The following is a 144179-nucleotide window of genomic DNA, read 5'->3' on the forward strand; positions in this document are numbered from 1 at the left end:
GTTTATTTTGTTTTCTTGGATATTTAAATTAGATTATGTTTCCTCTAAATTTCTCCTTCCATTTTGCTGTACCAAGAATTTACTTATATATATATATGTGCACACACACACTAGCAAACCGCCCGGCACTACCTGGTCGTAAAATACGCATAAATATGATATTTTGATTAAATCAGATTTCGTATTTGTTATATTATATTGGGCCCAATATAAAGTAATAATTATAAAAGTTAAAACAAATGACTAGTGCGCCACCACAGAGAATCGAAACCAAAACGTTTAGCTTACGATTTACTTTTCTTTTGACGTAAATGACTTTCCTATGAATACATGTCTGCTGCAAAGCTGGAAATGAAAACAAACCAATACCTACATATACAGTACGCATACATATTCGTAATTCCGTCGTTCGACCTTCACCTAGCATATTTCATTTTTTTAATTTTCACACTTTTGCACAGATTTTCCCCGGCTAAAACCCGCATATAAAATTTCGCATGGCCTTAAATACTCTATATATTAAGTTTCATGTCCATAGACCAAAAACTGACAGAGGAGCTTGGTAGGTAAAATCATGTAAACATTATATATATATATATATATATATATATATATATATATATATATATATATATATATATATATATGACTAGAAGATCCATGACCCGTTGAGTCAAATAAATATTTAATGTAGATGTTAATAATAGGGCCAATAAAACTTAAGACAATAATATACAGAGAGGGTATCGTTTTTAGAAAATAATCTTATTAGGTATGCTCAGGTGCATGCTATCATAAGAAAGCTAGACACTGCAAAAGCATGTGAACCTGATCTCATCCTGGCTGTGCTATTAAAAAAAGTGCGCCGCCGAAGTAGCTCCAGTTCTCTCCAAACTTTACAACAAATGTCTTAATGAATCTTGCTTTCCTGCCTGCTGGAAAACTGCTTCTGTAGTACCAGTTTTCAAGAATTCTGGCGAAAGAACTGACCCAGTAAATTATTGCCCCACTAGCCTCCTCCCACTTTTCGCCAAAATATTTGAGACAATAATTAACCAAGCTCTAGTCCATCACCTTACAGATGCTAAACTTCTGACTGACCAACAATATAGATTTAGGCAAGCCCGTTCCACAGCAGACATCCTAACTGTAATCTTAGAACGTATATACCAGTCACTAGACAAAGCGGGGGAGGGTAGAGCAGTAGCTGTAGATATATCTAAGGCTTTTCACAGGGTATGGCATGAGGGTCTTCAAGAAAATCAGATCATACGGCATCACTGGAAGAATACTTAACATAATTAGATCCTTCTTAGATGAGAGAAAAATCCAGGTTGTCCTCAACGGTCGTACTTCTAAACAATGTGATATAAATGCGGGAGTGCCTCGGGAGTCTATCCTTGGACCTCTGTTATTCCTAATATTCATAAATTACCTCCCTGACAAAATTGTCTGAGATGTGCATGTATGCTGACGACACCACGCTCTATAACAGACACGACAAGAAAATAAATGAACACATATCTAAAGAAATGGCAGAAACACTAGAGGAAGACCTCCGATCCGTAGTGGAATGGGGTTAAAAATGGATGGTCACCTTCAATGTTGACAAGACTAAACTTGTTTCCTTCAATAATTACAAGAAACCTTCCCTACCGCTAATAGCAATGGCCAATGACTATCTGAAAGTACACCTTTTAAACTCCTCGTCCTAACGTTCACAGGAAACATGAGTTGGAACAATTACATTGAAAAAATTGCCAGGACCGCTGTGAAGAAGGTAGGTTCTCTCTACCATGCTAGAAAGCTATTAACGCCTAAAAGTATCCTATACCTCTATAAGGCCACCATTCGCCCATGTATGGAGTATTGTTGTCATATTTGGGCTGGTGCATCTACCACTAGTCTCTCGCCCCTGACAAGGTTCAAAAGAGTCGCCAATTTGATAGGTCCTGAACTGTCAGCTTAACCTCAGCCTCTGTCACATCGACGAAATGTTGCATCCCTCTGCCTGTTCTACAAGTACTTTAACGGTGAATGCTCTGACGAACTGCAAACACTTGTGCTTCCTCGACGTTAATACCCCCGACAAACCCGACAAGAAACTAAATCCCACCCCTTCACAGTAGAGATCTCTAGATGCAACAGAGCTTTTAATTCCCTTCCGGGTCCCTGCTTCCCTGACTGTACTGACATGCAGAAGTTCAAGTGCAACGTGAACCGACATCTTGCTACCCAACTTCCTACACAGTACCTCTAATGCTTATTCCCCCTACAACAAAGTGGCAACGTGCCTTGTTTGGGGTGAAAATGCAAAGAAAAACTGTCGGCATAGATGGATGTTCATAAAATATGCACAGTGTCTAATAAAAAAATATATGGATACGTATATTTATACTGTAAAAGCATTTTCAAAATTATTTATTTGAATTTAGACTAAAGTGCACAAGCACCTTCAAAATTGTCAAGTCGGACCTATACTGCACAAGTACCTTCAAAATTGTCAAATCGGACCTATACTGCACAAGCACTTTCAAAATTGTCAAATCGGACCTATACTGCACAAGCACTTTCAAAATTGTCAAATCGGACCTATACTGCACAAGCACCTTCAAAATTGTCAAATCGGAGATATACTGCACAAGCACCTTCAAAATTGTCAAGTCGGACCTATACTGTGTTTATTTGTTTATTCTGTTATGGATTTATGTTTGTGTACGCATGCACAACTGGAAGTCGTAAACCGGGTAGTGGATTTACAACACTCATTACAAGGTCACCTGAGTTTTATAAGTATAGAGATAAACAAGTACCTTTTTCTAATTTATAAATGAAAGAACTCCATATTTGTATGAAATTTTCTGTTGTGCTAAATATTTTGTACATCAGGGGCTAAGAATTTGTTTTTTTTCTCTGCGTGCTATAGTGAGGAAACACATTTTTCAGATGTAAGTTATAGTACTCGAATATTTAACGAGACTTATAGTTTTAATAACTTATGTACGTAAAGTCACAGGTAAGATATTTGCATTTTCGTGTGAGTACTATACTGCACAAGTACCTTATTTCTTGAGTAGGATGCTGTGCAGGTATCTTATTTCTAATATGAAGATGAAACTACTCGATGATTTTCATAAGTTTTTCATATGAATACTATACTGTCAAATTCATTATTACTTGGATAGAATCCCTTGGACACATAAATACATTAACAGAGTAAGTGAACATTGTATTTGATTTTTGGAATATGACATCTATAGGCATATACAAACATATACATTACATATAATTCATAATGATCAGTTAATTAGTTTGGGAGTTGTTTCAAGACACAAAAAGATATCATATACACATAATTAAAATTCATAATGATCGGTTAATTAGTTTAGGATTGAAGCCAATGCATACATATATATAAACATACACATCCTCAAAATTCATAATGATCGGTTAATTAGTTTAGGAGTAAATCTAATACGTAGAAATATATAAACATACACACATAATTAAAATTCATAATGATTGGTTAATTAGTTTTGGAGTGAATCCAACAATAGAAATACATAATCATATACACATCCTTAAAATTAATAATGATCTGTTCGTTAGTTAAGGAGTGAATCCAATACATACAAATATACAGACGTATATACATAAATAAAATTAATAATGATCGGTTAATTAATTTAGGAGCGAATACACATAATTAAAATTCATAATGATCAGTTAAATAGTTTAGGAATGAATTCAATATAAAATTCCATTACTTGATCTATTTACGTGATTATTGGAATTAAACAAATAAATCGATATATAATATATCCTATATATTTGGAATATGACATTTCCGTTATGTACAGCAAAATAGTTTTTCGTATTTTGTTTATATAAAAGTGTTCTTGTATAATTATTACATAACATTTATAAGTCAAGAATATCGGAATGTAAATTTTAAAAAAAGTAACGGTGGAGCTCGAACCCGCAATATTGGCGTTAGAAATCGAAGACACTACTCGTTGCACCAAAGAGACAACTGATTTCATACACTTGTAAATTTACTAAATAAATGATTCTCCGTTACAGATCGTGCGCATGCGCAAACAACGCCATTTTTGCTATGCTCGTCAAGTTGTCATTTCTTTCAAGTTTTACCCCCCCTTTTTTACGCCTTAGCAATTGTTTTAGTCGATTATATACCTCTAATAAATTTTTGCACCAAAAATGAAATCTTTTGAGTAATTGCAAATCGTCTAACGATCATCCGTCTAGGAGGAGATACATTTTGAAAAACGGAGACAGACACATACACACATAGTGAGGTTTATATATTAGATTACATATATATATATGTATATATATATGTATATATATGTATATATATATAGATATATATATATAAATAAAGAGGTTTGTGTTTACTATAAACTTTTTACGCAAATATTACGCAAGTATAAATCATGTAGAATATCTGCTTGAATATAATTACATATAATAATTCACTACAAATAATCATCCCATAAAAAACCGAAAAAACTAATAGGGAATTAATTAAAATGAATGTTTACAAGAATATGCAAATGAACTAGATCTTTTGCAAATGAATGCAATTCCACGATCCATATATAAGTAAGTTGTATTTTTTTAAAAAATAAATAGGAGAAAAAGGGGGTTTAATATGAATATCAATACACAAATAACCCCAAATTTATATATATATATATATATACATATATATATATATATATATATATAAACTAGCAGAAGTACCCGTCGTTGACTGAGTTCAAAAACAGCCTACAGAAAATGGACTTTGATTTATGAAAGTATGATAGGTTATGAAAAGGAAGGGTTGTAAAGAGATAGCTTCAAATTTGGGGGTATCAAAACCAAAGCAAAATATAATGAAAGTAAAAATAAAATAGATAAACCCCATAATTTATTATACCATACCTGTTCACAATGAAACACTTATCACAATATTCTGTGGATCTATATTAAAAAAACCTTGTTAAACTTTGTGACATATTTCCATTCCATGGAGGTCAGGCGCGAACGAACACCTAATAATTTTATTATACCATATTTCTTCAAACTGAAACATAATTATCAAAGTATACTCACGCAGATACATATTAAAAGTCTTTAAAGTTTGTGCCTGTTTTCATTCTATGGAGGCCAAGCGCGAACGTAGACCCCACAATTTTATCATACCATCCCTATTTAAGTTGAAACATACTATCAAAGTATTCTTATGTACATCTATATCAAAAACACTTACGAACGTTTTTTTTTGTTTTAATTTTTAAATTTTTTATTTCCATACTTTGTGGACCAGGCGCGAACGCAGATCCCACAATTTTAATGAACCACTGTTCTGCAGGATCGAACATACCCATTCCTGTGTCTCGATACATATTCTATCATTATATGTAATCAGTTTTTTTTTAAATAGTCAACCATATAGGAGCCTATTCGTGACCAGACACACACAGCTTTGCTATATATATATATATATATATATATAGCAATCATGACCTCATGATTTTGTGTTCGTTAATTTTCTGCGCATCACGAGTCAAAATATCAGAAATAAGATTTGAATTATTACTCAAATGTCAGGCTTGTGTGCACGAATTTCGTATTATAATACTTCCATCATTTCTCTTAGAAAGTCCCCTATTAAACCTTCAACATGAAATATTACCTACAAAAAAAAAAAAAAATAAAAAAATAAAATAAATAAATAAATAGAAGTAAAAATAAAAAAAGCACATTCTTTTAAATACGTTTTGGAAATGTGGTATCAGTATATTCTTCACATATATTTAATGTCATGTTTCTATGTGCTCCTCTCACTCTTCAATCGTTTAGATCTTTCTTTCTCTCTCCCATTCTCTTTCTATTTTCCCTTCCTTTAATCTTTCTCTTATATCCCCTTTCCACCCTCCCAACCCAATTACCCTATGTGTATGAATGCAGGCGACCAAAAAGTAACTGACTACGGAATTGACTCTTCACTCACGTTCATTAAATTTATTGGTGCAGCGTAGATAGTGTCGCTAGACATAAAAGTGCAAGCACATCACGTGACCATCTCAGTCACGGAATGTTGATTACTTTACACCCATAGAATTTTACACATGTACGCAATCTCTCTCTCTCTCTCATATATATATATATATATATATATATATATATATAATTATTCAGAATAGTGAAATCCAATAAATCTACTGCTGTACAAATCCAGTGATTATCGGTCTTACAAAATATTATTGGATGTAATATTTTATATAAGACTATCCCAGCTAAATAAAATTGTTCAATATCCTAGATAGAGCAAATAAACCATAATTTAAGAATTTAAAATTTGTGATTTTAAAAAGTTAAATTTCAAATGTAGAAATGTTATTGTATGCAAGACAAAGAATACAGTATAGTAAAATATATTGCCTTAACCCATCAGTTTTCGATGTTTATACATCTCCTGGGAGGAAAAATATTAGCAAATATTATAAAAGCTTGGCACCTGATTTGCTAAATATAATAAATATAGAAAATTAAATTAAATGTTTTTAAAGTTTTTAAATCATTTAAGCTACATAGAATAAGGGAAACTGGATAAAGGGAAAAGGGACACTATGTAGCTAAAATGATTTTAAAATATTTATTTGTATTTCACTATTCTGAATAATTTATATAGATATATATATATATATATATATATATATAAAGAGTTAGAGCAATTTTCTATAGAGCAGAGTGTATTTTAATGTTATAGGAAAAATACTAATTTAATTAAAATACAGGAAAAGAATAATGCTCGTTGTAAAGCCGATGTATCAAAGCTCAATAGGCAAATATCCTAGAGCTACTTTTATATTTGGTAAGGTGATTGATAATTTATAATTCAAAATTAAAATTAAAAATCCGTTTCATAAGGAGCACAACAAAGCCAATAAATTGTACGATCGTTTCGGAAACTATGTTTTTTTCTTATTATGACAGACATTGAGTCAAGGACAATCATTTTAGCATATAGTTTTATTTTGAAGACAAAGTCTCCTTATCAGCAAAATATTGGATGTTTTTTTAAAAATAAAAGTCACCATAAATAAACCTAGCATTTAAGTAGTGCAGATGAATCTGGAAAATATTAAAATATAAGGAAAATAGTTAATTAATATTGAAGATAAGTAAAATAATATTGGTTAATAATAAAAGTTAGAATAAAATTACATAGCTGGGTTTAGATTATGTATAATGACACATTAAGATGCTATTAAGAGAATTTCAACAAATATAAGTATATATATATATATATATATATATATATATATATATATATATATATATATATATATATACCTTGGAGTGGTTCATCCTTAGAAAACCGTAATAATCCTCAGAGCAATTCCTTTAGATGTTGTCTGTAGATTATAATACTCTAACTGCTTAATTTCAAATTGAAACGCAAAAGGGAAATTTTTAACGGTTAGCTTATTTCATCATCGCTTAGTTTAGGTTTTATTCTAACTTTTATTATTAACCAATATTACTTTACTTCTCTACAGCATTAATTAACTATTTTTCCTTATATTTAATATTTTCCAGGTTCATCTGCACTACTTAAATGCTAGGTTTATTTATGGTGTCTTATTTAAAAAAAATAACGCCCAATATTTTGCTGATGAGGAGACTTTGTTAAAAAAAAACTATATGCGAAAATTATTGTCCTTGACTCAATGTCTGTTACAAAAACATCGTTTCCGAAACGATCGTACAATTTATTGGCTTTGTTGTGTTCCTTCTTATGAAACGGATTTTTAATTTTAATTTTGAATTATAAATTAGCAATCACCTTAACAAATATATATATATATATATATATATATATATATATATATATATATAGTAGAAATGGTAATTAATAAAAACTGAAGAAAGTGCTCAATACTGTTGTAGAGCAAATATGCGTTTTATTTTTATTATCGTATCTTTCTGTTAAGTTACATTATTGTTTCAGCTACCCGGCCGTTTTTTTTTGGCCGTCTGTAGCTTCTTCAGATTTTTACAGACATGTTCGTTAGGATGGGATGAAAGAGTGAATGATGTCAGGGGAGGGGTGGGAGAAGAGCGGAAAAAAGAGGAAGGGGACAAGGGGGAAAGGTGGGAGGGGGTGTTTGGTATGTCGGTAATGTTTTAGTTTTGAAGTTTAAGGACCTTGTGGGAGAGGGTCTGGGAAGTTCATTTCTGGTGTGGCTGAGGGCATAGGGATACATGGAGGGGGAAGGAGAATATGTGGGGGTAGGAGGAGGGGGTTACTTTAAAATTCGAGTCTTAATGTTAAAGTTTTTGGCGTCTTGTTGGTGAGATGATTTCTTGATAAGTATGTCTTGACCTGTTGAGTATTCGCTTAGGCTCGGAGGCGGGGGGCTATGATTCAGTTTATTTATTTGGTTTTTATTTGTTGTTAATTGTTTGGAGAGTGTTAGCTAGCGGCCGCGCGCGAAAACACACATGCGCACGTACACACATATATACTTAAAGAAACGTTCACATGTACACATACATCTCCGCCCTGGCGTGCAAATATATGCACATATGTGCGCATGCATGCATAGACACCCGCGCCGCTCCTGCTGACGTAAAATTTTCCTTAAGGTGCTAAAATGGATACGTGTGTGCAAGCATGGATGCGCTCATACACAGATACATACACACATCGACACTCATACTCCCAAGGAGGCGTATACTCGGGCCTATATGCGTATATTGATTCAGACATACCTGCACTTCCACGCATACATGCAAGCGCATGCGCACATACATATACTAATACTCGTGAACACATACATCGACATATATACACAGCTGCACGCTCTCACGCACGTATGTGGACAGCAGGCAGCGGGCACATATGCTCTCACATCCACACACGTATACATAGGTACGTACACATATACATCGATACCCCATGTACACACGGATACACACGTGCGTGTATACACACACATACACACCCAGATATACAGACAGTTATTGGTATAGACATATTCGTCTACATAGATTTAAATCTAAGTTCATTTGTGGGTATATAGGCGCAATACAAACCCTTCTACGAAAATGCACTTAAAGAAAGTGGTCACCCAAACACTACCTTCAATTACATTAAACCTAATCAACCCAATACATCAAACAAGAGAAATAGAACTAGGAAAATTATTTTGTTCTACCCCCTTCAATACAATGGTCAAAACAAAGCTTGGCACTAAATTTTTCCAACTAATAAACAACCACTTCCCGCCCAGCCACGTACTACACAAAATATTCAACAAAAATACAATTAATCTCAGCTACAGTTGCATAGACAACTTAGAACAAATAATAAAGAAACATAACAGAAAAATACTTAAAGATGAAAACACAAACAACACCAACAAGAACAAGTGCAACAACAAATCGGAATACCCACTTAATCAACAATGCCTACAAGAGAAGTAGTATATAAAGCCACAATCGCACCTAAAGAAAACTCAAATGACAAAAAAATATTATATTGGCCTGGCCGACACCTCATTTAAGGATAGATTCAGAGTACATAAATGCTCCTTCACAAACCCTAACCACCCTAACAAAACCTCACTAACTACCCACTATCTACATCTAACCCAAAATAACCTTACACCAACCATTAAATTAAACGTGATCGACGGATAGTAATCCATGATGTCAAATAGCACGAAGGCACATTTTTGTTTATTAGAACGATTTACTAGAGTCCAAGGTGCTAATCCACTGGTTAGAGTTCTATTTTCCTTTAAGTACGTGATTGATTTTTCAAGAATTTTCCTACTAATTTTCCAAATTTCCGGTCTAGTGGGATTGATTAATCTGGTTGCTGGTTTATTCAGGAAGTCATTGTTGACGATTTTTAAGTTGGTGTTGTTAGCCTTTTGGTAGTTTTTGTAAAGATTTTATCAGTAGGTCTTTGTATTTTTTCTGGTTAAGGTTATATAAGCTAGAACACATAGTGTATATATATATATATATATATATATATATATATATATATATATATATATATATATATATATATGGCATAATCACATTGACACACCGGTTCTCATCAGATCACCGAAGTTACGCAATGTTGAACCTGGTTAGTACCAGATGGGTGCCTATTTGGGAATTCTAGGTGCTGTATGTGCTCTCCGTTTATCTCAGCATTTGTTTCCAGTTGTCTTGTACACACTTAACTTGCCACTTGTATTTTACAATGTCGACGCAGGAGAGGTGTGGTTGAAGTTGCACACCTCCTGCCACAAACATTTCACGCGCAGGCACCCCTTCGTGGGTATCCATAGTCTGTCAAAGACTGAAGGAGCCCTGTTATATATATATATATATATATATATATATATATATATGTTTTTATTTTATTTTTTATTTTTGGATGTTTAATAAAATGTTAAAATAAATAAAATAAACAAAACTATTTAATAAAACCAACCCCGGAGGATTAGTTACTTGTACAAATTCAACTTTATCTTATTAGTATACAATAATTATAAAATTAGTATAGCAGGAAAAGACAAACTTGACATTGTTTGGTCCCTCTTCTGAAGACACGAGTTCGCATCATGTACAAATCTCATTTTTTAAAACGTTTTGTGGTCCAAATCAACCGTTTATTTAATGGTATTCCACGATGTGCACGCATCAAAATATTAGAAAAACAGCAACCTTATATCTCATAAACTCGGAGAGAAATTCTAATATATAGATATATGTTTTCTTTGGTTTGATATATTTTATATGGTAATATGTTCCAGATGTAAGGATTGCAGCTTATATCGAGATGGGCGCTTTTATGTGTCATTATTCCTGACAGTTTTATGGTTGATGTATAAACAAATATACTCAGTTTTCAACTCATTAATGTATTTTTGCTTTCCATATATTCGATCAAAGTAGAGCGAGAGAAAATAACTTCTTTATGTTCAGTCCTTGTGCAAATGCAAACTGCATGATATATGAGCTTACAACCCCTACTTCCTCCTAGATTGTTCCAAAATGTATTAAGTATGACGTAATGCTTACTTCGGCGTGACATTACTAGTTACGAGGATTCCAGATATGAACATATTGGATTTGCATTCACATTTATTCTAACACATGAATAGGGTTACTAATATATCTATTACACATTACAAAAATGGTGCGATGAAATCGTTAAGTAGTTTTTTTTTACTCTGATTAACTCCAAACAAAGCATATTGCCGCTTGGACAGAATAGCTATTATTTGCGACACTATGTACAAGGACACTATATAGAGAGTACAGTATCATGATGTCTGTTCACATTACATTTAAACTTCTGAATATCAGTACAGTCAGGGATACAAGGAGTCTGGAGGGAATTCCACAATCTAGCAGTCATAGAGAAGGAAGTATTAGAGAAGAAAACATTTCGAAATCTAGGCGCCTCTTCAGTAAATTTATGAGTATTTACTGATTGTCAGGTAAGCAAAGAGTATTTACATATAGAAGCCACATATGCTTCAAATTCGTCATTCTATTAAAAAACAAGCACAGGAGTGTCACATTGCGACGATGGGACAGCGGCCAGAGCTTATTTGTATTAAGTTGTAGACTCTTACGAGTTTGCATGACATCTGATTCTGATAATACCAGTAAAAAGTATGACTTTCAACTGATCTGAAGAAGGTGGTAGAGAAGAAATGCCGGAATAGAGAGTAATATCATCAGCATAGATATTAATTTTCTGAATAGTATTCACTTATATAGAAAGGAAATGCTGTTGGACATAGAATAGATCCCAGAGAAACATCGGCATTAATAGGAAAAGAAAATGAAAGCACACCATTCAGAGTTACTCACACGCTTCAGCTAGAAAGGAAACATTACCATCAATAGTATAAGTTTGAAGCTTACGTAAAAGACCAGGATGTCACATTATTGAACGCATTTAAAATATGACGCGCAATGGACCTCACCCTCTTCATAAATTATCCACATATCCATCCAGTTACAATAGTTAGTCGATCAACTGTTGAACGAAACCCAAGAAAGCCATACTGAACATTACTAAAGAGATCTAGACTTTTTACTTATTAAATAAGATCCACGGAAATTTCCTGGTACTTGAGATGATACATTATTTATAATACAAACTATCAATAAAATATACTGACAAGAACCAATACAAAATTGCATTAACGTTTCAAGCACTGGATAACAAATAATAAATATTAATTTTAAGATAAATTATTAGATATATATCCAATTCAGAAATAATTCTGAATTTTTCGTTAAAATAAAGCAAACTATGTATTGTCAAAAATAAAATAAAATATGCAATCAAATCTAAAGTTGATCTTAGTCTCGATCACGCTACAAAAGAAATAGTCAAGGGTGTTGCGGTCGTGTGAAGAGGGCGGCTGCGAGCAGAGACGAGCAACATTGTTGAACAGCCACATATGGGCCGTAAACAACTCACAGGGAAACCCGTAAAAAAAATACCGACTTCCAGAGATGCCACTACATAAATTAATAAAAATAAGGCAGTTGTTTACAAATTCTATTGGCAATCTATTCAAATAGATCGCAATTTACATAAATTAGTTTTTTTTTCAAGTGTAGGCTAAAAGCGTTCCTCTCTGTGGTACGCTTAATACCGAAACAATTTGTAAAGTCTTCATTTTAAAGTGATGGTTGGAAGTGCAGAGTAAGGTTTACGCTCTCTAAGTTATAAATTATATTTAAAACTGTACCTGTTAAAAGTTGGAAAAATAGAGGAAATTACTGTTTACACTTAGCACAAAATCATTACTTTTCTGTAAAGAATTGATTTCTGATGTTACCAGTAGTGTAATTATTTATGTAAACAAAGGAAGTTCATATAGCGCAAAATTTTCTTTTATCAGTTGCGAGTTTGTTGGCCCACTTGAAAATATATTTGACCGTTGCTCACATTCCAACTTAACCGGTCATTCACATTTCGAAACTAAACGTGTATACACTTTGTACGTCCAGCCACACTTAGGAGTCGTAAACATAGCGAAACAGCTCTCTGTAGGTGCGTATGATAATTATAATACGTGTTATCTGTCGAGACTTGTTCTTACCGAGACTCTAAGGAACACCACCCGTTGTTGCCTGTGAGAGATCTCGGATGAGATGCGTGGGAACTCCTAGTGAGTATCGATAATCTAGTAGAAGAGATTATGGGTTATACTTAACACAAAGCATTACTCTTTTTTTTTAATGAACCGTTCATGTGAATGTACAAGAAATACGTTAATGTCGAATAAAAGACTGTGATAACTTCATGCGATCTAACAATCGAGTTTCATATCTCAGCGTGAAAACAAATACTGCAACTTTTACGAATCATGATGCAGTTTAATTTCTGCCATATTTATTAGCAATTAAAATTTGGTTACTGTCTGAAGCCGAAACAATACTATTACTTGTAATGCAATATTGCATTCTTTTTTCAACATACTGCAACATTGTTTTTCTTGTAAGGAGGACATTTTTACATTCGAATATCTCCTCATTTGAGAGGCGTATAGTATAGAATATGTTCGTTTTTATGATGCAATCCTCCCAGGAATTACCTCCTTTTGTTTTAAAGAGTAATATCAATTCCGTGATTATAATACGATCATCTCAAGGATTATTTCCTAATTTGAAAAAAAAACATTTTGTCATAATCGGTTGTTCATCATCAAATGAAAACTTGACATTACGTATACTAACAACAAGTTGCGATTGGAAAAATATTTTTGCCAGTAATAATACTTATTTAGTATAGAAAGGCATGTGAAATAAATACAAGAAACGCTACGATACTGGAACAAAATAATAAATTATTTTAACAGATTAAATATTCATATTTTAGTTTAAAAAAAAAAAAGAAAAAAGAAATCTATCTATATTTAAGCAAAAAATATGTCCCTATTATTTGAGCGTTGCCAATATTTTTCTTTCAATATGGCGTCGGCTTCTTGTGTCGGTCATTATTGATTACGTCAACGTCACTTTGCGCAGTATTGACAGGCAGGAAGTGGCGGTTGGCCGGCTCGGGGGAAACGATGGACAAGGAGAGGTGTTCACACACTCACGTGTTCGAAGAGGAGGTAATGGGATCGACGAAGAACGTTGACGAGAAGAGGGAATGCGAGGACAGGTTTATCGGTCGGATATCTTTCTCTTTATAAATGAGGAAATAACTTTATGAATAAGAAAGTAAGTGAACGGGGAAAAAGAAACATATTTGGAACATATTCATTGTCTCTAGAGATACGAGAGTAGTCTTTCTCTACTTCCTTTTCCCATCCTCTCTTTCTATACATACACACTGTAAATTCTGTGCTGATTAGCCATCCGTATCGGCAGTTTTAACAGTTGTGTGCTTCTGTAAACTATTTTAATTTCACCGACGGAGAGTTAGTTTATAAAAGCCCACTGAAACTGTCGATACAGATAGCTCATGAGGATATAAGTTTATGATATTAACATAAATTTATTATCTATATAATACAATAGCGTGTGTATTTTATAAGTCACACTTATATCCGGGTCGTTAAATTGTTATTTCCATTTCTTGTGATAAATCATTTTACCACGATTTCTTCATAATTTTGGTTTCGGTTTCGATTATAGCTGATGGCACTTAAGTCATCTATTTTTTTTTTATAAATAATTTTACCAAGAATTTCTTCATAAGTTTTCGTTTCGATTATACCTAATGGCACTCCAATAATGTATATTTTTTAATAATTTGATCAAGAAGTATTCATAAGTCTTGGTTTCGGTTTTAGTTGATGGCACCTTAGTAATCTATTTTTTTTAATAAATAATTTTATCAAAAATTCTTCATAAGTTTGGTTTCGGTTATAATTGGAAATAAAGTTTATATATATAAAGTTTAGGATTTTGTTTCGATTCAAGCTGATGAACTCAAGTCATATAGATATATTTTTTGTTTTTTTAAATCACAACTTTATAATATATAAAAATCGATAGAGCATTAACTATAATATATATGAAATATGCAAGAATTAAAATATATTTAAGCGTATTTTACGACCTGGCTACCCCGGCCGTCCTAGCTTGGATAAATACTTTTGTAGTTTTAACAAAATAGCTACAATAATATCAGAGCGTCTACGTTTATGCTAAATATCTACAGAATGTCAACATTAATATATTACATATGAATTTCCACAGATCCCACTAATGCTATTATTAATATGATATATTAACGCTATAATTATAACTTCATGCACATTATCTCTATATAAAGTTAGATATATTTAAAGGTTAGTGTATTTGTATTACAGCACAATCATGTTGACATACCGGTTCTCGCCAGATCACAGAAGTTAAGCAACAATGAGCCTGGTCAATACCAATTGGGTGACCATTTCAGAAACATAGGCGCTGTATGTACCGCGCCGAATCGTTAAATCTCCAGGTTGGTATTAGGGTGCACGTTTAATTCATTGGGGTGATGCACGAGTAGGCGACAAGGTGGTACTCCACGTGTTTGTGTACCGGTAACCTGATGCAAGATACCTTTCTGAACCTGCATGTCAAGCATATGCCGCAGAAAATGAGGACATCTGAAGCGTGTGCAACACGAAGTTCCGCCTCCTGGATTACCTAAAACATTTCGTAGCTGAGGGTGGCTAAGTTCTAATGAACAAAATGTATACTTGTATTAGAATTCTACTAACAATGTGACGATATTTGTATTAATCAAATTAAAACATCATTATGAATTTTGGAAAATAATTGTTAGCCGTAATAGGTCTAAATATGTTCTATATTCAGTCTAGTTTTATACAGAGAGTGTAAAATTCGTAAAAATTTTAATACTACCGATTTTATAAGATATAAAACAAGGCATATTGACCATTCTAATTCTATTGAATGTGTTTTTTTAAGAGACATAATGCAAAAATTGAAATATCAGATATGCATAAGGTTTGATACATTGACATTACACAATCTATATATTTATAAAAGTGAAAGTGTTTGTCTGTCTACATTTCCCTACACAATGATTCTGTCATTTTCAGTCTACACGCTCGAAATTTGATATACAGGGTACTGAGATTTGGGAAAATCTTTGTAAGCAGTTTTTGGCCAGAAATTTGGCTTTTAAGGGATAAAAGTTCAAAGATCTGACCTTAGAAAACTCTACCAAACTCCTCCGCCAATTTTGGATCTAAACACTTGAAATTTTAGATATACGTTCCTTAGACATGGATCAAACTTAACTGGATTTGAGCCCAAAACAATAAATGTTAAGGGGTCATAATAGGGGTCAAAGTTAAAACTTGACCTCTGCGGTCTCTACCAAATTACTCAGACAATTTCTTGTCTAAACATTTGAAATTTTACATAAAAATGTTATCAGAAATAGGGCAAGATTTCTAATCGGTTTGGGTCGAAAATTTGAGCTACAAATGCATAAATGTATGTATGTATGTATGTATGTTTGCATGTCTGCCTAAAACTTTCGATAGAGGCGACGGATTTTCACAAGATCAGTATCCTTTTGAAGCTCGACCCTTCAGACGACAAATACCGAAAAATTGGCTAAAAACATTAATTTCTTCACCCTCAACTGGGCAGTTTCTACAGGGAGAGGTCGCTTTTTTCGAAAGTAATCCCCTCTTTTCGATTATCGAGCCTTAATCTAAACCTACGTCACTTCCGGTTTAGTGGTGGTCGTAACAGCAAAGACGTCACGTTTTTTCCCCGTTCTTTTCCTCCTTCGCGGTACGGGTTCGAGCCTGCCTTCCTACTACCACTGTTTTTTGTTCAATACACACCTTCCAAAACCCGGGTAACCTCGGGCACTCATGCTAGTAAAGTAATATTTTCAGCATTTAACTTTGTTAGTAAGGTCCCTTAAGCTTAAAACTCTGATTTCAGACATAAAAATTGTGTTATTGATTTTTATTAAAATTAAAATATTTTAGACATGAGGATTAGTAGCATTATATATTTAATTTATCTTCGTAAGAGAACATAAAAGCGATACAAAGCTGCTATGTTCGATTCCAGTTTTAAAGGCGGTAATTAGTACAGTTTTGATAACTATGTATCCTTAGGTCAGATGGTAGAGAATACTGATAAGGAGTTAAAAGTTTCGATTCTAACTGCTGGTACCCAAGTCATATTTTTTTCAATTTTTGAAATCACTACTACGTATTGATTACAATCTATTAATCACTATAGAAATGGCTGGATAATAATAAATACAAAGTCCGCATCAATTAAAATATATTAAAGCGTATTTTTACGACCAGCCAACATCGGGAAACACACTTTATTTCATACACATATAATATTATAACGTAGTATACAATTTTTTCTTTTACTTCAATAGTTAATATGCATGGAAAAATTAGTAATATGGATTTATATTTATTAAAATTAAGTTGCATGGGTGAATTCAGATTTCATCCCCGGAGGGAATAGTCTGGTAAACTGCACAGATTTCTGTTATTGAACGATACGTATTTTTATTGACACTATATAATATATTAGTCGATTTTCCTTCCATACTTCTTCCAGTTTTATATGAGTAAATGAAGTAGTTATATATATATATATATATATATATATATATATATGTGTGTGTGTGCGTGTGTGTGCGCGCTCTCCTTTGTCGTATAACATTGGTCAAAGAATTAATGATTTCCACTGAGCATTAAGGTAATGGGCTGCCGTAAAAATAATTCAATACGTTTGTCATAAAATATAAATACAAATGAATAAATGGCATGATATTATGTAATACAATCTCTTCCAATGCCATTTGCAAGTTCCTGTCTCGGTTATAGGGCGCCAGACTCAGTCACTGGGGTCCCGGTTCAAATCTTGCAAGGTCTACCTGCACTGATGAGTCGCAGAGACGAGGAAGCAAGTGCCTGTTTATAACTACATTCTTTTTATCTAATGTGTTTTTGTGTATAAATTTTGCTGTACTGCTACACATTTAATTTTTTTTTTACCATTTTGTCAGTATATGTTAAAATAATTCCAGGTAAATGTATAAAATTTCTTCACACGGAGTATATAGACTCCGAGTTCAATAAAAGAAACTGTCGTAAGAATTAAAGATAAAATTATTTCTATTTTCTGCGACGAAACCGGAAATACTACGGTATTATTATTTGCTTTACCGATTCCTGAGGAATTTGATTTTACCCGATTTTTCTTTTGCTTCATTCTTTCTGGTATCCGGCAACAATTTGGCGGAACAATTGATTAAGGCACTATAAAACTAGAAACCATTCCGGGTAAAAAATTACGGATTGGTATCTATATTACAAAACCACGACGTTTACTCTTACAGAGTGTTCTACAAACCTTTGTTTATCCAGCCCTTCAGAACACTATCAAAGTCTAATAATACCCAAATTATTAAAACAGATGTGACACAAACTTATATTCAATCACTATTTTTCACTAATTTTTCTCCTATTGATTTCTGTTCGGCGGTTAATGTTTTACTATTTTTCTATTAATAAATTTATGGTTGCATTTGCAAGCATCATTTATCTTAATGTTTTATATCTTATGTGTGCACCTGCATAGTCACTATTAGCATTATTAGACAGGTTTCATGTTCTGAAAAAGCAGGCGTCATTCCAAAAATCATGTATCCCATTTTTCACCAAAAAACGTGCAGAACTACGGAGACAGTGGTGGTGCCATTAAAACGTGCGACTTTTTGTGAATTTATTTTTCTACATAGTCACCATTAGTCACCATCATTCTCAACGAAAGTTTCTAGGAATTCAAAGATGTATCTCTGTTTCTGACGCACGTCCATGGCAAAAGGTTGCTTTCTTAAAGTCCCATATCGTCAGTATTTGCAACAGAAAAATGAAATATTTATGTCATCAGAACAATGCAGTTTATATTCCTTTCTAATCCTCTCTGACCCATTCAAGTGGAATAAAAAATAGCAGGCATTTATAGGTTATTCGAACAATCTATAAATGCACATTTCATAAAGAAATATTACTTGTTAATATCGGTGTTCTGCCTTATCTAATTCCTCTTCTTTAATGTAAAATCTACAAACATTTATAAGAATTGTAATGCCCATGTTTGAAATATCGTTAATTGAGTATTTAATCTTTAGAAAGCCAAACCGATATATATTTTTGAAGTAGATATTTAAAGATATAAAGCAGATTTTATGCTTGAACGAGCCGTTTTTGAGCGATACTTTTTGTTTATCTTTTTTGTGAAGAGATAAAAATCTCTTGGTATAAGTCCGACGAGATGTTAACTGGACAGTATTAAATCTTCAAGTGAAATCACGCGGCTCACGTGACAATTTAATAAGAAATAGAAATTGGAATCTTAGGATTTCAGTCCATTGTTAATTCTATTAAAATAGCTAAATATTATGTCGGAAAGAGTCGATTGTCCATTCTTTATAAATATGGATATTAAATATGTCAGTTAAATGAATGCACACTGCGAGTTAACATATATTGTTTAAAAATAGGTTAGATATTAAACAATTTAAATTGAGGATTCTTTGTTCGGCAAAAGTGTGTTTGTACAACCACATGAAAATTACTCACGTTGGGAAACCACACTTCTGACGTCATAAACAAATGAGCTTTCTGAATATATTGAGTTAGGGTTCGAATTTAGAAGACAGTTGAGAGACAGTGAGAGTCAGGGAGAGATCGGGAGGAAAACCCCTTAGAAGCGAATGTGGGGAAAGTAGACCATGTAGCCATACAAGCTGAATTCCTGACAAGATCATTCACCGGTTGAATAATAAAGACATCATCTAATGTTTTGTAACTGGTCTTCGTGTCGTGTTTCCACCAACGTGAAAAGTAAATGTGTTTTATCATCGTGTAACGAACTTTGTATCACCCTTCCAAGTATTATGTGCCTTCTCCATCAGCAATAATGAACCTCCCCTTCTCAATATGTGTTATAAGAACTATTGTATCATATCTCCCAGCCCGTATTAATATGAAGTCCCCGAGAATCATCCCAGTCCGATATAAAATGGCTCTCAAGAATTATCATCACAGTCGTTATGATGTAAACAGATATATGTCATTATTATCCCAGACTTATGTCTATCTCTCAGAATAGTCATCACCATCGTTATTCGTGTATCAGGAGTCCCCGTTATATATATGCCTCCAATATGAACTTCTGTCATCTTTAAATATATCCCTTATACAACACTTCCACGGGCTGCTTCCCAGTTAACTACAACATGCTCATTGTCAAATCTACTGTAAATAAGTTTCTGTTGAGCAAATGAACAAACATCATCTAATTTGCACCATTACCGATCATTACGGTGGCGTCTCACCGGCCATCTTATACTCAAACCATTATCCTCAAGTGGCCTCTAAGCATTGATAATCGGCGACCCCTACTAAAACACAAGCCAGCCTTACTATGGGTGATATATTAGGACAATATATCACCATCACTGTCTCCGCAGTTCTTCACTTCTGATAGGAGAGCAAGTAGAGAAGAAAAAACAGTAAAATACTAATCTTTCCTTGTCCTAGTGGAAAGTGACGGTAGTCTAGTTGTTAACAAAACGGACTAACGACCTGGGTGTCATAAGTTCGAATTCAGTTCGTTCCACAAAAAATCACTTTCACTAATGATGTCAACCTTTATGTAGTCCATCACGATATCCCTAATGTTTTTTAGAAAGAATTCTGACTAGAGAAAGTATCGGCAAAACCAATGTCAACTATAGAATCTTCGGATTCATACGACATGATGGTCATGACTTGGTCCAGTGTTGGTTCTAGTCATGTTCGATTTATCGCTGCGACTGGACTAATTGAATGTCGTGTTAAGGAGAGGCTGATGATTAAGCAAAACTTACTTCGCTACAAAATCATTGTGTATGCATGGTTTAAAAACGTAGCTATTTTTCTCAAGCAGAACGAGATCAATAATTGAATTGCATTATTTTTATGGAGGCAGCATTTTTTTTTCGTTTTCATTCCATAAAAAAAAAACGTGAAATAAAAATCAATAAAAATCCATATGTTGTGACATTTGACAGATACGAACGTTAATTTCTAACTGCAATTTTCATTTTGCTACCAATGCATTTTTTTTCGGAGACATCAAACGATCGAACAGAAAGGAACTTCTTTAAAAAAATCGTCTTAAGCATTTCTTTCTATCTCTTAAATTCACCATTGGAACATTTTTACCGATATTTTTTTCTCTTTACTTAGATTTGAAAGTTAGTCAAATTCGTGGTTGGAAAGATATAATTAACGTTTTCAATATTTCTAACTTTATTTGGAAATGATATGTAAGCGTCGAATTAGTAAACCAACTGATCACAAATAAAAAGTTTTAATATTAACTAATGCCATATTAATATTTTTTCAAGCATAACACTATCAAGCACAAATGCAGTTATTAACATTAGTCATGCTCTCTTACGAACAAACTTATACCATTTTCTAAATCGTTATCCCTTCAACATCATCCAATATGCAGGATGATTGAATGTAAATCCTTATATATCTATATATATATGCGCAGATAATAATGTTATAATCAGATCATTCTAGCCGTCTAGACTTTAAATGAAATGTTAATTTCAATTGTATTTCTCGCGGTTAATGTTGGGCGTGTAGCTTGTTCCTTGCTAATGGAGCCAGAAATGGTTTCGTGGCCGGGTTCGAATTTCCCGACCAGCTTTAATCGTAACCCCCTGCACTGATAATTCCTGAAAGGATGAAACAATAGTGTCTGTAGGTATTAAACTTATAATAATAATAATAATAATAATAATATATATATATATATATATATATATATATATATATATATATTATGTGTGTATGTGTGTGTGAAAATGGTAACGCAGGAAAAAAAAAGGTTATTGCAAGTTCTCCCTAATTTTCGGATATTTACTTATGCCCACAGGCAATCATTTTCTTTTAACAATTGATAAATGCTTTTTCTGATTAGGTAACGGCAAATGGATTCATTTATCGATATAACTAAATTAACAATTTTGCACTACAAAACAGGTGCTGTCAAGAATTGTGCATGTCAATATACTTAAAGGAATAAATGGTAAGATGAATAACATCTTTAAATTTGGAATATAGACGTTTGTCATTTATTTGTAATTCTGTAATTACATTGAGCTTCATAAATAAAACGATTTGTACAAATAAAATGGGAGATATAATTGAAGAAACATTTCCACACACACATGTATATTTATGTATATGTGTGAGTGTCACGTTTTTCCCCCGAAATAAAATTTTAACAAGAAACAGGAAGCAGTTTTATAACTCCTGCGTCCCTATTTTTCCTCACATTCTATAGCGATGTGACTGACAAGAAAGAAAAATACTGCTATTCTTTTGAGCGTACAGTATTTGCATATCATTAACATATTTTTCATAATGGGTTTTTGGCCTCGATGACTCACTAGTAAAAAAAAAAAAAAAATACATGTAAGATTAGTTAATGCCGGCATCTTCAGAAACGTGCATTGAATGTTAGACGCCATATTGTATTAAAAAACCTTATTCTTCACATGTTCCTATAATAACTTTAAAAAAAAATTCTATTTCAGTAATAAAAGAATTTTCAATAATCATCTTGTATATGTAAAAATGAAATCGACTTAAAAGGAAGTTAGTCCTGTACACATATAAATTTCTATCATACGAAGCAGTGTGAACTAATTTATAAATAGAAAAATTACTTTAGAAAGAAGTGGAACTTTAGTAATAGCTTTAAATTTTTCAAATTGCTATTATATATTTGGTACAATATAATAATCAATATAGAATAGGTTTTGTAAAAATACAAACAAATTCTACATAAAATATCACATTTAAGCGTATTTTAAGATCGGGCAACGTCGGGCAGCGTGCACGCTATGAATAGTTCTGCAAAACGCAAAAGCTGAACAATAAACTACTAAATATGCATGCGACGAAAATATGAATTCTTTCTGATTAACATTGCGATAAATATATTTTAATCAGAGAAGAGAAAAAAAATCAATTTTTTAAAATTTGAAATGTCATGTTCTTTTCGGGTTGCAACCGATTCCTGGGTTATTGGAACCTCCTTCCACAAAAGCAACACCGTACGATGCATTTAAACAAAGGCAGTTAACAACCACCAAATACAAAATAATACTATACCACGTTGTTTTTCACAAGCTTCTTAAATGGGCACAGAGCGGCAAAATATTTGTGTGGTGCGATTTATCAATTTTTTATCAGAAAGCCGAGGTGAGGGTAACCTCACAATAACGTATTCGTAATACAGTATGACAAAATGCAATATTCGTAATACAGTAGGATACAATACCATATTCGGAAAAAATATAATAAAATAGCATATTTGGAATAAAGTATAATAAAATATTCGCAGTAAAGAATGATAAAATGCAATATTCGCAGTAAAGCCTGATAAAATGAAATATTCGCAGTAAAGCCTGATAAAATGCAATATTCGCAGTAAAGCCTGATAAAATGAAATATTCGCAGTAAAGCCTGATAAAATGAAATATTCGCAGTAAAGCCTGATAAAATGAAATATTCGCAGTAAAGCCTGATAAAATGAAATATTCGCAGTAAAGCCTGATAAAATGAAATATTCGCAGTAAAGCCTGATAAAATGAAATATTCGCAGTAAAGCCTGATAAAATGAAATATTCGCAGTAAAGCCTGATAAAATGAAATATTCGCAGTAAAGCCTGATAAAATGAAATATTCGCAGTAAAGCCTGATAAAATGAAATATTCGCAGTAAAGCCTGATAAAATGAAATATTCGCAGTAAAGCCTGATAAAATGAAATATTCGCAGTAAAGAATGTATTATTTGGAGTAAAGAATGATAAAATGCAATATTCGGAGTAAAGAATGATAAAATGCAATATTCGGAGTAAAGAATGATAAAATGCAATATTCGGAGTAAAGAATGATAAAATGCAATATTCGGAGTAAAGAATGATAAAATGCAATATTCGGAGTAAAGAATGATAAAATGCAATATTCGGAGTAAAGAATGATAAAATGCAATATTCGGAGTAAAGAATGATAAAATGCAATATTCGGAGTAAAGAATGATAAAATGCAATATTCGGAGTAAAGAATGATAAAATGCAATATTCGGAGTAAAGAATGATAAAATGCAATATTCGGAGTAAAGAATGATAAAATGCAATATTCGGAGTAAAGAATGATAAAATGCAATATTCGGAGTAAAGAATGATCAAATGCAATATTCGGAGTAAAGAAGGATCAAATGCAATATTCGGAGTAAAGAAGGATCAAATGCAATATTCGGAGTAAAGAATGATAAAATGCAATATTCGGAGTAAAGAATGATAAAATGCAATATTCGGAGTAAAGAATGATCAAATGCAATATTCGGAGTAAAGAATGATCAAATGCAATATTCGGAGTAAAGAATGATCAAATGCAATATTCGGAGTAAAGAATGATAAAATGCAATATTCGGAGTAAAGAATGATAAAATGCAATATTCGAAGTAAAGAATGATAAAATGCAATATAGGAGTAAAGAATGCAATATTGGAGTAAAGAATGATAAAATGTATTATTTGGAGTAAAGAATGATAAAATGCAATATTCGGAGTAAAGTATGATAAAATTCCATATTCGCAGTAAAGAATGATGAAATGTAATATTCGGAGTACAGAATGATAAAATGTAATTTTCGGAGTAAAGAATGATAAAATGTATTATTTGGAGTAAAGAATGATAAAATGCAATATTCGGTGTAAAGTATGATCAAATGCAATATTCGGAGTAAAGAATGATAAAATGCAATATTCGCAGTAAAGAATGATCAAATGCAAAATTCGGAGTAAAGAATGATAAAATGCAATATTCGGAGTAAAGAATGATAAAATGCAATATTCGGAGTAAAGAATGATAAAATGCAATATTCGGAGTAAAGAATGATAAAATGCAATACTACGAGTAAAGAATGATCAAATGCAATATTCGGAGTAAAGAATTATAAAATGCAATATTCGGAGTAAAGATTGATAAAATGCAATATTCGGAGTAAAGAAGGATAAAATGCAATATTTGGAGTAAAGAATGATCAAATGCAATATTCGGAGTAAAGAATGATAAAATGCAATATTCGGAGTAAAGAATGATAAAATGCAATATTCGGAGTAAAGAATGATAAAATGCAATATTCGGAGTAAAGAATGATAAAATGCAATATTCGGAGTAAAGAATGATAAAATGCAATATTCGGAGTAAAGAATGATAAAATGCAATATTCGGAGTACAGAATAATAAAATGTAATTTTCGGAGTAAAGAATGATAAAATGTATTATTTGGAGTAAAGAATGATAAAATGCAATATTCGGAGTAAAGTATGATCAAATGCAATATTCGGAGTAAAGAATGATAAAATGCAATATTCGCAGTAAAGAATGATCAAATGCAATATTCGGAGTAAAGAATGATAAAATGCAATATTCGGAGTAAAGAATGATAAAATGCAATATTCGGAGTAAAGAATGATCAAATGCAATATTCGGAGTAAAGAATGATCAAATGCAATATTCGGAGTAAAGAATGATCAAATGCAATATTCGGAGTAAAGAATGATAAAATGCAATATTCGCAGTAAAGAATGATAAAATGCAATATTCGCAGTAAAGAATGATAAAATGCAATATTCGGAGTAAAGAATGATCAAATGCAATATTCGGAGTAAAGAATGATCAAATGCAATATTCAGAGTAAAGAATGATAAAATGCAATATTCGCAGTAAATAATGATAAAATGCAATATTCGCAGTAAAGAATGATAAAAATGCAATATTCGCAGTAAAGAATGATAAAAATGCAATATTCGCAGTATAGAATGATAAAAATGCAATATTCGCAGTAAAGAATGATAAAATGCAATATTCGGAGTAAAGAATGATAAAATGCAATATTCGCAGTAAAGAATGATAAAATGCAATATTCGCAGTAAAGAATGATAAAATGCAATATTCGGAGTAAAGAATGATAAAATGCAATATTCGCAGTAAAGAATGATAAAATGTATTATTCGGAGTAAAGAATGATAAAATGTATTATTTGGAGTAAAGAATGATAAAATGCAATATTCGGAGTAAAGAATGATAAAATGCAATATTTGGAGTAAAGAATGATAAAATGTAATTTTCATAGTAAAGAATGATAAAATGCAATATTTTTGGAGTAAAGAATGATAAAATGCAATATTCGGAGTAAAGAATGATAAAATGCAATATTCGGAGTAAAGAATGATCAAATGCAATATTCGGAGTAAAGAATGATCAAATGCAATATTCGGAGTAAAGAATGATAAAATGCAATATTCGAAGTAAAGAATGATAAAATGTATTATTTGGAGTAAAGAATGATAAAATGCAATATTCGGAGTAAAGAATGATAAAATGCAATATTCGGAGTAAAGAAGGATCAAATGCAATATTCGGAGTAAAGAAGGATCAAATGCAATATTCGGAGTAAAGAATGATCAAATGCAATATTCGGAGTAAAGAATGATAAAAATCAATATTCGGAGTAAAGAATGATAAAATGCAATATTCGAAGTAAAGAATGATAAAATGCAATATTCGGAGTAAAGAATGATAAAATGCAATATTCGGAGTAAAGAATGATAAAATGCAATATTCGGAGTAAAGAATGATAAAATGCAATATTCGGAGTAAAGAATGATAAAATGCAATATTTTTGGAGTAAAGAATGATAAAATGCAATATTCGGAGTAAAGAATGATAAAATGCAATATTCGGAGTAAAGAATGATCAAATGCAATATTCGGAGTAAAGAATGATCAAATGCAATATTCGGAGTAAAGAATGATAAAATGCAATATTCGAAGTAAAGAATGATAAAATGTATTATTTGGAGTAAAGAATGATAAAATGCAATATTCGGAGTAAAGAATGATAAAATGCAATATTCGGAGTAAAGAAGGATCAAATGCAATATTCGGAGTAAAGAAGGATCAAATGCAATATTCGGAGTAAAGAATGATCAAATGCAATATTCGGAGTAAAGAATGATAAAAATCAATATTCGGAGTAAAGAATGATAAAATGCAATATTCGCAGTAAAGAATGATAAAATGCAATATTCGGAGTAAAGAATGATAAAATGCAATATTCGCAGTAAAGATTGATAAAATGCAACATTCGCAGTAAGAAAGAATAAAATGCAATATTTGGAGTAAAGAATGATAAAATGAAATATAGGAGTAAAGAATGCAATATTGGAGTAAAGAATGATAAAATGTATTATTGGGAGTAAAGAATGATAAAATGCAATATTCGGAGTAAAGAATGATAAAATGCAATATTCGGAGTACAGAATGATAAAATGTAATTTTCGGAGTAAAGAATGATAAAATGTATTATTTGGAGTAAAGAATGATAAAATGCAATATTCGGAGTAAAGTATGATCAAATGCAATATTCGGAGTAAAGAATGATAAAATGCAATATTCGCAGTAAAGAATGATCAAATGCAAAATTCGGAGTAAAGAATGATAAAATGCAATATTCGGAGTAAAGAATGATAAAATGCAATATTCGGAGTAAAGAATGATAAAATGCAATATTCGGAGTAAAGAATGATAAAATGCAATACTCGGAGTAAAGAATGATCAAATGCAATATTCGGAGTAAAGAATGATAAAATGCAATATTCGGAGTAAAGAAGGATAAAATGCAATATTTGGAGTAAAGAATGATAAAATGAAATATAGGAGTAAAGTATGCAATATTGGAGTAAAGAATGATAAAATGTATTATTGGGAGTAAAGAATGATAAAATGCAATATTCGGAGTAAAGAATGATAAAATGCAATATTCGGAGTACAGAATAATAAAATGTAATTTTCGGAGTAAAGAATGATAAAATGTATTATTTGGAGTAAAGAATGATAAAATGCAATATTCGGAGTAAAGTATGATCAAATGCAATATTCGGAGTAAAGAATGATAAAATGCAATATTCGCAGTAAAGAATGATCAAATGCAATATTCGGAGTAAAGAATGATCAAATGCAATATTCGGAGTAAAGAATGATAACATGCAATATTCGGAGTAAAGAATGATCAAATGCAATATTCGGAGTAAAGAATGATCAAATGCAATATTCGGAGTAAAGAATGATCAAATGCAATATTCGGAGTAAAGAATGATAAAATGCAATATTCGCAGTAAAGAATGATAAAATGCAATATTCGCAGTAAAGAATGATAAAATGCAATATTCGCAGTAAAGAATGATAAAATGCAATATTCGCAGTAAAGAATGATAAAATGCAATATTCGGAGTAAAGAATGATCAAATGCAATATTCGGAGTAAAGAATAATCAAATGCAATATTCAGAGTAAAGAATGATAAAATGCAATATTCGCAGTAAAGAATGATAAAAATGCAATATTCGCAGTAAAGAATGATAAAAATGCAACATTCGCAGTAAAGAATGATAAAAATGCAATATTCGGAGTAAAGAATGATAAAAATGCAATATTCGGAGTAAAGACTGATAAAATGCAATATTCGCAGTAAAGAATGATAAAATGCAATATTCGCAGTAAAGAATGATAAAATGCAATATTCGCAGTAAAGAATGATAAAATGCAATATTCGGAGTAAAGAATGATAAAATGCAATATTCGCAGTAAAGAATGATAAAATGTATTATTCGGAGTAAAGAATGATAAAATGTATTATTTGGAGTAAAGAATGATAAAATGCAATATTCGGAGTAAAGAATGATAAAATGCAATATTTGGAGTAAAGAATGATAAAATGTAATTTTCATAGTAAAGAATGATAAAATGCAATATTTTTGGAGTAAAGAATGATAAAATGCAATATTCGGAGTAAAGAATGATCAAATGCAATATTCGGAGTAAAGAATGATCAAATGCAATATTCGGAGTAAAGAATGCAATATTGGAGTAAAGAATGATAAAATGTATTATTTGGAGTAAAGAATGATAAAATGCAATATTCGGAGTAAAGAATGATAAAATGCAATATTTGGAGTAAAGAATGATAAAATGTAATTTTCATAGTAAAGAATGATAAAATGCAATATTTTTGAAGTAAAGAATGATAAAATGCAATATTCGGAGTAAAGAATGATCAAATGCAATATTCGGAGTAAAGAATGATAAAATGCAATATTCGGAGTAAAGAATGATCAAATGCAATATTCGGAGTAAAGACTAATCAAATGCAATATTCGGAGTAAAGAATGATAAAATGCAATATTCGGAGTAAAGAATTATAAAATGTATTATTTGGAGTAAAGAATGATAAAATGCAATATTCGGAGTAAAGAATGATAAAATGCAATATAGGAGTAAAGAATGATAAAATGCAATATTCGGAGTAAAGAAGGATCAAATGCAATATTCGGAGTAAAGAATGATCAAATGCAATATTCGGAGTAAAGAATGATAAAATGCAATATTCGGAGTAAAGAATGATAAAATGCAATATTCGAAGTAAAGAATGATAAAATGCAATATTCGGAGTAAAGAATGATAAAATGCAATATTCGGAGTAAAGAATGATAAAATGCAATATTCGGAGTAAAGAATGATAAAATGCAATATTCGGAGTAAAGAACTATAAAATGCAATATTCGGAGTAAAGAATGATAAAATGCAATATTCGGAGTAAAGAATGATAAAATGCAATATTCGGAGTAAAGAATGATAAAATGCAATATTCGGAGTAAAGAATGATAAAATGCAATATTCGGAGTAAAGAATGATAAAATGCAATATTCGGAGTAAAGAATGATAAAATGCAATATTCGAAGTACAGAATGATCAAATGCAATATTCGGAGTAAAGAATGATCAAATGCAATATTCGGAGTAAAGAATGATCAAATGCAATATTCGGAGTAAAGAATGATCAAATGCAATATTCGGAGTAAAGAATGATAAAATGCAATATTCGGAGTAAAGAATGATAAAATGCAATATTCGGAGTAAAGAATGATAAAAATGCAATATTCGCAGTAAAGAATGATAAAAATGCAATATTCGGAGTAAAGAATGATAAAAATGCAATATTCGCAGTAAAGAATGATAAAAATGCAATATTCGCAGTAAAGAATGATAAAAATGCAATATTCGGAGTAAAGAATAATTAAATGCAATATTCGGAGTAAAGAATGATAAAATGCAATATTCGGAGTAAAGAATGATAAAATGCAATATTCGCAGTAAAGAATGATAAAATGCAATATTCGGAGTAAAGAATGATAAAATGCAATATTCGCAGTAAAGAATGATAAAATGCAATATTTGGAGTAAAGAATGATACAATGCAATATAGGAGTAAAGAATGCAATATTGGAGTAAAGAATGATAAAATGTATTATTTGGAGTAAAGAATGATAAAATGCAATATTCGGAGTAAAGAATGATAAAATGCAATATTCGAAGTAAAGAATGATAAAATGCAATATTCGAAGTAAAGAATGATAAAATGCAATATTTGGAGTAAAGAATGATAAAATGTAATTTTCGGAGTAAAGAATGATAAAATGTAATTTTTGGAGTAAAGAATGATAAAATGCAATATTCGGAGTAAAGAATGATCAAATGCAATATTCGGAGTAAAGAATGATAAAATGCAATATTCGGAGTAAAGAATGATCAAATGCAATATTCGGAGTAAAGAATGATCAAATGCAATATTCGGAGTAAAGAATAATCAAATGCAATATTCGGAGTAAAGAATGATAAAATGTATTATTTGGAGTAAAGAATGATAAAATGCAATATTCGGAGTAAAGAATGATAAAATGCAATATTCGGAGTAAAGAATGATAAAATGCAATATTCGGAGTAAAGAAGGATCAAATGCAATATTCGGAGTAAAGAAGGATCAAATGCAATATTCGGAGTAAAGAATGATCAAATGCAATATTCGGAGTAAAGAATGATAAAATGCAATATTCGGAGTAAAGAATGATAAAATGCAATATTCGGAGTAAAGAATGATAAAATGCAATATTCGGAGTAAAGAATGATAAAATGCAATATTCGGAGTAAAGAATGATAAAATGCAATATTCGGAGTAAAGAATGATAAAATGCAATATTCGGAGTAAAGAATGATAAAATGCAATATTCGGAGTAAAGAATGATAAAATGCAATATTCGGAGTAAAGAATGATAAAATGCAATATTCGGAGTAAAGAATGATAAAATGCAATATTCGGAGTAAAGAATGATAAAATGCAATATTCGGAGTAAAGAATGATAAAATGCAATATTCGGAGTAAAGAATGATAAAATGCAATATTCGGAGTAAAGAATGATAAAATGCAATATTCGGAGTAAAGAATGATAAAATGCAATATTCGGAGTAAAGAACGATAAAATGCAATATTCGGAGTAAAGAACGATAAAATGCAATATTCGGAGTAAAGAACGATAAAATGCAATATTCGGAGTAAAGAACGATAAAATGCAATATTCGGAGTAAAGAACGATAAAATGCAATATTCGGAGTAAAGAACGATAAAATGCAATATTCGGAGTAAAGAATTATAAAATGCAATATTCGGAGTAAAGAATGATAAAATGCAATATTCGAAGTAAAGAATGATAAAATGTATTATTCAGAGTAAAGAATGATAAAATTCAATATTCGAAGTAAAGAATGATAAAATGCAATATTCGAAGTAAAGAATGATAAAATGCAATATTCGAAGTAAAGAATGATAAAATGTATTATTCGGAGTAAAGAATGATAAAATGCTATATTCGATGTAAAGAATGATAAAATGTATTATTCGGAGTAAAGAATGATAAAATGCAATATTCGAAGTAAAGAATGATAAAATGCAATATTCGGAGTAAAGAATGTTAAATGCAATATTCGAAGTAAAGAATGATAAAATGTATTATTCGAATTAAAGAATAATAAAATGCAATATTCGAAGTAAAGAATGATAAAATGTATTATTCGGAGTAAAGAATGATAAAATGCAATATTCGAAGTAAAGAATGATAAAATGCAATATTCGGAGTAAAGAATGATAAAATGCAATATTCGGAGTAAAGAATGATCAAATGCAATATTCGAAGTAAAGAATGATCAAATGCAATATTCGAAGTAAAGTATGATAAAATATATTATTTGGAGTAAAGAATAATAAAATGCAATATTCGGAGTAAAGAATGATAAAATGCAATATTCGGAGTAAAGAATGATAAAATGCAATATTCGGAGTAAAGAATGATAAAATGCAATATTCGGAGTAAAGAATGATAAAATGCAATATTCGGAGTAAAGAATAATAAAATGCAATATTCGGAGTAAAGAATGATAAAATGCAATATTCGAAGTAAAGAATGATAAAATGCAATATTCGAAGTAAAGAATGATAAAATGCAATATTCGAAGTAAAGAATGATCAAATGCAATATTCGAAGTAAAGAATGATAAAATGTATTATTTGGAGTAAAGAATGATAAAATGCAATATTCGAAGTAAAGAATGATAAAATGCAATATTCGAAGTAAAGAATGATAAAATGCTATATTCGAAGTAAAGAATGATAAAATGCTATATTCGAAGTAAAGAATGATAAAATGTATTATTCGGAGTAAAGAATGATAAAATGCAATATTCGAAGTAAAGAATGATAAAATGCAATATTCGGAGTAAAGAATGATAAAATGCAATATTCGGAGTAAAGAATGATAAAATGCAATATAGGAGTAAAGAATGCAATATTCGGAGTAAAGAATGATAAAATGCAATATTCGGAGTAAAGAATGATAAAATACAATATAGGAGTAAAGAATGCAATATTCGGAGTAAAGAATGATAAAATGCAATATTCGGAGTAAAGAATGATAAAATGCAATATAGGAGTAAAGAATGCAATATTCGGAGTAAAGAATGATAAAATGCAATATAGGAGTAAAGAATGCAATATTCGGAGTAAAGAATGATAAAATGCAATATTCGGAGTAAATGATAAAATGCAATATTCGGAGTAAATGATAAAATGCAATATTCGGAGTAAAGAATGATAAAATGCAATATTCGGAGTAAAGAATGATAAAATGCAATATTCGGAGTAAAGAATGATAAAATGCAATATTCGGAGTAAAGAATGATAAAATGCAATATTCGGAGTAAAGAATGATAAAATGCAATATTCGGAGTAAAGAATGATAAAACGCAATATTCGGAGTAAAGAATGATAAAATGCAATATTCGGAGTAAAGAATGATAAAATGCAATATTCGGAGTAAAGAATGATAAAATGCAATATTCGGAGTAAAGAATGATAAAATGCAATATTCGGAGTAAAGAATGATAAAATGCAATATTCGGAGTAAAGAATGATAAAATGCAATATTCGGAGTAAAGAATGATAAAATGCAATATTCGGAGTAAAGAATGATAAAATGCAATATTCGGAGTAAAGAATGATAAAATGCAATATAGGAGTAAAGAATGCAATATTCGGAGTAAAGAATGATAAAATGCAATATTCGGAGTAAAGAATGATAAAATGCAATATAGGAGTAAAGAATACAATATTCGGAGTAAAGAATGATAAAATGCAATATAGGAGTAAAGAATGCAATATTCGGAGTAAAGAATGATAAAATGCAATATTCGGAGTAAATGATAAAATGCAATATTCGGAGTAAAGAATGATAAAATGCAATATTCGGAGTAAAGAATGATAAAATGCAATATTCGGAGTAAAGAATGATAAAATGCAATATTCGGAGTAAAGAATGATAAAATGCAATATTCGGAGTAAAGAATGATAAAATGCAATATTCGGAGTAAAGAATGATAAAATGCAATATTCGGAGTAAAGAATGATAAAATGCAATATTCGGAGTAAAGAATGATAAAATGCAATATTCGGAGTAAAGAATGATAAAATGCAATATTCGGAGTAAAGAATGATAAAATGCAATATTCGGAGTAAAGAATGATAAAATGCAATATTCGGAGTAAAGAATGATAAAATGCAATATTCGGAGTAAAGAATGATAAAATGCAATATTCGGAGTAAAGAATGATAAAATGCAATATTCGGAGTAAAGAATGATAAAATGCAATATTCGGAGTAAAGAATGATAAAATGCAATATTCGGAGTAAAGAATGATAAAATGCAATATTCGGAGTAAAGAATGATAAAATGCAATATTCGGAGTAAAGAATGATAAAATGCAATATTCGGAGTAAAGAATGATAAAATGCAATATTCGGAGTAAAGAATGATAAAATGCAATATCCGGAGTAAAGAATGATAAAATGCAATATTCGAAGTAAAGAATGAAAAATGTATTATTCGAATTAAAGAATAATAAAATGCAATATTCGAAGTAAAGAATGATAAAATGTATTATTCGGAGTAAAGAATGATAAAATGCAATATTCGAAGTAAAGAATGATAAAATGCAATATTCGGAGTAAAGAATGATCAAATGCAATATTCGGAGTAAAGAATGATCAAATGCAATATTCGGAGTAAAGAATGATCAAATGCAATATTCGGAGTAAAGAATGATAAAATGCAATATTCGGAGTAAAGCACGATAAAATGCAATATTCGGAGTAAAGAACGATAAAATGCAATATTCGGAGTAAAGAATGATAAAATGCAATATTCGGAGTAAAGAATGATAAAATGCAATATTCGGAGTAAAGAATGATAAAATGCAATATAGGAGTAAAGAATGCAATATTCGGAGTAAAGAATGATAAAATGCAATATTCGGAGTAAAGAATGATAAAATGCAATATAGGAGTAAAGAATGCAATATTCGGAGTAAAGAATGATAAAATATATTATTTGGAGTAAAGAATAATAAAATGCAATATTCGGAGTAAAGAATGATAAAATGCAATATTCGAAGTAAAGAATGATAAAATGCAATATTCGAAGTAAAGAATGATAAAATGCAATATTCGAAGTAAAGAATGATAAAATGTATTATTTGGAGTAAAGAATGATAAAATGCAATATTCGAAGTAAAGAATGATAAAATGCAATATTCGAAGTAAAGAATGATAAAATGCTATATTCGAAGTAAAGAATGATAAAATGTATTATTCGGAGTAAAGAATGATAAAATGCAATATTCGAAGTAAAGAATGATAAAATGCAATATTCGGAGTAAAGAATGATAAAATGCAATATTCGGAGTAAAGAATGATAAAATGCAATATAGGAGTAAAGAATGCAATATTCGGAGTAAAGAATGATCAAATGCAATATTCGGAGTAAAGAATGATAAAATGCAATATAGGAGTAAAGAATGCAATATTCGGAGTAAAGAATGATAAAATGCAATATTCGGAGTAAAGAATGATAAAATGCAATATAGGAGTAAAGAATGCAATATTCGGAGTAAAGAATGATAAAATGCAATATAGGAGTAAAGAATGCAATATTCGGAGTAAAGAATGATAAAATGCAATATTCGGAGTAAATGATAAAATGCAATATTCGGAGTAAAGAATGATAAAATGCAATATTCGGAGTAAAGAATGATAAAATGCAATATTCGGAGTAAAGAATGATAAAATGCAATATAGGAGTAAAGAATGATAAAATGCAATATTCGGAGTAAAGAATGATAAAATGCAATATTCGGAGTAAAGAATGATAAAATGCAATATTCGGAGTAAAGAATGATAAAATGCAATATTCGGAGTAAAGAATGATAAAATGCAATATTCGGAGTAAAGAATGATAAAATGCAATATTCGGAGTAAAGAATGATAAAATGCAATATTCGGAGTAAAGAATGATAAAATGCAATATTCGGAGTAAAGAATGATAAAATGCAATATTCGGAGTAAAGAATGATAAAATGCAATATTCGGAGTAAAGAATGATAAAATGCAATATTCGGAGTAAAGAATGATAAAATGCAATATTCGGAGTAAAGAATGATAAAATGCAATATTCGGAGTAAAGAATGATAAAATGCAATATTCGGAGTAAAGAATGATAAAATGCAATATTCGGAGTAAAGAATGATAAAATGCAATATTCGGAGTAAAGAATGATAAAATGCAATATTCGGAGTAAAGAATGATAAAATGCAATATAGGAGTAAAGAATGCAATATTCGGAGTAAAGAATGATAAAATGCAATATTCGGAGTAAAGAATGATAAAATGCAATATAGGAGTAAAGAATGCAATATTCGGAGTAAAGAATGATAAAATACAATATAGGAGTAAAGAATGCAATATTCGGAGTAAAGAATGATAAAATGCAATATTCGGAGTAAATGATAAAATGCAATATTCGGAGTAAAGAATGATAAAATGCAATATTCGGAGTAAAGAATGATAAAATGCAATATTCGGAGTAAAGAATGATAAAATGCAATATTCGGAGTAAAGAATGATAAAATGCAATATTCGGAGTAAAGAATGATAAAATGCAATATTCGGAGTAAAGAATGATAAAATGCAATATTCGGAGTAAAGAATGATAAAATGCAATATTCGGAGTAAAGAATGATCAAATGCAATATTCGGAGTAAAGAATGATAAAATGCAATATTCGGAGTAAAGAATGATAAAATGCAATATTCGGAGTAAAGAATGATAAAATGCAATATTCGGAGTAAAGAATGATAAAATGCAATATTCGGAGTAAAGAATGATAAAATGCAATATTCGGAGTAAAGAATGATAAAATGCAATATTCGGAGTAAAGAATGATAAAATGCAATATTCGGAGTAAAGAATGATAAAATGCAATATTCGGAGTAAAGAATGATAAAATGCAATATTCGGAGTAAAGAATGATAAAATGCAATATTCGGAGTAAAGAATGATAAAATGCAATATTCGGAGTAAAGAATGATAAAATGCAATATTCGGAGTAAAGAATGATAAAATGCAATATTCGGAGTAAAGAATGATAAAATGCAATATTCGGAGTAAAGAATGATAAAATGCAATATTCGGAGTAAAGAATGATAAAATGCAATATAGGAGTAAAGAATGCAATATTCGGAGTAAAGAATGATAAAATGCAATATTCGGAGTAAAGAATGATAAAATGCAATATAGGAGTAAAGAATGCAATATTCGGAGTAAAGAATGATAAAATACAATATAGGAGTAAAGAATGCAATATTCGGAGTAAAGAATGATAAAATGCAATATTCGGAGTAAATGATAAAATGCAATATTCGGAGTAAAGAATGATAAAATGCAATATTCGGAGTAAAGAATGATAAAATGCAATATAGGAGTAAAGAATGCAATATTCGGAGTAAAGAATGATAAAATGCAATATTCGGAGTAAAGAATGATAAAATGCAATATTCGGAGTAAAGAATGATAAAATGCAATATTCGGAGTAAAGAATGATAAAATGCAATATAGGAGTAAAGAATGCAATATTCGGAGTAAAGAATGATAAAATGCAATATTCGGAGTAAAGAATGATAAAATGCAATATAGGAGTAAAGAATGCAATATTCGGAGTAAAGAATGATAAAATACAATATAGGAGTAAAGAATGCAATATTCGGAGTAAAGAATGATAAAATGCAATATTCGGAGTAAATGATAAAATGCAATATTCGGAGTAAAGAATGATAAAATGCAATATTCGGAGTAAAGAATGATAAAATGCAATATAGGAGTAAAGAATGCAATATTCGGAGTAAAGAATGATAAAATGCAATATTCGGAGTAAAGAATGATAAAATGCAATATTCGGAGTAAAGAATGATAAAATGCAATATTCGGAGTAAAGAATGATAAAATGCAATATTCGGAGTAAAGAATGATAAAATGCAATATAGGAGTAAAGAATGCAATATTCGGAGTAAAGAATGATAAAATACAATATAGGAGTAAAGAATGCAATATTCGGAGTAAAGAATGATAAAATGCAATATTCGGAGTAAATGATAAAATGCAATATTCGGAGTAAAGAATGATAAAATGCAATATTCGGAGTAAAGAATGATAAAATGCAATATAGGAGTAAAGAATGCAATATTCGGAGTAAAGAATGATAAAATGCAATATTCGGAGTAAAGAATGATAAAATGCAATATAGGAGTAAAGAATGCAATATTCGGAGTAAAGAATGATAAAATACAATATAGGAGTAAAGAATGCAATATTCGGAGTAAAGAATGATAAAATGCAATATTCGGAGTAAATGATAAAATGCAATATTCGGAGTAAAGAATGATAAAATGCAATATTCGGAGTAAAGAATGATAAAATGCAATATTCGGAGTAAAGAATGATAAAATGCAATATTCGGAGTAAAGAATGATAAAATGCAATATTCGGAGTAAAGAATGATAAAATGCAATATTCGGAGTAAAGAATGATAAAATGCAATATTCGGAGTAAAGAATGATAAAATGCAATATTCGGAGTAAAGAATGATAAAATGCAATATTCGGAGTAAAGAATGATAAAATGCAATATTCGGAGTAAAGAATGATAAAATGCAATATTCGGAGTAAAGAATGATAAAATGCAATATTCGGAGTAAAGAATGATAAAATGCAATATTCGGAGTAAAGAATGATAAAATGCAATATTCGGAGTAAAGAATGATAAAATGCAATATTCGGAGTAAAGAATGATAAAATGCAATATTCGGAGTAAAGAATGATAAAATGCAATATTCGGAGTAAAGAATGATAAAATGCAATATTCGGAGTAAAGAATGATAAAATGCAATATTCGGAGTAAAGAATGATAAAATGCAATATTCGGAGTAAAGAATGATAAAATGCAATATTCGGAGTAAAGAATGATAAAATGCAATATTCGGAGTAAAGAATGATAAAATGCAATATCCGGAGTAAAGAATGATAAAATGCAATATTCGAAGTAAAGAATGATAAAATGTATTATTCGAATTAAAGAATAATAAAATGCAATATTCGAAGTAAAGAATGATAAAATGTATTATTCGGAGTAAAGAATGATAAAATGCAATATTCGAAGTAAAGAATGATAAAATGCAATATTCGGAGTAAAGAATGATCAAATGCAATATTCGGAGTAAAGAATGATCAAATGCAATATTCGGAGTAAAGAATGATCAAATGCAATATTCAGAGTAAAGAATGATCAAATGCAATATTCGAAGTAAAGAATGATCAAATGCAATATTCGAAGTAAAGAATGATAAAATATATTATTTGGAGTAAAGAATAATAAAATGCAATATTCGGAGTAAAGAATGATAAAATGCAATATTCGGAGTAAAGAATGATAAAATGCAATATTCGGAGTAAAGAATGATAAAATGCAATATTCGGAGTAAAGAATGATAAAATGCAATATTCGGAGTAAAGAATGATAAAATGCAATATTCGGAGTAAAGAATGATAAAATGCAATATTCGGAGTAAAGAATGATAAAATGCAATATTCGGAGTAAAGAATGATAAAATGCAATATTCGGAGTAAAGAATGATAAAATGCAATATTCGAAGTAAAGAATGATAAAATGCAATATTCGAAGTAAAGAATGATAAAATGCAATATTCGAAGTAAAGAATAATAAAATGTATTATTTGGAGTAAAGAATGATAAAATGCAATATTCGAAGTAAAGAACTATAAAATGCAATATTCGAAGTAAAGAATGATAAAATGCTATATTCGAAGTAAAGAATGATAAAATGTATTATTCGGAGTAAAGAATGATAAAATGCAATATTCGAAGTAAAGAATGATAAAATGCAATATTCGGAGTAAAGAATGATAAAATACAATATTCGGAGTAAAGAATGATAAAATGCAATATTCGGAGTAAAGAATGATAAAATGCAATATAGGAGTAAAGAATGCAATATTCGGAGTAAAGAATGATAAAATGTATTATTTGGAGTAAAGAATGATAAAATGCAATATTCGGAGTAAATGATAAAATGCAATATTCGGAGTAAAGAATGATAAAATGCAATATTCGGAGTAAAGAATGATAAAATGTATTATTCGGAGTAAAGAATGATAAAATGCAATATTCGGAGTAAAGAATGATAAAATGCTATATTCGAAGTAAAGAATGATAAAATGCAATATTCGGAGTAAAGAATGATAAAATGCAATATTCGGAGTAAAGAATGATAAAATGCAATATTCGGAGTAAAGAATGATAAAATGTATTATTCGGAGTAAAGAATGATAAAATGCTATATTCGAAGTAAAGAATGATAAAATGCTATATTCGAAGTAAAGAATGATAAAATGCAATATTCGGAGTAAAGAATGATAAAATGCAATATTCGGAGTAAAGAATGATAAAATGCAATATTCGGAGTAAAGAATGATAAAATGCAATATTCGGAGTACAGAATGATAAAATGCAATATTCGGAGTAAAGAATGATAAAATGCAATATTCGGAGTAAAGAATGATAAAATGCAATATTCGGAGTAAAGAATGATAAAATGTATTATTCGGAGTAAAGAATGATAAAATGCAATATTCGGAGTAAATAATGATAAAATGCAATATTCGGAGTAAAGAATGATAAAATGTATTATTTGGAGTAAAGAATGATAAAATGCAATATTCGGAGTAAAGAATGATAAAATGCAATATTCGGAGTAAAGAATGATAAAATGTATTATTTGGAGTAAAGAATGATAAAATGCAATATTCGGAGTAAAGAATGATAAAATGTATTATTCGGAGTAAAGAATGATAAAATGCAATATTCGGAGTAAAGAATGATAAAATGTATTATTCGGAGTAAAGAATGATAAAATGCAATATTCGGAGTAAAGAATGATTAAATGTATTATTTGGAGTAAAGAATGATAAAATGCAATATTCGGAGTAAAGAATGATAAAATGCAATATTCGGAGTAAAGAATGATAAAATGCAATATTCGGAGTAAAGAATGATAAAATGCAATATTCGGAGTAAAGAATGATAAAATGCAATATTCGGAGTAAAGAATGATAAAATGTATTATTTGGAGTAAAGAATGATAAAATGCAATATTCGGAGTAAAGAATGATAAAATGCAATATTCGGAGTAAAGAATGATAAAATGCAATATTCGGAGTAAAGAATGATAAAATGCAATATTCGGAGTAAAGAATGATAAAATGCAATATTCGGAGTAAAGAATGATAAAATGCAATATTCGGAGTAAAGAATGATAAAATGCAATATTCGGAGTAAAGAATGATAAAATGTATTATTCGGAGTAAAGAATGATAAAATGCAATATTCGGAGTAAAGAATGATAAAATGCAATATTCGGAGTAAAGAATGATAAAATGCAATATTCGGAGTAAAGAATGATAAAATGCAATATTCGGAGTAAAGAATGATAAAATGCAATATTCGGAGTAAAGAATGATAAAATGCAATATTCGGAGTAAAGAATGATAAAATGCAATATTCGGAGTAAAGAATGATAAAATGCAATATTCGGAGTAAAGAATGATAAAATGCAATATTCGGAGTAAAGAATGATAAAATGCAATATTCGAAGTAAAGAATGATAAAATGTATTATTCAGAGTAAAGAATGATAAAATTCAATATTCGAAGTAAAGAATGATAAAATGCAATATTCGAAGTAAAGAATGATAAAATGTATTATTCGGAGTAAAGAATGATAAAATGCAATATTCGGAGTAAAGAATGATAAAATGCAATATTCGGAGTAAAGAATGATAAAATGCAATATTCGGAGTAAAGAATGATCAAATGCAATATTCGGAGTAAAGAATGATCAAATTCAATATTCGAAGTAAAGAATGATCAAATGCAATATTCGAAGTAAAGAATGATAAAATATATTATTTGGAGTAAAGAATAATAAAATGCAATATTCGAAGTAAAGAATGATCAAATGCAATATTCGAAGTAAAGAATGATAAAATGTATTATTTGGAGTAAAGAATGATAAAATGCAATATTCGAAGTAAAGAATGATAAAATGCAATATTCGAAGTAAAGAATGATAAAATGGTATATTCGAAGTAAAGAATGATGAAATGTATTATTCGGAGTAAAGAATGATAAAATGCAATATTCGGAGTAAAGAATGATAAAATGCAATATTCGGAGTAAAGAATGATAAAATGCAATATTCGGAGTAAAGAATGATAAAATGCAATATTCGGAGTAAAGAATGATAAAATGCAATATAGGAGTAAAGAATGCAATATTCGGAGTAAAGAATGATAAAATGTATTATTCGGAATAAAGAATGATCAAATGCAATATTCGAAGTAAAGAATGATAAAATGCAATATTCGGAGTAAATGATAAAATGCAATATTCGGAGTAAAGAATGATAAAATGCAATATTCGGAGTAAAGAATGATAAAATGCAATATTCGGAGTAAAGAATGATAAAATGCAATATTCGGAGTAAATGATAAAATGCAATATTCGGAGTAAAGAATGATCAAATGCAATATTCGAAGTAAAGAATGATAAAATGCAATATTCGGAGTAAATGATAAAATGCAATATTCGGAGTAAAGAATGATAAAATGCAATATTCGGAGTAAAGAATGATAAAAGGCAATATTCGGAGTAAATGATAAAATGCAATATTCGGAGTAAAGAATGATAAAATGCAATATTCGAAGTAAAGAATGATAAAATGCAATATTCGGAGTAAATGATAAAATGCAATATTCGGAGTACAGAATGATAAAATGCAATATTCGGAGTAAAGAATGATAAAAGGCAATATTCGGAGTAAAGAATGATAAAATGCAATATTCGGAGTAAAGAATGATAAAATGCAATATTCGGAGTAAAGAATGATAAAATGCAATATTCGGAGTAAAGAATGATAAAATGCAATATTCGGAGTAAAGAATGATAAAATGCAATATTCGGAGTAAAGAATGATAAAATGCAATATTCGGAGTAAAGAATGATAAAATGCAATATTCGGAGTAAAGAATGATAAAATGCAATATTCGGAGTAAAGAATGATAAAATGCAATATTCGGAGTAAAGAATGATAAAATGCAATATTCGGAGTAAAGAATGATAAAATGCAATATTCGGAGTAAAGAATGATAAAATGCAATATTCGGAGTAAAGAATGATAAAATGCAATATTCGGAGTAAAGAATGATAAAATGCAATATTCGGAGTAAAGAATGATAAAATGCAATATTCGGAGTAAAGAATGATAAAATGCAATATCCGGAGTAAAGAATGATAAAATGCAATATTCGAAGTAAAGAATGATCAAATGCAATATTCGGAGTAAAGAATGATAAAATGCAATATTCGAAGTAAAGAATGATAAAATGTATTATTCGGAGTAAAGAATGATAAATTGCTATATTCGAAGTAAAGAATGATAAAATGTATTATTCGGAGTAAAGAATGATAAAATGCAATATTCGAAGTAAAGAATGATAAAATGCAATATTCGGAGTAAAGAATGATAAAATGCAATATTCGAAGTAAAGAATGATAAAATGTATTATTCGAATTAAAGAATAATAAAATGCAATATTCGAAGTAAAGAATGATAAAATGTATTATTCGGAGTAAAGAATGATAAAATGCAATATTCGAAGTAAAGAATGATAAAATGCAATATTCGGAGTAAAGAATGATAAAATGCAATATTCGGAGTAAAGAATGATCAAATGCAATATTCGGAGTAAAGAATGATCAAATGCAATATTCGAAGTAAAGAATTATAAAATGCAATATTCGAAGTAAAGAATGATAAAATATATTATTTGGAGTAAAGAATAATAAAATGCAATATTCGGAGTAAAGAATGATAAAATGCAATATTCGGAGTAAAGAATGATAAAATGCAATATTCGGAGTAAAGAATGATAAAATGCAATATTCGGAGTAAAGAATGATAAAATGCAATATTCGGAGTAAAGAATGATAAAATGCAATATAGGAGTAAAGAATGCAATATTCGGAGTAAAGAATGATAAAATGTATTATTCGGAATAAAGAATGATCAAATGCAATATTCGAAGTAAAGAATGATAAAATGCAATATTCGGAGTAAATGATAAAATGCAATATTCGGAGTAAAGAATGATAAAATGCAATATTCGGAGTAAAGAATGATAAAATGCAATATTCGGAGTAAAGAATGATAAAAGGCAATATTCGGAGTAAAGAATGATAAAAGGCAATATTCGGAGTAAAGAATGATAAAAGGCAATATTCGGAGTAAAGAATGATAAAATGCAATATTCGGAGTAAAGAATGATAAAATGCAATATTCGGAGTAAAGAATGATAAAATGCAATATTCGGAGTAAAGAATGATAAAATGCAATATTCGGAGTAAAGAATGATAAAATGCAATATTCGGAGTAAAGAATGATAAAATGCAATATTCGGAGTAAAGAATGATAAAATGCAATATTCGGAGTAAAGAATGATAAAATGCAATATTCGGAGTAAAGAATGATAAAATGCAATATTCGGAGTAAAGAATGATAAAATGCAATATTCGGAGTAAAGAATGATAAAATGCAATATTCGGAGTAAAGAATGATAAAATGCAATATTCGGAGTAAAGAATGATAAAATGCAATATTCGGAGTAAAGAATGATAAAATGCAATATTCGGAGTAAAGAATGATAAAATGCAATATTCGGAGTAAAGCATGATAAAATGCAATATTCGGAGTAAAGAATGATAAAATGCAATATTCGGAGTAAATGATAAAAGGCAATATTCGGAGTAAAGAATGATAAAAGGCAATATTCGGAGTAAAGAATGATAAAAGGCAATATTCGGAGTAAAGAATGATAAAAGGCAATATTCGGAGTAAAGAATGATAAAATGCAATATTCGGAGTAAAGAATGATCAAATGCAATATTCGGAGTAAAGAATGATCAAATGCAATATTCGGAGTAAAGAATGATCAAATGCAATATTCGAAGTAAAGAATGATAAAATGCAATATTCAGAGTAAATGATAAAATGCAATATTCGGAGTAAAGAATGATAAAATGCAATATTCGGAGTAAAGAATGATAAAAGGCAATATTCGGAGTAAAGAATGATAAAATGCAATATTCGGAGTAAAGAATGATAAAATGCAATATTCGGAGTAAAGAATGATAAAATGCAATATTCGGAGTAAAGAATGATAAAATGCAATATTCGGAGTAAAGAATGATAAAATGCAATATTCGGAGTAAAGAATGATAAAATGCAATATTCGGAGTAAAGAATGATAAAATGCAATATTCGGAGTAAAGAATGATAAAATGCAATATTCGGAGTAAAGAATGATAAAATGCAATATTCGGAGTAAAGAATGATAAAATGCAATATTCGGAGTAAAGAATGATAAAATGCAATATTCGGAGTAAAGAATGATAAAATGCAATATTCGGAGTAAAGAATGATAAAATGCAATATTCGGAGTAAAGAATGATAAAAGGCAATATTCGGAGTAAATGATAAAATGCAATATTCGGAGTAAAGAATGATAAAATGCAATATTCGAAGTAAAGAATGATAAAATGCAATATTCGGAGTAAATGATAAAATGCAATATTCGGAGTACAGAATGATAAAATGCAATATTCGGAGTAAAGAATGATAAAAGGCAATATTCGGAGTAAAGAATGATAAAATGCAATATTCGGAGTAAAGAATGATAAAATGCAATATTCGGAGTAAAGAATGATAAAATGCAATATTCGGAGTAAAGAATGATAAAATGCAATATTCGGAGTAAAGGATGATAAAATGCAATATTCGGAGTAAAGAATGATAAAATGCAATATTCGGAGTAAAGAATGATAAAATGCAATATTCGGAGTAAAGAATGATAAAATGCAATATTCGGAGTAAAGAATGATAAAATGCAATATTCGGAGTAAAGAATGATAAAATGCAATATTCGGAGTAAAGAATGATAAAATGCAATATTCGGAGTAAAGAATGATAAAATGCAATATTCGGAGTAAAGAATGATAAAATGCAATATTCGGAGTAAAGAATGATAAAATGCAATATTCGGAGTAAAGAATGATAAAATGCAATATTCGGAGTAAAGAATGATAAAATGCAATATTCGGAGTAAAGAATGATAAAATGCAATATCCGGAGTAAAGAATGATAAAATGCAATATTCGAAGTAAAGAATGATCAAATGCAATATTCGGAGTAAAGAATGATAAAATGCAATATTCGAAGTAAAGAATGATAAAATGTATTATTCGGAGTAAAGAATGATAAATTGCTATATTCGAAGTAAAGAATGATAAAATGTATTATTCGGAGTAAAGAATGATAAAATGCAATATTCGAAGTAAAGAATGATAAAATGCAATATTCGGAGTAAAGAATGATAAAATGCAATATTCGAAGTAAAGAATGATAAAATGTATTATTCGAATTAAAGAATAATAAAATGCAATATTCGAAGTAAAGAATGATAAAATGTATTATTCGGAGTAAAGAATGATAAAATGCAATATTCGAAGTAAAGAATGATAAAATGCAATATTCGGAGTAAAGAATGATAAAATGCAATATTCGGAGTAAAGAATGATCAAATGCAATATTCGGAGTAAAGAATGATCAAATGCAATATTCGAAGTAAAGAATTATAAAATGCAATATTCGAAGTAAAGAATGATAAAATATATTATTTGGAGTAAAGAATAATAAAATGCAATATTCGGAGTAAAGAATGATAAAATGCAATATTCGGAGTAAAGAATGATAAAATGCAATATTCGGAGTAAAGAATGATAAAATGCAATATTCGGAGTAAAGAATGATAAAATGCAATATTCGGAGTAAAGAATGATAAAATGCAATATTCGGAGTAAAGAATGATAAAATGCAATATTCGGAGTAAAGAATGATAAAATGCAATATTCGGAGTAAAGAATAATAAAATGCAATATTCGGAGTAAAGAATGATAAAATGCAATATTCGAAGTAAAGAATGATAAAATGCAATATTCGAAGTAAAGAATGATAAAATGCAATATTCGAAGTAAAGAATGATCAAATGCAATATTCGAAGTAAAGAATGATAAAATGTATTATTTGGAGTAAAGAATGATAAAATGCAATATTCGAAGTAAAGAATGATAAAATGCTATATTCGAAGTAAAGAATGATAAAATGTATTATTCGAAATAAAGAATAATAAAATGCAATATTCGAAGTAAAGAATGATAAAATGCAATATTCGAAGTAAAGAATGATAAAATGCAATATTCGAAGTAAAGAATGATAAAATGTATTATTCGAATTAAAGAATAATAAAATGCAATATTCGAAGTACAGAATGATAAAATGTATTATTCGGAGTAAAGAATGATAAAATGCAATATTCGAAGTAAAGAATGATAAAATGCAATATTCGGAGTAAAGAATGATAAAATGCAATATTCGGAGTAAAGAATGATCAAATGCAATATTCGGAGTAAAGAATGATCAAATGCAATATTCGAAGTAAAGAATGATCAAATGCAATATTCGGAGTAAAGAATGATAAAATATATTATTTGGAGTAAAGAATAATAAAATACAATATTCGGAGTAAAGAATGATAAAATGCAATATTCGGAGTAAAGAATGATAAAATGCAATATTCGGAGTAAAGAATGATAAAATGCAATATTCGGAGTAAAGAATGATAAAATGCAATATTCGGAGTAAAGAATAATAAAATGCAATATTCGGAGTAAAGAATGATAAAATGCAATATTCGAAGTAAAGAATGATAAAATGCAATATTCGAAGTAAAGAATGATAAAATGCAATATTCGAAGTAAAGAATGATCAAATGCAATATTCGAAGTAAAGAATGATAAAATGTATTATTTGGAGTAAAGAATGATAAAATGCAATATTCGAAGTAAAGAATGATAAAATGCAATATTCGAAGTAAAGAATGATAAAATGCAATATTCGAAGTAAAGAATGATAAAATGCAATATTCGAAGTAAAGAATGATAAAATGCAATATTCGGAGTAAAGTATGATAAAATGCAATATTCGGAGTAAAGAATGATAAAATGTAATATTCGAAGTAAAGAATGATAAAATGCAATATTCGAAGTAAAGAATGATAAAATGCAATATTCGAAGTAAAGCATGATAAAATGCAATATTCGAAGTAAAGAATGATAAAATGCAATATTCGGAGGAAAGAATGATAAAATGCAATATTCGAAGTAAAGAATGATAAAATGCAATATTCGGAGTAAAGAATGATAAAATGCAATATTCGGAGTAAAGAATGATAAAATGTAATATTCGGTGTAAAGAATGATAAAATGCAATATTCGAAGTAAAGAATGATAAAATGTATTATTTGGAGTAAAGAATGATAAAATGCAATATTCGAAGTAAAGAATGATAAAATGTATTATTTGGAGTAAAGAATGATAAAATGCAATATTCGAAGTAAAGAATTATAAAATGTATTATTTGGAGTAAAGAATGATAAAATGCAATATTCGAAGTAAAGAATGATAAAATGTATTATTTGGAGTAAAGAATGATAAAATGCAATATTCGAAGTAAAGAATGATAAAATGTATTATTTGGAGTAAAGAATGATAAAATGCAATATTCGAAGTAAAGAATGATAAAATGTATTATTTGGAGTAAAGAATGATAAAATGCAATATTCGAAGTAAAGAATGATAAAATGTATTATTTGGAGTAAAGAATGATAAAATGCAATATTCGAAGTAAAGAATGATAAAATGCAATATTCGAAGTAAAGAATGATCAAATGAAATATTCGAAGTAAAGAATGATAAAATGTATTATTTGGAGTAAAGAATGATAAAATGCAATATTCGGAGTAAAGAATGATAAAATGCAATATTCGAAGTAAAGAATGATAAAATGCAATATTCGGAGTAAAGAATGATAAAATGCAATATTCGGAGTAAAGTATGATAAAATGCAATATTCGGAGTAAAGAATGATAAAATGCAATATTCGGAGTAAAGAATGATAAAATGCAATATTCGGAGTAAAGAATGATAAAATGCAATATTCGGAGTAAAGAATGATAAAATGCAATATTCGGAGTAAAGAATGATAAAATGCAATATTCGGAGTAAAGAATGATAAAATGCAATATTCGGAGTAAAGAATGATAAAATGCAATATTCGGAGTAAAGAATGATAAAATGCAATATTCGGAGTAAAGAATGATAAAATGCAATATTCGGAGTAAAGAATGATAAAATGCAATATTCGGAGTAAAGAATGATAAAATGCAATATTCGGAGTAAAGAATGATAAAATGCAATATTCGGAGTAAAGAATGATAAAATGCAATATTCGGAGTAAAGAATGATAAAATGCAATATTCGGAGTAAAGTATGATAAAAGGCAATATTCGGAGTAAATGATAAAATGCAATATTCGGAGTAAAGAATGATCAAATGCAATATTCGAAGTAAAGAATGATAAAATGCAATATTCGGAGTAAATGATAAAATGCAATATTCGGAGTAAAGAATGATAAAATGCAATATTCGGAGTAAAGAATGATAAAAGGCAATATTCGGAGTAAAGAATGATAAAATGCAATATTCGGAGTAAAGAATGATAAAATGCAATATTCGGTGTAAAGAATGATAAAATGCAATATTCGGAGTAAAGGATGATAAAATGCAATATTCGGAGTAAAGAATGATAAAATGCAATATTCGGAGTAAAGAATGATAAAATGCAATATTCGGAGTAAAGAATGATAAAATGCAATATTCGGAGTAAAGAATGATAAAATGCAATATTCGGAGTAAAGAATGATAAAATGCAATATTCGGAGTAAAGAATGATAAAATGCAATATTCGGAGTAAAGAATGATAAAATGCAATATTCGGAGTAAAGAATGATAAAATGCAATATTCGGAGTAAAGAATGATAAAATGCAATATTCGGAGTAAAGAATGATAAAATGCAATATTCGGAGTAAAGAATGATAAAATGCAATATTCGGAGTAAAGAATGATAAAATGCAATATTCGGAGTAAAGAATGATAAAATGCAATATTCGGAGTAAAGAATGATAAAATGCAATATCCGGAGTAAAGAATGATAAAATGCAATATTCGAAGTAAAGAATGATCAAATGCAATATTCGGAGTAAAGAATGATAAAATGCAATATTCGAAGTAAAGAATGATAAAATGTATTATTCAGAGTAAAGAATGATAAAATTCAATATTCGAAGTAAAGAATGATAAAATGCAATATTCGAAGTAAAGAATGATAAAATGCAATATTCGAAGTAAAGAATGATAAAATGTATTATTCGGAGTAAAGAATGATAAATTGCTATATTCTAAGTAAAGAATGATAAAATGTATTATTCGGAGTAAAGAATAATAAAATGCAATATTCGAAGTAAAGAATGATAAAATGCTATATTCGAAGTAAAGAATGATAAAATGTATTATTCGAAATAAAGAATGATAAAATGCAATATTCGAAGTAAAGAATGATAAAATGCAATATTCGGAGTAAAGAATGATAAAATGCAATATTCGAAGTAAAGAATGATAAAATGTATTATTCGAATTAAAGAATAATAAAATGCAATATTCGAAGTACAGAATGATAAAATGTATTATTCGGAGTAAAGAATGATAAAATGCAATATTCGAAGTAAAGAATGATAAAATGCAATATTCGGAGTAAAGAATGATAAAATGCAATATTCGAAGTAAAGAATGATAAAATGCAATATTCGGAGTAAAGAATGATAAAATGCAATATTCGGAGTAAAGAATGATAAAATGTAATATTCGGAGTAAAGAATGATAAAATGCAATATTCGAAGTAAAGAATGATAAAATGTATTATTTGGAGTAAAGAATGATAAAATGCAATATTCGAAGTAAAGAATGATAAAATGTATTATTTGGAGTAAAGAATGATAAAATGCAATATTCGAAGTAAAGAATGATAAAATGTATTATTTGGAGTAAAGAATGATAAAATGCAATATTCGAAGTAAAGAATGATAAAATGCAATATTCGGAGTAAAGAATGATAAAATGCCATATTCGGAGTAAAGAATGATAAAATGCAATATTCGGAGTAAAGAATGATAAAATGCAATATTCGGAGTAAAGAATGATAAAATGCAATATTCGGAGTAAAGAATGATAAAATGCAATATTCGGAGTAAAGAATGATAAAATGCAATATTCGGAGTAAAGAATGATAAAATGCAATATTCGGAGTAAAGAATGATAAAATGCAATATTCGGAGTAAAGAATGATAAAAGGCAATATTCGGAGTAAATGATAAAATGCAATATTCGGAGTAAAGAATGATAAAATGCAATATTCGAAGTAAAGAATGATAAAATGCAATATTCGGAGTAAATGATAAAATGCAATATTCGGAGTACAGAATGATAAAATGCAATATTCGGAGTAAAGAATGATAAAAGGCAATATTCGGAGTAAAGAATGATAAAATGCAATATTCGGAGTAAAGAATGATAAAATGCAATATTCGGAGTAAAGAATGATAAAATGCAATATTCGGAGTAAAGAATGATAAAATGCAATATTCGGAGTAAAGGATGATAAAATGCAATATTCGGAGTAAAGAATGATAAAATGCAATATTCGGAGTAAAGAATGATAAAATGCAATATTCGGAGTAAAGAATGATAAAATGCAATATTCGGAGTAAAGAATGATAAAATGCAATATTCGGAGTAAAGAATGATAAAATGCAATATTCGGAGTAAAGAATGATAAAATGCAATATTCGGAGTAAAGAATGATAAAATGCAATATTCGGAGTAAAGAATGATAAAATGTATTATTTGGAGTAAAGAATGATAAAATGCAATATTCGGAGTAAAGAATGATAAAATGCAATATTCGGAGTAAAGAATGATAAAATGCAATATTCGGAGTAAAGAATGATAAAATGCAATATCCGGAGTAAAGAATGATAAAATGCAATATTCGAAGTAAAGAATGATCAAATGCAATATTCGGAGTAAAGAATGATAAAATGCAATATTCGAAGTAAAGAATGATAAAATGTATTATTCGGAGTAAAGAATGATAAATTGCTATATTCGAAGTAAAGAATGATAAAATGTATTATTCGGAGTAAAGAATGATAAAATGCAATATTCGAAGTAAAGAATGATAAAATGCAATATTCGGAGTAAAGAATGATAAAATGCAATATTCGAAGTAAAGAATGATAAAATGTATTATTCGAATTAAAAAATAATAAAATGCAATATTCGAAGTAAAGAATGATAAAATGTATTATTCGGAGTAAAGAATGATAAAATGCAATATTCGAAGTAAAGAATGATAAAATGCAATATTCGGAGTAAAGAATGATAAAATGCAATATTCGGAGTAAAGAATGATCAAATGCAATATTCGGAGTAAAGAATGATCAAATGCAATATTCGAAGTAAAGAATTATAAAATGCAATATTCGAAGTAAAGAATGATAAAATATATTATTTGGAGTAAAGAATAATAAAATGCAATATTCGGAGTAAAGAATGATAAAATGCAATATTCGGAGTAAAGAATGATAAAATGCAATATTCGGAGTAAAGAATGATAAAATGCAATATTCGGAGTAAAGAATGATAAAATGCAATATTCGGAGTAAAGAATGATAAAATGCAATATTCGGAGTAAAGAATGATAAAATGCAATATTCGGAGTAAAGAATGATAAAATGCAATATTCGGAGTAAAGAATAATAAAATGCAATATTCGGAGTAAAGAATGATAAAATGCAATATTCGAAGTAAAGAATGATAAAATGCAATATTCGAAGTAAAGAATGATAAAATGCAATATTCGAAGTAAAGAATGATCAAATGCAATATTCGAAGTAAAGAATGATAAAATGTATTATTTGGAGTAAAGAATGATAAAATGCAATATTCGAAGTAAAGAATGATAAAATGCTATATTCGAAGTAAAGAATGATAAAATGTATTATTCGAAATAAAGAATAATAAAATGCAATATTCGAAGTAAAGAATGATAAAATGCAATATTCGAAGTAAAGAATGATAAAATGCAATATTCGAAGTAAAGAATGATAAAATGTATTATTCGAATTAAAGAATAATAAAATGCAATATTCGAAGTACAGAATGATAAAATGTATTATTCGGAGTAAAGAATGATAAAATGCAATATTCGAAGTAAAGAATGATAAAATGCAATATTCGGAGTAAAGAATGATAAAATGCAATATTCGGAGTAAAGAATGATCAAATGCAATATTCGGAGTAAAGAATGATCAAATGCAATATTCGAAGTAAAGAATGATCAAATGCAATATTCGGAGTAAAGAATGATAAAATATATTATTTGGAGTAAAGAATAATAAAATACAATATTCGGAGTAAAGAATGATAAAATGCAATATTCGGAGTAAAGAATGATAAAATGCAATATTCGGAGTAAAGAATGATAAAATGCAATATTCGGAGTAAAGAATGATAAAATGCAATATTCGGAGTAAAGAATAATAAAATGCAATATTCGGAGTAAAGAATGATAAAATGCAATATTCGAAGTAAAGAATGATAAAATGCAATATTCGAAGTAAAGAATGATAAAATGCAATATTCGAAGTAAAGAATGATCAAATGCAATATTCGAAGTAAAGAATGATAAAATGTATTATTTGGAGTAAAGAATGATAAAATGCAATATTCGAAGTAAAGAATGATAAAATGCAATATTCGAAGTAAAGAATGATAAAATGCAATATTCGAAGTAAAGAATGATAAAATGCAATATTCGAAGTAAAGAATGATAAAATGCAATATTCGGAGTAAAGTATGATAAAATGCAATATTCGGAGTAAAGAATGATAAAATGTAATATTCGAAGTAAAGAATGATAAAATGCAATATTCGAAGTAAAGAATGATAAAATGCAATATTCGAAGTAAAGAATGATAAAATGCAATATTCGAAGTAAAGAATGATAAAATGCAATATTCGGAGGAAAGAATGATAAAATGCAATATTCGAAGTAAAGAATGATAAAATGCAATATTCGGAGTAAAGAATGATAAAATGCAATATTCGGAGTAAAGAATGATAAAATGTAATATTCGGTGTAAAGAATGATAAAATGCAATATTCGAAGTAAAGAATGATAAAATGTATTATTTGGAGTAAAGAATGATAAAATGCAATATTCGAAGTAAAGAATGATAAAATGTATTATTTGGAGTAAAGAATGATAAAATGCAATATTCGAAGTAAAGAATTATAAAATGTATTATTTGGAGTAAAGAATGATAAAATGCAATATTCGAAGTAAAGAATGATAAAATGTATTATTTGGAGTAAAGAATGATAAAATGCAATATTCGAAGTAAAGAATGATAAAATGTATTATTTGGAGTAAAGAATGATAAAATGCAATATTCGAAGTAAAGAATGATAAAATGTATTATTTGGAGTAAAGAATGATAAAATGCAATATTCGAAGTAAAGAATGATAAAATGTATTATTTGGAGTAAAGAATGATAAAATGCAATATTCGAAGTAAAGAATGATAAAATGCAATATTCGAAGTAAAGAATGATCAAATGAAATATTCGAAGTAAAGAATGATAAAATGTATTATTTGGAGTAAAGAATGATAAAATGCAATATTCGGAGTAAAGAATGATAAAATGCAATATTCGAAGTAAAGAATGATAAAATGCAATATTCGGAGTAAAGAATGATAAAATGCAATATTCGGAGTAAAGTATGATAAAATGCAATATTCGGAGTAAAGAATGATAAAATGCAATATTCGGAGTAAAGAATGATAAAATGCAATATTCGGAGTAAAGAATGATAAAATGCAATATTCGGAGTAAAGAATGATAAAATGCAATATTCGGAGTAAAGAATGATAAAATGCAATATTCGGAGTAAAGAATGATAAAATGCAATATTCGGAGTAAAGAATGATAAAATGCAATATTCGGAGTAAAGAATGATAAAATGCAATATTCGGAGTAAAGAATGATAAAATGCAATATTCGGAGTAAAGAATGATAAAATGCAATATTCGGAGTAAAGTATGATAAAAGGCAATATTCGGAGTAAATGATAAAATGCAATATTCGGAGTAAAGAATGATCAAATGCAATATTCGAAGTAAAGAATGATAAAATGCAATATTCGGAGTAAATGATAAAATGCAATATTCGGAGTAAAGAATGATAAAATGCAATATTCGGAGTAAAGAATGATAAAAGGCAATATTCGGAGTAAAGAATGATAAAATGCAATATTCGGAGTAAAGAATGATAAAATGCAATATTCGGTGTAAAGAATGATAAAATGCAATATTCGGAGTAAAGGATGATAAAATGCAATATTCGGAGTAAAGAATGATAAAATGCAATATTCGGAGTAAAGAATGATAAAATGCAATATTCGGAGTAAAGAATGATAAAATGCAATATTCGGAGTAAAGAATGATAAAATGCAATATTCGGAGTAAAGAATGATAAAATGCAATATTCGGAGTAAAGAATGATAAAATGCAATATTCGGAGTAAAGAATGATAAAATGCAATATTCGGAGTAAAGAATGATAAAATGCAATATTCGGAGTAAAGAATGATAAAATGCAATATTCGGAGTAAAGAATGATAAAATGCAATATTCGGAGTAAAGAATGATAAAATGCAATATTCGGAGTAAAGAATGATAAAATGCAATATTCGGAGTAAAGAATGATAAAATGCAATATTCGGAGTAAAGAATGATAAAATGCAATATCCGGAGTAAAGAATGATAAAATGCAATATTCGAAGTAAAGAATGATCAAATGCAATATTCGGAGTAAAGAATGATAAAATGCAATATTCGAAGTAAAGAATGATAAAATGTATTATTCAGAGTAAAGAATGATAAAATTCAATATTCGAAGTAAAGAATGATAAAATGCAATATTCGAAGTAAAGAATGATAAAATGCAATATTCGAAGTAAAGAATGATAAAATGTATTATTCGGAGTAAAGAATGATAAATTGCTATATTCTAAGTAAAGAATGATAAAATGTATTATTCGGAGTAAAGAATAATAAAATGCAATATTCGAAGTAAAGAATGATAAAATGCTATATTCGAAGTAAAGAATGATAAAATGTATTATTCGAAATAAAGAATGATAAAATGCAATATTCGAAGTAAAGAATGATAAAATGCAATATTCGGAGTAAAGAATGATAAAATGCAATATTCGAAGTAAAGAATGATAAAATGTATTATTTGGAGTAAAGAATGATAAAATGCAATATTCGAAGTAAAGAATGATAAAATGTATTATTTGGAGTAAAGAATGATAAAATGCAATATTCGAAGTAAAGAATGATAAAATGTATTATTTGGAGTAAAGAATGATAAAATGCAATATTCGAAGTAAAGAATGATAAAATGCAATATTCGAAGTAAAGAATGATCAAATGAAATATTCGAAGTAAAGAATGATAAAATGTATTATTTGGAGTAAAGAATGATAAAATGCAATATTCGGAGTAAAGAATGATAAAATGCAATATTCGAAGTAAAGAATGATAAAATGCAATATTCGGAGTAAAGAATGATAAAATGCAATATTCGGAGTAAAGTATGATAAAATGCAATATTCGGAGTAAAGAATGATAAAATGCAATATTCGGAGTAAAGAATGATAAAATGCAATATTCGGAGTAAAGAATGATAAAATGCAATATTCGGAGTAAAGAATGATAAAATGCAATATTCGGAGTAAAGAATGATAAAATGCAATATTCGGAGTAAAGAATGATAAAATGCAATATTCGGAGTAAAGAATGATAAAATGCAATATTCGGAGTAAAGAATGATAAAATGCAATATTCGGAGTAAAGAATGATAAAATGCAATATTCGGAGTAAAGAATGATAAAATGCAATATTCGGAGTAAAGTATGATAAAAGGCAATATTCGGAGTAAATGATAAAATGCAATATTCGGAGTAAAGAATGATCAAATGCAATATTCGAAGTAAAGAATGATAAAATGCAATATTCGGAGTAAATGATAAAATGCAATATTCGGAGTAAAGAATGATAAAATGCAATATTCGGAGTAAAGAATGATAAAAGGCAATATTCGGAGTAAAGAATGATAAAATGCAATATTCGGAGTAAAGAATGATAAAATGCAATATTCGGTGTAAAGAATGATAAAATGCAATATTCGGAGTAAAGGATGATAAAATGCAATATTCGGAGTAAAGAATGATAAAATGCAATATTCGGAGTAAAGAATGATAAAATGCAATATTCGGAGTAAAGAATGATAAAATGCAATATTCGGAGTAAAGAATGATAAAATGCAATATTCGGAGTAAAGAATGATAAAATGCAATATTCGGAGTAAAGAATGATAAAATGCAATATTCGGAGTAAAGAATGATAAAATGCAATATTCGGAGTAAAGAATGATAAAATGCAATATTCGGAGTAAAGAATGATAAAATGCAATATTCGGAGTAAAGAATGATAAAATGCAATATTCGGAGTAAAGAATGATAAAATGCAATATTCGGAGTAAAGAATGATAAAATGCAATATTCGGAGTAAAGAATGATAAAATGCAATATTCGGAGTAAAGAATGATAAAATGCAATATCCGGAGTAAAGAATGATAAAATGCAATATTCGAAGTAAAGAATGATCAAATGCAATATTCGGAGTAAAGAATGATAAAATGCAATATTCGAAGTAAAGAATGATAAAATGTATTATTCAGAGTAAAGAATGATAAAATTCAATATTCGAAGTAAAGAATGATAAAATGCAATATTCGAAGTAAAGAATGATAAAATGCAATATTCGAAGTAAAGAATGATAAAATGTATTATTCGGAGTAAAGAATGATAAATTGCTATATTCTAAGTAAAGAATGATAAAATGTATTATTCGGAGTAAAGAATAATAAAATGCAATATTCGAAGTAAAGAATGATAAAATGCTATATTCGAAGTAAAGAATGATAAAATGTATTATTCGAAATAAAGAATGATAAAATGCAATATTCGAAGTAAAGAATGATAAAATGCAATATTCGGAGTAAAGAATGATAAAATGCAATATTCGAAGTAAAGAATGATAAAATGTATTATTCGAATTAAAGAATAATAAAATGCAATATTCGAAGTACAGAATGATAAAATGTATTATTCGGAGTAAAGAATGATAAAATGCAATATTCGAAGTAAAGAATGATAAAATGCAATATTCGGAGTAAAGAATGATAAAATGCAATATTCGAAGTAAAGAATGATAAAATGCAATATTCGGAGTAAAGAATGATAAAATGCAATATTCGGAGTAAAGAATGATAAAATGTAATATTCGGAGTAAAGAATGATAAAATGCAATATTCGAAGTAAAGAATGATAAAATGTATTATTTGGAGTAAAGAATGATAAAATGCAATATTCGAAGTAAAGAATGATAAAATGTATTATTTGGAGTAAAGAATGATAAAATGCAATATTCGAAGTAAAGAATGATAAAATGTATTATTTGGAGTAAAGAATGATAAAATGCAATATTCGAAGTAAAGAATGATAAAATGTATTATTTGGAGTAAAGAATGATAAAATGCAATATTCGAAGTAAAGAATGATAAAATGTATTATTTGGAGTAAAGAATGATAAAATGCAATATTCGAAGTAAAGAATGATAAAATGTATTATTTGGAGTAAAGAATGATAAAATGCAATATTCGAAGTAAAGAATGATAAAATGTATTATTTGGAGTAAAGAATGATAAAATGCAATATTCGAAGTAAAGAATGATAAAATGCAATATTCGAAGTAAAGAATGATAAAATGCAATATTCGAAGTAAAGAATGATAAAATGCAATATTCGAAGTAAAGAATGATAAAATGCAATATTCGAAGTAAAGAATGATAAAATGCAATATTCGAAGTAAAGAATGATAAAATGCAATATTCGAAGTAAAGAATGATAAAATGCAATATTCGGAGTAAAGAATGATAAAATGCAATATTCGAAGTAAAGAATGATAAAATGCAATATTCGGAGTAAAGAATGATAAAATGTAATATTCGGAGTAAAGCATGATAAAATGCAATATTCGAAGTAAAGAATGATAAAATGTATTATTTGGAGTAAAGAATGATAAAATGCAATATTCGAAGTAAAGAATGATAAAATGCAATATTCGGAGTAAGGAATGATAAAATGCAATATTCGAAGTAAAGAATGATAAAATGTATTATTTGGAGTAAAGAATGATAAAATGCAATATTCGAAGTAAAGAATGATAAAATGTATTATTTGGAGTAAAGAATGATAAAATGCAATATTCGAAGTAAAGAATGATAAAATGTATTATTTGGAGTAAAGAATGATAAAATGCAATATTCGAAGTAAAGAATGATAAAATGTATTATTTGGAGTAAAGAATGATAAAATGCAATATTCGAAGTAAAGAATGATAAAATGTATTATTTGGAGTAAAGTATGATAAAATGCAATATTCGGAGTAAAGAATGATAAAATGCAATATTCGGAGTAAAGAATGATAAAATGCAATATTCGGAGTAAAGAATGATAAAATGCAATATTCGGAGTAAAGAATGATAAAATGCAATATTCGGAGTAAAGAATGATAAAATGCAATATTCGGAGTAAAGAATGATAAAATGCAATATTCGGAGTAAAGAATGATAAAATGCAATATTCGGAGTAAAGAATGATAAAATGCAATATTCGGAGTAAAGAATGATAAAATGCAATATTCGGAGTAAAGAATGATAAAATGCAATATTCGGAGTAAAGAATGATAAAATGCAATATTCGAAGTAAAGTATGATAAAATGCAATATTCGGAGTAAAGAATGATAAAATGCAATATTCGAAGTAAAGAATGATAAAATGCAATATTCGGAGTAAAGAATGATAAAATGCAATATTCGGAGTAAAGAATGATAAAATGCAATATTCGGAGTAAAGAATGATAAAATGCAATATTCGGAGTAAAGAATGATAAAATGCAATATTCGGAGTAAAGAATGATAAAATGCAATATTCGAAGTAAAGAATGATAAAATGCAATATTCGGAGTAAAGAATGATAAAATGCAATATTCGAAGTAAAGTATGATAAAATGCAATATTCGGAGTAAAGAATGATAAAATGCAATATTCGGAGTAAAGAATGATAAAATGCAATATTCGGAGTAAAGAATGATAAAATGCAATATTCGGAGTAAAGAATGATAAAATGCAATATTCGGAGTAAAGAATGATAAAATGCAATATTCGGAGTAAAGAATGATAAAATGCAATATTCGGAGTAAAGAATGATCAAATGCAATATTCGGAGTAAAGAATGATAAAATGCAATATTCGGAGTAAAGAATGATAAAATGCAATATTCGAAGTAAAGAATGATAAAATGCAATATTCGGAGTAAAGAATGATAAAATGCAATATTCGGAGTAAAGAATGATAAAATGCAATATTCGAAGTAAAGATTGATAAAATGCAATATTCGAAGTAAAGATTGATAAAATGCAATATTCGAAGTAAAGATTGAAAAAATGCAATATTCGAAGTAAAGATTGATAAAATGCAATATTCGAAGTAAAGATTGATAAAATGTATTATTTGAAGTAAAGAATGATAAAATGCAATATTCGGAGTAAAGAATGATAAAATGCAATATTCGGAGTAAAAATGATAAAATGCAATATTCGGAGTAAAGAATGATAAAATGTATTATTTGGAGTAAAGAATGATAAAATGCAATATTCGGAGTAAAGAATGATAAAATGTATTATTTGGAGTAAAGAATGATAAAATGTATTATTTGGAGTAAAGAATGATAAAATGCAATATTTGGAGTAAAGAATGATAAAATGCAATATTCGGAGTAAAGAATGATAAAATGTATTATTCGGAGTAAAGAATGATCAAATGCAATATTCGGAGTAAAGAATGATCAAATGCAATATTCGGAGTAAAGAATGATCAAATGCAATATTCGCAGTAAAGAATGATCAAATGCAATATTCGCAGTAAAGAATGATCAAATGCAATATTCGGAGTAAAGAATGATCAAATGCAATATTCGGAGTAAAGAATGATCAAATGCAATATTCGAAGTAAAGAATGATCAAATGCAATATTCGGTGTAAAGAATGATCAAATGCAATATTCGGAGTAAAGAATGATAAAATGCAATATTCGGAGTAAAGAATGATAAAATGCAATATTCGGAGTAAAGAATGATAAAATGCAATATTCGGAGTAAAGAATGATAAAATGCAATATTCGGAGTAAAGAATGATAAAATGCAATATTCGGAGTAAAGAATGATAAAATGCAATATTCGGAGTAAAGAATGATAAAATGCAATATTCGGAGTAAAGAATAATAAAATGCAATATTCGGAGTAAAGAATGATAAAATGCAATATTCGAAGTAAAGAATGATAAAATGCAATATTCGAAGTAAAGAATGATAAAATGCAATATTCGAAGTAAAGAATGATCAAATGCAATATTCGAAGTAAAGAATGATAAAATGTATTATTTGGAGTAAAGAATGATAAAATGCAATATTCGAAGTAAAGAATGATAAAATGCAATATTCGAAGTAAAGAATTATAAAATGCAATATTCGAAGTAAAGAATGATAAAATGCAATATTCGAAGTAAAGAATGATAAAATGCAATATTCGGAGTAAAGTATGATAAAATGCAATATTCGGAGTAAAGAATGATAAAATGTAATATTCGAAGTAAAGAATGATAAAATGCAATATTCGAAGTAAAGAATGATAAAATGCAATATTCGAAGTAAAGAATGATAAAATGCAATATTCGAAGTAAAGAATGATAAAATGCAATATTCGGAGTAAAGAATGATAAAATGCAATATTCGAAGTAAAGAATGATAAAATGCAATATTCGGAGTAAAGAATGATAAAATGCAATATTCGGAGTAAAGAATGATAAAATGTAATATTCGGAGTAAAGAATGATAAAATGCAATATTCGAAGTAAAGAATGATAAAATGTATTATTTGGAGTAAAGAATGATAAAATGCAATATTCGAAGTAAAGAATGATAAAATGTATTATTTGGAGTAAAGAATGATAAAATGCAATATTCGAAGTAAAGAATGATAAAATGTATTATTTGGAGTAAAGAATGATAAAATGCAATATTCGAAGTAAAGAATGATAAAATGTATTATTTGGAGTAAAGAATGATAAAATGCAATATTCGAAGTAAAGAATGATAAAATGTATTATTTGGAGTAAAGAATGATAAAATGCAATATTCGAAGTAAAGAATGATAAAATGTATTATTTGGAGTAAAGAATGATAAAATGCAATATTCGAAGTAAAGAATGATAAAATGTATTATTTGGAGTAAAGAATGATAAAATGCAATATTCGAAGTAAAGAATGATAAAATGCAATATTCGAAGTAAAGAATGATCAAATGCAATATTCGAAGTAAAGAATGATAAAATGTATTATTTGGAGTAAAGAATGATAAAATGCAATATTCGGAGTAAAGAATGATAAAATGCAATATTCGAAGTAAAGAATGATAAAATGCAATATTCGGAGTAAAGAATGATAAAATGCAATATTCGGAGTAAAGAATGATAAAATGCAATATTCGGAGTAAAGTATGATAAAATGCAATATTCGGAGTAAAGAATGATAAAATGCAATATTCGGAGTAAAGAATGATAAAATGTATTATTTGGAGTAAAGAATGATAAAATGCAATATTCGAAGTAAAGAATGATAAAATGTATTATTTGGAATAAAGAATGATAAAATGCAATATTCGAAGTAAAGAATGATAAAATGTATTATTTGGAGTAAAGAATGATAAAATGCAATATTCGAAGTAAAGAATGATAAAATGTATTATTTGGAGTAAAGAATGATAAAATGCAATATTCGAAGTAAAGAATGATAAAATGTATTATTTGGAGTAAAGAATGATAAAATGCAATATTCGAAGTAAAGAATGATAAAATGTATTATTTGGAGTAAAGAATGATAAAATGCAATATTCGGAGTAAAGAATGATAAAATGTATTATTTGGAGTAAAGAATGATAAAATGCAATATTCGAAGTAAAGAATGATAAAATGCAATATTCGAAGTAAAGAATGATAAAATGCAATATTCGAAGTAAAGAATGATAAAATGCAATATTCGAAGTAAAGAATGATAAAATGCAATATTCGAAGTAAAGAATGATAAAATGCAATATTCGAAGTAAAGAATGATAAAATGCAATATTCGAAGTAAAGAATGATAAAATGCAATATTCGGAGTAAAGAATGATAAAATGCAATATTCGAAGTAAAGAATGATAAAATGCAATATTCGGAGTAAAGAATGATAAAATGTAATATTCGGAGTAAAGCATGATAAAATGCAATATTCGAAGTAAAGAATGATAAAATGTATTATTTGGAGTAAAGAATGATAAAATGCAATATTCGAAGTAAAGAATGATAAAATGCAATATTCGGAGTAAGGAATGATAAAATGCAATATTCGAAGTAAAGAATGATAAAATGTATTATTTGGAGTAAAGAATGATAAAATGCAATATTCGAAGTAAAGAATGATAAAATGTATTATTTGGAGTAAAGAATGATAAAATGCAATATTCGAAGTAAAGAATGATAAAATGTATTATTTGGAGTAAAGAATGATAAAATGCAATATTCGAAGTAAAGAATGATAAAATGTATTATTTGGAGTAAAGAATGATAAAATGCAATATTCGAAGTAAAGAATGATAAAATGTATTATTTGGAGTAAAGTATGATAAAATGCAATATTCGGAGTAAAGAATGATAAAATGCAATATTCGGAGTAAAGAATGATAAAATGCAATATTCGGAGTAAAGAATGATAAAATGCAATATTCGGAGTAAAGAATGATAAAATGCAATATTCGGAGTAAAGAATGATAAAATGCAATATTCGGAGTAAAGAATGATAAAATGCAATATTCGGAGTAAAGAATGATAAAATGCAATATTCGGAGTAAAGAATGATAAAATGCAATATTCGGAGTAAAGAATGATAAAATGCAATATTCGGAGTAAAGAATGATAAAATGCAATATTCGGAGTAAAGAATGATAAAATGCAATATTCGAAGTAAAGTATGATAAAATGCAATATTCGGAGTAAAGAATGATAAAATGCAATATTCGAAGTAAAGAATGATAAAATGCAATATTCGGAGTAAAGAATGATAAAATGCAATATTCGGAGTAAAGAATGATAAAATGCAATATTCGGAGTAAAGAATGATAAAATGCAATATTCGGAGTAAAGAATGATAAAATGCAATATTCGGAGTAAAGAATGATAAAATGCAATAATCGAAGTAAAGAATGATAAAATGCAATATTCGGAGTAAAGAATGATAAAATGCAATATTCGAAGTAAAGTATGATAAAATGCAATATTCGGAGTAAAGAATGATAAAATGCAATATTCGGAGTAAAGAATGATAAAATGCAATATTCGGAGTAAAGAATGATAAAATGCAATATTCGGAGTAAAGAATGATAAAATGCAATATTCGGAGTAAAGAATGATAAAATGCAATATTCGGAGTAAAGTATGATAAAATGCAATATTCGGAGTAAAGAATGATAAAATGCAATATTCGGAGTAAAGAATGATAAAATGTATTATTTGGAGTAAAGAATGATAAAATGCAATATTCGAAGTAAAGAATGATAAAATGTATTATTTGGAATAAAGAATGATAAAATGCAATATTCGAAGTAAAGAATGATAAAATGTATTATTTGGAGTAAAGAATGATAAAATGCAATATTCGAAGTAAAGAATGATAAAATGTATTATTTGGAGTAAAGAATGATAAAATGCAATATTCGAAGTAAAGAATGATAAAATGTATTATTTGGAGTAAAGAATGATAAAATGCAATATTCGAAGTAAAGAATGATAAAATGTATTATTTGGAGTAAAGAATGATAAAATGCAATATTCGGAGTAAAGAATGATAAAATGTATTATTTGGAGTAAAGAATGATAAAATGCAATATTCGAAGTAAAGAATGATAAAATGCAATATTCGAAGTAAAGAATGATAAAATGCAATATTCGAAGTAAAGAATGATAAAATGCAATATTCGAAGTAAAGAATGATAAAATGCAATATTCGAAGTAAAGAATGATAAAATGCAATATTCGAAGTAAAGAATGATAAAATGCAATATTCGAAGTAAAGAATGATAAAATGCAATATTCGGAGTAAAGAATGATAAAATGCAATATTCGAAGTAAAGAATGATAAAATGCAATATTCGGAGTAAAGAATGATAAAATGTAATATTCGGAGTAAAGCATGATAAAATGCAATATTCGAAGTAAAGAATGATAAAATGTATTATTTGGAGTAAAGAATGATAAAATGCAATATTCGAAGTAAAGAATGATAAAATGCAATATTCGGAGTAAGGAATGATAAAATGCAATATTCGAAGTAAAGAATGATAAAATGTATTATTTGGAGTAAAGAATGATAAAATGCAATATTCGAAGTAAAGAATGATAAAATGTATTATTTGGAGTAAAGAATGATAAAATGCAATATTCGAAGTAAAGAATGATAAAATGTATTATTTGGAGTAAAGAATGATAAAATGCAATATTCGAAGTAAAGAATGATAAAATGTATTATTTGGAGTAAAGAATGATAAAATGCAATATTCGAAGTAAAGAATGATAAAATGTATTATTTGGAGTAAAGTATGATAAAATGCAATATTCGGAGTAAAGAATGATAAAATGCAATATTCGGAGTAAAGAATGATAAAATGCAATATTCGGAGTAAAGAATGATAAAATGCAATATTCGGAGTAAAGAATGATAAAATGCAATATTCGGAGTAAAGAATGATAAAATGCAATATTCGGAGTAAAGAATGATAAAATGCAATATTCGGAGTAAAGAATGATAAAATGCAATATTCGGAGTAAAGAATGATAAAATGCAATATTCGGAGTAAAGAATGATAAAATGCAATATTCGGAGTAAAGAATGATAAAATGCAATATTCGGAGTAAAGAATGATAAAATGCAATATTCGAAGTAAAGTATGATAAAATGCAATATTCGGAGTAAAGAATGATAAAATGCAATATTCGAAGTAAAGAATGATAAAATGCAATATTCGGAGTAAAGAATGATAAAATGCAATATTCGGAGTAAAGAATGATAAAATGCAATATTCGGAGTAAAGAATGATAAAATGCAATATTCGGAGTAAAGAATGATAAAATGCAATATTCGGAGTAAAGAATGATAAAATGCAATAATCGAAGTAAAGAATGATAAAATGCAATATTCGGAGTAAAGAATGATAAAATGCAATATTCGGAGTAAAGAATGATAAAATGCAATATTCGGAGTAAAGAATGATAAAATGCAATATTCGGAGTAAAGAATGATAAAATGCAATATTCGGAGTAAAGAATGATAAAATGCAATATTCGGAGTAAAGAATGATAAAATGCAATATTCGGAGTAAAGAATGATAAAATGCAATATTCGGAGTAAAGAATGATCAAATGCAATATTCGGAGTAAAGAATGATCAAATGCAATATTCGGAGTAAAGAATGATAAAATGCAATATTCGGAGTAAAGAATGATAAAATGCAATATTCGAAGTAAAGAATGATAAAATGCAATATTCGGAGTAAAGAATGATAAAATGCAATATTCGGAGTAAAGAATGATAAAATGCAATATTCGAAGTAAAGATTGATAAAATGCAATATTCGAAGTAAAGATTGATAAAATGCAATATTCGAAGTAAAGATTGAAAAAATGCAATATTCGAAGTAAAGATTGATAAAATGCAATATTCGAAGTAAAGATTGATAAAATGTATTATTTGAAGTAAAGAATGATAAAATGCAATATTCGGAGTAAAGAATGATAAAATGCAATATTCGGAGTAAAAATGATAAAATGCAATATTCGGAGTAAAGAATGATAAAATGTATTATTTGGAGTAAAGAATGATAAAATGCAATATTCGGAGTAAAGAATGATAAAATGTATTATTTGGAGTAAAGAATAATAAAATGTATTATTTGGAGTAAAGAATGATAAAATGCAATATTTGGAGTAAAGAATGATAAAATGCAATATTCGGAGTAAAGAATGATAAAATGTATTATTCGGAGTAAAGAATGATCAAATGCAATATTCGGAGTAAAGAATGATCAAATGCAATATTCGGAGTAAAGAATGATCAAATGCAATATTCGCAGTAAAGAATGATCAAATGCAATATTCGCAGTAAAGAATGATCAAATGCAATATTCGGAGTAAAGAATGATCAAATGCAATATTCGGAGTAAAGAATGATCAAATGCAATATTCGAAGTAAAGAATGATCAAATGCAATATTCGGTGTAAAGAATGATCAAATGCAATATTCGGAGTAAAGAATGATAAAATGCAATATTCGGAGTAAAGAATGATAAAATGCAATATTCGGAGTAAAGAATGATAAAATGCAATATTCGGAGTAAAGAATGATAAAATGCAATATTCGGAGTAAAGAATGATAAAATGCAATATTCGGAGTAAAGAATGATAAAATGCAATATTCGGAGTAAAGAATGATAAAATGCAATATTCGGAGTAAAGAATAATAAAATGCAATATTCGGAGTAAAGAATGATAAAATGCAATATTCGAAGTAAAGAATGATAAAATGCAATATTCGAAGTAAAGAATGATAAAATGCAATATTCGAAGTAAAGAATGATCAAATGCAATATTCGAAGTAAAGAATGATAAAATGTATTATTTGGAGTAAAGAATGATAAAATGCAATATTCGAAGTAAAGAATGATAAAATGCAATATTCGAAGTAAAGAATTATAAAATGCAATATTCGAAGTAAAGAATGATAAAATGCAATATTCGAAGTAAAGAATGATAAAATGCAATATTCGGAGTAAAGTATGATAAAATGCAATATTCGGAGTAAAGAATGATAAAATGTAATATTCGAAGTAAAGAATGATAAAATGCAATATTCGAAGTAAAGAATGATAAAATGCAATATTCGAAGTAAAGAATGATAAAATGCAATATTCGAAGTAAAGAATGATAAAATGCAATATTCGGAGTAAAGAATGATAAAATGCAATATTCGAAGTAAAGAATGATAAAATGCAATATTCGGAGTAAAGAATGATAAAATGCAATATTCGGAGTAAAGAATGATAAAATGTAATATTCGGAGTAAAGAATGATAAAATGCAATATTCGAAGTAAAGAATGATAAAATGTATTATTTGGAGTAAAGAATGATAAAATGCAATATTCGAAGTAAAGAATGATAAAATGTATTATTTGGAGTAAAGAATGATAAAATGCAATATTCGAAGTAAAGAATGATAAAATGTATTATTTGGAGTAAAGAATGATAAAATGCAATATTCGAAGTAAAGAATGATAAAATGTATTATTTGGAGTAAAGAATGATAAAATGCAATATTCGAAGTAAAGAATGATAAAATGTATTATTTGGAGTAAAGAATGATAAAATGCAATATTCGAAGTAAAGAATGATAAAATGTATTATTTGGAGTAAAGAATGATAAAATGCAATATTCGAAGTAAAGAATGATAAAATGTATTATTTGGAGTAAAGAATGATAAAATGCAATATTCGAAGTAAAGAATGATAAAATGCAATATTCGAAGTAAAGAATGATCAAATGCAATATTCGAAGTAAAGAATGATAAAATGTATTATTTGGAGTAAAGAATGATAAAATGCAATATTCGGAGTAAAGAATGATAAAATGCAATATTCGAAGTAAAGAATGATAAAATGCAATATTCGGAGTAAAGAATGATAAAATGCAATATTCGGAGTAAAGAATGATAAAATGCAATATTCGGAGTAAAGTATGATAAAATGCAATATTCGGAGTAAAGAATGATAAAATGCAATATTCGGAGTAAAGAATGATAAAATGTATTATTTGGAGTAAAGAATGATAAAATGCAATATTCGAAGTAAAGAATGATAAAATGTATTATTTGGAATAAAGAATGATAAAATGCAATATTCGAAGTAAAGAATGATAAAATGTATTATTTGGAGTAAAGAATGATAAAATGCAATATTCGAAGTAAAGAATGATAAAATGTATTATTTGGAGTAAAGAATGATAAAATGCAATATTCGAAGTAAAGAATGATAAAATGTATTATTTGGAGTAAAGAATGATAAAATGCAATATTCGAAGTAAAGAATGATAAAATGTATTATTTGGAGTAAAGAATGATAAAATGCAATATTCGGAGTAAAGAATGATAAAATGTATTATTTGGAGTAAAGAATGATAAAATGCAATATTCGAAGTAAAGAATGATCAAATGCAATATTCGAAGTAAAGAATGATAAAATGTATTATTTGGAGTAAAGAATGATAAAATGCAATATTCGGAGTAAAGAATGATAAAATGCAATATTCGAAGTAAAGAATGATAAAATGCAATATTCGAAGTAAAGAATGATAAAATGCAATATTCGGAGTAAAGAATGATAAAATGCAATATTCTGAGTAAAGTATGATAAAATGCAATATTCGGAGTAAAGAATGATAAAATGCAATATTCGGAGTAAAGAATGATAAAATGCAATATTCGGAGTAAAGAATGATAAAATGCAATATTCGGAGTAAAGAATGATAAAATGCAATATTCGGAGTAAAGAATGATAAAATGCAATATTCGGAGTAAAGAATGATAAAATGCAATATTCGGAGTAAAGAATGATAAAATGCAATATTCGGAGTAAAGAATGATAAAATGCAATATTCGGAGTAAAGAATGATAAAATGCAATATTCGGAGTAAAGAATGATAAAATGCAATATTCGAAGTAAAGTATGATAAAATGCAATATTCGGAGTAAAGAATGATAAAATGCAATATTCGAAGTAAAGAATGATAAAATGCAATATTCGGAGTAAAGAATGATAAAATGCAATATTCGGAGTAAAGAATGATAAAATGCAATATTCGAAGTAAAGAATGATAAAATGCAATATTCGGAGTAAAGAATGATAAAATGCAATATTCGGAGTAAAGAATGATAAAATGCAATAATCGAAGTAAAGAATGATAAAATGCAATATTCGGAGTAAAGAATGATAAAATGCAATATTCGAAGTAAAGTATGATAAAATGCAATATTCGGAGTAAAGAATGATAAAATGCAATATTCGGAGTAAAGAATGATAAAATGCAATATTCGGAGTAAAGAATGATAAAATGCAATATTCGGAGTAAAGAATGATAAAATGCAATATTCGGAGTAAAGAATGATAAAATGCAATATTCGGAGTAAAGAATGATCAAATGCAATATTCGGAGTAAAGAATGATCAAATGCAATATTCGGAGTAAAGAATGATAAAATGCAATATTCGGAGTAAAGAATGATAAAATGCAATATTCGAAGTAAAGAATGATAAAATGCAATATTCGGAGTAAAGAATGATAAAATGCAATATTCGGAGTAAAGAATGATAAAATGCAATATTCGAAGTAAAGATTGATAAAATGCAATATTCGAAGTAAAGATTGATAAAATGCAATATTCGAAGTAAAGATTGATAAAATGCAATATTCGAAGTAAAGATTGATAAAATGCAATATTCGAAGTAAGGATTGATAAAATGTATTATTTGAAGTAAAGAATGATAAAATGCAATATTCGGAGTAAAGAATGATAAAATGCAATATTCGGAGTAAAAATGATAAAATGCAATATTCGGAGTAAAGAATGATAAAATGTATTATTTGGAGTAAAGAATGATAAAATGCAATATTCGGAGTAAAGAATGATAAAATGTATTATTTGGAGTAAAGAATGATAAAATGTATTATTTGGAGTAAAGAATGATAAAATGCAATATTTGGAGTAAAGAATGATAAAATGCAATATTCGGAGTAAAGAATGATAAAATGTATTATTCGGAGTAAAGAATGATCAAATGCAATATTCGGAGTAAAGAATGATCAAATGCAATATTCGGAGTAAAGAATGATCAAATGCAATATTCGCAGTAAAGAATGATCAAATGCAATATTCGCAGTAAAGAATGATCAAATGCAATATTCGGAGTAAAGAATGATCAAATGCAATATTCGGAGTAAAGAATGATCAAATGCAATATTCGAAGTAAAGAATGATCAAATGCAATATTCGGTGTAAAGAATGATCAAATGCAATATTCGGAGTAAAGAATGATAAAATGCAATATTCGGAGTAAAGAATGATAAAATGCAATATTCGGAGTAAAGAATGATAAAATGCAATATTCGGAGTAAAGAATGATAAAATGCAATATTCGGAGTAAAGAATGATAAAATGCAATATTCGGAGTAAAGAATGATAAAATGCAATATTCGGAGTAAAGAATGATAAAATGCAATATTCGGAGTAAAGAATGATAAAATGCAATATTCGGAGTAAAGAATAATAAAATGCAATATTCGGAGTAAAGAATGATAAAATGCAATATTCGAAGTAAAGAATGATAAAATGCAATATTCGAAGTAAAGAATGATAAAATGCAATATTCGAAGTAAAGAATGATCAAATGCAATATTCGAAGTAAAGAATGATAAAATGTATTATTTGGAGTAAAGAATGATAAAATGCAATATTCGAAGTAAAGAATTATAAAATGCAATATTCGAAGTAAAGAATTATAAAATGCAATATTCGAAGTAAAGAATGATAAAATGCAATATTCGAAGTAAAGAATGATAAAATGCAATATTCGGAGTAAAGTATGATAAAATGCAATATTCGGAGTAAAGAATGATAAAATGTAATATTCGAAGTAAAGAATGATAAAATGCAATATTCGAAGTAAAGAATGATAAAATGCAATATTCGAAGTAAAGAATGATAAAATGCAATATTCGAAGTAAAGAATGATAAAATGCAATATTCGGAGTAAAGAATGATAAAATGCAATATTCGAAGTAAAGAATGATAAAATGCAATATTCGGAGTAAAGAATGATAAAATGCAATATTCGGAGTAAAGAATGATAAAATGTAATATTCGGAGTAAAGAATGATAAAATGCAATATTCGAAGTAAAGAATGATAAAATGTATTATTTGGAGTAAAGAATGATAAAATGCAATATTCGAAGTAAAGAATGATAAAATGTATTATTTGGAGTAAAGAATGATAAAATGCAATATTCGAAGTAAAGAATGATAAAATGTATTATTTGGAGTAAAGAATGATAAAATGCAATATTCGAAGTAAAGAATGATAAAATGTATTATTTGGAGTAAAGAATGATAAAATGCAATATTCGAAGTAAAGAATGATAAAATGTATTATTTGGAGTAAAGAATGATAAAATGCAATATTCGAAGTAAAGAATGATAAAATGTATTATTTGGAGTAAAGAATGATAAAATGCAATATTCGAAGTAAAGAATGATAAAATGTATTATTTGGAGTAAAGAATGATAAAATGCAATATTCGAAGTAAAGAATGATAAAATGTATTATTTGGAGTAAAGAATGATAAAATGCAATATTCGAAGTAAAGAATGATAAAATGCAATATTCGAAGTAAAGAATGATCAAATGCAATATTCGAAGTAAAGAATGATAAAATGTATTATTTGGAGTAAAGAATGATAAAATGCAATATTCGGAGTAAAGAATGATAAAATGCAATATTCGAAGTAAAGAATGATAAAATGCAATATTCGGAGTAAAGAATGATAAAATGCAATATTCGGAGTAAAGAATGATAAAATGCAATATTCGGAGTAAAGTATGATAAAATGCAATATTCGGAGTAAAGAATGATAAAATGCAATATTCGGAGTAAAGAATGATAAAATGCAATATTCGGAGTAAAGAATGATAAAATGCAATATTCGGAGTAAAGAATGATAAAATGCAATATTCGGAGTAAAGAATGATAAAATGCAATATTCGGAGTAAAGAATGATAAAATGCAATATTCGGAGTAAAGAATGATAAAATGCAATATTCGGAGTAAAGAATGATAAAATGCAATATTCGGAGTAAAGAATGATAAAATGCAATATTCGAAGTAAAGTTTGATAAAATGCAATATTCGGAGTAAAGAATGATAAAATGCAATATTCGGAGTAAAGAATGATAAAATGCAATATTCGGAGTAAAGAATGATAAAATGCAATATTCGGAGTAAAGAATGATAAAATGCAATATTCGGAGTAAAGAATGATAAAATGCAATATTCAGAGTAAAGAATGATAAAATGCAATATTCGGAGTAAAGAATGATAAAATGCAATATTCGGAGTAAAGAATGATAAAATGCAATATTCGGAGTAAAGAATGATAAAATGCAATATTCGGAGTAAAGAATGATAAAATGCAATATTCGAAGTAAAGAATGATAAAATGCAATATTCGGAGTAAAGAATGATAAAATGCAATATTCGGAGTAAAGAATGATAAAATGCAATATTCGAAGTAAAGATTGATAAAATGCAATATTCGAAGTAAAGATTGATAAAATGCAATATTCGAAGTAAAGATTGATAAAATGCAATATTCGAAGTAAAGATTGATAAAATGCAATATTCGAAGTAAAGATTGATAAAATGTATTATTTGAAGTAAAGAATGATAAAATGCAATATTCGGAGTAAAGAATGATAAAATGCAATATTCGGAGTAAAAATGATAAAATGCAATATTCGGAGTAAAGAATGATAAAATGTATTATTTGGAGTAAAGAATGATAAAATGCAATATTCGGAGTAAAGAATGATAAAATGCAATATTCGGAGTAAAGAATGATAAAATGCAATATTCGGAGTAAAGAATGATAAAATGCAATATTCGGAGTAAAGAATGATAAAATGCAATATTCGGAGTAAAGAATGATAAAATGCAATATTCGGAGTAAAGAATGATAAAATGCAATATTCGGAGTAAAGAATGATAAAATGCAATATTCGGAGTAAAGAATGATAAAATGCAATATTCGGAGTAAAGAATGATAAAATGCAATATTCGAAGTAAAGAATGATAAAATGCAATATTCGGAGTAAAGAATGATAAAATGCAATATTCGAAGTAAAGTATGATAAAATGCAATATTCGGAGTAAAGAATGATCAAATGCAATATTCGGAGTAAAGAATGATAAAATGCAATATTCGGAGTAAAGAATGATAAAATGCAATATTCGGAGTAAAGAATGATAAAATGCAATATTCGGAGTAAAGAATGATAAAATGCAATATTCGGAGTAAAAAATGATCAAATTCAATATTCGGAGTAAAGAATGATAAAATGCAATATTCGAAGTAAAGAATGATAAAATGCAATATTCGGAGTAAAGAATGATAAAATGCAATATTCGAAGTAAAGAATGATCAAATGCAATATTCGGAGTAAAGAATGATCAAATGCAATATTCGGAGTAAAGAATGATAAAATGCAATATTCGAAGTAAAGATTGATAAAATGCAATATTCGAAGTAAAGATTGATAAAATGCAATATTCGAAGTAAAGATTGATAAAATGCAATATTCGAAGTAAAGATTGATAAAATGCAATATTCGAAGTAAAGATTGATAAAATGCAATATTCGAAGTAAAGATTGATAAAATGTATTATTTGAAGTAAAGAATGATAAAATGCAATATTCGGAGTAAAGAATGATAAAATGCAATATTCGGAGTAAAAATGATAAAATGCAATATTCGGAGTAAAGAATGATAAAATGTATTATTTGGAGTAAAGAATGATAAAATGCAATATTCGGAGTAAAGAATGATAAAATGCAATATTCGGAGTAAAGAATGATAAAATGTATTATTTGGAGTAAAGAATGATAAAATGCAATATTCGGAGTAAAGAATGATAAAATGAATTATTTGGAGTAAAGAATGATAAAATGTATTATTTGGAGTAAAGAATGATAAAATGCAATATTCGGAGTAAAGAATGATAAAATGCAATATTCGGAGTAAAGAATGATAAAATGTATTATTCGGAGTAAAGAATGATCAAATGCAATATTCGGAGTAAAGAATGATCAAATGCAATATTCGGAGTAAAGAATGATCAAATGCCATATTCGCAGTAAAGAATGATCAAATGCAATATTCGCAGTAAAGAATGATCAAATGCAATATTCGGAGTAAAGAATGATCAAATGCAATATTCGAAGTAAAGAATGATCAAATGCAATATTCGAAGTAAAGAATGATCAAATGCAATATTCGGTGTAAAGAATGATCAAATGCAATATTCGGAGTAAAGAATGATAAAATGCAATATTCGGAGTAAAGAATGATAAAATGCAATATTCGGAGTAAAGAATGATAAAATGCAATATTCGGAGTAAAGAATGATAAAATGCAATATTCGGAGTAAAGAATGATAAAATGCAATATTCGGAGTAAAGAATGATAAAATGCAATATTCGGAGTAAAGAATGATAAAATGCAATATTCGGAGTAAAGAATGATAAAATGCAATATTCGAAGTACAGAATGATAAAATGCAATATTCGAAGTACAGAATGATAAAATGCAATATCCGGAGTAAAGAATGATAAAATGCAATATTCGGAGTAAAGAATGATAAAATGCAATATTCGGAGTAAAGAATGATAAAATGCAATATTCGGACTAAAGAATGATAAAATGCAATATTCGAAGTACAGAATGATAAAATGCAATATTCGGAGTAAAGAATGATAAAATGCAATATTCGGAGTAAAGAATGATAAAATGCAATATTCGGAGTAAAGAATGATCAAATGCAATATTCGGAGTAAAGAATGATCAAATGCAATATTCGGAGTAAAGAATGATCAAATGCAATATTCGGAGTAAAGAATGATCAAATGCAATATTCGGAGTAAAGAATGATCAAATGCAATATTCGAAGTAAAGAATGATCAAATGCAATATTCGGAGTAAAGAATGATAAAATGCAATATTCGGAGTAAAGAATGATAAAATGCAATATTCGAAGTACAGAATGATAAAATGCAATATTCGGAGTAAAGAATGATAAAATGCAATATTCGGAGTAAAGAATGATAAAATGCAATATTCGGAGTAAAGAATGATAAAATGCAATATTCGGAGTAAAGAATGATAAAATGCAATATTCGGAGTAAAGAATGATAAAATGCAATATTCGGAGTAAAGAATGATAAAATGCAATATTCGATGTACAGAATGATAAAATGCAATATTCGAAGTACAGAATGATAAAATGCAATATTCGGAGTAAAGAATGATAAAATGCAATATTCGGAGTAAAGAATAATAAAATGCAATATTCGGAGTAAAGAATGATAAAATGCAATATTCGGAGTAAAGAATGATAAAATGCAATATTCGGAGTAAAGAATGATAAAATGCAATATTCGGAGTAAAGAATGATAAAATGCAATATTCGGTGTAAAGAATGATAAAATGCAATATTCGGAGTAAAGAATGATAAAATGCAATATTCGGAGTAAAGAATGATAAAATGCAATATTCGGAGTAAAGAATGATAAAATGTATTATTAGGAGTAAAGAATGATAAAATGCAATATTCGGAGTAAAGAATGATAAAATGCAATATTCGGAGTAAAGAATGATAAAATGCAATATTCGGAGTAAAGAATGAAAAAAGTCAATATTCGGAGTAAAGAATGATAAAATGCAATATTCGGAGTAAAGAATGATAAAATGTATTATTCGGAGTAAAGAATGATAAAATGCAATATTCGCAGTAAAGAATGATAAAATGCAATATCCGGAGTAAAGAATGATAAAATGTATTATTTGGAGTAAAGAATGATAAAATGCAATATTCGGAGTAAAGAATGATAAAATGCAATATTCGGAGTAAAGAATGATAAAATGCAATATTCGCAGTAAAGAATGATAAAATGCAATATTCGGAGTAAAGAATGATAAAATGCAATATTCGAAGTAAAGAATGATAAAATGCAATATTCGGAGTAAAGAATGATAAAATGCAATATTCGGAGTAAAGAATGATAAAATGCAATATTCGCAGTAAAGAATGATAAAATGCAATATTCGCAGTAAAGAATGATAAAATGCAATATTCGCAGTAAAGAATGATAAAATGCAATATTCGCAGTAAAGAATGATAAAATGCAATATTCGCAGTAAAGAATGATAAAATGCAATATTCGCAGTAAAGAATGATAAAATGCAATATTCGAAGTAAAGAATGATAAAATGCAATATTCGCAGTAAAGAATGATAAAATGCAATATTCGCAGTAAAGAATGATAAAATGCAATATTCGCAGTAAAGAATGATAAAATGCAATATTCGGAGTAAAGAATGATAAAATGCAATATTCGGAGTAAAGAATGATAAAATGCAATATTCGGAGTAAAGAATGATAAAATGTATTATTTGGAGTAAAGAATGATAAAATGTATGAATCGGAGTAAAGAATGATTAAATGCAATATTCGAAGTAAAGAATGATAAAATGCAATATTCGGAGTAAAGAATGATCAAATGTAATATTCGGAGTAAAGAATGATAAAATGCAATATTCGCAGTAAAGAATGATAAAATGCAATATTCGGAGTAAAGAATGATAAAATGCAATATTCGGAGTAAAGAATGATAAAATGCAATATTCGGAGTAAAGAATGATAAAATGCAATATTAGTAATAAATTATAATAAAATACAATATTAGGAATAAACTATAATTTAATGTAATATTCGGTATAACGAATCATAAAAAACACTATTCGGAATAAATCTGATAAATACAATATTCGGAATTAAGTATAAGTAAAAACAATATTTGTAATAATGTATGATAAAGCGCAATGTTCGTATTAAATCTAATAAAATTCAGTAGCACTAATAAAGTATATCAAATACTTTATTCGCAATGAGATGTTCCAAAATACAGTAATTAATTATTGCCAATGACGGTAGATTAAGCCGATCTTCTTCGTAGCAGTCGATGCAATGCCATCGATGTATCTTTTCAAATTCATTTTCTCTTTGAACGTTAAGCCCAGGAGTTTGAATGAAGTAGTCTCATGTAATGTATCATTAGCCACAGCTATATATAGCATTTATAACCAATAGCAACATTTATACATGTGGAAACAGTTAGGAAACGACCAGTAAAAATGTTTATGAGGGTCTAAGGTTAACTTTGTATTTTAGAATGAAATAAAGATTCAGTTTAGACAAGTCAAATCGAAATGAACACGGTGAATTTTGTTAATGGTTATTTCTAAAATAGAATAAGACCATTTTTTTGAAATGTGGAGAAGAATGAAATAATTATAATAATAATTATAATAATAATAATTATAATAATAATAATAATTATAGTAATAATAATAATTATAGTAATAATAATAATAATAATAATTATAGTAATAATAATAATTATAGTAATAATAATAATAATTATAGTAATAATAATAATAATAATTATAGTAATAATAATAATAATAATTATAGTAATAATAATAATAATAAGTGAAGCATGCATGGTCCCTCGTGAGTGCACAGTGAACGAGGCATAAAAATGACTAAGTTCAGCATCCCCCCTATTTTTCCTCAAAAGTCTTCAGCAGACGTCAATTTCTGGTGAAAATGAACACACGGTGCAGTTTTAGGCCTTAGGATATGTAAATTTCAGTTCTGCACCATGCAAAAAAAGAAATGACTAAGTCCATCATTTGCCCCCCTCATTTAACCCTCAAAAGTCCCCAAAGCTTTGACATATTTTAGTTCAGCACCATGCAAAACTGCTAAATAGACATGCACAGAAAATTTTGGACAAATATGCTAAAATAGTCCCAATAATAGAGTGTTTTTTATTAGCCCTAAAAGAGCCACTGGGGCACACCCAAGAGTTATCGTAAAGTATAGACAAACAAAATGATATAGAAATCAGTTTTTTTACTTTTCAGAAAGTTTTATAAAAATCGAAGGCATCAATTTTTTTAATAAGCACAAAAGTGTCAATTTTAGCCATTTTAACCCGAAAGGCACCCCTTTGGGGTGGGAGCGGAGTATTCCCGAAAATTTTGTTCTATTACTTTTTTTACTCATATTATGTTTAATGTTTGTGCAAAATTAAAAAAATGCCAAGGCGTAGTAATTGGGAAAAGTGCTGACAGACAAACGGACAAGGGTGAATTTTCAGGTCCACCCTTTTTGTCGGGGAACCAATAATAAACGTCCGAGTTACAAAATGAAATAAAGCCATCGATCATTTACCTACGAAAAAGCAGATATGAATATTGCTAAAGCAATATCAGACATCATGTTTCAAGCAAAATATGCAAGGATGTAAAATATCAAATCTATATATCTATAAAAGTATATGATCGAAAAATGTGAACTTTTACATGAAGTATATTCACACATACTGTACCATTTTAATCGTTTTTTTCTGAAAATTTGGCTTCTAAGGGGTCAAAGTTTAAAAGATTTCACTTTTTCGGTCTCTAGCAAACTATTCAGCCAATTTTGGGTTTAAACATTTGAAATTTTACATAAAGGAAAATTCAGACATGTAGCAAGCTTTGTTTATCAGTTTTTGGGCGAAAATTTTGTTGGCAAGAGGTCAAAGTTCACAGAGTTGACTTTTGTAGACTCTACCGAACACCTTCATCAATTTTGGGTCTAAACACTTGAAATTTTAGATATAGGTGACTGACATGGATCAAACATTTTAATTTAATTTGAGCCCCAAACAATAAATGTTAAGGGATCAAAATTGGGGTCAAAGTTAAAAAAAACATGACGTTTGCGGAATCTACTAACTTTTCTCTATGGTAGTTAAGAAGCCTATTATATAGAAAGGCATAATCACGCTTTTGTTTATATACATATGGACATAAAGTTATGAACAGTACATAGGGCCCGAACAAAACCAGACGGAACTGCTATATATATATATATATATATATACACACACACAAAAATCATATATATTGTTACTTGAAGGTCAGGGGTGATATTTATGGCTGTAGTCAGGAATAAATATAGAGGTGAAGCCTGCTGATCTCCACCATCTGAAATGAGGATCAAGAATGAGACAGTCTGTAATGAAATGGCATGTACAAAAGCTATGCTGCTACACGCCGCGTTTGTATACCAAACAAATCTGACCCACTTACATCATACACCTTATATATATATATATATATATATATATTTGTGTGTGTGTGTGTGTGTGTGCGCAAAATCAAGACTTCAAGACACGGTGTTGATGGCAAAGAAAAGTGCATTTCATTTTATGTTACAATTGTTTCAATGTCCAGTTCGACAGTTTCAAGCATTATATCGTTTGAAAAATTTCAAAAACCAGCATTTCTTCAGACTTTATGAATAAACACACTTTTGGCAATGTAGCATTTTTGAATAGAAAGAAAAAAGAGTGGCGGGAATACCTAACTGGAAAACATGCGAGAAACATTTACCTTGGTTGTGGTTACGGAAAAGCCCATTTAAATGTTAATGCCTTGATTTTGCACACACGGTATATTAATGCTCAATTATGAAATGTGATAATTTTGTAGCTTAATCCTTAAGTCAACCTCTTTTGGCTTAAAACCTATTGGTATATGAAAACTTACTGAATTACACAAACTCAGTATATTACATAAGTCTCTCTCTCATATATATATATATATATATATATGCCGATTCACACCATATATCAAACAAACACATGCATATATATATATATATATATATATATATACACATATACACAAAGCAAACATGTATATATATATATATATACACTCACACAAAACAAACACATGCATATATACATGTGCATGTTTGTGTGTACATATGTTCACACAAATCATATACACATATTCACACACACAACTCATACACTTATATACATATACACAAAATCATGCATGTAATATATAGAGTAAAAATTAATTATAAATTACCAATCAGTTTCAAAAGGAAAAACGAACAAAATCAACTTGAGTGTACGATCGTTTCGGAAACGATCGTCATTTTAATTAAAATTGACAATTATTGACAAAGGTTTTTTTCTTGGAACAAAATGGGTGGGAGAATTTAAGACAGCAAAATTAAACTAGCATTTTTGTCGTAAGGTGGAGGTTTCTTATTTACAAACGACAAAAATGATAGTTTTATTTTGGTGTTTTTGCTGATGAGATTATGTTCCAAGAAAAAACCTTTGTCAATTATTGTCAATGTTATATAAAATGAACATCGTTTCCGAAACGATCGTACACAAGTTGATTTTGTTTGTTTTTCCTTTTTAAACTGATTGATAATTCACAATTATTAATTTTTTACTCAATATTAATATAGCTCTAGGATACATATACCTATTGAGCTTATTATATATCTACAGTACTATGGACAATGTTCTTTTAAAAGTATTAATACATTAAATAATACATTAAAATAAACTGTTCTTTAGACTCCAGGTCTACTTTCTTCTATAAAATATAACACACACACACACTATATATATATATATATATATATATTATATATATATATATATATATATATATAAGTTTCTGATACTAATATATTCTGAACAGTCAATATTATTTCATGAAACGAGACAGGATTCAGATAAGTATCGTTATCATTTCCTGGGAATACTTCTAAAATTTCCTCATTAATGTAACTGATGCAGATCAATGTTCTCTCGGTCGCCTTTGGACATAGAGAATAGGATTCAAATCTTTAGGTCATTCACTAAAGGAGATTATATTTTAAAGAAAAATTGTGATTACGATTACATCCCTCCGTCTAGCTTATATGAACTCCCGCATGTAAAGCACAATCGCGTGTAGAGATACTAAATGAAAGCTTCCCATTGAAAATAGATGCTGATGACAATTGCTCAGTTACTCTGAATGAGTAAAGAAAGATGTCAGTATGTGTTCAAGTTTAATAAGTCTGGATTTTATATTGCTTTGCTTTTTCTTTTACGGAAGTTGCTTCAGATAAGGTATGACACAACTTAATGTAAGGGGCTGAAAAATAATAGATGACTTTTGCAAAGCCAGACGATACCAATTAAACTTATTCTTTAAATGAACAAAGCTATGAGTAGGAGAAAAACATTCAGCAGAAGAGAGTCCCGCAAGGATGATGTTATTGAAAAATATATTAGGACGCTGCATTATAATGAGTTATCAGAACAGCCAATGATTGAAGATAACTTGACAAATGATCCAAACCAGCTGAGGCAAAGGAAGCAGGGAAGGAATCACATAATTCCGAAGAAAATATGCCATAAAAACACGTACAAAAGAGACTAACAACTTCATGTTCGTGGGAGAGGACCAAGAAAGGAAACGGTTTTGCGGCATATCAACCCTTCATGTTATTTAATGTTGTAGTAAAATATTCATCGTATAGAATTTATTGTAAACCATTTATTTTTTTTATTCATAGATATAGTCATAAAATACGAGGTGCCTTAAATAAGTTCCAAGGCTTTTTCTTTGTATGGCCACTTTTATTGATAGTACACACATGAAACTAGTTTTTTTTTCTAGTAATCTCTTCCAGCTGCAATACACTTGTACCGTTCCAACAACTTCTGGAAGGCTCTATTAAAGTCCTCTTGTGTGTGCCTGTCAATGGCCATCGTCAAAGCCTCTTATCTCCTCAATTGTCTCATAACAGCAGTCTCTAAGGTTTTCCTTGAGCTTAGGAAATAACCAAAAGTCACAGGGAACAAAGTCTGAACTACAAGGAGGATGAAAAACTGGCTTAATGTCCATTATGATCAAATAATCTGCAACTAGGATGGAGTAGCCTTGGAACAAACTTTGGGCAAAGCTCCGCATCTTCAGTTCCTCGCGAATAATTGTGTATACAGTTCCCCATCTAACTGTGCACTTATTGTCTCTATAGACACACGATGGTATTTATTCATGAAACTCTTTATTTGATTAATCAACTCTGATGTTCTGACTTCCTTACGCCTCCCACACCTCTCATTATCTCTCACAGATCTGTCCTCCTTGAATCTATTATCCCACTCAAAAACTGATGCTCGATTGATGTAAGATTGCCCAAAAGCAGGCTAAAGCATTCCACACTCTGTAACATTTCTTCAAAGTTTGAAACGAAATTCATGGAATATCGTTCTTCTAAAGTGTCTTCACGTCTAGATTGCATTTTGGAAATTCACCAGTTACGACAACCAGGATTTAGTATAATGTATTCTAATTCATTCTGTAACTGTTCATTTGAACCCGGAATTATGAATATTATTTAGTCATCTTATAAGATATATAGCAATAGCATACAAGAATACAACAATTTTAAATGCCTGTACAAAAAGTATGTAAACTTATTGACGGCACCTCGTATATCACAAAGAAATTGTCCACAAGATAATGTCATTATCAGAATGTTTTTGTTACCGTGCTGCAATAATAATGTTCTTATTTTGAAAGTCATTCTAAACGTGTTAGAGGACGCTGCTTTTCAAGTAATCTATGATTCCACCTTAAAATTTAATAACTATATTATTACATGTTTAATATCAAACGAGATACTCGCGTTGATTTTAAAAATCTCCTTTTAGTTAGAGAGTGTGTATCGGTCTAGAAATAACTGTAAAAAAAAAAAAAGAAAAAAAAAAGAAAAGGCAATGTCTCGTCATAAAGCAAAGTAAAATAAAATGGGTAACTACCTTGCCCGAAAACTTCTATTAAATATTAGTCTTTTTAAAACGCAAGTAGATCACAAATACGTACGTAAACCAAACTGATTTTTCAAGTAATTTCGCAACTGCAGTTTCTGAAATAATTTTGTGCTTATGCACGTAGATGACCCTCACGGTATTTTTTACAAAAATAGTCATACACAATTATCTTGCTTAATATTAGATAAACGACTTATCTGCGGACAATTTTTTAAAACGCAAATAAATAACAAATAACGTAGGTAAACCAAAATGATTTTTCAACAATAATTTCGCAACTGTATTTTCTATAAAATAATTTTGTGCTTTGTACGTAGATTACCCCCACGGTCATTTTTATAAAAAAAATAGTAATATAAAAAAGTATATTGCTTAATAATCGAAATACTATTTCAAACAATTGAAATGCGGTATTCGTTGTCAGCATACTATTTTCCGTTTAAAATTAGAAATAGTTGGGTGTATAAAATTAAATAAAAAATACAAAAAGTTCTGTCCGTATTGTTTGTAAGTAAAAAAAAGTTTATGTTTAAAAATATATAAAAAAGCTATGTGTATTGTTTAAAAGTAAAGAAAATATTTAAAATAAATAAAACGTGTATAATCTTTTTTAAGTCGTTTTCTCTCTCTCCCTCTATATCAGTCTATCTGCTTCTCTATCTATCTATCTTTCTTACTAGGTGTATCGGTCTCCATGTACATTTGTTTACAAAATGTCGTTCGCTCGCTGTTATAGAAAACATCGAATATCGTGATTACGTTTTTTTTTTCAGAAAATAATTTTAATAAACTACAGTAGATGAACTGGTGTAACTTAGTTGGACAAAAAAAAATAAAATAAAACAAAAAGGAAACAATTGGTTTGTTTTAGTCTTTAACTATTGTAGCGCGTATACAGATCGGTCATGTTCTTAAACATCTAGCATGTTCGTTTATTCAATAAGCAGCCTCTCTCTCACAGAAGAGACGTTGCGAGCCTGTCTTTGTTTTATCGTTATTTCCATGGCAGGTGCTCGTCTGAGCTGCAATCCCTCGTCCCCCCTCGCTAATCTTTCACGAGAAACACCCGTCTGGCTAAAACTACTGTCAATAATTATCCACACTCTTTATCTGTGCCTAAATCCAAACGTAGATTCCATGAGCAGAGCTTCTTTCTCAGAAGTGCACGATTGTGGAACTCTCTTCCGTTTGCCTGTTTCCCACCTGACTACAACTTGGATGTCTTCAAGTCTAACATAAAAAATTCCTGACAAACCGCCCTCTTAACTAAGACACTAGCAAATCTCCAATGCTAATGATTACTACAATATTATCTCATTGATTACTGTACACGCAATAACCCTTATCCCTGAGTGGCCTCCATGTAAAAAAAGAAGAATTGCAATGAATTTATTTGTGCATTACGAAAACTAGTAAAATACATATGGCGTTCCAAAAGTAATGACTTCTATTTTTTATTCCACACGAATGCATTAGAAAAAATGGCATTGTTATGATGACTGAATTTCTGCTTTCATGACCTAAACATTTCATTTCATTGTTGCATATATTGACGGTGTGAAACAAATAAAGCAACCCCTGTCATGGGTGTGCGTTAGAAGAGACGAGTCATTAAATTCCTGGAATAAATTCAATTGAAAATGATAGTAACTATATAGTAAAAAGAATTTGGAACACAAAAGGTCGCTCATTTGTATGACGCCATATATATACGATTGTTAAAACTCGTATGACGCCATATATATACGATTGTTAAAACTCGTATGACGCCATATATATACGATTGTTAAAACTCGTATGACGCCATATATATACGATTGTTAAAACTCGTATGACGCCATATATATACGATTGTTAAAACTCGTATGACGCCATATATATACGATTGTTAAAACTCGTATGACGCCATATATATACGATTGTTAAAACTCGTATGACGCCATATATATACGATTGTTAAAACTCGTATGACGCCATATATATACGATTGTTAAAACTCGTATGACGCCATATATATACGATTGTTAAAACTCGTATGACGCCATATATATACGATTGTTAAAACTCGTATGACGCCATATATATACGATTGTTAAAACTCGTATGACGCCATATATATACGATTGTTAAAACTCGTATGACGCCATATATATACGATTGTTAAAACTCGTATGACGCCATATATATACGATTGTTAAAACTCGTATGACGCCATATATATACGATTGTTAAAACTCGTATGACGCCATATATATACGATTGTTAAAACTCGTATGACGCCATATATATACGATTGTTAAAACTCGTATGACGCCATATATATACGATTGTTAAAACTCGTATGACGCCATATATATACGATTGTTAAAACTCGTATGACGCCATATATATACGATTGTTAAAACTCGTATGACGCCATATATATACGATTGTTAAAACTCGTATGACGCCATATATATACGATTGTTAAAACTCGTATGACGCCATATATATACGATTGTTAAAACTCGTATGACGCCATATATATACGATTGTTAAAACTCGTATGACGCCATATATATACGATTGTTAAAACTCGTATGACGCCATATATATACGATTGTTAAAACTCGTATGACGCCATATATATACGATTGTTAAAACTCGTATGACGCCATATATATACGATTGTTAAAACTCGTATGACGCCATATATATACGATTGTTAAAACTCGTATGACGCCATATATATACGATTGTTAAAACTCGTATGACGCCACATATACGATTGTTAAAACTCGTATGACGCCACATATACGATTGTTAAAACTCGTATGACGCCACATATACGATTGTTAAAACTCGTATGACGCCACATATACGATTGCTAAAACTCGTATGACGCCACATATACGATTGTTAAAAACCGTATGACGCCATATATATGATGGTTAAAAACCGTATGACGCCATATATATGATGGTTAAAAACCGTATGACACCATATATATGATGGTTAAAAACCGTATGACACCATATATATGATGGTTAAAAACCGTATGACACCATATATATGATGGTTAAAAACCGTATGACACCATATATATGATGGTTAAAAACCGTATGACACCATATATATGATGGTTAAAAACCGTATGACACCATATATATGATGGTTAAAAACCGTATGACACCATATATATGATGGTTAAAAACCGTATGACACCATATATATGATGGTTAAAAACCGTATGACACCATATATATGATTGTTAAAAATAGGAAGCTCGTAATTAGTAAATCTAATACGTTCTACAACAGTTTTCTCAGATGAAAATTTACGTGTTTTTTATCAACCCGACGTGAAACAGGTAGTGCAGTTAGTGTTATAAATCATTTGTTATTTGTAAAAAAAAACAAAAAAAAACAAAAAAAAAACATGAGTCATTTTTTTAAAATGTCATTCACATTCATCTGTTTTTACGAGACAATGAAAAGCAACGTTTATCCTTTCAGTCAATATTGTTTATTCAAGACAGGATTGATTGGTCTGACGTTTTATAAGGTCACGTTTTAAGCGCGTTGGTTTGAGAGAGAGAGAGAGAGAGAGGGAGAGAGAGATCCCCTGGAGCAACCTGGCACAGACTATTACATTGTTTGCCAAACGCTGGCGACGGAGAAAACAGAAACTTTGAAACCAATTCCATCCCACAAAGAAAAAAAATACGAGGAAGGCAATGTAAAAACACCCTAGACATTCACGAACCAGCATCGTTGCTCATATATATATATGTAGAGAGAGAGACATATTTCCATTTCTGTTTGATGAAATACATTTTTTGTTACAAACTATCTACTAGTTGACCAGTTGTGCACACATCCCAAGAGCGATAGCAACCTTCTCTCATGTTTCAAAGTGACACAATGTTTAAAAAGCAAGATTGGAGATGCGCCGCTTTACGACTCATGCTCGCTAGCCATCCAAGTTATGCTATTAGGACCATTGCCAGCACCCTCAATATGCATCGCTGGATTGCCACGAATAACAGAAGCTTGCCCAGAGTGATGAAACGGAAGTTTCCGACATCATGCCACCTCACATCTCCGAAGTCGGCTTGAAAGCCAATACCAAAGTGTACCGGCATGTACTGAACAGTGTGTAGATCTACTGATGCAATCTGGTGGCGACTGGCAAACCCTGAGTGTGGCAGCCGGACTACATGCCAGACCATAAGTCCAAAGAGACCCAGGTTTGGCTTCCACCAGCGGTTGTAGAAAAGGCATGCTCTCGGTTTTGGACCTGTATCGAGGCAGTGATTGAAGCTAAAGGCGGTTACATTGAATAGATGTCAGCTCTACTACATAAGTTATTTCAATTGATTTAAAAAATAACAACACTTAACTCTGATATCATTGCAATTAATATGCAACAAAGGAAAGAAATCATTTTGTCATGCGTATGAGGGTTTTCTTCGTTTTTATTTTTACAATATTTCGGTGACCGTTTTCACTTCTGCTTTGACTAACATTTATAATACGTAATCAGAAGCTTCTGAAATATTTTAAGTTTATAACAATTATATCTTAAAAATATATAAAGCAAAACTTATTTTCTTGAAATGGACGAAAGAAAAGGAACGACTTAGGTGATACATTCTCTGAAGATACGAAGCGCCGAAGGGAAACAACCTACCGTTTCATATTAAATTATTACTTTTTAATTGCAGAAGATCATTGTTAGGTAGAACAACTATCTTTAAATAGTACTTAAAGCAATCAAATAAAAACGGACATTTTAAAAATATTTCTACTGCGAGAAAATAGTATGCACGTCACTTTGGTATATCTACCTTATCATCCGTCTGATAAACTGTTTTATTGATGCCAACTTCTAAATAATAAAGTATAATCAAACGTACCCTGAGCGTGCGTGACAGTCGACTACGATTACATCCTTTTATGTCACAAGGATAAACTTGACCGGGCAGTGGACATATTTGGTGAAATACAAGGGGTGTTCTAACAATAATTATTCCGATCGGAAAAGATTGCAAATTGCTATGATGAATGAACTTATGTATTCTATGACCTGGAATTTTCATCTCTATGTTGGAAATATTGACGATATGAGACCAAGAAAATAGCCTCTGTCACAAACGTGCGTTAAAAACAGAGAGGCATTATTGAATTACTGTTAGAAATTCAATTACCTTAGGAATTTAATGACGCATCTTTGCTTTTTGTTAGGAATTCAATGACGCATCTCTGCTTCTTAAGCACGTCCATGACAGGGGGTGCTTTCTTAGAGTCTTTACAACGTCTAGATCATTTATATCACTGTTTTATGAAAAAAAGATGGCGGTTGATTGCGCTGTTTAGGAAGGCGAAAGACATGTTGAACGGCCATTAGGGCGTGCATATTAAGCGGAAAATAAAGTTGATGGGGCAATCACAGGATAGTAGACGGATTGAAATAAAATGCTGAAATAAAATAATGTACTGTGGGTGAGAAAGAAATGGTTATTAGTGATTGTTAAGATAATGTTAAAATAGCGTTAATTGATTTTATTCAATTAGAGAGTTGAATTTGGATTCAACTCAATTTATTTTCTATCAAAAACCGAAAAGGCAATATGGTTACTAGGAAAAAGAAGAAAAACAAAAAAACAAAATGGCTTTAAGCAAAATTTAACATGGCGCATGGGAGACGATATTCCCGAATTCACTGCGTCATAGGGGAAATGGAAAAGAGGAAGAAAAACAAACATACAGTTGTATGTTTAAAAAATAAAAATACTAAAAGGTTGGTTTTAAAGCATGTTTATCTTTATTAGGTTATATGGTGAAACCGCATGTGTTTTTATATTAAGGAATTTGAAGATTCTGTTTTCATTTATTTTTATTCATTCATTATGCCTCTTTGGACATTATTATCGTTTACATAAGGGTTTTCATAATATATACGGCACAATCACGTTGACATACCAGTTCTCGCCATATCAACGAAGTTAAGCAACGTTGAGTCTGGCTAGTACCAGATGGGTTACTATTTGGGAAGGCGAAGCGCTGTATGTACCGCGAGGTAAAATATCAGGTTGGGAAATGTACGCGGTCTATCCTTCTCTCGAGGGTAGAGGGGACTCTTAAGCTGTGGTAGGTAACCCATCTAGTTACGGCGTCACGATAAAAATACCCTTGATAGCCCTGGCGAAGTATCAAGTATTCAGCTACCGACAAGATTTGAATTACACTACAAACCGTAGTGAGTTACGTCTCATATGCGGCCGCGCTGGATGATGAATGAAGGGTTTTCATGTTTGCATAAAATTGATAGTCTTATTTATAACGGATAAACGTCTAAATTTAACAAATACATAAAAAACACTGCCAAAAACATTGCCAAGAAGTTTGTCTGCATCTACCGCTCTAGGAAATTGCACACGGATTACAGTCACCGTTCGTCCATGCTTGGGATATTGTTGCCACGCATGGGCCATCGGTGTATCAATCGGGTTTCTCTGTTGGACCGAGTCCAAAAAGAATCTCGAATCTAATAAGTCCCGTACTGTCAACCAAGCTCCAACCCCTGTCCGATCGCCGCAATGCTGCATCCCTCTGCTTATTTTACAAGTACTTTAATGGAATGTGTTACAACGAACTCGTAGTAGTGGTGTCCCATCAATAGAAATATTACTGATTAACCTCAAAAGCAGTAAAGATCCCATATCTTCACTGTAGACGTCCTCAGATACTGGAAATCCTACTTTTAAAATTTCTTTCCTCTAAAAGTAAAATTTTGAAATTCTCTCCCTGTATTCTATCTACCCGACTGTACATGAAGAAATTTAAATGTACTGTGAACAGACATCTAACTGCTCAAATCTCTACTTAGACTGCCCCTGTCTAATTCATAGAAGCCGTTTACATCTGAAGCAATTTGTCTTGTTTGAGTTGAATACGATTAAAAATAAAGAAAGGCAATTAATTTTGTTTCTGAAATGAATACAATGTAAAGGAGAGAGGATTTTGCAACATTTATTTTCTCTTCAAACATAAATAAAATATAGATTCATATAAAATATGTTAATTATTTTTTTAAATTTCATAAATTCACAATTATTGTATTAGTATCGTTTATATGATTACTAACATGGGTGTCTGGCGTTGCCCGGGTTTTGGAGGTGTATGCTGAGCAAAAAACAAACAAACAGGTCAATTTTTTTTAACTTTGACCCCATAACATTTGTTTTGGGCTCAAATCAAGTTATTAAGCTAGACCCATGTCCAAAGAAACTATATCTAAAATTTCAAGTGTTTAGAGCCAAAATTGTCGGAGGAGTTTGGTAGAGTTCTCAAAGGTCAATTCCTTGAACTTTGAATCCTTAACAGCCAAATTTCTGGCCGAAAACCGAACATATAGATTTTCCCAAATCTTAATACCCTGTATATCAAATTTCGAGTCTCCGACTGAAAATTAACCGAGTTATTGCGAAGGAAAATGTACACAGACAAAGACACGTTCACTTTTATAGATATATAGATTTGTATTTATTTAATTTACTAACTTAAAGTTTCCATACTTGTCATTATCTGCGATTATTGAATATTGCATTCAATTATTACCGATGATTATCGTTATGAATTTTTCGAATCTAAATTTATAACAACTTAGAACTCGACGCTAAAAAACAGCCGCTATTAGATTTATGTATTCGTGCAATAAGGAGATGCAATTTTATATAATTTTTGTTTAAAACTATTTTAAGTTTTGCAATTCTAGATTTTTGAAATGAGATATGAATGTTTATGTTATGTTGATTAATCGGACTATTATTCTCATCTTGGGGTTGTGGGCTGGGCATATGTCTCCTTTGTTCTTGTTTGTCATTTTGTTATTAGGAGCGTCCAAATAGCTCTATACTGGGACGGCTAATGAGGTTATTATTTTCTATCATATGTGCTTCCTCTTTAAGTTTTCTGATCCGCCATCTTTCTTCTGTATCCAGTATTTTGACGTCATCCCACATTGGGGAATGGTTACTCCATTTCTTCCACACATGTTCATCTAAGGCTGATTTTTCGAGTTCTCTGCGCGTGATAGCTTTTCGGTGTTCTTCTAGTCTTACTTTGAAGTGGCGGCATGTTTCATCTTTGTAAAGTTTGCCATGTTTTTACATTAAATCTCATAAACGCAGTTTTTTTTTGTCATGAGTTTTTCAGTCGGAGGGGGGAGGTTACATGCATCATTTGAGTTTTATTTAAAACTTTCAGGAACTACATTTTTATTTTCTTAAAATAGATTCCGTAAAAATTTACTGAAAAATAAATCTCGGACATTTGGATATTTTTAAAGGATTTAATGCATTGCTAATATATATTCATTTAAATTATAAACATTTGATGGACATTAAAATGTCTGATTTTATGTAAAATAACGTTGACTTATTACTTTTCGATAAAATATTAAATGTTATTTTTCATATATATTATTCTTTTCCCAAATAAATTATGTAGACAAATGAGTACTTCCCCACACTTCGTTGGCATATTCCGACAAGTTACAAAAACCCTCATAGGGTGCCGAAACGCTTTGCCTATCAAATAGTAGCAGTCGACTAAAATCCCGAAAATTACAGAATTTTTTTTTTTTTTTTTTGCAAATTCAAAGCGCATATCTTGTATTTTATTTAAATACCAGTTATAAGATTCTAAATATAGCTTTCTTAGATCTCTCGTCACCGACACTTCTATTTGAAATGCAAACGTTTATGTATTATAACATTTATTTATAACATTCCTGGTTATATTTGTGATTTTTGTTTTTACAACACGGGTCATTCCCCCCCCCAAAAAAAAAGAAAAAAAAAAGCACATACGCTTCAACCTTCCCACACAGTCACACATATACACATTACATTGAAAAGTATTCACGCAGGAATTAATACACGCACGCAAACAGACATCTACTAACAAGATCACTTGGTTAAAATTGACAAAAGCACACTATACGTATATGATTTGTATTTTAGAAATTGAAATTATGTTAAACATTTTATTAAATGATTAAAGTCATTCTTTCACTGAGACTTTCGCATTAATACACATATTTCAAAGAAAACTTTGCTTACATATCGGGCTAATACAACCAGAAAAGGAAAACTACCAGTATTTTTTTAAAAAGGTGTATTACACCGAAAGTATATAAAAAATGATTTTGTTCATTTAATAAAATGTTTGTAAATATTTGCTTTACCAAGATGAAAATTAACCTTACGAAGTAATGTTTCGAAATATGTAACCAAATTTTTATTCAAAATGCGCACCCTCCAACACATACTTCTATTTCAGTCTGATAACGACCGTTAACAACACTGGACGTATTCTTTTCTTTCCATGAGGGCTGCATCATCTGTAATAATACCACCAACGAAATGACTAGAAACATAACGTAAAAAGTGTATTGCACCGAATGTTTAAAAACAATCCAAACAAAAATAATGATTTTAGTATTTAACAAAATAGTTTTTACATTTAATTTTATAAAATTATCAAATTAACCCTAGGAAATGATGTTTTAAAAGATGTGGTCAAACTCTTATACAGAAAAATAAAACAATTTTTTAAACGAAAAACAGGGAATACATTAGGAACATCAGATGCGTTGGTCCGTATAATTAAAATGAAAATTGACGGAAAATTTGGGACGATTAGTTTATCATGACTCACTATTTCACGCTAGAAAAACTTTAACCCTAAACATAGAGCCAGAATGGTCTACATTGACGTTACATTTTAATTAAACCATGCTATTTACCTATTCAGGATTTTATGTGAAAGTGTGATTTTTAAATGCCAACGCCCTAGGATAAGTGCACCGTCGTTAAAAATGTCTGAGCTACCCTACCGAAAAGAAACTTTAAAATCATAGATTTCCCAATACTCAACAGAAGCATAGGATAACAGCAACAAAGTCATTGAGTTTCGTTGATGGTTTTGCTTTACAGATTAGTTGTTAACTAGGACACCTGTGGAAATTCCACATGGGACTCATTCATATGTAATATATTGATGTTGGCATTCTGTAGATGTTCAGCGTAAATGGAGACGATTTGATATTATTGTAGCTCTTGTTAAAACTGCAAAAGTATTTATTTAAGCTAGCAGGGACGTCCGGCGTAGCCAGGTCGTACAGTACGCTTAAATATATTTTAATTCTTGCAGATTTCGTATATATTATTATATGGTTAATGTTCTATCGATTTTTATATATGATAAAGTTTCTATTTCAAAAAGAAAAAAGTATATCCCCATGACTTCGGTGCATCAGCTTGAATCGAAACCGAAACCAAAACTTATGGAAAACACACACACACAACTCGAGTTCAATCAGCTATAATCAAAACCAAAACTTTCGAAGAATTCTTGATAAATTTTTTATCAAAAGAATGGAAGTCCATAACAATTATACGATAGTAACTCGGATGTAAACGTGACACACAAAATAAATAACACACACACACACACACACACACACACACACACACACACACACACACACACACACACGCTATTCTATTAATATATAGATGACGGTAAATTATTAAGCATTATCATTTCCAAGTAAAATGTGTTTTTGACAGAATAAGAAATAGCGTGAATTTGTTTCCCCCGAAAAATGCTTGTAACTAGAATTAATCTTCATTAATCGATACGACAACGCAATGGATAAACGTGCTAATTGTCTATCAGTTTTAAGTGATTTTTTTTTTTTGGCATTTGAAGGTTCAATTCTTAATACGAGCAATCTTAAAAATAATTACGAAATACTTCTAGCTGACGGGACGAGAAAAAACTACCTCCGTGGATTGGAGTTACAACGTTTGAATTTAACCATGCTGTTCTTTACTTCATGATTTAGACTGAATGTATAATTTTTGTTAATGTCAGCGCTCTAGGATGAGTGACCTTTAAAAAGAAAGTCTAAAAGATAGAACTTCCAATACTAAACAGAAGCATACAATAACCCAACAGCGACAAAGATACTGATTGCCGAAGACATATCCTCGACTGGTATGAAAGACCCCTTTTGTGTTAGTGGTCTTGCTTCTCATATTAGTTTCTGATGAACGTAAAGAATTAACCCTTCCTTATTATTGGCTAATAATCTCTAAGTAAAATGTTTGTTTTTGAGAGAATAAGAAATAACGTAGATGCTTTTCTCCTCGATAAATACTTATAACTATATAACTAGTCTATATTACATCAGTACAGATCTCAAAGTAATATTCATTACAGAAAACAAGGAAAAATAATACCATTCAATTTCATGTAAATCCGAGAAAATATACAAAACCGTGACATTACAAATAAAAACATCTGACAAAAACGTAATTTGGTAACGGTATAGTGGGACAGAGCAATAGGCGACCACGGTTGGCATGTGGCCGCTGTAGGAAATAATTGCGCGCGAACATGGAATCCTCCAGCTACAATAATAATACGATTATGCACATTTAAACTGTTGAGAGTCTAAGGTGTCGGGATAAAGACGGTATTTTTGCTCGACATGAACCTTGTTTTTTGGACGATGTCTCGTTCATGTGTGATTATATAGTTGATTAGATAGAAAAGAAAAAATAACTCTTGCAGCTTAGGTGAGAAATCGAACATATTTGTCATAAAAAAAAGAACAAAATAATCCGACTCGAGTGCGTGTTTTCTTCTCAGCTTGAAATAATTTACGTGACTGAAATAGGAATGAATTGCCTAAACTCATCTTCTGGTCACGTAAATTGAGAATCATCTTTCACGTAATATAAAAAGGGATTTAAAAGTCTGGTATAACTGATTACATCTAGAAAAACGAGGAAACTACCTCTACTTGTGTGAAGAATTAAAAATCAAAGAGAACGGTGGTGACACGCCCCAAAGATACAGATATTTTGTGCGACATTGGCTTTCTAAATACACAAAGTAAAACTATATACGAAGCAATAATTACACAGAGTACATTGAAACATTAAGAAAATTGAAATAAAGACAAATTAAATTACATTCTTGACAATCCTATTTGCTGAAGAATTGGGTGAAGGCCGATCAGGGTACGCACGATTATAAAATTGCATTAGAGTATTATTATATAGATACTATATCTAGACAAGATTTGGTTATAGCCACTTAAAATTCATGCTCGAATTGATCGCGTAACTGTAATGAAGGTTAGTTAACAATCATTTGTATACGACAGTGTTGAAAAAGTTAAAGATCCAATCCTAACTGCGGGCGATAATAATGTATAACAAATTAACATTCGAACCCGATTGGAGCTGATGATTGCGGAGTAAATAAATGCTTCTTTTCGAAAATTTTCCCATGTTTGGAAGCACTATTAGAAGGTTCTTACATTCGAACATATTTACTTGAAAATCAGGGGAAGTTATAACAGCCGAAACGTTGCAAATAAAATCGGGATTGTAAGTTTTATCTAAAAACTTACGAAATATAACACGAACACAGGCAAATAGATGTCTATTCTAAAATTGGCAAATTTGATTAAAATTATTTTTATACTACTGGTGGTCACCGCTTATCAAGGCCTGAAAGCAACCCGAAGATAAGTATTAATGCGTGTTAGGTAGTTGGTAAGATTGTAGTGGTTGATCTCGGGCAGTGCTTGTTTAAGAGGGCGTCTCAATAGGAATTTGTACATGTTAGACGAAAACGACCATGTTATAATCAGCTGGTAAGCAACCTCGAGGTATTGCGTTTCACAGGTTTCAATCTAATACATCCCACTTTGTCAACTAGGTTCCAACCCCTATCCCACTGCCGCAATGTTGCATCTCTGACTGTTTTACAAATATTTTAATGGAATATGCTCTGATGAACGCATTACACTTGTGCCCCCTCGACGTACATATCCCCGACAAACCCACTTAGCAACAAAATCACACCACTTCACTATTGAGGTTCATAAATGTCAAAACTTTCTACTCTAATAGTTTCTTCCTTCCAACAGCTAGCCTTTGGAATTCTCTTCCTGCTACTGGTTTCCCAAATTGTACTGATATGCAGAAGTTAAAATATAACGTAAACCGATATCTTCTTAATCTTTCTTAGGCATGGTCACAAATATTAGCCCCTTACGTCCAAGTAACGATATGCCTTGTTAAAGATGAACTTGAGTAAAAAAAAAAAAAAAAAAACTTTGCTCGTGGAATTTTAGTTTTAAAGACAGATAGATAAGGAAATTGTTAGCAGTTGTTGTAGCTCAACGAGTGTTCGCTGAAAATATTCTATTATGGGATAGGAGTTCGAGCCTAGTTGACAAAGGGCCATAGAAGCTCAGTCGAATAACTGTCATGTAAATAACGATAGAGCAAACGAATGAGACATATTTTAAGTCAAAATATGATTAAAGAGAAATAATACGGTTAAGATTCGGGAATAATTAGGTGCTTTTAAAAAATAAATTCGTTTTGTTTTCCTTAGTTTTCATTTTGTTCCACACAGTATTTCATCTGCCCTTTTGCTTTTCTTGTTCAATTACGTTGGCTCTAATTGTTTAAATTGTGCGTCTCAATGGGAATGCGCGAACAGCATTGCAACGAAATGGAAATTACCATCGATCTGACTTGATTTAATAATTCAAGTTGGATTCATGTTGTCACAATTTAATTTCAGCGCCACTGTTTATGTCTCGAGATCGTGTTCTCGCTTACAAACACCTTCAAGATGGTGATAGTGTCATCTTTCATAATGAAAATATTGTATTTAATTTAAATTTAGAGTTCATAAAATAATTCAGATTCAAAATCCGATTTACAGTTATATACTTTGAGGTCATTGCAAAGGCTGCTGCAAAGAATGCGGCTTCTTTCAACCATGCTAAAAATTACTCATACTCGAGAGTCATTCGCCAATTCATGGAGTATTGTTGCCACTCTTAGACAGGGTTCAAAATGTGAGTCTCCAATCAAATGGGTTCCGAATTATTAACATTCTCATCACTTCAATGTTGCATGACTTTGCAGCACTTGTGTCACCTCGACACTCGAAATACAATTGAGAATTACTTGGGACATCTATTCAGTTATGGCTGACGGAAAAGTGGATTAAATAAAGGGTTATTTTCGTAATTCTGTGCAGATTCATAAGTTCAACAAGATGCACCAGAAAGGATCAGAGGTTACATCAACCGAAACGTTGTGTAAATAGCACTCAACATGAGAACACTAGTTCAAAGAAACCAATAATGTGAATAATCAACCCTCATCTAAAAAAAAACTTCAGAAACACAAAAAAATATTTATTTATATAAAATCCAAAATAACGCCGGTAAAATACTGTTGAAAAATCAACTTTCAATGGCGGAAAATATTCACGTATTTTTTTGTGGGAATAAAAATCAGTAAAATTGTTTATATGAAATGAAATAAACTGACTTAGACCAACATTTTAATTTGAAAAAGAGGAAAACTTTAAAATTCAATGATTGATAGAAAATAATTGGAATAAAATACACACATGAAGAACAGAAAAATACTTTGTGTTTTTCAATTAGAAACATAAAAATGAATTCGGTTTTACGCTTTTTATGAAATAATTTCACATATCGACACTTAATTTACTATACCTATCTTAATTCAAGTTTATGTTTCAATTTAGAATCTCAAGGATGTAAATAAGATTGAATACTGATACAATGTTTGTATATTTAAACTGGGTTTTAGAATTTTTTTTTCGACTGTTGAATTAACTATTGAAAGTTCGATCATACAATCCCTAGAAAAGAAAGACTATTATTCTGTTATATTGAACGTTTCTCCACGTTTCGCCTAATCCATGGCGTAACGGATTAAGTAATATATTTCAGTTCTAAGTGACACCATTCTGATGATTGAAGGTCCAATCTTCGCTGCAGGCAATACTAAGAATAAAATACCGTACTTAAGACTTCTACCCTATCATAGTTGACGGATTCTATATATATATATATATATATATATATATAGCTTAGTGCGTTAGAGGAAAAGAGTGAGCTCAATTTTATAAGAGGAGACTTATCGGGACAATATACAGCTCAACAAGTATAATTGGAGCTTATATAGGAGAACAATATGAATGGTAAATGAATTTACAAGAACTATATATTGGTAAATATAGATTGATGCATTTATTCAATAAGGGAATACAAAAAATTAGTTTGGAAATAGAAGGGACTCTTTATGCCAAGGCAATTCTAAGCCTAATGTTTCTCATCAGAAGAGTAGAAAAGAAGCTAGGTAACATTGCGGGGATGCGGCGTCTAGCGTGGGATTCATTAAGAACAAAATAGATCAATATATATCAACCCAAAGTGATAATATCAAATCATTATACAGAAAATTAAAATAATAGGATATATATAGATACGTGCATATGTATAAATATATTCTCAGTACTACGGGAATATATAAAAATACGAAGCAATATCGATTCCATGCAATAGCCTGGCGCATCCCAAAGAAGATGAACCGCGAGAAATTCTGTGTAGCTTAATTGCTATACATTTTTAAAACAAACACACTACACAAACACACTATATATACTCATGAGCAAAAATAGGCCAAATAAATTTTATACATTTTATTACACTAAAAACTATATTGAACAAAGAACAATTGAACAAGGAAACTTAAACGACACTAATTACACAGAACAAGAAATTTACTTTGATAAATGGACAAGACATTTACTTTAATAAATGCTTAGTATGGAATCGTATTCTCTTTTGATTTATTTAAAAGATCAATCCTTTTAGACATGTTCTCAACCAAAGTGGAACACTGCGAAGAGAAGATGCTATTCCATTCGCTTTGCGCAGCTTCCCACAGTTTGTCATTATTCGAAAAAGTTCTCTCAGCCAATGCACGAGATATTATGGACCAAATATTCTCGATTGGGTTTAAATCGGGGCTTTGACCTGGCCCAAATATCACATTAATTGAATTATCAGAAAACCATTTTCTTATGACTTTAGCAGTGTGTACAGGCGCATTATCATTTTGAAAGCTTCTGGATACTTTGTAATAGTCCTGTTTCTAAAATTTGAATATATTCCTTTGCATTGATTGACTTCTCACATCTAATAAGTTCCCAAACTCCTGCTGCAGTAAAAGTTCCCCATAATATTATTCCTCCATTCCCGTGTTTAACTCGTTTTTATGCAACTTGGCGAAAATCTTTATCCAGTTCTTCGATTGCACCGTTCGGTAGTATCGGGAACATCACTAACAAGACAAAATCTTGATTCATCTGACCAGAAAATATTCCTGAACCAGTCCGTATCTTTCTTGCCATGACACGAGAAAAATCTCTTTCTATCATTGATGTTCTTCTTAGATAAAAATGGCTTCTTTGCACACCTTTTAGAAAATCCCATTTCTTTCATTCGTCTATATATTGTATATCTAGAAAAAGAATTTCCAGACCCTGTTTTGAATTATTTGCTATGGTCAACATAACTTTTCTGTGGTCGTCCTTCAAAGTGGATGCTCTAGGGCGACCAGATCCAGATTTCCCTTTTACCAAGCGTTCGACTTTGAACCTTCGACCAAGTTCGCTTGACTACAGAAAGAGATGTTTTCACATTTTCTTTTCTTAAAATATCAAAAATCTTCTTGTAAATCATTTTCGACTGGCTTTACTCTGAAATTCGTTATTTTTTTTATATATCCTCGCCAAGATGCGGTCTTCCCATTTTTAGGATTATTTTTTCCGCTTATTATTATATGTTACAATAATAATGATCTACAAAATAGAAATTTTCAATTAAAATTAACAAAAATTCATAGAAAAATATTGAAAAATCGATTTCTTCCTTTTTTCACGCTTGGCCCATTTTATTTCTTTTTTTGCTCATATATATATATATATATATATATATATATATATATATACAAACTAGCTGCGGATGCGTAAAACTATACTAAAATATCTAATTCATAGTCATCCACATACAGTACTGTTTCGTTGCGTCACAATTCCTCAGCGTGACTAGACCAACCACCTTTTCCCAGCCGTGGATCGAATCTACACCTATCGAGTTGACAGAAGTGCCCACAAGGCTAAGAATCGGCACCCATAAATGCCCCTCATCAAATGTCTATTAAAGAAGCACTTGCCCATCGCTTCATAGTGCTCAAACTGCTTGTTTGTTACCAAACAAACAGACAGTGAGTTTCGTTTAATAGCCAAACGAAACATCGGGCGAAAGTACATTTGCGACATTGCTCAACCTAAATAAAGCGGCTTTAATAGTCATCCACATCCAATACTGGTTCGTTGTATCACAACTCAGTGTGGCTAGACATATCTTAATTCATGTAGATTTCGTATGTATTATTATCGAGCCAATTACCTATTGAATATTATATTGTACCTAATATATAGTAGCAATTTCAAAAGTTAACAAAACTGACTAGGGTGCCATCAGCTAGATTCCTAACCAAAACACTTAGCGCTCCAGCCGCGTCTCCTTCTGTTGTAGCTATCGAAGGATAGGTAAGAAAGATTTAATATTAACCGACTTCAAGAAATGAATTGAATTTGAGCATGCGCAAAAAGAAGTACACTATGTCAGCAAATCGGAATAAAGAATTTGCATTTCAATTTGCCGATATGGGCATGTAAGCGTTATTCATCCATCCAAACAAAGATTTTACTCGGTATAAACTATCCTTGGTATATGATTATCTATTGTTAATTTCAGTGTTATGTAACCAGTAGTTTAAGAGTTCAGCAGTTAAATATTTACAGTCAGACACACACATACACATAGTCGCATCTTTATTTTCTGTATTATGTTCGATATCATAACTTTACTGTTAATAGTATATTTAAGCGTTCTACTTAGTGCTTAAACGATCGTACACCGATTGGTTATTGATGTTAAATTCTTGGAGAATAAGTATTTTTTCATAACTATATTACATTTTATTATATATACGTGTGTGTTCCTTCCGTCAATAGAAAAATGGTAAAAAATACAGAATAAAATATATAAGAAATAGAAATATGTTTGAATTTTAAATATTTTTCGAATGCGATGCACGTCTATAGAGTTTGTCACTCTCTAGAGTCAATGAAAAATTGCACGTACTTGAAAACTTCATAGATAGATTTTGATTTGAAAATCTATTAAATTCGGAATTTCCTAAAAATAACATCAAAATTAAAACACGCGTTTTGTGCGCATAGTTTGCCAATCGATAAAAATATATTTCTTTCTATCACGAACCAGTATAGTTATTTATCGCAAAGCAAAGAATATTGCTTTTTTTTTTGTATCCAATTGAAAGTCGTTGCATAAAAACTAAAAACATTTTCTGTTATGCATTTCATCTCAGCTTTTCGACTAAAAACACGTTTTGCCACGTTAGTCATTACAAAATCGTTTACAATCATAAGATTTCCCTGCATCCAATTTATCCTCTCTCCATCATTTCCATCATTCATACGCCAAAGGACACATTTTCAGGGGCAGATACGATATACTGTAGTAATTAGATCAAGTTAACAGTCATTAATCACAACTTTTCGTGGATGATTGACAAATCCTGAGAATGGAATCTTTCGTTACAATATTTGCTTTCAATTGCAATTTTTCCTATTTGGAAGATATCTTTACTTATTCCTTTGCCAACAAATAAATTCCGCACAAACTTATCAGAAAACAATATTTATTAGTGATGGGACGATTCCAATATGTTTCCAGATTCCGATACTATTACCGATTCGATTCTTTATAAATCTCTAAATATGTAACTATATAGTTGTATTCTTTCTCTAATTACTGTAAAAACATACGTTAAATGTGCAAATATTTTGGTAAACGTAAAAGAATTCTTGTAGGGAAAGATCTATCGATTTTAGCTTCACCGGTGGTTTAAAATCAACAAACATTTATTATTTTAGCATTATTACAAGAAATGGAGGGTTTAGCTTTAAACAAAATCAAATAAAAAAGACACTTAAAAGAATCGTTTTGACATCGGAAAATTGGTACATTTTTTTTCGATTCCGATACTGATTCCGAGACCCTCAAATATTCCGATTTTTCCGATTAATCATCCCAACACTAATATGTATTTCTGAATCTTTGAGATGAAGATTAATAATTTAAATTGTTTGAATGATTCCGCCTACCATTGTCACTTTTAGTGTTATTCTCAACGTTTCACCTTTTTGTAGATGTATCTTGTCGAACCCGGAAATCTCTCATTCAAACTCTGGAATCTGCATAGAATTTCAAAAGCAAAGGCTTCTTTCAAAATCTCGTACAGACACCCGGGTTCGACAGAAAGACACCCGGGTTCGACAGAAAGACACCCGGGTTCGACAGAAAGACACCCGGGTTCGACAGAAAGACACCCGGGTTCGACAGAAAGACACCCGGGTTCGACAGAAAGACACCCGGGTTCGACAGAAAGACACCCGGGTTCGATACGTCTGAAATCGGAGATTATATCAGCCGAAATGATGTGCAAATTACACTGAAAATGAGAACAATAGTCCAAATATAAGCATTAATGAAACCATGGTTGATTATATGATGAACAAATATAATTAAAGAAAGAACTGCAATAAGTTGCAATTTGCAAAATAATCTACACAGTCTATTGGTAAGTGCTAGCATTATGTAATCAAATAACAATAGATTTGCATGAATCCTAAAAAAAAAAAAAAAAAAAAAAGAAAAAAAAAAAGTTTAATATTGCATTTTTCTGAAAAAGTGCGACACATATCGATGTTGGTCATTTTCTACAGAATCAGAATTTTTATTAGGATTATCAGTTTTTGAGTCGCACAATCCTAACTTTTATTGCATTGTAAGGTAAGTAGTTCATAGGGATTGTGACTTTCAGAATATTCCTCACGAGGTTTCCTAGCATTGCGTGACGCGCAAAATATAGCCTATACATGTATATAGAGTCCATGATAGTTTGTGGTTGGCAAGGAGCCACACCCTTCTCGAAGTTACAATGGTAATATGCATCGGAATAGTAATAACACGGTTAGTCCAGAGAAGTAAACCTTCAGAAATCCTGCTGTTCCACCGGTAAAAATAGTTCTATTTGCATGCATCAGTAAAACGACGATATGGTCGCGTAAACATCTCAGCTTCACAGATAATAATATATAGTTGATAATGAGCTAGTTTAGTCGTTTTACAGCATCTAAACCTTTTCTGATTATTTAATGTCGAATTATGTCAGTAAAGTAAAGGTTTTTTATTCTTCAAGTTCTTTATATCTTCTAATATTCATTCATGGTGCCTGGTTTGTTTATTACGTAGAAAAAAGTGTTTTATGTGTGGCTTTGCAGAACATGATAAATTTTTGCAAAATGAAAAAGGAAATAAACACTAACATCAATGCTTGGTGTATTTTCGGTCAGAATAGCCTAATCTGGTTGAAGTCGTCAGTTAATGGAGTACCATAGATCATGTGCGAGTTTAGCGTTCGATCTATTCAACAAATGAATACTTGAAAACAACATAATACCCGTTTCCTGATCGATTGATGGATGGCCCAAACAGAAGGAACTTTGTATTTATTTACAAAACGATTTATTAATGGGACAAGTCTCGACCGTCTTGAATACCAGTTGTCTTCGCTGGTTTATATTTTACATGCACCTATCGTTATATGACAATCACAATGACTCACCGTTTTTCAAAGTTGAGCCTGGTCAGTACTAAAATGGGTGATCTTTTAGGAAATACAGGTGCTGTATGTGCTCTCCGCTTATCTCGGCATTGTTTTCAGTAGTCCTAGATCTCTTCTTGCCACTGGACTCGAGCAATGCCGATTCGGTCTGGAGAGGTGTGATTGGGACTTGCGAAAACATTGCCTCACAATTACTTACTCAGCTTCTCTTACAGGGGGTATCCATTCTCTTAAGACTGAACGGAGGCATCGACACCTATCAACAAAGAGTAACGATTTTCGAGTTTGTAACAACAACAAAAAATTAAAATTGTAAAAGCATTTTTTAAGGAAAAAATTCTGCAGAGGATTTGTTTTTTCTGGACAGTTATTTTATTATTATTATTGTCTTTTGCCTTAATTTCACTACATCTATTTTAACTTATGTTTTAAAGCTTACCCAACGTTTCCTGTAATATTGCCCAACAACTGACTTTTAAGGGATGCAATAAATATGCTAACGACACAGCAATTCAAGGCAAATTTGGACAGGTGTTGGGCTATTGTATCCTTTTTGTGTAAATGTTTAATCCTGTTTCCTTACATGACTACTAAATCATACTTGTTATATGTTTGTCAAATTTATTAAAATGAAGGCTAGAAAGATCGAAACAAGGAACTCGTGTTGATTACAAGTAAACAAAACGATTTCATTGAAACGATTTAAAAGTTATAATCAGTTTTATGAATTCGATTATTTGCAATCGAAATCGCTATCTCTACTATTATATAAAAGAAATATCGTGTGTGGGAGTAAGTGTGAGAGAGAATAGAAAGTTTCTCATGGATTCGGAAGCTACTGGGCCGATTAAAAAAAAATTCACACGAAAGTACTTGATGCGTCTTAGAGTGTTTTTACGTAGGTTTTTTTTATCGGAATGTGCTTAATAAGTATCGAAAATCGATAATAAAAAAAATCCGATTAAAAATATAATTCCGATTTAGACCAAAATTTACACTTTTATACAGCCTAACATCACAATTGCATTTGAGAAGTTTTCATCGCACAAGCAGAAGCGTTCGTCGTATAAAATTAACAGTAGGTTCTTTGAAAAGACAGGGACGCGTTGGAAATGAATTTTTCTATTTAGTGCACAGTTGAACTATGGTACTTGACTTTTTCACTTTAATTAAAACCATTATATAAAAATAATTTTATAAAATAAAATAAGTTCTCTGCAGTGCAATGTAGACGACGCTGTATTATGGACTAAGTTGTTAACGGAAGGCGTGTTACGTTTCCTCCCGGTGCACCGCAGTGGATCCCTAACTAAAGCAGGAAATCGATTGGATTGAAAAATAGGCAATTTCACAGATTTCAATCACAATAAAAATATGTTGTGGAATATTCGTTGATCTTAATTCAATCCCGAGCAACACCAAGTCTCTCTGCTAGTGTAAATATAAAAAATGATTTAAACATCTTGGAAACTTTATATACTATTATATTATAAAATGCATAATTTTCTGTCATGTTCTCAACTTTTGAGATGAGGATTGATATTCTATATTATTTGCATTTTTCAGATTACTGTTCTCATATTTAGTCTCGACATTTTCTATAATCAAACCATTAGAATGGATTTTGATGAAAGCTAAAATAAAGATTAAAGGATCTTGTAAGTGATATACTTTTGAAGGATTGAAGGTTCAATCTTCAATGCGGGGAATACCGAGAATACAATTGCGAATTATTTAAGACTTCTAACCGGTCATATCTGACGGAAGGAAAGCATGCTATCACCATGGATTCAATAAATGGTTTCGTTCGAAATTCTGCGCAGATTCCTGAAGTCAACAAACTACTCCTGAAAAAGGTCGGAAATTACATCGGCCGGAGTCTTGCGAGAATAGCAATAAAAATAAAAAACAGTAGTCCGAATATTCCAATAATACAATTTTCCTTTCATATTATAATAGAAAAATATTACCTAACTTTAAAAATGTGGCGTGCAAGTATAAAATGAATTACGCAATTATTCGAATTACTGAAAATTTCGGCTATTTCCGTCATCAATTCGATTAAGCTTTTTATTTCAAATGTTAAATTTTGCTAGTAGCTAGTATTTAGGATGCTGCATATAGATGACAATTTGATAAAAAAATGGACATGATAAAAGCGGATCGCGGTTTCGTTCAAACCGTATATTTGCTTGCATCGCTTATCTTTATACTTGGTAGGTCAGAGGTGTTCTTTTCGTTATTTATCTAGTAATTCGATTTCAAAGTTATTACAGAACAACGATATCCAACCTCGTCGGAAAATATATCATGAACACCCACTGTTATCTTAATGTTCTATTTCGAATGCTATCCCTGGGAGCACTGAAAACCATAGAAATATGGATATTTTAAGCTAGAGTCTGTTCGGTAATTACTATCTCCATCAATAAAATCATATTCCATCAACGTTTGACTGTCCGTTAGCAACAGAACATAAAATGTACAGAATTGGGTGTTCCTTAAAGTATTATCAGAAATTTATCATCGGATAATGGCTAGTTAGATTTGAAATATAAGCTAAATTAAGATCCGGATCAAAACATGTTTATGCTAATATGTGATTCTTATTTTAATTATTTGAACAAGATGTAGGTTTTTTAAAAATTTATTTCTTACTAGCAGAGGGTATCCAGCCTTGCCCGGTCGTAAACATATTTTAATTAATACAGACGTTGTATTTATTATTTAACAGTCAATTCTTTATTGAATATTATATTGTATATATAATAAATACAAGGTGGAATGCTAAAATTGTCGCCATAGAAAAGACATTTCATTTCTGTTTGCTGAAAACTGGTTTACTTTTTATTGTGGCATAACATCTACGTTGGCCAGTTGTGTACAAATTCCAGGAGTGATAGTAGCCTTCTATCATGTCTGAAGTGAAAGGATGTTTAACGAGCGAGATTGGAAATGTACCACTATACAACTTATGCTCTCTGTCAATCACAGTTATGACAACAGGACCATTGCCAGCACCCTCAAAATGCATCGCTGGACTGTCACGGACAACATGGACGTGCACAGGGTGATGAAAACAAGGCAAGTAAACAAGCCAGCTGCGCGAAGTAATGTCAAAGCAGAGATAAAAGCAGTGGTGGCGTTCAAGACGTGCTTGAAAGGTGTTCGGCAAAGCAGTGGTGTTCAAGACGTGTTTAAATATTTTGAAAAAAATCGTTGTTAGAAATACCAGATATAAAGGCTTTTGATAAAATAGAAAGCAAGTAGAGATTTTTCTTTTCCTCTGTTTCTTTGATATAACAACTACGTTACAAAAGGCGATCATTTATATACCTGAATCGTAAAAACCAAACGCTAAAAACCCTAAACTCAAACCACAACTCCAAATCCCTAGCCTCAAACTCTAAAACAGTAATTTAAACCCTAAAACCTTAACCTAAAGCCATGATCCTCCCTAACTGCAAACCCCTAAACTTAAATATAACCCTAACCTAAAGTCTAACTGCAAATCCTAGCTCAAAACCCCAACACTAATCCTAACCCCAACACTGATCACAAATACTCTTTTGACTCAAAACCCTAACACTTGCATCTCCATCGCTATTTCTACTAGGTTTGTTTGCCTGGGACAGGCTTTCCACAAAACTAACCCTGAAACACTAACCCTAACTCAAAAATTATTTAATAAACAAAGAAAATGTCCTTTTGGGTGGTCAAAGATATTTTTTATTCTCTACCTGGTCGACTAGTTGCTTTCCAATATTCAGCTATGCTCTTCTTCCTGCCGTGAACTGGCTATAACCGCCTTTTTATTTGCTAGGATCTCTCCATCCTTAACAGATTATCACCATTTGTTAGTAGTCACTGTTTTCTTTGCCCCTAGAGTTAGCGGTTCCCAACATCTACTGAAGATAAATCGGACTGTCTGCATTCCAAGGGCTTATCTGAAAATAACTCTAGCTATTGTTTTTCTAAAAAGACGATCTAAGTGGACTTTTTTTTAATTCACTGAAGCAGTTATTTTCTAAACAAAAAATACATTTTGAGTAGTGTTGGGACGATTAATCAGAATAGAGAAACTTTTAGGGTATCGGAATCGGAAGAATTATAGCCTAATTTCAGATTCCAAATCGATTCTTTTTTTTTTTTTTGATAAACTGAAACAAGCACAAATTGTTCTTTCTTAGAAATTGTTCATTTACAACGTAAGACTGAGAAGGCCTACATAATGGGTTATAAATCTCATAGATTTAACATTGATTCACAGAGTTTAATTTATTTTGTGTATTGATCATTTATCAAGGAAAAAAAACTTGCCTATCCCTTTGTAAACTTTTCGCATCTATTCGCTAAATGTGTATATACCCCCATCCGAGGGAGTTTACTTGATTATTAAAAGGATTTAAATGCTCTGGGCAGAGTTTTTAAATTTCATTGGCACCAGCTGTACATTAGTGGTGACTGTCATTGGTTTCTTCTGAAATGTTTTGTGACACTTCTCTTTGGACACAAGTTAAAAATATAGATGAAAATCTGGTTTTGTTTTAAAAATCAAAATTAATTGTCTTATAATTTTCAATCAAATTGCAAGGAAAACATTTGAGAAAAAATATACGCAGAAATTAATCGGGGGGGGGGGTGTATGTAATAATTTGTAAATTTACAAGAATAAAAATCCAAATCTTTAATTGAATATTAGTAAATTTAAAAATAATCGGAATCGGGAATCGTATCAGAATCGAAAATCGTATCAGAATCGGGAAAAATTTAGGAATCGTCCCATCACTACTTTGGGGTGGTCTTGCTCGTCAGAAATTTTCAGCTCTCTGCACCCGCCTCTTCCTCTGACCAAACATTTAGTATTGTAACATCCGCCATTCACATGCAACATTAACGAATGTGCTTCATTGCACATTCTTACATAAGGGATTGATCCCTTGAGAATACTTCTATTGTCAAAGGTTATTTTTTCATCTCAACTTGTGAACGGCAGTCAGCACAACAAAAGTTGATTTAGTATTATTTATATTATCTGATTTATTTTCTTTGTTTGCCTGCCTGCTTTTGTTAAAAAAACAATTATTAGAACAATCCAGTCGGTCTTTGATGCTATTTACTCCAACAAGTTAAGGTAAGTTATGAACGAATGTTTAAAAATGATAACAGTAGGTTTTCACACGAAGTTGGAATATAACTAATGCGAGACTAAGTTACACAGGTTATTCTAGCAGGGGAAACCAGTAGTTAGCATTACCTGCAACCATATTTTTATGACTACATCTATCACACAATTTTGTTTACATAATTGAAATCCCATTTTCCTATTTTCCGGGTTATTTTAGCAATATAGTTTTAGGAAATAAATCTTTAAACGTAAACTAGGACGGTATACAAGAATTTAATAACTCCAATTGGTTTGTTAAATCCATAGTCTACGCGAGCATGCATTAATCATGATTAATAAGACAAACTTACGAATCAATTTTCAATTATAGTTTATGCAATTTTTGCTAAATACATCCCACTAGATCACAACTCTATAATTACTCATTATAATTATTGACCATTAAAGATGATTATAATAATCGAATTAACTTCATCGAAATTTTTCCACATGCTTTCGGTCACATATTATTGAATTCGTCCAACATCAAAGATCGAACGAATTAAATTCAATACAATCACGATTAAAGTTAATTCGAAAAAAAAGAAAAAGAAAACGATAAAATAGTGATTTCTTTCGTGAATTAATCTATTTTAGTTCGGAACATCGCCGCTGTGTCTCTTGTGTTTGTGGCGTTTTCGTGTAATGACGTGATGAAACGAATTTTAAGCAAATGAAAGTGGATTTTATTTCTAGTATTAATTGATTAATTGGAACAAAAGGTTGCAACAAAATGTTTTAAAAGATAATCAAATATTTAACTTTCTAAAAACGAACCTATAAGACTTAAAATACTCGTTACTTGTGTTTAATACGACGATATATTGCCATTCATTTGCCGAAAGTTATTTTTACAGAGACCTACATAAGTCTTGATAGTCCTGTCACTAATAAAATAAACAGGAAAAAAATCAAGTATAATAAAAATAAATGGAATATCTATAAAGCCTGTGCTTATCCATACATTGCGTTCATTATTGTCGCAAAAAATAAATAGAAACATTAGATTGCGTAAGCTATTCTACTATACCAGTATTAAGAAGAATTATGGAATTCTTGCCACTACTTAAAATTCATACGCGTTTTCAGAATGAGTTATTCGTGTGCCTCTTTCCGCTTTTCTCTCATGTCTTTGCATCGGGTTCGAAAATCAATCACTATTTATATTTTGGTCGTTACACACACACACACACACACACACACACACATATTTCGAATCTCGAGTTCGGATATGTCTAACTGACGAGCCCAAATCAGGGCGAAACTAGAGTCATAGACTTCCGGTTTGTTGGCTGTCATGGCTCTTGTGAGCTTTGACATTGTTTGGCTATGGAAATAATTACATAATATCTCACATTCCGAAAATACTATTACTAATTGCTTGCTAGATTAGCTTGTTGGATGACCACATCCCTTATTTGAGATGAAGTAGGTCCATTCCATAGTCGGAGTTTGCTGCGGTTTGCTTGATCTGTGTTAGTTAATAAACTTTTGTGTGTGTGTGTGTGTGTGTGTGTGTGTGTGTGTGTGTGTGGCAGGGGGGGTTCTCAGGTGGCAGAGCACTCACCTTGCATGCAAAAGGTAAGGGTTTTGAATCCAGAGTTCGGATATGTCTAACTGATGAGCCCAAATCAAGGCGAAACTAGAGTCTTTGACTTCCGGTTTGTTGACTGTCATGGTTTTTGTGAGCTTCGACGTTGTTTTCCTGTGGAAATAATTATATAATCTCTCACATTCTGAAAATTATATATATATATATATAATTTTCAGAATGTGATAGATAATATAACTATTTCCACATTCCACACTCTCTGCTATATATCAGAGAGTGTGGAATACTTAACTAGAATCAAAATTAATAATGATAGAACAAAGTTTGAATATAGACCATAGTTAGTTATTCCACCTCAAAGGCAGCATGCATACCGCATATTTATCCGACATAAATACAGTACAATAGATAAAATTATATAAAAGCTAGAAATACTTGTAAGAGCAAAATAGCTGCATCTAAGAGTATATATACGGAAAACACTAGTCACAGAAATTAGAACTTGTGATTTCTGGAAAATGTTTAATGGTGCAAGAAGTAAATAATGGATAATCAACAATTCCCCCAGTATTCAACAACCTTGAGCTTATGTGCATGGCCATGATAGCCAATAAACGAGATGGTCAAGACTCTAGTTTCTCCTTCATTTGGGCTCATCAGTTAAACATATCCGAACTTGGGATTAGAAATCCGAACCTCTTGCATGCAAGGCAAGCGCTCTGCCACCTGAGCAAACCTGCCACACATACAAGAAAGTCTATCAAGAAGGCTAATCTGCTTTGCTTCCAATTTCACTTTGAATCGAGCAAGCAACTCCTTCAGAGATTTTCCTTTGGGAACAGAAACTACGCTCGATGCTCTTAAAAAAAAAAAAAAAAAAAAAAAAAAAAATCACCGCTTCCCTAGTTCGTGATAACATAAAAACGCATGGCATGAGGAAGCTACAACAGTATCCCCAGATATAACCAATGCTTTTGACAGGGTATGGTACGATGGTTTTATGAAAAGTGAATATGTGGTATTACTGAGCGAATACTTAACAATCAAATCTTTCTTAAAAAAATACAGGTCGTTTTAGATATTCATAATTAGATAAATGATATAAATGCAGGTGTTCCCCATAGGTCGAACCTTAGATTTTCATTATTCCTCTTATTCATAAATGATCTCCCTGATAAAATTGGTTCTGAGATTGGTATATTTGCTGATGACACCACACTATAACAGACACGAAGTTCAAACGAATCAACAAATATGTAAGGATAGGCTGAAACCTTAGCGGAAGACATCCAATTTAGTGTAATGGGGACAGATGGATGGTAACATTCAATGCTACCAAGCTTCAGCTTCTATCCTTTAATAAATACAAGAAATTTTCACAAACACTGATAACCATGACTAATGACCACCTGAAAACACTTTGTTCAAACTTCTCTATAGCGAGAGCCCACCTTCTTCGCAGCAATCCCGGCAATGCTCTCTAATATATATTTGTTTCAATTCATGTTCCCTGTGAACGATAACAAAGGACATGAATTGGGACAAGTATATCCAAGGCATTGCCCAGATTGCTGCGGACGAGGTGGGCTCTCCCTACTGGCGCAGAGTATCCTGTACCTCTACAATGCCACCATTTGGCCATGCATGGAGTATTGTTGCCACATTTGGGTTGGTGGATCGACTAGTAGTTTTTCACTGCTAGACAGGGTTACTAAAAAGAGTCACCAACCTAATAGGCCTCAAACTGTCAACAAAACTCTAATCTCCGTCATATCGACGAAATGTTGCATCCCTATGCCTATTTTACAAGTATTTTAACAAGAGGTGCTCCGACGAAATCTAAGCCTTTGTGCCGCTTCAACATAACGAAAATACACAAGCGGCAAAATCCTATACATGCACTACTTAGATGTAGGAAATCCTTCCTCAAATCGTTTTTCTTCGAACTGCTGGACTTTAAATTTCCTCCCAGATTCCTGTTTCCCCGATGTAGTTACATGCAAAATTCAATGTGTAATATGAGCAGACATCTTGCTGCTCAATTACCTACAAAGTATCCCTGCGAAGTTTATCCAAATTGTGGCCTCTTACATCCAAGTGATACTTGCCCTTGTTTGTGTAGCAAAAGCAGTAACAAAACATCAGTACGAAAAAAAGATACTATTAAAATTGAAAGGTTTCCAACATCTGACGTTTATATAAATGTTTACTTAAATGTATGAGGCTAATTTGGTTTTGCTTAGTGTCTTTCCATTAACTAAAAATTATGCTTGTTTTTAAAAGTGAGTTTATGTGCCAAAATAAATTTCATTGAGAAGAGGATTAAATCAATGAATATATAAATAAAAAATAAAAATAATTATTTAATAAAATCCATACATGAAAATCAAATCTATATCACTCATCGTCAGTTTTAAACCAAACATTATTCCCTGGTTTTCATGTTTGTGCTTCCGTTTTTGCCCATCAAAAGTATTACTTCAATCAGTATCATCAGGATGATTCTGAGGCTTCTAGGTAATCAAACAGACGAGCTAGTGTTACGTTGGGGGGGGGGGCATAAGGTCTGTATATAAAGTGCATTGAATAACTAATGAGTTGTGTATATATTGAAGTTCTTCGTGTCGTCTAGTGTTCATAAATCCTTGTGGATGTGTGTGTGGCATGGGTTACAGGACATTTACAAAACAGATAACAAAAAGGGACAGAACACAGTTCTGGATGCTTATGCATCTTTCCAATAAAGAAATCATACCTTTCTTTATTCAGAACTGGGTCGACGAATCTGCCAAAAGCTAAAATGAACATTTCTTTCAAATAAATGACCAGGAGTTTTTGGTTATATTTCAGATAGCTTTTATTTCACTGTTTCCTTGTTGGAAGATTGCTCTGCTTCACCTCCGTACAGGTATATTGTAGTCCTGTGTTCAACACTCTTTTTAGTCCGTCTAGCCTCCTCTCTAGGTCTACCTTCCTATAATCCTAACTTTGTATATATGTAAATATTTATTTGTACTGACGTCACTCGATCACACGAAAACCCACTACGTGTCAAATTTGTTGGACAAAATTATTGTTTTTATTCTTAGGTTTGAAAACCTACTCTGCTTATGTCCACTATATTTTTCCTATTTACTTTGCCTCCTTATGAGAGCAGAGTTAGACACCAAGGTCGTTGTTTAATGTGGAGAAAAGAACCAAAAATAAATAAAACAATTGTCTCAGTCGTGAAGGATTTCTCCTCCACTAACCGAGAACAAAATATTGAAGTTTAGCATCAGAAAACACTTTGATTTTAGCCCAAAGGTTTCCTAGTTTTATTCCTTTGTTTCAATAACATTCTCTCTGCATACCTTTTTCTACATAAGTTACAAAACAATAATAATGTTCATTATCTAACATTTTACTTTTTTAATAATAATAGTCGATATTCTCTATCGACTATCAGCAAGACCATCCGATGTTGCCCCAGCATAACATAACACTAGTAATACATACAGGAGAACAATTTCTGAAGCTGTCTCGCTATTTTCGAAGGATTCGTGACTATCTGATCTCGAAAGGTTAGCTCTCGTGATTTTTTGAGAATCTATAATAGTATTCTTTTTGATGCAAGTCTGTTATTCCTCCTTTTTTTGATTGTCTCCAGGTCATTTAATATTCAAAGGACAAGGCTGATTTTTTTGCTCGTCTTTTTTGTGGGCGATTCTCTTATCGATGATTCTAGTGCTGTTCTTCCTGATTTTCCTTTGAAAACTGATCAAACTAATGAGTCTAATTCTCAGTCAAAGGTGATTGCTATTATAGAATTCTTGCTAGTTTTGACCAATCTAAGGCTTCCGACACTTCTTTGATTCCTGTTTTTCTAAAAAAACTTTCTTTCACCTGTACTTTTTTTCTATTATCTCGTAATTATTCAATCTTTAGATCGAGTCCTATGTCCTTTGTTGGAACTAGTCATTTATTGCCCTATCTTTAAAAATGCTGGTGACTGATCTGAGCCAAATAAATATCGCTCTGTTAGTCTTGTCTCTGTTAACAAAACCTTTGAAAGCTTGGTTAAGAGCAGGCTTGTTCATTTTCTTGTAAGTCTGGGCTTGTCTATGATGTTCAGTATGGCTTTCATGGTTGTCGTTCAACAGCTGGTCTATTAACCGTTTTAACTGAACGGAGCTTTCGGTTTATAGATGACTCAAGCCTGAGTAGGGTTATTAAACTTCATATTTAAAAAGGGGTTCGATAGAGAGTGGCATCCTGGTTTTCTGCATAAACTTCAATGGAATGTTATTGGTGGAAAAATTCTTGACATCATTGAGGTATTTTCTTTCTGATCGAAACTTGCTCGTAACTCTTGATGGAGTATCTTCATTTTCTTCTCTATATAAATGACTTTCCAGAGAAGATTATTTAGAAAATTAGAATTTATGCTGATGATACTACCCTCTATTTTGGTATGCTTATCGCCCATCTTCCTCGGATCAGTTGAAATATGTAGTTGATATAGAAGTTGCTTGGGGTTCAGTTATGGATTGGGGTACGAAATGTCTTTTTTCGTTTAATCCTATTAAGACCCCACCATTATGGTTAACTCTGCTCTCAATGAGAAATCGACTATTAAATTCTTGGTCTTTATTTCTCATGAAATCTTTCTTGTGCCCATATATTAAATCTATTAGTCTTTCTGTTTTTCGTAAAATCTGTTCTCTCTATCGCTTTCTCACATTTATTTAGGCTGATAGATCTCAATCCCATTTAGAAATTCTTGATAAATTGCACAAAGGTATCTGAATTTTTTTCTGCACTGCAATCTCTTTCTCAGAGACGTAATTTATTTTAAATTAATGTCTCAGTCTTTTTGACAAATGCTATTATGACATATTTATTATAAGGGTCTCATTTATTCTCTGCTTCCTTTGTTCCAGCTCGTTTGACTCGTTGGTCTCCATCAATTCGCTGTTCTAATTCCTCATTGTAATACAACTTATTCCAGTCGCTTCTTATCAAGGACTGCAAAGTTTTGGAACTCTTCCTGCCCACTGTTTTCCTTCTATCTACAGCTTAGGTCTTTTCGAGACTAAGGCCAATAGGTATCTCCGTTCTTTGCAATAATCATCTATCGTTTTTATTAGCTCCTTACATCAAGTGGATTCGAACCATTTCCATAAAAATTGCACTAATTGCCGCATTTCTGTTGTAGCCGGATGCACAGTAACATGATTATCAATATACGCAGGAGTGCGGAGGAGGTGTGTGTCTACGTGTGATTAGTTTTATGGATAAACGCTATGTACCTGCACTTAGTTATGTGGATGGGGGTAGATGTGTATGCGAACGGGCTGAAACGTCATAACGCGTGCTTTACTTTTTTTCATATATATACGATACTAACTCTAGAAATGTAAGCCATGTTTAGTTTCAGAACAGTTTCCGATGGTTCGTTGTTCTACACAAGTCCTGGAGGTGACTGGTTCTCAGTAGACAATTCTTGAGTTGGAATCCACAGAGCAAAATATTCTTCCCATGTTGACACGAAGAAAACGTATGCGAAGTTGCCACAGAAAGGTTTAAATTCATGGAGCAATTCTGGTTTCTGATTGGTTGATAGCAGAACGTGAATTAATTCGATTCGTCAGTTCCTAGCAGCATCGTTTATAAATAGAATCTCCTGACTGTGCGGGATCATACCCCATTATAGGGTCAAAATATTGCAACACTAAAAAAATATGGTTCTTGGGTTCTCTAACTCTAGAAATTTGTAAATCTTAACAGTTTTTGTTAATATCATTTTAAAGGGCCAGTTGTTAGCTTGATACTTCTCTCCATCTCCCTTTCTACTTTATTTCAACATTTTATTTGATTTAAGTTTAATATTTCCAGTATGTTCTTTATATATATAACTAGTCTGGGCGGCCACCGTTGCCAGAGAGTTAAGAGGTGTGTGTTGAGCAAATAAATAAATTAATAAAGTAATAGTAGGCAGGCAGACTCGAACCCGTACTGTTAGGGAGTAAAAGAATGTGGAAAAAAAAAAAAAACCTGATGTCTTTGCTATTGCGCACATCGCCAAACCGGAAGTTACGTAGGTTAAAATTAAGGCTAGACAATTGAAAAGAGGCAATGACTTTCGAAAATATCGGCGAAAAAAGCGACCCCTCCCTGTAGAAAAGTGCCCAGTTGATCAATTAATGTTCTTGGCCAATTTGTCGATATTTGTCGTCCGAAGGGTCGAGCTTCAAAATGATACCGATCTCATGAAAATCCGCCGCCTCTGTCAAAATTTTTTGCGAGACATACATACATACATGTATTACATACATACATTAAAAAAGACAGGCGATATTCATATTATAGACTAGCGGGGGTACCCGGCGTTGCCCTGGTGTTTGGAGGTGTAAAAGAAAAAAAAATTAGTAGGTAGGTAGGCTCGAACCCGAAGCCTTGAGGCGAAGACGAAAAAATAAAAAAGCCTGACATCTTACCACGGCGCTAAGAAGTGATAATCGTTGAAATTAAACGATTAAAAGGTTAAGTGAATGAGTTTACACGACTGCGTTAATTAAATGAGGCCAATCATCACGCCATAAAGAAATAAAATCCCGCACTTTACTTTGGCTGCGAGGCAGTTTTTGGGGGTTTGTTTCTCAAGATGTTTGGGGAAAATCAGCTCCCCATAGAAAGTCTGATATGACAGGTTTTAACCGCATTGATCAAAGCTGATTGCTTTCTGGACGTCCCTAGTAGGAAAGCGAAGAAACTTCGTTCGCTTCGATTAATTTCACTGTATTTATACGAAAAACACCAACAAACACGTGACAAAACGAATAGCGTGAATTTTATAAAAGTCGATAAAAAAAAAATCTAGACATGACGTTCCTTCGCAAATCGTAGATATTATGATCTAGTGGGTATATGAAAAGTTCTCAAAAATAGTAATCCTCCGGAGAACCTCGGCGAAAAAGCCTTGGCTGGGCGTACAAAATGCGCGCGCCGCTTTTGTCTTATATAAAATATTTATCTTTAATTATTATTGAAACTATCGTTTTTCTCTTATTTCCCTATTGGCGATTGAAATCTTTAAATTCTATAAATTCCCACCCTTTCTAACTCACTTCCTCTAATAGCCTTAACTCCCTCTCGCCAACTCACCACACCTCTCCACCCGGATGACACTCCTAATCTACTTGATTATGCTACATAATGTTTTTCCCACTCTTATTATTTAATCTCCTCTTCTCTCGCCCTCCATCCTCTCCTGAACATGACATACCACGGCGGCAAGTTAATCATTCCTAGTCATAAACCTCACTAGTTTATTTTCTGAGGAGGCCTGCTCTGGTTTGAAATAAATTATGAGATTGGATTAAGTGTTGGATTTTTTCTTTATTATCTTTATGTATGCTTTGTTCCGCATTCAGCTCTCACACTTGAGGTTTCCTACCGAAACTACCAGATGTTTGGAACACATGCTTATATACAAGTATAACACTATATACAACCAGTAGTTGTAAAGAGTTACATTAATTTGTAGAGAAAGGGACGGATGACACAGGTAAGAAACATTTTTTAAATGATAAATTATTTGCCTAAATTTATCTGGAGGAAAAAACTCAATCCAGTATCAAAAATATTGTTGTTCATGTGTTTTGAGGGAGGTAGTGTTTGATCAACACTGCCAGTAGTCATGATTAATATACTATTTTGTTTTTAAATACCCGAAACAGTACAGTAGCGTTCAAAACTAAGGGACAACATTTTAAAACCTAATATTTATTAGAAATAACTACTGTGAAAAGCTGAAATTTTGACAACTGGTAGTCGTTATTATCCATAATAACATACTAAAATTTGAATCATTTGCAAAGGATAGAAAAAGAATTATAACAATTATTTATTTTTTAAAATAGGAACGTCCAAAAGTAAGCGCTAAAATTGAGAAAAACAATGTAAACAGTATGTTATATTCAAATTTGTTGATTTCCTTTAAAGAATAAGTCTTATGTAGTCATTTGTAAACGTTGCATCAGCCGGCAACATGGCGAAACGTCAAAAGCTTGATTACTCTGTGAGACAAGATATTGTGAAGCTACACAAGAAAAAGCACACCATTAGAAAAATTTCAGAGAAAGTAAAACGTTCCAAGAATGTTGTACGCAGGGTTGTTAAATCCTACAATGATACTGACAAAATAGTTAGTGTTTTTAAAATCAGCAGACCCCGCAAGACTTCGGCAAGAGAAGATCGAATAATGCAGCGTATGTCATTAAAGAACCGTTTTTAATCTTGCACAGAAAGTAAAAGGGTTATTAATAGTACCTCATGTGTTTATGTGTCAAGACAGACTGTTTCTAGACGATTGCAAGAAAAAGGGCTGTTTAATCGAACCCCAGAGAAGAAACCACTTATCAGTTCGAAGAATAAGAAAAGATTAGAGTTTGCAAACAGGTATGTAATTTGGACATATGAAAATTGGGCAAAAATATTTTTCAGTGATGAAAGCAAGTTTATTTGGAAATGATGAAAAAAAAAAACAATGTAAACAGAGGTATTGATGAAAGTGTACTAAGAAAACTGTCAACTTTGGGGGCGGAAGCGTCATGGTATTTGGAATGTTTTCTAGCAAAGGTGCAACGCCTCTTGTCCGATTACAAACTTGTGTAAACGCGCAGATCTATAAAAACATTGTTGAAGTCCATGTCCCAATCATATAGAATTCAGGTTTCGACAAGGCTACCTTTATGCAATATAATGCCCCATGTCACAAGGGAAAGGTGGTAATGAATTACCTTATCGAGCAAGATTTCAAAATTACTGATTGGCCACCGCAAAGTCCTGACTTAAATCCATTAGAAAACTTTTAGAAGACCTTAGGAGTGAATGCTATGGAAAGAAATCCCACTAACACGGAGGATTTGTGGGTGAAGCTTCAGGAAGAATGGTCTAAAATTAGTATTGAGGATTGTCAAGAACGGATTCCTTCTTGTAGTCGAAGGTGTGCAGTTGTCATTGAGAGCAAGGGCTCATTTACTAAATATTGATTGTATATGTATTTTTATCGTTTTTTGGCTGTTTACATTGTTTTTTTTTTCAATTGTTTCCTTTACTTTTGGACGTTCCTATTTTGAAAATATTTTTTTATAATTCTTTTTCTATCATTTGCAAATGATTCAAATTTTAGTATGTTATTATGGATGATAACGACAACCAGTTGTCAAAATTTCAGCTTTTCGCAGTTGTTACTTCTAACAAATATTAGGTTTAAAAAGTTGTCCCTTAGTTTGGGGTGCTACTGTATTTCATGTGATCGTTTCAAGAACATTAGTACTATTGTTTGTTCATTTAAGTAAAACTATTCAACGATACGGGAGATTAATTGATATACAGACAAAATGTTCAAACGATGGCCATTTTTATTATACATTTTTATTCTTATTTATAGTTTAAAAGGTTTTAAAGAAACTCCCAAAACTACACAAACACATATTAAAATTCAGGTTACATTTCAGATAGATAACGACTGGTAAAAAGTAAATCAACTCTGTAGCATGCGGAGACTAAATAAAAAGTAAATACTTTATATTCGATCTTGTAGAAACTACTATCAAATATTAAAAATTTTCGTCAAGTCCCTTACCATATAGTTTAAAACACTTAACCCGACTAGCTATCAGTCACCGTACTGTATTAATTGTCTTTAATATTTTCAAATATGCTATCCTCTACATTGAGCACTATTCTATTCTCTCTTATATATATATATATATATATATATATATATATATATATATATATATATATATATACTAGCGAGGGTGCCTGGCGTTTCCCCGAGTGTTTTGAGGTGTAAAAGAAAAAAAAAACGTTTTGGTAGGAAGGTAGGCCCGAACCCGAAGCCTTGACGCGAAGGTGGAAAAGAAAGGGGAAACACCTGTCATCTTACCCACTCGGCCACGACGGAACAAGAAAAGAAAACTGTTTTAATTTTACGATTTAAAAGTTAAATGAGAGGTGCGTGAATTTAATGAGGTTAAACATCAACGCGACTTAACTTTGTTGGTGCAAGCCAATTTTTGCGTATTTGTTTGTCCCCCCTCCCCGTCAAGATATTGGGAAAACAGCTCACTGTCCAAATGAATAGTAATTGTCTGATATGACAGTTTTTTTCCCCGGCATTGATCAAACCTTATTGCTTTCTGAAGGCAGAGAACGACTTCGGTTTCAGTTTCGCTTTCTTTATACTAAAAAGAAAAAGAAACACACAGCGAATGAAAAAAAGATCTCGAAAATAGCGTGTAAAAGTAACCGAAATTAAAGATACGAGCTCGTTTCGTAAATCTTAGATATTATAATACTTGTCTCTTTTTTTGCCGTGCGTCAATACTTGTCCCTTTTTTTTGCCGTGGCAAAAAAAGAGAACAAGTATCGAGGCACACTCGCAAAGAGACAGGTATCGAGGCACACTCGCAAAGAGACAGGTATCGAGGCACACTCGCAAAGAGACAGGTATCGAGGCACACTCGCAAAGAGACAGGTATCGAGGCACACTCGCAAAGAGACAGGTATCGAGGCACACTCGCAAAGAGACAGGTATCGAGGCACACTCGCAAAGAGACAGGTATCGAGGCACACTCGCAAAGAGACAGGTATCGAGGCACACTCGCAAAGAGACAGGTATCGAGGCACACTCGCAAAGAGACAGGTATCGAGGCACACTCGCAAAGGGACAGGTATCGAGGCACACTCGCAAAGGGACAGGTAGTGACTCACACTCGCAAAGGGACAGGTAGTGACTCACACTCGCAAAGGGACAGGTAGTGACTCACACTCGCAAAGGGACAGGTAGTGAAGCACAGTTGCAAAGGGACAAGTATTGACACATAGCGGCAATGAAACAATCGATAATCAAAACGATAAGAAATAATCCCTTGGTAATCTAAAGAAGAAAGTGTTATAATTGCAAGGCGCATCTGTCTGAAAGTAACAGGACCAATTTGATTCGAACACGTTTCGCAGATTTTTAAATCGACATCAATATATACAACGCCAAAACTAAACGAATTTTCTGGTTTGTAACGGGAAATAAAATAACGTGAATTTCAATTAAGCCAAATTGCATTCACTCCCCAAATCAATACGAACCAATCGATGTTTATAAGAAAGTTCGAAAGAAAATCTATCTGCTTCGATATTTTGATTTAAAAATGGCGTGACCGGAAAAGAAGGATTGGCAGACAATCAAAATTTAATCTGTAAATATCAAATCTTAACAAAATGGACGTAAAGATATAAAGCTGTTCGTGTTGCTCTTATTTCGAATATGTTTTTAACTATTTCTATCAATAAGAGTAGAAAAATATCGGCAAAAATCTCAGGCGTTTTAAGAGTTTCTACAAACGTGACTTTACCGAAAAACATCACTTTTATGCAAAAATGCTTTAATGATAAAAAGGGGTTCGATGTAATACTTACCCGAAATTTTCCACTAGGAAAATGAAGTTTAGAGTAGTTTTAAGGATGAAGAATTAGTCATTTAAAAAAATGGTTATGTTGAACTTTTCAGCTTTGTAACGGCTGCCAAATGCTATTCATTGCATCTCACATTGAACCTGGTATAAAATGCAGTTACTTGCAGACTTAATTTTGCGATTATTATGGATTAATTTTATTTTAATTTTATTTTGTAGATATTAAATAAGTTTTTAAAAAGTTTATAAAAGATAAATTATTCGTGAATATTTTATATGCGATACTTTATAATATTTACGTTGTTTTAAAGTGTTATTCATTATCTTTTTAAAATAATGACAAAATTAAATTCCATTTTATAAAAAAATATATAAAATTGTTTGAGATTTTATTTTATTATCTCTTTATAAAAATCTAAAATAGAACTTGCAAATTATTTCATTTCATAAAAAATAAAACTATTTCTGTGCCTTATCCCAAAAGGCATAAATATACAAACAAAAGCAAACAGGACAAAATAACACGGTGTAATGTTTTGCTATTACACCGGATGCAATGCGAGACAAAACTAATCGAATACATTTGGCAAAACATAAAATTAAAAGGTTTCAGATAACTAATCGGGAAAATTAATATTATGGTAGGTTTTCAGTATCAAATTTGTTAAGGCCAGGATTAAGAGAATAATCCGCCCACAAATGGTGCTGGAAAAGATAACATGTTTTTAATCGATGTTGACCAAATTTTTTATGCCATGAGCATTACTTTTTACTTTTACCGTCTGTTGCAAACTTACAGTTTTACAATATTCATTTTTTTTTACCGATACATTTATTCCGATTATTAAATAACATGTTTTCTTTTTTAAATAGAAAAAAAAAATAGTCATACTTTCGGTCGAGAAATGAATTCTATTATAAGGCGATGTAGACAGTAACAAAAAATTAACAAGCAAACACTCAAATATAAATCTATATATCTGTAAAAGAAAGAATATGCGTGTGTGAGGACACTTTAACCTCACTCAATGAATCAGACTTGAAAGTTAGTATATAGATTATTCGGACATCTGGAAAACCTTTTAACCGGTTTTCATCCGGAACGGGGGTTGCTAAAGGGTCAAAATTTAACAGTTGGTGGTACGCGGAGGTCAGATTTTTATCTGTCAACTATTTCAGGAATGCACATGCGTGGATCGCTTCTGTGACATATTCCTTATGTTAGAATAAGTAGGCTTGAAAACATTTTTTTTTTTAAACGTACCAAGCTGGCCTAATAGTCATCATATTTGACTCACGGTTAATAGGTTTTCGTTTCTATCTCAGCTGGAGTATGTTTTTTGTACTTACAAGACGTGAACTGTTTAAAAAAATACTCACATGCACAGATCTCAGTTTCTATATGAATTTAAAATATATTTATGAGTATTTTACAACCGGGCAACGCTTGGTAGGCTGCTAGTATGCAAATAAAAGGCGACTCTTTTCTTAAACTCTTGTGTGTCATCGGAGTTTGTAACAAATTAAATCAGGTTATTGGACTTTAAACAACAAACTAGTCAACCAGAAATTGAACTGTGAGAATCAACCTTGAACATTTTTAACGATATTTTGTTTATTAAATTGTTAGGTGAAAGTACAGAATAGTACAATAAAAACGCCCTCCTTATGTAAAGAGTGGGGTTCTTAATATTATTTCAGCGCTGTAATATAGATGCACAAGTACATAAAAAAGCTTAATAACGAAATAACTTTGTCGCACATACAAACAGGAATGAACCTGACTTGGATTGAAATTTAGTACTTAATGCATATTGCGAACCATATATATCTCAGCGTCCGTTCGTATTGAGATGACATCAACAGCCGAATTATGCCGAGAAACAGCTCAGGTTTAGCTGCTATCTGACGTAACACGGCGACCAGCCAATCACAACAGTGTGCTGAATTACAACGATTTTATAATAATAATAAAAAAAAATTCTTGGAATCTAATTTTAAAACATTTCCTTAAAATTATTTGACCCCCGCCCCACACACACGAAATAGTTTTGCTTCTTACCTTTTCTTGAGTTATTAAAAAAAAAAAAAAAACCCGAATAAAACACCAAATTATAGTAGGTCGTTTTTTGTTTTTGATTTCCACATTTTATATTCATTCATTTTGCTATTTTCTTTTACGTAGTATTTTTATGCTTTTATCGGCGACACTCGACATAATCCGGCTGTTTACGTCATGTTCCGGCCAAAGCTAAAAGAACGTTGAGATATTGGTGCATATTGTAAATCAGATGTACCTTGATTTTTTAACCCCCACCCAATATAAAATTGAAAAATTTCCTCAAATTAAAGAAAAGGTACCTGGACAGTTTACGGACCGCGTTGAAAAAGTCAGTCTTAACGAAGAAAGACTTATAACATATTTTCACCCATCAATTTACTAAACAAAACAGAATATAACACGAAAAAGAACGGAACAGATCTCGCCGGTATAGTTTTATGGTTCCCCCAAATAATTTTATCTTAACACTACTGCTAACCTTAAGTTCCGGTGGCAACTATAAAGTCGAATATATGGATTAAATCCAACAAAATACAGGAACAAAGTAAAATAGAATGAACCGTAAAATAAAACAAAAGACCCTCTCCCCCCCCCCAAAAAAAATGCTTTTTTTTTATTAGGAAATTAGTCAGAGTGAAGCAATGATATATTTGATAACAATTCATAAAAAAAGATATAAGGAAGAGAGGTTAACGAATGATGGCGAAAATAATAGTAGGGAGGAATCAAAGAAAATTAGTTATTGGTTATTTCAGTTGAAACAGAGGTACTTATAAAGAGCGGAGAGCAAATGGAAGACAAAAATAGTCGGTCATAAAAATAACAGAAAAATGGATCATTACTTATATCTATGTAGTTTGATTAGGGAGGAGGAATGAAAACTGAAAAGTGTGTAACGTAGTGGGGGTGAAGTTATTTAGTTCTCTCCCACTACAAGAACTTAGGCACCAAGGTAGAAAAGTGGAATTGAGATATATGCGATCCCTAGGAGGAGCACTGATCTGCAAAAAGTACCAAGGAATCCCCATCAGCATACCCAGGTGAGAGCGCCTTAGGTGATTAGCAATAAACTAACTCCTTCTCAAAGAGAGAAGGCAAAGCCTGAGAAGGTGGACCTCCTAGAACTGCACAGAACTAAACTCACACAGCAAATTAAACAGGAACCGGATCATCACAAGAATGGTCTAGCATATGTTAATCTTGTGGGCACAGGATGCAAATCCCTGGCCGAGGAAAAAGTAGGATTGGTTGATTGTTTTATGGCATATTAACACTTTTCAGGTTATTGAATGCTGAATATAATCAATTTGGCAAACACTTGGTCTTTTATTAGAATAACATTTATTAGAAAAATATGAAACAATCTTTATGATGTATGCACTCATTATAGAACGAAGTCATATTCCAAAAATTACGTAAATTGACTAAATCTTTTTTTTAATAAGAAAATGAAACTTTATGACTTTTTACGATCTTACTACTAACGTATTATGAAAATATGGGAATTTTGAACTCGACACTTCGAATTGATGTGTCTCATTTATTTAATCGGATGTCATTATCGGCGACAAAAACATTGCGACTCGCTTATTAGAAAAATTTGATTTTCTTTTATAAAAAAATACTTGATCAAATTACGAAATTTTGGAATATGTACAATGTACCGCAAAGAATGACAAACTTTTCTGTATTTTCTTTACTTTTAATTGCCGATATAAGCGCAATTCTGAATAAGCACCAAAGGTTTTTACATTTCAAGTTATGAGATTTTATTAGGCTGTTTTGTAGAGAAAAATTATTTTGATTTAGTGTGGTTTCACAGGTGGCAAAAGATAAAAAAAAAAAGTATCAAAACATTTTGGTGCATTTTAGGTCAGGAAGTCGGTATCTTCAGACAGCCTGATATGGTCGCACTAAGGGAATGTATGGGGAAAGAGGGGGCCAATAGTTCATGAAAGAACAATGGCTGTCTTGAACGTACGCGACATCTTCAATAAGTTTCCATACTTTTTTGTTCAGTAAGTTAAAATTGTCATTGACTTTATAGGAGAGGACTTTATAAATGCGATTTATGAAAAAAACAAAAAACAAAAAAGAAATGTGCTGGTGCACTTATTAATCCGCGCTATTTTTTTAAAATAGCATTTTCAATTTTAAAGTTTTATGATATATTTATGATATTATTGTGAGGTAAAAGTACAGAATAGGTATTATTTCAGCACGGATCAATAAGTGCACTAAAACAAACAAAAACAAATAGCCGAAGTACTTCAGGATTTGAATGCTGTGAAAAAAAATGTAAAAAGACGGACGACATTAAAACTTACACGATCAAATTTAGGTAACGTTATGGTTGAAAAAAAAAAAAAAAGTCAGAAATAAGTTGCAAAAAACCTCCTTCAAAAATTGAAGATAATTCTTGACCCTCACCTCAGATTGGGGAAAATGAAAAATAATTTTATTTTATGTCAGTATTCGTTCAGCAACAGCTTGGCATTTTCTGGTCTGTTCCGTAAAATATAATCAGAAACATTCGCGTCTATAGGTATCGCCGCTTATTGAATTATCGGTGCTAATGCAGAGTGATCCGCGCTATTTTTTAAATCGTATTTCCACGCTTAATTAAAGTTTTATGTTTTTTTTATTCAATTGTAAGGTTAAAGTACAGAATAGGTACAAAACACCCTCCCCATGTTAAGAATGGCGTTTTAAAATAATAACGTTATTATTTCAGCACGGATCATGAGTACCGAATTATAATAAAGTTACATCGCATGCAGATAGTAAAAATGCGTTTTTTTTTTGTTTTTTTTTTGCGAGTGCAAACTTCCAAATTTATTACCGATTGGATGGCGAAATTTACGTATTTACATAGCTAATTTATGATATTTATGAAATTTACGTATTTACATAGCACGGCTAATTTAGAATATTTTAGGTTGTAAAATGCATATATAGTTAACACTTGGGAACACGTAAAATATATTGGTGCTTCTGCAGTTATGAACCTGCGATTTCCACAAAGTTACTCGGGTGCGGGTTATTTATTTGCTTCCCCACTGAGCAAATTAGGCACAAGGCTGTTTTTTAATGTGGAGAGTAAAGGGGAGGGGGACCAGTTCCCCCGAGAGGGAACTTGATAGTGACAATTGGTATGAAGGGTTCCCCTACATTGACCAATAACTGATTGCTCAAGAGCAATGGTCTTATCTGTGGAGTTGCCGCCACATATGGTCTTTGAGATCCATGCGTAGCCCCCGCAGGGGCCGGGTGAAACTCAATGTGCTCAGCAGATGACGAGAATAACCGGAAACGGCCGGGCGAGCCTTATTACAAGAAAAGCACAACTTGTTACAACCCCCTCTCCATGTTAAGAATGGCGACGACCACTTAAATTCATTAAGTAATACATTGAAAAAAATGTTTTACTATCCAGAAAAATAGTTGTAGACTATTTCCGGTTCTTTCCGTCATCTTCCGGGCATACTCGAATAACTTCGTGGAAATCGCGGGTTCATAAATGTAGGCGTTCTAATATATGTGTAGAGCGTATTTGAAATGTAATTTCCTATCCAACCCGGTTAATTTTATCGCCCCAAAAGATGTTTTAAACAGTAACTTTGCAGACCCATTAACATTTGACAACTTTTAATCCAATCAAAGGGTGGAAATTTCCACTTTCTAAGTGTGGAAACGATTATTAAGATTGTTTTGAAAGTTTAAACTATTGATATATCATTTCTACACAATAATAGCCGAGAAATTAATTTTCATGCATTTTATATAAAAACGCATTTTTTGGTTTACGAGTTCTAATTATATGCTTTTACTATTTTGGCTGGCAATTTTCACAAACAATCCTTCCGTAATCTTTTGATCAAGTGGACACTTGTGCATTTAACAAACCGTGTTATTATATAGGATTTTCAAGTTACATTCAATTTTTACGGTATATTTTGTTAAATCAAATTGGTTACTTATTTACAATACTAACTATGCTTAAATAATGTTATTTAGAAACCCAATTTTGAACACAAGAGGGTTGATTTGTAACTATTCTCTACTTTCACCTAACAATAAACAAAAGATGCTGTAAAAATTTTACTTAAAACTCCTATCTAAAAATTATCAAGGTCCATATTCTGCATGTGTACCTGAAATTGTAAGGTGAAAGTACAGAATGGATAATAAAGTCCTATCCCTATGTTGATATGGTTTTGTAAATGTTTTGACGGACCTGAACGAGAATCACCTCTCTAAATATTAGTGTCCAATCAATAACAATCCACTGAAAAAAAAGGCGTTCTGAACATGGAGAGGTTGGGGGTGTTTATTCCAAAAGCTGTTCTTGGGCCCCCTTGGTGATTCTCGTTTAGGTCTGCAAATGTTTTTATTTCAGCACTGTCTGCAACTGCTAAAGTACTCTTAAATTTAATATTTAAAAATGTGTGTATATAATAATAGCATTAAAAAGAAAAAGACAGCGAAAAAAACAAAACAAAAAAAGACTAATTTAAATGAAAAAAAAGTGGCGAGCTTTTATGGAATTCATTAGAAACAATAACAATTCTGAGATTTCATATTATTTTGAAAACAGTTTAAAAAAATCGAATATACAAGCGTGCGCATTTTTCAATTCACATTTTGTTCGAGATATCGCCACCCTTACTCATGAAATGATTTTTTTAATTTGAACTGCAACTCAATATTCACCGTTAAATTGACAACTTTTATAGGTGCTGAAAACGAATATTATTTAAATTTGGAACAAACAAGTAGTTTTCCAGTAGTATAATTTAGCCAATGTAATTTCTTATGTCTTCATTCGTGGTCATGTTTTGCCCAACTGAACAAATACTAATGTGCATGTGTTACATCCCCTACCCATGTTAAGAATGACGACGGCCATGGAAATTCATTAACAATTAGAAAAAATGGGGGTTTGTATTACTGTACACAGATTCGAAAAAGTTGTCAAAAAACAAATATATAACAAATAAATGTTATCAAAGGCAAGATAAGTTACTTTTCTACCTAACTGGATATATTTTTTGTGTTTTTATTCGGTGTAACATGTTTATTCAGCTCGAAAAACATGCAGTGTTTACCGATGTATTGGAAAATTCAAAATGGCGCCCGACTCTCTCTCGGAGAGGGTAAGTTTGGGAAAAGGTATTATAAATAATAAACTAGACAAAATACTGTAAGAAATTCGCTCAATATATGTTACCGTGACATAAGTTGATATATATTCGGTTGTTTTTTAATAGTATTTTGTCTAGTTTATTATTTATAACATCTTTTCCCAAACTTACCGCGTTAAAGAGACAGTCGAGTGCCATTTTGAATTTTCCAATACATCGGTAAACACTGCATGTTTTTCAAGCTGAACAAACATGTTACATTGAATAAAAACACAAAAAATATATCCAGTTAGGTAGAAAAGTAACTTATCTTGCCTTTGATAACATTTGTTATATATTTGCTTTTTGACAACTTTTTCGAATCTATGTGTACAGTAATACAAACCCGAATGGCCTTTTAAATAACGTTATTATTTACGTCCGGATCACTTTCTGCACTAGTATCTTAAAGGTAAATGTTGAGTTTAGTTATACCTAAACCCTATCAGGTCGGTTTATTGTGGAGTCCCACGATAGAATTACACTTCCAACTATAGTTATAAACTAGCCACACTTACTAGACAAAAGTTTGAGCAAAAACTTAATTCTGCGTTTAGCATTGTTAAATGTGAAGATCTAATCTCATTCTCACTATTTTGTCTTTTTGAAGCCAACTTCACTTTTACACCCTCTGAGAAATATCCTTTAACACATGCATTATAGACGAGTTGCAACAGAAAAAAGAAATATGATTGATTGCTTTAAATACACTTAGCAAATTTTAGCTTATTACTAACCCCTTATAATTTTTCGGCAGGGAAGCAGAGAAAATTAGTAAATAGAGTGCGAGGAGCCTGTAAATTGTGATCAGGTGGAGTTCATTTCACGGAGTACTGGAGCAAAAGAATGCAGCTTAGGTAGAGGGGGTTAGAATAAGGTTTGAAAAACTTACCTTTAATTAGTAACGCGAGTGATGAATAGATTTTTTTCTTTGTCCAAAGATTTCTTTAAACCAATGTAATTTTGAACTCATTTTTCCTTCATGTCAGTTCATTTGGTTTGTAGAGATAAATTTTAAACCAAAAGAGATGATTCTTAAGTTTAAAAAAATAGGCAAATAATGTGTCTTTAATGCAGGGTGCTAAGGTAGTCAACCTACGTTTCCAATAAACTTGATAGTTCGTGCCTTTGTTTACAGGGGTCGTTTTGGTTTCTGTAAATAATGTCGAAGATGGTCACTATCCTCACAGACCCAACATGTTGATTACTGTTTCGCCACAGTTACTGGAACACTACACCCATCAGTAATGAGAAAGTCAGAAAAGTTTTCCTGTTAACCATTATATAGCAACATACGGAGCAGATTGTTGAGTCTTGAAGAAATTCGACAGAAGGAAAATCGCTGCGTTTGAATTGTGGTGCTTCCGTAGACTTCTTCAAGCAAGCGGTGTGGACAAAGGTACAAAGGAACGGATTCTGGAGAAGATTTAACCATGCCGAAGACTGCTGGAGAACATCCATGACAGGAAATTGCGAGTTTTGGGACATAAAGCCAGAAGAGACGGCATAACAATAGATCTACTCTTTGGTACAACCCCTGGCAAAAGGGGAAGACCAAAAACAAGAATGTCACACAACGTGAAGGATATCGCGAACATTAGCATGGCTAAGTTGCTCAGATTGGCGTAGAACCAGAGTCAATGGCGACGATTCGTGAAGAGTGCCACGGCTGGTTAGTAATAATCATTCCGTCAAAGAGAGAGAACCATTATAAGGAAATGGTATTTTCCTGTTTTTTGATCCTCTGTCATTGTCAATATGTCCATACTACGGCATATCGAATGGTAAAAGGTTTTCGGGGAAAATTGACATCATAAACAGCATTTGTTTTTGTTAGTCTTTTATATCTTAATAAGTTTTCCATCATAAATCTTTTGTATAAAATTTGTATTTTTCTTCGCTTATGAGATATCTTTTCATTTTATTAGCTGGAAGTTTTGATTCTTAGCTCTACTATTATGTAAATAATATACATAATCTTGGTTCTTCTAATAAGAAATGTTGTATTTTTAAAATTTCATTTGCCTCTATTGAATAGTTTCTGGTCTTTCCTCACGGGGTGAATAATTTTTCTTATTTCACCAAGTTGTCAACATTTCAAAAGCAAAATGGTGGATTTTGCCAACCACAATTTGGCCAGGTTTCAATTATAGTTTACAAAGTAAGATTCATTTTGCTCGAATCAATACGTTTTTCTGTATTCTTATTTAAATCTTTGCAATATCGTTTTGCTTGTTTTTCTTTTCACTGTGTTTAGGAGAAAGGCTACTTCTGCGTTATCTTATGATGGGCAGTCATGATGAATTAAAAACCCTATATACGTAGTTCCTTAAACAAGTCTTCGACTTCAAAAGTATTTTATTTTATTTTTTTTTATTTATTTTATTTTTTTTTTAAATCGCGTGACAGAAAAATTAAATAATGTAAAACAAAACTCTCTTCCCCCCACTAATTCGGACTACTTTCACTTTAATTCTGGGGTGACATAGGCTTCAATGACACTATTTCAACCATTCATATTTGTTAAGTCGTCCCTTTTTACTCTCACAAATGAAATAATTCAAGGATCGCTGTTAGTTTTGAAAAAAAAAAAAAAAAAGAGAAGTTAAAAAAATTAAAATTAATTACTAAGATGAATGAATAAAAATAGCTTCAAAATTAGTTTCAACTGAAAAATATTTAGTTTAAAAGTTCACGGTATATATATATATTTTTTTTTTTTACATGGGGTCACCACTTATCAAGGCCGAAGGCCACTCAGGGATAAGGGTTATTGCGTGTACAGTAATCTGTGAGATAGTATTGTAATAATCATTAGTATTGGAGGTTTTGATAGAGTGTCTTACTTAAGGGGGCGGTTTGTCAGGAGTTTGTTTATGTTGGACTTGAAAACGTCCAAGTTGTAGTCAGAAAACAGGCAAGCGGCAGAGAGTTCCATTGGCGTGCAGTTCTAAAAAAGAAGCTTTGCTCATAGAATCTACGTTTGGATTTAGGCATAGATAAAGAGTGGGGAAAATTATTGACAGTAGTTTCAGCCAGACGGGTGTTTCTCGTGAAAGATTGGCGAGGGGGATTGGAGCTCAGACGAGCACTTGCAATGGAAATAACGATAGAACAAAGACAGGCCCGCAACGTCTCTTCTGTGGGAGAGAGGTTGCAGGGAAGAGAAAAGGGCATCCCCCACTAAACCACGAAGTCTATTTTGTACTCTGTCAAGGCAGGATAGGCTGTTTTTAGCAACTCCTGCCCAGATATGACAGCAGTATTCCATCCTTGGACGTACTTGGCTTTTATACAGATAGAGAATTGCATCAGTAGTGAGATATCTTCTGGAGCGGTAGAAGGATCCCACCATTTTCCCAGCGTCCCTGATAACAGACTTGATGTACATGTTCCATTTCAGATCAGGAGTAAAGGTTAAGCCCAGAAGCTTGACAAACATGGAGCCTCCCCAAGATGACAGCCATCCATTTCAATTGATGCCAGATGGGGATCAGAGCGTTGATGATGTAAAGATAAAAGCTTGGTTTTGGATGCATTAAAAGTAACTAGCCACCTCTTCCCCCACTGTACCACGCGCTCAATATCAGAGGAGAGAGAATTAGGGAGAACTTTGTCATTTACGGCCTTTGATGTGTTGCCATATGGTCGTGTCATCAGCATAGATGTCAACGAATGATTTAAGTATGTGTTTTGGGAGATCATTGATGTAGATCAGGAAGAGAGTTGGGCCCAGGATGGACCCCTGGGGGACTCCAGCATTAATACTGTGGGCCTCTGATTTCTGCCCATCAACCACTACTCTTATGAACCTATCAGAGAGAAATGATTTAATGATTGAGAAAACATTTCCAGTAATACCGTAGCTGGAAATCTTGTGAAGTAGGCCCTTATGCCATACCTTATAGAAAGCCTTTGATATGTTAAATAAAACGAGTAAAAGGTTTCTAAATTTTATATGTTATTTTTGTTGCATGCTAAATAAGAGACAACTAAAATAAATGAAAATGAACAGCCTTTTTTCAGGTGTTTATCGTTAGAGAAATATATGATCTTAGCGGGGGCGGATTTGCCCGGGCGTAAAATACGCTTAAATATGATATTTTAATTTGTCCAGATTTTGTATATATTGTTATAGAGTCGTGATTTCAAAAGTTCGTCGATGGGACAGCGGCGTAAGCTTAGATGACAGTTTAGGACCTATCAGGTTGGCGATTCTCTTTTGAACCCTGTCTACGAGCGAAAGACTAGTTGCAGATGCACAAACCCAAATGTGACAACAGTACCCCATACATGGGCGAATGGTGGCCTTGTAGAAATGCAAGATACTTTCAGGCGTAAGTAATTTTCTAGCACGGTAGAGAGAGAGAGTCCACCTTCCTGCAGTAGCTTTGGCAATCCTCTCAATGTGTCTGTTCCAGCTCATGTTCTCTTAGAACATTAAGCCGAGAAGTTTGAAGGAAATACTTTCAGGTAGTGTATCTTTAGTCAGAGCTATTGATGGTTGAGAAAGTTTCTTGTAATTATTGGTGGAAACAAGTTTAGTCTTGGTAGCATTGAATGTGATCACCAAGCTTCTCTCTTTACATCATCAACGTTCTGCCCCCATCTGTCATCAGTTGAAATGAATGGCTCTCGTCTTCAGGAGGCCTCAAGTTTTGACAAGCTTCTGGGCTTGACCTTTACTCCTGATCTTAAATGGAACAGGTACATCAAATCTGTTGCCAACGCCGCTGGAAAAAATGGTGGGGATCCTTCTATCGATCCAGTAGATATCTCACTGCTGATGCAATTCTCTATCTATATAAGAGCCAGGTACATGTAAGGATGGAATACTGTTGCCACATCTGGCAGGATCTGCTAGAAAGGACGTGTCCTGCCTTGATAGAGTTCAAAATAGACTTCGTAGTCTCGTAGGAGATATCCTTTTCTCTTCCCTGCAACTTCTATCTGATAGAAGAGATGTTGCGAGTTTGTCTCTGTTGTATTGTTATTTTCATGGAAAGTGTTGGACTGAGCTTCAGTCTATGGTCCCCCCTCGCCAAACTTTCTCAAGAAACACTCGTCTAGCTGAAAACACTACCAATAATCCCCCCCGCTCGTTATCTGTGCCTAAACCTAAACGTAGTTTCTATGAACAAAGCTTCTTTCTTAGAACTGCACGCCTGTGGAATTGTCTTCCGTTTTCCTGCTTTCCAGCTGACTACAATATGGTTGTCTTCAACTCTAACGTAAACAAGTTCTTGATGAGCCGTCCTACTTGTTAACAAATTTACCGAATTTCCATTAGTAACGATTACTATATCATCCAATTTCTACTGTACACTCTTTAACCCTTATCCTCAAGTGGCCTCTTGGACTTGATAATTGGTGATGCCTATGTAAAAAAAAAAAAATAATATGATCATCGATTTTTGTCCCAATTCCACTAAAGATTGGAGGTCTTTCTCCAGTGTTTCTGCCATTTCCTCAGATATGTGTTCATTTATTTTTCTCTTGTGCCTGTTATAGAGCGTGGTGTCATACGCAAATATAACCATCTCAGGAACAATTTTATCAGGGAGGTCATTTATGAATATTAGAAATAATAAAGATCCAAGGATCGACCCCTGAGGTACACCCGCATTTATATCATATTGTTTAGATTTACGACCGTTGAGGTAAACCTAGATTCTTCTCTTATTTAAGAAAGGTTGAATTATGTTAGTGATAACGTAAGATCTGATTTTCCTGAGAAGCCCATCTTGCCATTCAACCAGCAAAAAAAAAAAAAAAGAAAAGTCATAAGATATAAAGTTAGTGTGAATTTTTTCTAGAAGCAAAGTGTAGTATCTGTTTTGATACTACTCTTCATCTTTTCTGTTCTCGGTCAAAGAAATTCTTCTAGAAAGAGGCATTTTTTGTATTTGTTCCAATCCAGAATACACTTATTTAGGAATCTGGATTTTAACATGATAAAAAAAAAACTGACATTTTTTCAAACACGGTCCTTGTGAAAAAGCAAATAAATAGGAACAAACTAACTTTGTTTCCGGAACGAAATAGAAGATCAACATCTATACAGGCAATCTCGTTAGTGCAAACAGAACTACTTACTGTTTTTGTCACCGCAAGCAATGTCTGGTGCGAGAAATAAATGATTGCCGACTCGTTACAATCGTCTTTAATGACGCTCGGACTCTTACGATTCTCTTTGTTCGTTGATTTTCTCTTGTCGCAAAATTACCGGCGTCACAATCATACACACAGTAGTCGTCTCGTCTCATCGAATCGTTCACTTTTTCGACACATTTATTCAATACCTTATTTCAAGCAAAACGGTAAAAGGCAATCTACGAGAGGCGTTCCAAAAGTAATGCCTACCTTTTTTTATCCTGTACGAATTAATCAGAACAGAATTGTTATAATGGCTGAACTTATGAATTGATAGCCTGAAAGTTTCATCTTTCTGTTGCATATATTGACAGTGTGAGACTCTAATAAAGCAACTTCTGGTGTGTACGTGCATTCGAAGCAAAAATGCATAATTGAAGTTTTGGAAAAGTATTGAAAATGATGATGACTATGTACGAAAAATAATCCTGGGACCTAAAAGGTCGCTCGCTTTAATGGGACCACCCTCGTCTTCGTAGCTCTTCAATTTTTCGAGTTAAAAATAGGAGGCTTTACTTTTGGAACAATCCTCGTATGATAAAGCGCTCCAGACGCCTATGCACAGCCGTCGTTCATCACTGGCAAAACTGCATTGAGAGTGTGATTATGTAGAAAAGTAAATTCTGGAGTATAAAAGGCCGCTCGTTTTAATCATACTATTCTCGTCTATGTAGCTCTTCAACATTTTAGTTAAAAAAGGAGGCTTTACTTTTACGACAATCCGTGTATGACGACTGCAATGTTATTGTGAATATAGTTACTTTGCTAAAGATTATGAAATCGAATTTTACAAGCATATAAAATACTAGGAGAAATATCGATGCATCTGTAGTATAATGCGATTTTAAAGACAGGCATTTCAGGCTAAACATACTACTGCGTTCTTACGCGTCGTGTCGAAATTTTTCTAAATTAAAAAAAAAAATACGAAAAATGATCCGGTAGAAAAATTAATTACAAGTTAAAATAAAATTTATTGAATTATACTTTTATCGTATGTATTAATGTAGAGCAGTTCTTTACAACAGATTCTTCATGACAAACGGACTTATCTCCCTTGCTTTTTTATTTTCAATTAAAACCTGCCATTTCAAAATAGAAAATATGGGACCGGTAGTATCTATGTTTTTTTTTAAATAAAAAATAGATCAAGCATCTTTTCTACTGGATGATTGTTCGTAATTCTTTGAATTTATACTAATTTCGACGGACACGGAAGTTTATGATAATGTTTTCACCTAAAATGCGTTTGTTTAAAATCCCATTATTCTGCAGAAGCACCAAATGCCTGCTACAAAGAAATAAATAATGTTCAGGTATCACTGCATGCTTCAATATCTTTTCTGTTTCCTAATGTACGCCACAGCAATAAAAAATAAACTGCCAATTTGAATATTAACTCAACTTACTAGGAGGCCGCCATGCGTTGCCCGGTCGTAAAATACGCATTAATATTATAGTTTAATTAATGCAGAGTTTTTATTTACTATAAGCAGTAATACCGTGGTATTAAACGTAACGTTAAATTTCTTTAAAAAATGAAGTAAAAAAAAAGAAACGGAAAGAAACTGAAACACAGGCATGCGACTATTATTTTTTTTTCTCTAAAATCACTTCTTGTAAGTAAAAATAAAAAAATATTCGAGCTGAGATTGAAACCAAAACTTAAAGCAATTGAGTAGAGTACGATGAACATTAGGTTTGCTTGACACACTATTAAAAAGTGTTTCCAGACCTCATGAAACAGTTGATAAAACGATACAAATCCGATGATCTTCAAGTACTAATTGCTCAATTTTGACTCCTTAGCAGCCCTTTTTTCCGAATGAAAACCGATTAAAAAGTTTTCCACGTCTGAATACTCTATAAAGCAAATTACAAGTGTTTAGATAAAAAAAAATCATTGTGTTTATAGGTTGAGAAGTTTCCTGACTCACGCACACACATTCTAAATAAAAATATATAAAATATATAAAAATGTATGCTCTCATTAGAAGACCTTTAAGTGATTAAAATGAGGGCATATTTTATGAATCAGCATAACTTTGTGCTTTAACAATAGTTGAACTCCTATTAAAGTCAGAGGTTCAACATTACCGATGGGTGTAGTGGGAGGATTTAACGTTCCTTCAGGGACTCATTCCAAAATATTGCAAATCAATCTAATTTTCATTCTAACGATTTTCTTTGTTCCTTATCTTTCTGCTTATTGTGAGTATTTTCTCTGGAGGATCGCAAACGTCTATTTCATGTACACACAACACGACAATTTATAACGACTGCCATTTTTATTAATTATTAGAAATTCCTAAAAGAGTTATCATTTACAAAGATTTGGAATACTAGATAAGATATTTCGTCCTGGACAGTATATATCCGTTTCTAGGACACTTGCACACAAAACCGAGCAATGACTAGTATATATCTGTTTACTGTTTTTGAGGGAAAGAATTCCAACAAAGTGCTCGTTTACAAATAAAAACTTTTTCGATATAAGAGCTTAATATTTATTTATTTAATAGTACAGTAGTTCAGAAAAACATTGGTACCGTCGGTTTCAAGCCCAACATAAAGGGGACCAGTTTTTCTGTTTTTTTACATGGAGTTCACCACTTATCAAGGCACTTATCAAGGCACTCGGGGATAAGGGTTATTGTGTGTACAGTAATCAATAGGATAGTGTAGGAATAGTATTGGAGAATTGATTGATAAAGTGTCATTACTTAAGGGGGCGGTTCATCAGGAATTTCTTTGTGTTGGACTTGAAGACATCCAAGTTGAAGTCGGGAGGGAAACAGACAAGCGGAACAGAGTTTCACAGGCGTGCAGTTCTAAGAAAGAAGACTTGTTCATGAAATCTACGTTTGGATTTAGGTACAGATAAGGAGTGGGGAAAATTATTGACGGTGGTTTAAGCTCGTCGGGTGGTTTTGAAAAAGATTGGCGAAGGGGGACCAGAGAATGGAGATCAGACGAGCACTTGCAATGGAAATAACGATAGAACAAAGATAGGCTCGCAACGTCTCTTCTGTGGGAAAGAGGTTGCAGGGAAGAAAAAGGACATTTTCCCACTAAGCCACGAAGTCTATTTTGTACTCTGTCAAGGCAGGATAGACTGTTTTTAGCAGCTCATATGTGGCAGCAGTACGACACCCTTGGACGTACTTGGCTTTTATATAAATAGAGAATTGCATCATTAGTGAGATATCTTCTGGAGCGGTAGAAGGATCCCACCATTTTCCCAGCGAGCTTAATCATAGACTTGATGTATGTGTTCCATTTAAGATCAGGAGTAAAGATCAAACCCAGAAGCTTATCAAAACATGGGCCTCCCCTAGACGAGAACCATCCATTTCAATTGATACCAGATGGGGATCAGAGCGTTTATGATGTAAAGATAGGAGTTTGGTCTTAAATGCATTAAAGGTAACTAGCCACCTCTTCCCCCACTGTACCACGCGCTCAAGATCAGAGGAGAGAGAACTTTGTCATTTACGGCCTTTGATGTGTTGCCATAGATAGTCGTGTCATCAGCATAGATGTCAACGAATGATTTAAGTATGTGTTTTGGGAGATCATTGATGTAGATCAGGAAGAGAGTTGGGCCCAGTATTGACCCATGAGGGACTCCAGCATTAATACTGTGGGCCTCTGATTTCTGCCCATCAACCACTACTCTTATGAACCTATCAGAGAGAAATAATTTAATGATCGAGAAAACATATCCAGTTATACCGTGGCTGGAAAACTTGAGTAGTAGGCCTTTATGCCAAACTTTATCGAAGGCCTTTGATATGTTAAGAGCAATTGCCTTAGAAATGAAGCCTTTGTCGAAAGATTCGCTAATCCTTTGAGATATAACCGTTAGCACATCTGCTGTAGATCTAGCAGAACGGAAATCATATTGCGTGTCGCTAAGATTATTTCTGCTGAGGTGGTTGACTACTTCTCTATTTATTGTGGATTCCAGCAACTTACTCATGACACACAGGAGACTTATTGGTCTGTACTGAGAGGGAGATGACTTATCACCTGAATTCTTAAATACAGGACATACTGATGAGGTTTTCTAGGGTGTTGGGAAGCACTGCTCCTTAAACAGTTTGGTAAGTATGGGGGCAAGTTCTGGTTGTAATTTTTTCAGCACTATAATTGGAATACCGTCAGGACCAGTTGCTTTACTGGAGTCAGTTGCTTTACTTGATTAGCTTGTATGTTGCATAACGTGTTGTCTGTTATAGGAGGGAATACGGGGAGTTGATGGCCTTTGTCGCACAGGGTAGAATTTGCCGCAAAGTTCTTGGCAAATAGTTTGGCCTTGTCGGATGATGTCGAGATCACCTCTTGTCCATTGATAATGGTTGGGATAGAACGCACATTTCTGTTCAGAATCCTATTTGCTATTTGCCAGAACTGGTGGGAACCAAGCCGCTGATCAGCTACTTTTGATTTAACGGATTCATTACTCTTTTACAGTGGTTACTGGGGGTCCTGAAAGCAGCTTTAGTTTCTGTGCATCTATTACGGTGGTAGCTATGGAAAAAGTGATTTCTGTGTGCGATGGCAGCAGCACATTTAGAGGAGAACCATGGCTGGCTGTTAGGTTTTTGTTGGAACTTTTTGATGGTATGAATTGGTCTATGCCTACAAGTAACCATTAGGTCAGGTCTGATACTATAGAGGACACATCCTGTTTAAACATGGAATGGAGAGGTAGGTCAGATAGGAATGTACGGAAGCTATCTCAGTCCGCCATAGAATATCGGTATACAGTACGGTGGAGAGGTATGTCTGTCGATTTATTATATTTAATTTTTATCTTAACTGATACAACGCAGTGGTCGGAGGATCCCAGAGGAGATAGAACGGAACATGAGCATAGCTCAGGGGAAGTGGATAGAAAAAGGTCTAGATAGTATCGGGCACACGGATGGGCTCGCAAACAATCTGAGTGAGGTCATAGGCAATGGCAAAATCATGACAGAACCTCCCCTATCATCAGTCTTATTTGAGTGGGTCAGCCATTCCACATTATGGACATTGAAGTCACCGCAAATATGAATCTTAACCGAGGGATGAGCAGACAGGATGTGGTCAATTTTCTCTGATATACCCTTAAAGACAGTAACTCCGCTGTTGTGGGGGCGATAGAGGGCAAATATAAATGCGGTGGTGTAAGGAAGTGCAACCCGGAAGCACATATAAGGTAGATTAGGGTCTTCTCTGGAGATATCCTTGCCACACGGGAAGCCATCTTTAATGTAGGCACATATTCCATGCCCGTGATTTTGGGGGTAAGATTTAGATGTTAAGTTAGAGTATCCTTTAATTATGAACTCATCTAGGGAGGTGGTCGGCCCTATTCCAGTTTCGCTTGGAAAGAATATGTCAGGTTTCGTCTCCTGTAATTGGATTTCAACCTCTGGACGGTTAGAATGTAGACCCCTGATGTTGGAGAAGGAGACATAGTAGTAGAGGTCTACGTTGGAGGATGGGGTTCTAGGTTTATTCGTGTTTTCTTTTTTGAGATATTTCATGTTGAGGATTTTGGGATTTGTCGAACAGGTCAGCATACTTGGTTAGAGCGGAACAGAGAGGGAAAGTAAGAGAGAAAAAACGGGATTTTTTTGTAGCACATGATAAGGTAAAGCGGTAACAATTACCCACTAGTATGGCATCGAGAGGCCCCACCAGAGACTACTGCATGGTCCAGAATCCATTCACCAAATGGCAATACAGCAGCCCACGTACTTTGCACCTGCTGATAGGACAGCCTCCTTAGTGGTTATTCCAAGGTTCGGGTCCCTGACTATCAGGCGGTTAACGTCAGCCCAGATGAAAACGTTTACCTCCCGCACCCTTACTAGTGACATGGCCGCAAGGATAGACATAGAGACAGAAAATTTCCGACATCTCAGACTACTGTTCACGAAGTACTCTCGACCTTTAAGCAGCTTTTTCTTCACTCTTTGTCAGAAATATCACCCATTAGAAATGAGGACTGAGGGACAAAAAAATTAGAAGCGAGAGTTACAGGAACTGCCGATAACACATCCACTGCATTATCTACTCTCCATTAAAACGTAAATGATGTTAGGCTCTCGTCAGCCATACGAGAGTCTAACATTTACGTTTTACCATTAACTGGTCCCCTTTATGTTGGGCTTGAAACCGACGGTACCAATGTTTTTCTGAACTTCTGTGCTATTATATATATATATATATATATATATATATATATATATGTATATAATATTTTTGCAAAAGTCGAGATAAATTATACAATAAGGACGTGTGTTAAAAGCACACAGATGTCTTAGCGTCATACTGTGCTTCTCCCAGACAAATCAACCTCACGTGCACGTCGTGACCACTGCCACGCAGACGGGTCTCTGATGAACGGCGAGTGTCCTGAGCCGTATAACTGAACCTCCACTGCTTGTGGGCCAAGGTTCTTTTAACCAAAGGCTAAGGATGAAGAAACCCTGAGAGAAACCTGCAGAGGAGATTAGCCCCTCTCAGCTGCTGCATACATAACCCACCGGCGTGTGGAGTATACTGTGCTGCCCAGCAACCTAAGTCCCATCTAAGACTTTGAATTATTATCGCTGGACCCACAAACAAATTTATACAAACACTTGCCCGATTCGGATATCTACACAGCTATGCGGATTACCCAATATATAGCTTGGACGTTATTACCAAACGGATGTAGAGAACGTATAACATGGATTTTACCAAGCAAGCTGGATCTAAAAAACATTCATATCCTTTTTCTACAAATCCTCCTGATACAGGACTTCTGATAAATGCATTATTTTCACTTTGACTTTCCATGTCTCACTGACTTTAGCAAATAGGGTGCATACCTTTATAACTATTTGCTAATATTTTCTCTCCTCTGACGAGATGGTAGACATCGAAACCTTATAGGTTAAGGAGATTAATTTTCTAAAGCATTCTTTGTCTTGCTTAGAATAATAAAAATTCTTTGATATGAAACTCAACCACTTCATTTCATTTCAATGAGAGGTTTTTTAAAATTCATTGAGTTACAATTTAATATATATATATATATATATATATATATATATATATATATATATATTAGACACTAAGAGGAGATTATAGATATATAAATACCCGTTCACATACACCTTTTTACGATAAAGCTAGAACCCAGAATTAGATAGAGTGGGTTTCGATAATGTTGTTCCGAAATCGTGTCTGGGGAGTCGGCTAATTTCAATTAATGTTTGTAGATGTGACCGCCTGCATACCAGCAGTAACTATCTTAGTTGTATATGACGCGTTGTTTGTCCCATCGTAGAATGTAGAACTGGATAAAAATATAAGAATTAAAAAAAAAAATCGAGGCATAGCCAATAGATTGCGCCATGGCCCATACGGTTGGGTCGTCAGTATTGCACACTTCATGAGTGCGACGACCTGGGTTCGCGCCTATGTCGGAGCACGTCACTGATGAGATGCAGTACATAGACACCCACTTTGGGTCTGGCGTTGTCCGTTGTCGATGCAATTGCTCGATTCTATCTAATTCTGGGTTCTAGCTTTATCGTAAAAAGGTGTATGTGAACGGATATACATATATATATGATAGATAAATGTTTTTTGAAGAAAATATGTTTATTTACAGAAACATTTTTATCTAAATTATTTATACTGAAAGTAACATATTTTATTAAAAGGGCGTAATATAGAGGGGACCTCAAATTAAGTAACACCGTTTACGTGGACTTCAAAACAGGGATACGCTAAATCGCCTATAACTGATAGAAACTGCATCTGTTTTGTATTACGATAAGACAAAACTAATATTTCTTTGTAAACTCACCGGATATTACATACGCTCACGCGGTT

The 144179-nt window shown here is 31.2% G+C and overlaps 1 pseudogene; it reads left to right on the forward strand.

The window, feature by feature from the left end:
* The first annotated feature begins 10093 nt into the window (after positions 1-10093).
* Positions 10094-10210, forward strand: LOC145280412 (5S ribosomal RNA; annotated as a pseudogene).
* Positions 10211-144179: the final 133969 nt, after the last annotated feature.

This window comes from Euprymna scolopes, chromosome 7 (genome assembly GCF_053919585.1).
Source record: "Euprymna scolopes isolate OS-2025 chromosome 7, ASM5391958v1, whole genome shotgun sequence".
Lineage (NCBI taxonomy): Eukaryota > Metazoa > Mollusca > Cephalopoda > Sepiida > Sepiolidae > Euprymna > Euprymna scolopes.